Here is a 109472-nt window from a genome sequence, read left to right on the forward strand (position 1 = left end):
TTGGACACAAACTCCTTCCTCCTCCACAAGTCTGAGAGGTAAACCATCCCATGTTCCTCCAATTTATTTATGATTTCGTTCTTTATGCCTAAATCTTGGACCCATTTTGATCTAATCTTAGTATGTGGTGTTAAATGTGGGTCCATGCCTAGTTTCTGCCATACTAATTTCCAGTTTTCCCAGCAGTTTTTGTCAAATAATGAATTCTTATCCCAAAATTTGGGATCTTTGGGTTTGTCAAAGATTAGATTGCTGCCATGTGCAAACTTAAAGCCTTTTATTATACTTGCTCACATGTTACTCTGACCTGTTAACTCCCATGTGGACACTAGGTCTGCGAGAGACCAAGTGCTCACTACCTGGCTACTTACGTCTCAGCTATCCATCCTCTCAGCTTCCCCAAAACAAAGAGGCTGACCTCTGCTGCACAGGGTTTAAGAAGGGTCTGTGAGGTCACATGCACAGTCAGAGGAGACACTCCCATTAATGAGGCTATCTGGATATGAGCAGAGTTCCATCTACTAGCAGTCTCTTGGTTACAGAAATTACTTCTGAGAATAAAGTACTTCCTGCTTTTTACTTCCTGTTTGCACTGGGCTGACCCATTTAAAAGGCCCTAACAACAATGTATGGCTCAAATCTCTGCTATTTGTGCCAATTTTGGCCTAACAATGAACACCAAGAAAAGAGAGTCTCTACCAGCCACTACCATACCATCTATACATGGAACTATCAGTTAAAGCAAAAGGAAAAATTCTGAATGTTATAGATAAGTTTACTTACTTTCACAAGGATAAACACAAAAACAATGGGCTTAATGCACACATTACTTGAACTAGGTCAGTGTTTGGGAGGCCCCAAAGTGTGGAAAAGTTATTAGACTGTCCACCAAATTGAGCCACTATAGAGACACTGTGCTGACTGCATTGTTGTACACATATGAAACCTGGATAGTACAACTGTGCCATTCCAGGAAACTAATCACTTCAATTTGAATTATCTTAGGAAGGTTTTAAAGATCATTTGGCAAGATAAGGTTCCAGACACTGAAGTTCTTTCTTAAGCTGAACTGCCAAACATTCAAACTCTACTGCAGAAAGTGAAACTCCAATGGGGGGACCACGTTGTTTATTTTTTTTTTTATTCATTTTTCCAAATTATCCCCTCCCTCCCTCCACTCCCTCCCCCCATGGCAGGTAATCCCATACATTTTACATGTGTTACAATATAACCTAGATACAATATATGTGTGTAAATACCATTTTCTTGTTGCACATTAATTATTAGCTTCCGAAGGTATAAGTAACCTGGGTAGATAGACAGTAGTGCTAACAATTTACATTCACTTCCCAGTGTTCCTTCTCTGGGTGTAGCTACCTCTGTCCATCATTGATCAATTGGAAGTGAGTTGGATCTTCTTTATGTTGAAGATTTCCACTTCCATCAGAATACATCCTCATACAGTATTGTTGTTGAAGTGTACAATGATCTTCTGGTTCTGCTCATTTCACTCAGCAACAGTTGATTTAAGTCTCTCCAAGCCTCTCTGTATTCCTCCTGCTGGTCATTTCTTACAGAGCAATAATATTCCATAACCTTCATATACCACAATTTACCCAACCATTCTCCAACTGATGGACATCCATTCAACTTCCAGTTTCTAGCTACAACAAAAAGAGCTGCCACAAACATTTTGGCACATACAGCTCCCTTTCCGCTCTTTAGTATTTCTTTGGGATATAAGCCCAATAACAGCAATGCTGGGTCAAAGGGTATGCACAGTTGTCAAAAAAAGTTGTCAAACTTTTTGGGCATAGTTCCAAATTGCTCTCCAGAATGGCTGGATTCTTTCACAACTCCACCAACAATGTATCAGTGTCCCAGTTTTCCCACATCCCCTCCAACATTCATCATTATTTGTTCCTGTCATCTTAGCCAATCTGACAGGTGTGTAGTGGTATCTCAGAGTTGTCTTAATTTGCATTTCTCTGATCAGTAGTGATTTGGAACACTCTTTCATATGAGTGGAAATAGTTTCAATTTCATCATCTGAGAACTGTCTGTTCATATCCCTTGACCATTTATCAATTGGAGAATGGTTTGGTTTCCTATAAATCAGGGTCAGTTCTCTATATATTTTGGAAATGAGACCTTTGTCAGAACCTTTCCTTTTAAAAATATTTTCCCAATTTGTTACTTCCCTTCTAATCTTGTTTGCATTAGTATTGTTTGTACAGGGGACCACGTTGTTTAAATGCCAAATGTACATTTGACTAACAGACTATTTATGGAGAATTCACACAAGGCAAGAGCTCACATGCAGGTCAGAAGAAGCTATCCAAGGACACTTTCAAAGTCCCTCTCTAAACACCTCTGGAATCACTTTTGAGACAGAGGAGACACTGGCACAGGTCTGCCCAGCATGGTGTGATCATATCAAAGAAGGGGTTGTGCTTTATGAGCAAAGCATAATTTGTAATAGCTCAAATAAAACATGAAATGCATCAATTTAGAAACATATGCACTCTAAATGTTTATGTAAACTATTTGTGCTGACCTTTGGTAGAGCCTTTGAATCTCTTATTGGTCTAATCACCACTGACAGACACACTGTCCTTGACTCCAACATTTTGGTCCTCTTCAAGAAGAAAGGACAATAACCAATCAACAAGCAAAGCCTCAAAGGAAAGTAGAACTTGGTCACTGAAACAATTAGGAGAAAAAGCAAACTATCCTCTCAAAACCCTAAAGTGTTATGTGGGACAGTGACTACTCCTACCCAAATTAAAATCAGAGATTCTCAAGGTAGAAAAGCAAAAAGGGCAAGTCTCAACAAGATGTCATCGGTAGAGGAGTACAAAGTATATGAAGCAGAGTATGGATTATATCGTCCTAGCAAGGAATCCCCCCTCCCTAACCATTTTTCTTGGAAATCCAGGCTCACACTCTAAAATGTGAAAATGTACCTAAAGACTAACTAAAAATCTACCCCAAACTAAGAACAAGGAAGCTACAAATACTAGTCAGTAATACACTCAACCATATTAGGAACTTAATGCTGATGGGGCAAAAAGGAAAGGGGTAAGAGAAATGTATTTGCCTAAAATAAGCTAACATCTAAGGTTTTTGACTATAACACAATGTTTTTATTTTATTCTATTTTTTTATTTAAGTTTTTTTTTATTTTCAAAACATATGCAAGGATAATCTTTTCAACACTGACCCTTGAAAAACACTATGTTCCAATTTTCTCCTTTTCCCCTACCCCGTTCTCAAGTTGACATGTAATCTAGAAAATACACCATATCTGAGGGAATTTAGTGAGGGGGAGAATTATTGTGTGAATCTTACTCTCATCAGAAGAGGCTCAAAGAATAAATAATTGACATATTTATTTTTCAGAGAATTCTCTCTCACCTCATTAAAAGGGAGGAGAGGAAAAGGGAAAAGGAAAAGGAGAATAAGTGAAGGGACTTGGAGGGAGGGGGGAGGGATACTAAAAAAAAAGGGAGGGCTGCGCGTCACAAGGGGGGTCTATAAATTAAATATTGGGGAAGGGGATCAGGGAGGTCAAGGGAAAAAGCATAATCTGGGGATAATATGATTGCAGGAAATACAGAATTAGTAATTTTAACTGTAAATGTGAATGGGATGAACACTCCCATCAAATGGATAGCAGATTGGATCAAAAATCAGAACCCTACAATATGTTGTCTACAGGAAACACAGTTAAAGCAGGGAGATACATACAGAGTAAAGGTAAAAGGTTGGAGCAGAGCCTATTATGCTTCAGGTAAAGCCAAAAAAGCAGGGGTAGCTATCCTTATCTCAGATCAAGCAAAAGCAGAAGTTGATCTAGTTAAAAGAGGTAAGGAAGAAAACTATATCCTGCTGAAAGGTAGCATAAATAATGAAGCCATATCAATACTAAACATATATGCACCAAGTGGTATAGCATCTAACTTTCTAAAGGAAAAGTTAAGAGAATTGCAAGAAGAAATAGACAGTAAAACTATAATAGTGGGAGATCTCAACCTTGCACTCTCAGATTTAGACAAATCAAACCACAAAACAAACAAGAAAGAAACTAAAAAAGTAAATAGAACATTAGAAAAACTAGGTATGATAGACCTTTGGAGAAAACTGAATGGCAATAGAAAGGAATATACTTTCTTCTCAGCAGTTCATGGATCCTATACAAAAATAGACCATATATTAGGACATAAAGATCTCAAAATTAAATGTAGGAAGGCAGAAATAATAAATGCCTTCTTCTCAGATCACAATGCAATAAAAACTACATTCAGTAAAAAGTTAGGGGTAAATAGACCAAAATTGGAAAATGAACAATCTCATCTTAAAGACTGACTGGGTGAAACAGCAAATTATAGAAACAATTAATAATTTCACCCAAGATAATGACAATGATGAGACATCATACCAAAATCTGTGGGATGCAGCTAAAGCAGTAATAAGGGGAAATTTTATATCTTTAGAGGCTTATTTGAAGAAAATGAGAAAGAGAAGATTAACGAATTGGGCTTGCAACTTAAAAAGCTAGAAAAAGACCAAATTTAAAACCCCCAACCAAAAATTAAACTTGAAATACAAAAATTAAAAGGAGAAATCAATAATATTGAAAGTAAAAAAACTACTGAATCAAGTTGACATGTAATCCAAAGTATGTTAAACATGATAAAATAGGCATGCATATTTATACAATTATCTTGCTGCACAAGAAAAATCAGATAAAAAATGAGAAATAATTAAAAAAAAAAAAAAAGAGTTTAATGCTATGTTGTGATCCATCCTCAGTTCCAACAGTTCTCTCTCTGGGTGTAGATGGCTCTGGATCATTATAGGATCATTGGAACAGGCCTGAATCATCTCATTGTATAATACAATTTGTTATTGCAAGCTTCAAGTTATAGGCATAGGTTGGGGCTACATTCTTATGAGAGATCTTCACTCACTTTATTCCATTCAGTTTCATAACTGATTCTTCATTCTTCATCTTTATTCAGTCATTTCCCATTATGTTGTTTGTATGGGACACGAAGATCCTAACTCAAATTGACTACTCAGAGGAGTCTTTAGATGCAAACAGTTTCTTTATTTCGATTCTCCAGAGAAGCAGGGCAGTCCCTTCACTAGAAAATCCGGAGTAGGAAGGCCGATTACAGAAGCAGAAAGCAGGGTTATATAGCCGAAAACCATACACGCACAAAAAAAACCTAACCCACCCACCCGGCTAACCTTTAAAATTATTGGCTATCTTCATTCTCATTCTCTTTATTTGTTTCTGATTTGTTTAGCAACCAGAATGCAGGTAGGTCTCTATGTGGGATTGGTGGTCCTGGTTAAGCAATATTTCTACTGCGTAAGCCATTAAGCAAGGAGGTCTGGGTTGTTTCAAAGATAAGCAATTAAACAAGGGAGTCTGGATTAAAAGCATTTCAAATATTTCTCTGGTTGAGCAAAATATGCTATTTTCCCAAAGTTAGATAATTAAACAGAAACTTGGGCCTAGAGTCTGGACTACTGTCTTGAGAAGTCCACAGTTTCTCGTCTCACTCATGTTGAACATCCCTTGGCTGTATTTCTATCATTTTCTCCCTTTTCTCTACACCCTTCATCAGAACTATTACATTATCTTCCTAATTGATCTTATGGAGCACAAGGAGAAAAAAAGTAATTCCTGGTGAGCTCAACAATGTCAACTATGTCAAACTGTAGGCTTAAGTTCCTCTAATTTAAAAAAAAAAAAAAAAAAAAAAAAAAAACCCTTCTGCTTCCCTTGAATTGCCTAACACTCATTTCTCAACATCCCAAAGAAAGTTCGTTGCTTATGATTGCTGTTCTAACTTGGAGGGAGGGGAATCCTGATTATAAAAACCTGTGTATCTATATTTTTTTTTGTTCAGTTGTGGTAACTGCGCACATAGAAAACTCCCCATGTCTTTTCCTTTCCAACATGCTTCCATATCTCTCCTTTCCAATTCATTCCAACACAGCTAACAAGTGTTATTCTACTCCGCTCAAAAAGCTAGACAATAGAATAACAGGCCAACTTCTGGTTTCTCATACCTCATAGTTTATCTTCAAGCTTTTGAAAAGATTCCCCTCCCTCCCCCAGCCTGAAATGCATTCCTATCTCCAGCTTTTAGAATCTCTAAGAATCAGTTAGCGGAAGTTTCTTTGTATCCTCCGGGACCAAAAGCTTTCCTTCCCCCTCATTTGCATTTGCTTTGTAATGGATTGTAAGTGACTTATGGGCTGAGCCAGTTTTTGTTTTTGTGAACCAAACACCAAGTCCTGCACCTAGAAGGTTAATATCCTTGCAGATTTGCATTTTTTTGAACACTTTTACATAAAGGTTTGGATAAAGAAGGGGCAGAGAAACAATTACAACTATGGCTTTGTTTTCCATAGTGACTCAGAAAGGAAGAGATCCTACCCAAAGGTCAGGAGAGAGCAAGAACATAAGGGAATTCCCCACTGAACTCAACACAACCAAGCTCTACGGTCCCGGATGGAGCAACGCACACACATTCCCACTCCACTAGGCTTCATCCCCGCCCCCCCTCAAACACAAACTACACAGTGGTATTGTCCCCGTTAGACATGCATACCTCACACACAAGCTCACACACGCTTTATAGTCCCAGGTGCACTCAGGTGCACACAATTTCTATTGTCCCAGTTAGAGCTGCGCACAAGCACACACATACACACTACACACAGCTCTAATTCCTAGTTGGAGCCCTGCTCGCATACACACACATCCACACGTTTTACTGTCCCACACACAAACCATGTTTGTGCACACATAAGGCATGCACATTCTACAGTACTAGCTGGAGTTGCGCACATACAATCTATACAGACGTTTATTGCCCAAGGGGGGACCTACACACACATACATACACATACATACACACATATACACACATACACACACATGTACACACACATACACACACATTTTCTCTCTCTCTCTCTCTCTCTCTCTCTCTCTCTCTCTCTCTCTCTCTCTCTCTCTCTCTCTCTCTCTCTCTCTCTCTCTCTCTCTCTCTCCTATTGGCTGGATGCCACAAATGTTTCGGAAAGCTTCACTGCCATTGGCTCGCCGCCTCCTTGGGCCCTCACCTCGGGGGTGGGCGGGTCCAGTGAGGAGCGGAGAGCTGAGTGAAGACCCAGCTCTCTTCTTTTCTTCTTGTGGCTCCTCGGGGTGTGAGCTCTCTGTAACCGTCCGCTGGCCGCCTCCAGGGAGACAGAGAATTAGGATTCCGGCGGACAAGAATACCGACCTCTCGGGCGGCTGCGACGACGTCACGCCTCTTCGTGGTACGTTGCGGCTTCGCGGAGGCGCGGGTCCTCGCCCTGGACTGGCCGTTCAGAACGGCGAGTCCGGAGCCCGCGGCCACGTTTAACCTCACGCTGGGCGTACTGAGCCCGTAGCGGGCGGGTGTCCTGGCGCGCGCTGCCCTGTCCCGTCTCGCGACTCTCCGACCTTTTTCATCGGCTGAGGGTCCCGGGGCAGTCGGGGAAATCTCCATCGGGACCCGGCGGAAATAGACTTTGGAAGGAAGGGAGAAAAGCGATGGCGGCACCCAATTCACCGCCTCCGTGAGGGCTGGGCCAGGTGCGCTCCTTCCTAGTGGGCCGAAAACGGGACGGCCTAGCATCCTGGGCATTCCTTGCGACCCTGGCTCCGAGTGGTCGCTCTAGGTAGGGGGCAGCATTTAAATCTCACCTGGGGTCTCCTCTGTACCTCCCCTTCCTCCCATCTTTCGTCTCATACCTTGGAGGAATAACAAGTGTGTGAGACGTAATTTTCCGGAGACTTATAAGGGCAAGGTTGGATCTCGAACTCTAAATAATGTTAAATGTTCTATAATATTAAATATTCTATAATATGCATCGAACCGTGCGTGAGTGCTTCTGAAGCCGGGCTTCCCCGTGACCGCGGAGGGTGGGAAGGAAGGAGACCTGAAACCTGTAATTTCTAAAATGGTAACAAGTAAATGTTGAACTTTCCAAGAACTCTGTTTAGGTAACGTGAGCCCCGGGTCTTTTTCTCGAGAATGTTTTCAAAACAACTCTTCTGGAATCTTAGCAGCTTGCTGGTTGAACGAGGCAGGGTCCAGTAATGAAATCACCTGATTTCAGAGTTGGACGGGACCTAGGTGGTCAACCTGAAAGAGTTCTCTACAACGTTCCCAAGCAAATGGGAACGCAGTTTTCTTCAAGGCAGCCCATTATCACTTTTGGAACCCTGATGGTTAGGAAAGTAATATTTTCTTATGTCCAGCTTAAATTTATCTTTTTGCATTTTATACCCATTCCTGCACATTTTGAGTGCTAGGCAAAGACCAAATTTTATCCCTCCCTCTTCCCGAGTGACAGCCCTTCAGAGATGGCATGAAATGGCTTCTCCATTCCCAAATCGTTTCTGCAGACAGAATATCCCAGTTCCTTCAATTGATCCTATCTCACTTGACCTTAAAGCCTTTCAACTCAGACAATTCTTTGGAGAAATACCTGCATGTCTCGGGCCCCATTGGGGAAACCTTGATTGGCCTTTTATTGCCTTATACCAGTAAGCAAACATCATTTTCTGAAATCTGTTACTTTCCAAATTTGGCTCTCTTTTTCAAAAGTGAGGTTTTTTTGTTGTTAACACACTAGAGATGAAAACTTAATAAAGAAATAGAGATCTGCATATTATATGCAGTAAAAATTGAAGTAACTTTTACGAATAATCAAATATATTTCACTTCTTCCTGGATACAAAAAAAAAATTAGGGACTAGGGAATACAAAAGAAATAGAAGTTCCCATCTTTAAGAAACTTATAAGCTATAGATGAATAAATTGTTCTTAATAAATATTGTTTCCATGACTTCTTTTCTTATGTCTTTTCTATTTTGTTCATGAAACTCAAAGAATGGGGGATGTTTTCAAGAATATGTGCAGAGTTATTTTATCATGTCTCTTTTTCCTGGAATCAACTATTTTCTGCATCTGTAATATTTCTTTAAAAAATAACTTTACCTCTACTGCCATGGTCCTCCCATGTTGCTCAAACATTTACCATAATGCATTCAAAAAAAAAAAAATTCTCGGTCTGTGGACGAAAACATTCCTATTAAATTACTTATAATAGAATTTTTCCATAAGTAGATAAATACTTGTAGAGTTAATAAAACATTCTTACTTTAGGTAGTTGGAGCTAAGAAATATTTTCATTATCCTTTTAGTGTTAACATGGTGGTTAGAAAAAGCACTGGCACTGAAATCACAGAACCTAGATTCAAATTCTGGCACTGATAGTTATAGTCTTGGTAGTCTTATTATACAAGTATGTTACCCAGCATCTCAATTTCCTCATTTGTAAAATGACTTGTTTGAACCAGATGACTTTTGATGTCCCTTTCACTTCTAGATCTATGAATTTGTTCAAAGAAGAAATACTTTAAAATACATATCCAATATTGTAGAAGTTGATTACAAATTAAAAATATTTATTTTTCATGCATTTAGGGGCCAATTCAAAGAACACTTTTATTCTATTCAGTAATCTCCCTCTGTCTACTCTCTGGCTGCCTAAAAAGTGTCAAGATCTGGCTTTGACCAGGTGAGCCTACTTAGCTATTTTTCTAATGAGGCTTAGCTATTTCTACTTATAAGAGGTTTCAAGTCCTTTCTTGATAAGGGTACCTTCTGTTGACTTGCTTGATTTCTCTGACCATACTTTTGACTACTTGTCGCATGATTTCAAACTGTTTGCCTAAATTCTGATCACCAGTTTCTGGAACTCTCTAGGTCTGATTGCCATTCCTATCTTTCTATCCATTTTTTCCTGGCCCCTCAGTAATAGACTTACTCCCATTCATTACTGTTCATCTTCCTAAATTTGGGAAAATGAATTGAAATGAGTGAGGTTGCATACCTTATTGATCTAAATCCAAAACTACATATAAATATACATTACACAAATTGAATCTGAAAGAGTATTATGTGGGTTTACTTTCTTCTCTTAATTTGTTACATTTTAAATTCTGAGTTTGTCTTCTTGTCTTCCTCCCAACTCTGCATTAGAGACTGCCAATATATGATAACCATATAATAATCTATATGGGGGTGGATAGAATTTTCCTCCGTAAGTATTTTGTAGATGATTTGAATGATCCTATTATTCAGAATAGCTTGATAATTCACATTTATTCTTGAAGCATTATTACTATTACTATCTACATCAGTCTCTTGGTTCTGTTTTTCATTTCTTAAAGTAGTGTTCTATCACAATCATATTATATTAATGAATTAATGAATCAACTTATTCAGTCATTACCCAGTTTAAAAGGCATCTTCTCAATTTCTAATTCTTTGCCACCACAAAGAGCTGCTTTGAATATTTTAAAATATACACATTCTTTTCCTTTTTGCCTTATCACCCTGCAAAGTAGACCAAATAGTGGTATTGCTGGACTAGGGGGTATAAATAGTTTTATAATTTTGGGGGCATAATTCCAAATTGTTCTACAAAATGGTTGGATTCATTCACGGTTCTACCAACAGATGTTCCAAATAATATAGTATTTCAGTTTTTCCACGTTCCCTCTACCATTTGTCATTTTCCCCATGTATCATTTATACCAATCCAATAGGTATAAGATAGTAATGTTTTAATTTGTATTTCTCTAATCAATAATGATTTGGAACACTTTTTCATATGATTATAACTTTGATTTTTTTCTTCCAAAAACTGGCTATTCACATTTTTTTATATTTATCAATTGGGAAATGCCTCATTCTCATACATTTGACTCATTTCTATATATATTTGAGATAGAAAGCTTTTGTCCATGACACCGACTATAAAAAGTTTCCCCCAATTTTCCACCTTGTTTTTGGATCTTGGCTATCTTGGTTTTCTTTATACAAAAAGTTAAAATTTTATGTAAGTAAAAATTAGTCATTTTACATTCCATGATCTTTATCTTGTTTATTCATAAGTCCTCTTATCCATAAATCTGATAGCTATTAAATTCCATCCTCCTCTCATTTATTTATTATATCTCACTTTATATCTGAGTCATGTATCCATTTTGACCTTATCTTGGCAAATGGTATAAGATTTTTGTCTATACCTATCTTTTGGTAAGAGACTGCTTTCCAATTTTCCCAGCAGTTTTTACTAAGTTAGTGAGGTCTTATTTAAAAAGCTTTAAAAAGATCTTAAAAAGCTTAGATCTTTACATTTATCAAACATGAAGTTACTATAGTCATTTACAACTCTGTATTGTGTACATATTCTGTTTCACTTAAACATCCAATAGTTTTGGTACTATTATATAATACATTTTGATACCAGTGCCGCTAGACCTCCTTTTACTTTTTTTTAAATTAATCCCTTTTATGTTCTTGAACTTTTGTTCTTCCAAATGAAACTTATTATTTTTTCTAGTTCAATAAAATAATGTTTAATAGTTAAATTGGAATAGCCTGAAAAAATAGATTAGTTTAAGTAGGATTGTCACTTTATCTGTGTAAAAAAATGTTTTATGATTGTTTTAATTTTTCCTGGGTTTGTCTTGGCAGGTATACTCCATGTATTTTATATTGTCTACAATTATTTTAAATGACGTGTCCTATCTTCTTGTGTGAGTTTGCTAGTTACATTTAGAAATCTTGAGATACATATGGTTTTATTTTGTATCCTGCTATTTTTGCTAAAGTTCTTCATTGTTTCAACTGACTTATTGGTTAAATCTCTTAAGATTTTTCAAGTATATCTTTTACCAAAAAAGATATTTTAATTTCTTCATTGCCCCTTCTAATTCCTTCAGTTTCTTTTTCTTTCATTGCTATTGCTAGCATTATTAGTACAGTATTGAAAAATGGTGATAATAATTGGCATCTTTATTTTTAGTCTTGATCTTATTGGGAAGGCTTGCTGATAGTTTGGGGTAGATACTTCTTATTTTAGGGGAAAATAAATTTATGCATTTGCTTTCAAGTGTTTTTTAAAGGGGAATGAATGTTATTTTTATCAGAATCTATTGATGCAGAATGTTGATGCAAAATCTGTTTATCAACATCTGTTGATGCAGAAATCACATAACTTTTGTTTATTTTGTCATTGATACAAGTGACATTAATAATTTTCTTTATGTTGAACCAACCCTGTATTCCTAGTATAAATCCCACTTGGTCACAAGTTTAATCTCTGTTCTATATTGCTGATATTTTATTTAGCTAACTAGTATTTTATTTATGAAACTTGTAAGAATAGTCATTAATTAACTTGATCTATAATTTTCTTTTTCTGTTTTTGCCCTTCTGGTTTAGGGATGAGCACGATATTTTATTTTTAAGAGGAGCTTCATAGGAGTCCCTTCTTTATTTATATTCAAATAACTTATTTAATATTGGAATTAATTGATCTTCAAATGTTTGACAGAATTTACTTGTAACCTAGTTTAGATGGTCATGATGTTTTCTTCTTTGGAATCCTATTCAACTTTTTTTTCTAAATTGGCTTATTTAAATATTACTTTCCACTTCTGTTAATCTGGGCAGTTTATATTTTAAGTATCCTTCCATTTTACTTAATTTGTTCAATTTATTGGCATATAAGTAGTCAAAATAAGTCTTTGTGTTTTGTTTTTCTCTCTTTTATAATAAGCAATGATTTATCTATTTTATTTATTTTTAAAATAAAACTAGCTCCTACTTTTATTTATTAGTTTAATGGTTTTCTTACATTGTTTTATTAATTTCATTTTTAATTTTGTGGATTTTCATTTGAATATTTAATTGAGGGTGTTAAATGTTCTTTTTCTAGTTTTTTTAATTGCACACTCATTTGAGTTGTTCTTTCTCTAGTGTACTGTTGTAAACAATAAAAATATTCCTTTTATTATTGCTTTATCACTATCCCATAAATGTTGGTATGTTTTTTCAACATCATAATCTTTAATAAACTTATTTGTTGTTTCTATGATTTGTTCTTTGATTCATTCATTCTTTTGGATTAGGTTATTTGGCTTCTAATTAATTTTTAAATTATGTTTCCATGGTCCATTATTAAATGTAATTTTATTACATTGTGTTTAATGGGTTTAAAGGGTGTGTTTAATGTTTCTGCTTTTCTACATTTGAATATAAGGTTTTTATATCTTAGTATATGATTGGTATTCCTTTCTGTTCCCATTCATTTCTCTCCAGATGTCTATCATGTCTAGTTTAAGATCCCATTCGTCTCCTTGACTTTCCTTTTTTTTTTTTTCTTTTATAATATTTTTCTGACTTCTGTGAAACCCTTGGGTTCCAAATTTTTCTCCCTGTCTCACTTCCCCCCTCAATATAGCAAGCAATCTGTTACAGGTTAAACAAGGGTAATTCTTGTAAACATACTCCTAAATTCATCATTCTGCACAAAAATAATCAGACCAAAAGAGAAAGGAAAAATTGAGAGAAAAAAAACCAAGCCAACAACAGAAAAAGTTAAAGTACTATTCTTTGATCCACATTCAATCTCCATAGTTCTCTCTGGATATTGTTGGTACTTTCTTTCACAAGTCTAGTGGAATTGCCTTGAATCACCTCATTGTTGAAAAAGAATCAAGTCCATCACATTTGATCATCACATAATTTTATTCTTACTATATACTATGTACACATAGTGGTATGTCTTGATTATCTGCTCACTTCACTTAGCATCAGTTCATGTAAGTCTTTCCAGATCTCTCTGAAATCATTCTGTTGATTGTTTCTTATAGAATAATAATTCTTAACATGCATGTACCATGATTTATATAGCCAGTCTCTGACTGATGAGCATCTACTCAGTTTCTAATTTCTTGCCACTACAAAAAGAGCTTCTACAAACATCTTTGTACACGGGAGCCCATTTCTCTTTTTTATGCTCTCTTTGGGATAGAGGCCCAAACAGATACTGCTAGATCAAACTGTGTACAGTTTTATAGTCCTTTGTACATAGTTCCAAATTGATTGAATCCAAAATGATTGAATCAACTCCACCAACAATACATTAGTGTTCCAGTTTTCGAACATCTCCAACAATTATTATTTGTTTTTCCTGTAATCTTAGACAATCTGAGATGTTTAAAGTGGTACTTCAGAGTTGTCTTAATTTGCATTTCTTTAATCAATAGTGATTTTAGAGCATTTTTTTCATATGACTAAAAAGAGCTTTAATTTCTTTATCTGAAAATTATCTGTTTAATCCTTTGATCATTTATCAAATGGGGAATGGCTTGTATTCTTATAAATTTGAGTCAGTTCTTAATACATTTTAGAAATGAGGGCTTTATCAGAAATACTAGCTAATTTTTTTTTTTTTTTTTTTTTTTTTTTTTGCCAGCTTTGTTTCCCTTCTAATCTTGGCTGCATTGGTTTTGTTTGTGCAAAAACTTTTAACTTAATGTAATCAAAGTGATTAATTTTTTAAAATTATAGCTTTTTATTTACAAGATATATTCACGGATAATTTCTCAGCATTGATAATTGCAAAATCTTTGTTCCAATTTTTCTCTTCCTTCTCCTTCCCCCATTCCCCAGATGGCAAATTGACCAATACATGTTAAATATCTTAAAGTACAAGTTAAATACAATATACGTAAACATGTCCATGTAGTTATTTTGCTATACAAAAAGAATCAGTCTTTGAAATAGTGTACAATTAACCTGTGAAGGAAATAAAAAATGCAAGCAGACAAAAATAGAGGGATTGGGAATTCAATGTAGTGGTTCATAGTCATCTCCCAGAGTTCTTTCACTGTGTGTAGTTGGCTCCATTCATTACTGCTCTATTGGAATTGATTTGGTTCATCTCATTGTTGAAGAGGGCCACATTCATCAGAATTGATTTGATCATCATATAATATTGTTGTTGAAGCATGTAATGATCACCTGGTCCTGCTCATTTCACTCAGCATCAGTTCATGTAAGTCTCTCCAGACCTTTCTGAAATAATCCTCTTAGCCATTTCTTACAGAACAATAATATTCCATAACATTTATATACCACAATTTATTCAGCCATTCTCCAATTGATGGGTATCCACTCAGTTTCCAGTTTCTGGCCACTACAAAGAGGGCTGCCACAAAAATTCTTGCACATACAGGTTTCTTTCCCTTCTTTAAAATCTCTTTGGGATATAAGCCCAGTAGTAATGCTGCTGGATCAAAGGGTATACACAGTTGGATAACTCTTTGAGCATAGTTCCAAATTGCTCTCCAGAATGGTTGGATGTAGTCACAATTCCACCAGCAATGTATCAGTGTCCTAGTTTTCCCACATCCCCTCCAACATTCCACATTATCTTTCCCTGTCATTCTAGCCAATCTGACAGGTGTGTAGTATCTCAGAGTTGTCTTAATTTGCATTTCTCTGATTAATAATGACTTGGAGCATCTTTTCATAAGGGCTAGAAATAGTTTCAATTTTTTCATCTGAGAATTGTCTGTTCATATCCTTTGACCATTTATCAGTTGGAGAATGGCTTGATTTCTTATAAATTAGAGTCAATTCTCTATATATTTTGGAAATGAGGCCTTTATCAGAACCTTTGACTGTGAAATTGTTTTCCCAGTTTATTGCTTCCCTTCTAATCTTGTCTGCATTGTTTTTGTTTGTACAAAACCTTTTCAATTTGATATAATCAAAATTTTCTATTTTGTGATCAATAATGATCTCTAGTTCTTCTTTGGTCATACATTCCTTCCTCTTCCACAGGTCTGAGAGGTAAACTATCCTATGTTCTTCTAATTTATTTATAATTTCATTCTTTATGCCTAGGTCATGAACCCATTTTTCTTATCTTGGTGTACCGTGTTAAGTGTGGGTCAATGCCTAGTTTTTGCCATACTGATTTCCAATTTTCCCAGCAGTTTTTGTCAAACAGTAAGTTCTTATCCCAAAAGCTGGGGTCTTTGGGCTTGTCAAACACTAGATTATTGAAGTTATTGACTGTTTTGTCCTTTGAACCTAACCTATTCCACTGATCAACTAGTTTATTTCTTAGCCAATACCAAATGGTTTTGGTAACTGCTGCTTTAAGAATATAATTTAAAATCTGGTACAGCTAGGCCACCCTCATTTGATTTTTTTTTCCATTAATTCCCTTGAAATTCTTGACCTTTTATTTTTCCATATGAACTGTGTTGTTATTTTTCTAGGTCATTAAAATAGTTTTTTGGGAGTCTGGTATAGTTCTAAATAAATAGATTCATTTAGGTAGTATTGTCATCTTTATTATATTTGTTCACCCTAAAGAACATTTAATATTTTTTCCAATTGGTTAGAGCTGACTTTATTTGTGTGAAAAGTGTTTTGTAGTTTTGCTCATATAGTTCCTGATTTTTACTTGGCAGATAGATTCCTAAATATTTTGTACTACCAGTAGTTATTTTAAGTGGAATTTCTTGTTGTAACTCTGCTGGATTTTGTTAGTGATATATAAGAATGCCAATGACTTACGTGGGCTTATTTTGTATCCTGCAACTTTGCTAAAGGTATGGATTATTTCTAATAGCTTTTTAGTAGAATCTCTGGGGTTCTCTAAGTATACCATCATATCATCAGCAAAGAGTGATAATTTGGTTTCCTCATTACCTACTCTAATTGCTTTAATCTCTTTCTCAACTCTTATTGCCAAGACTAGCATTTCTAACACAATATTGTATAGTAATGGTGATAATAGGCAACCTTATTTCACTCCTGATCAAAATGATTAATTTTGCATTTCATAATGTTCTCTAGTCATTTGGCCATAAATTTCTCCCTTTACACATCTGAGAGGTAGACTCTCCTTTGTTCTCCTAATTTGCGTATGGTATTGCCATTTATGTCTAAATTATAAATTTATTTTGATTTTATCTTGGTATACAGTGTTAGATGTTGATCAGTGCCTAGTTACTACCACACTGTTTTCTATTTTTTCCAGCAATTTTTGTCAAAAAATAAATTCTTATCCCAGAAGAGGGAGTTTTTGGGTTATTAAACACTGAATTGCCATTTATTGGCAATTGTGTATTGTAAATGTATTCTACTTATCCACTACTCTGTTTCCAAGTACTAAATAGTTTTGATGACTGCTGCTTTGTAACATAAGTTTTTGGTCTACTATGACTAAGGCCACTTTCCTTTGCATTTTTTAATTTCCTTGGAATTCTTGATCTTTTTGTTCTTTTAGATGAATTTTTCCTAGTTCTATAAAGTAATTTTTTGACAGTTTGGTATGGGACTGAATAAATAGATCAATTTAGGTACAATTGCTATTTTTATTATATCATCTTGACCTCAAATATTTGATATTTTTGATTATTTTTACTTGATTAAACATTTTGAGATACTTAAATCTAACTTTATTTCTATGAAAAGTGTTTTGTAATTGTATTCATATATTCCTGACTTTGTTTTGGCAGGTAGACTCCCAAATATTTTATAGTATTGAGAGTTCTGTTTCTGTCTCTTACTACTGGAATTTGATAGTGACATATAGAAATGCCATTGGTTTATGTGGGCTTGTTTTATATCCTACAGTTTTGCTAAATTTGTTAATTATTTTTAGTAGTTTTTTAGTTGATTATCTAAATATATTATCTTATCATCTACAAAGTATGATACTTTTGATTCCTCATTATGAATTCTAATTCTTTCAATTTCTTTTTTTTCTCTTGTTAAGCTACCTTCTAATGAAGTATTGAATAATACTGGTGATAATGAGCAACTTAATTTCACATCTTGTTGGGGATGCTTTGAACTTATCCCCATTATATATAATGTTTGCTGATGGTTTTGGATAAATGCCACTTATCATTTTAAGCAAAACTCCATTTATCTGTTTGCTTTCTATTGTTTTTAATAGGAATGGGTGTTCTATCTTGTCAAATGTTTTTTCTATATCCATTGAGGTAATCATGATTTCTTTTACTTTTGTTATTGATGTAGTCACTTTTGCTGATAGTTTTTCTGATATTGAACCAGCAGACATCTCTGGCATAAATCCCACTTGATCATAGTGTATTATCCTGATGATAAATTGCTGTAATCTCTTTGTTAATGTTTTATTTAAGATTTTTGCATCATTATTCATTAGCGAATTTGATTTATAATGTTCTTTCTCTGTCTTGGTTTAGGTATCAGCACCATTATCTTCCTTTTGTTTTTCCCCAAATAGTTTATGTAGTATTGTAATCAATTGGTCTTTAAATGTTTGGGTAGAATTCACTTGCAAATCCATCTGGCCTGGAGATTGTTTTCTTAGAAAGTTCATTAATAGCTTGTTCAGTTACTTTTTCTAAAATGGGACTATTTAAGTGATTTTTTTTAATCCTCATCTGGGCAATCTGTATTTTTGTCAGTATTCATCCATTTCACTTAGATTATCACATTTATTGGCACACAATTGGGCAAAATACCTCCTAATTATTGTTTTAATTTTCTCTGGTATTAAGTTCACCTTTTTCATTTTCAATACTGGTAATTTGGTTTTCTTCTTTTCTTTTCCTAATCAAATAACCCAAGGTTGCAAAGGTTATTTTGTTGTTGTTTTCATAAAGCCAACTCTTAATTTTGTTTATTAGCTGATCGTTTTCTTACTTTCAATTTTATTAATTTCTTTTGATTTTCAGAATTTCTAATTAGGTATTTAATTGGAAGGTTTTAATTTGTTATTTTTCTAGCTTTTTTAGTTGCATGCCCAACTCATTGATCTTCTCTTTCTGTATTTTATTCATGTAAGAAATATAAGATCTCCCCTAAAAAACACTTTGGCTGCAGAATTGTCATTCTCTTGGATGAAATTATCAATTTTTTTCTGTGATTTGTTGTTTAACCCATTCATTTTTTAGGATTAGATTATTTAGTTTCCAATTTTTGTTTTGCTTTTCCATGATCCTTTATTACATGTAGTTTTTATTATATTGTGATTTTAAAAGAGTTACTATTTCTACCTTTCTATATTTGATTGTAAGATTTTTATGCCCTAACACAGTCAGTTTTTGTGTAGGTACCATGTACCACAAAGGAAAAGGTATATTCCTTTTTATCCACATTCAATTTTCTCCAAAGGTCTATCATACTTGTTCTTAACTTCTTTCTTATTTATTTTGTGGTTAGATTTTTCTAGTTCCAATAGAGTGAGATTCCCCCATTAATATAGTTTTGTTGTGTATTTCTTCTTGCAATTTAATTTTTCCTCCCAAGAATTTGGTTGCTAGGATATACTTATATATAATTATAATTAAGTTTATCATTGGTACACATATGTTTAGTATTAATATTTCTTCATTATCTATGATACCCTCTAGCAAGATATAGAGGAAACTTATCTCTTTTAAGTATCTATTATATTTATCTATTTGATAGATTTAATGATCTGTTTTTGCTTTTGCTTGATCTCATATCAGAATCGCTACTTCTGCCTTTTTTTTTTTTTAACTTCAGTTGAAGCATAATAGATTCTGCTCTAGCCTTTTACCTTTACCTAATATGTATCTCTCTGCTTCAAATGTGTTTCTTGTAAACAACATATTGTAGGATTCTGACTTTTTATCTTCTCTTTTCTGCTTCTATTTTATGGGAGAGTTCATTCTATTCACATTCCCTTTTTTCAACTCCTCTCCTTTCTTATTCCTTTCCCCTTCTACTTCTATACTATATTCTATTAGCCCCTCTTTCCTTTCCCCTTATCTCCTCCTACTTCCCTATGGAGTGAGAGAAATTGCTATTAAACTAAGTATATAATTCTCTTTTTGAGCCAAATCTGATGAGATTAAGCTGGGTAGTTGATTCTTGATTGTAGTCCAATTTTCTTTGCCTTCTGAAATATTATATTCTAGGCCCTTTGATCTTTTAATATGGAAGCTGCTAAATAGTGGGTAATTGTTATTATGGCTCCTCAATATTTGAATTGTTTCTTTCTTGCTTTTTGCCGTATTTTTCCTTGATCTAATACATCTAAAATTTAGCCACGATATTCCTTGAAGTTTTCATTTTGGGGTCTCGGGAGGTGATTGGTAGATTCTTTCAATGACTATCTTACCCTTTGGTTTTAGGTTTTAGGATATCAAGGCAGTTTTCCTTGATGATTTTTTGAAAGATGTTGTCCAGGCTCTTTTTATTTATTTATTTATTTCATCATAGCTTTCAAGTAGCACGACATTCTTAGATTGTCTCTCCTGCATTTATTTTGTTCTGATTGTGTTCTGTTGTGTTCTGATCTTCTGTCTTTATAGTAGTTTTTTTATAGTTGAAACTTTTTGCTTTTTTGCTCATTTTTGCTCATTGCAGAGCTCCTAGGGGAGATTGTTCCAAGCTTCTTTTGCAGGGGGACAAGGATCTCTCACTGACTGCATTGGCATCAGTGGTGCTGCAAGCTTTCCCACTATGCTAGATAGGTTTGGCCAAGTCCTGCCTGTTATGCTAGAGTTTGGGGACTCGTAGTTTGCTTTCTGTAGTTGCTTTGGAGGTCTCAAATGGTCTGCTGATCCACTGGCCTTCTAAACCAGGACAGAGAGTAGTCAGTACTGCTATACTTTGGCTAATAGCCTTCTGGTAAATTCCCCATACTGGGCCTCTCCCTGCCATGCTTGTACTGAGCCTAGTTCCCACCTTCCCAATTGAGACAGACCTTTCCTGGATTCCTTCCAAGATATCTTAAAGCTGGAAAATTAATTAGACTCCAGTTGTTTGTGGGTTCTGTCATTCTGAAACTATTTAGAGGCTTAAAGTAGATTAACAGTAGAGTTGATTCTGAGTGAAGTTGAAGGAGAGCTCAGGCAATGTCCTGTTTACTCTGCCATCTTGGTTTTGCCTCCCTTTATTTTTTCTTTGGGGGGAGTATTAGATTTATTTAGTTCTAAGAGGGGAAGATTGAAGTCCTCTACTATTATAATTTTTCCTATTTCCATTTGGAATTCATTTACCTTTTTGTAATGTTTGGTCTAACTTTCAGGAGGTCCTTCAAACAGGCCTTGATCTCAGCAGGATAGACACTATAAGAATGGTCAGGAATAGAGTCTAGAGTCTTTATTCTGGCCCAGTTTTGATCTTAGTGGAGGAGTGCAGGAGGCAGGAGAGCCACCAATTAGGATGGTCAAAAATGGAATGTCTTATTTCCAATCCTTCTCAGTCCTTAAATACCCTATTACAATTATATCATTACAGCATACTGATTATGTGTGAACTAGAGAACCATTACATCACCATGCTAAGTACTTTAGCTCCCTTGATACTTTAGTGCTAAAAAGCAAGTTGCTTAAATAGGATGTTATAATACAAAGATCATTGTACTCAGTGATACCAATACTAAGCCTTATATCTCAGAGATCAAAGAAAAAAAAGAAAAGTATCCATAGGTATCAATTATTTTTAGTAGTACTTTTCTGTAGTGGCTAAAGGTAGGAAAATGGCAAGGTACCCCTCAGTTGTTATGCTATTAAAACAAGTTATGACATAAAATAATATAAGAAGTAATGAATGGGATAGTTTCAAAGAAATTTGGGAAAACTTGTATAAACTGATATAGATTAAATGAGAACAACGGCTACAATAAAAAAATTGTAAAGAAAACAATTTTTTGAGATTTAAAATTCCTTTTAATGTAATGATCAAACAAGATTCCAATGATGAGGCATGCTAATTCTGAGATATAAGGCTTAGTATTGATCAACAGGTGATGCAGCAGAGAATCTACAGGAAGGAATCTACAGCAGTGTTGGGTACTCTGCCCTGATTGAAAGCCAGTAGAGTGGAGAAGTTACAAAACATCCAACACAAAAACAAAAGGTAAATAGTGAACCCCAAAATGACAGAATCTCACCAGCACTGGCCACGCCCACCCAGCGTCGGGAGTGAATCAGTACAGGCCCAGTGCAGCTGCTGCCTTGTAGAGGAAGTTTGGAAAACCTCCCCTGCCCTAAAGCAAATTTTTTTAAAATAATTAAAAAAGCAAAGAGAATTCTGACCATAATCAGTTTTTATGGTGAAAGAGAAGAACATATTTCAAACCCTGAGGAGACTAAAAGCAGATCATCTCCAGATGAAACCCAAAAAGGTGATATAACCCAGCCCCCATCACACAAGGCTCTCCTAAAAAAGATCTTAAAAGAGAGCTAGAGGGAAAATGGGAAAAGAAAATGAAAACTTTGCAAAAGGGTTTGGAAAAGGCATATAACTCATTAAAAGATAGATTTGATAAAATGAAAAAAGAAAACAACTCCCTATTGTGAAATGGAAAAAAAATTCCATAGAACAAAACAACTCATTTAAAAATTCAATTGGACAAATACAAAAAGAAGTTAAAAAAAGTAAATGAAGAAAATAATTCACTAAAATTTAGAACTAAAAAAATTGGAAATGAATGACTCAATGAGACAACAAGAATCAGTCAAGCAAAACTAAAAAAATGGAAATGAATGACTCAATGAGACAACAAGAATCAATCAAGCAAAACCAAAAAAATGAAAAAACAGAAAAAAATGTAAAGTACCTAATTGGGAAAACAACTGATCTGGAAAATAAATCTAGGAGAGACATAGGAGAGACAATCTAAGGATTATTGGACTCTCTGAAAACCATGATGAAAAAAAGAATGTAGACACTATTTTTCAGGAAAGAGAACTGCCCACATGTCATAGAATCAGAAGGTAAAATAACCATTGAAGGAATTTACCTAACACCTGAAAGAGACCCCAAAATTAAAACCCCAAGGAATATTGAGGCTCAATTTCAGAACTATCAGACCAAAGAAAAAATATTACAAGCTAACAGAAAGAAACAATTCAAATACCGAGGAGCCACAATAAGTATTACCCAGCAGCTTCCATTTTAAAGGATTGAAGGGCCTGGAATCTGATATTCCAAAAGGCGAAGGAACTTGGAATTCAGCCAAGAATAAATTACCCTGCTAAACTGATCATTTTTTTTTTAGAGAAGAAGATGGACATTCAATGAAACAGATGAATTCCATGTATTTCTGATGAAAAGATCAGAGCTAAACAAAAACTTTGATCTCCAAATACAGAACTCAAGAGAAGCATAAAAAGATAAAAATCAAAACTTCCTGTTCATATTCTTTAACCATTAATAGTTGGGAAATGGTTCTTATTCTTATAAATTTGAATCAATTTTTTAATATATTCCACTAGAAATACTTGTAGGTATTAGAGTATGAGACAAATAAGGATATTTAGAAATTAACACATTTGACTTGAATAAGGATCAAACAAGCAGAGCCAGTAATATTCTAAAGCTCTGCAAGTATTAATAGAGAACTAGATAAAATAATTATAGAATTATTTTGACTTTTTTCAGTATGGGTTTAAAAGCATGGCAGAAAACTTACAGTGGAAAGAATGGCTCTAGGAGGTGATTTCAGCCATTTTACCTGGATTAGTGGTGGTGTGGAGATGTATCATAGTTGGAGAGTCAATTCTTTTAGTGAAGATATCTTTAAAATTGAGTTCTTTTGTGGCCTGAGAACAATTCATATTTTTCTCTGAGGATGTAGTAGACTACATTGTCTTCTCTATCACCATAGAAACTTTCAATAGAATCTTTTCCTGATATTTTCTCATTTTCTTTCTGTTTCTTGATTTTTAACTTTATTTTAATGTTAGATTTTGCTCCCATGATGGAGGGAAGGGGCACTCTCCCAAACTTGAAGGTTTTTTGTTTTTGTTTTTGTTTTTGTTTTTGTTTTGTTTTGTTTTGGTGTAGCTATTTTCACAGGTGATAAGATTTTATGATTTAGGAAGAGGTATGTTTACTACTCTTCTGTCCTGTGCTCTGTGTTGTCTGTGAGAAAGCACAAGCACTCTTTTCTGTCCTGGAACTGTAACCAGATGAGGCCAAAAACTGATGCTACTGCTCCTCACCTTGGGTGTAACACTCAGGACAAGTCAAAGCTAATGATACCATGAGACATCAGGAAACAAAACAATTAGAAAAATGAAAAAATAAAAGAAATTGTGTAATATATTATTAGAAAAACAACTGATCTGGAAAATTGATCAAGGGGAGAATTTAAGATAGTTGTTTTCCCTTTTCTCTTCAGTACTTATCTCCTAATTATTTCAGTCCTTATCTCCTAATTACCAATAACCAAGAACCCCAAATGGACCCATTGGTCTTAACAGAAATCCAGTCTCGTAAATCTCTCATCTATCCTGCCTTCTCATGTATTTATCAATCCTGAGTTCAACTTGATAGTAACGTACATACAGCAGTAAGTATAAGAGGTGATACAGACTTCTACTCCACTCTTTAGAAGCTAAAAGATAGTTTCAGGCTCCTTGGTTTCAAGGACCGTGTTAGCCAAAGAATTAAGAAATTCCTGAAGCTCATGGAGTGACTGAGAAAACTCACTGGCCAGATCCCCAAGCCATCTGAATGATATTGGCAAATATGTCCTCGTAATTTAAAAAGCTAGTAATAGGAGCAAGAAAATTGCAAGTCCCTTAAGGAAAGGTGAGTTATTTTCAAAGGCCTACCCCTAAGCTATAAGTGTCAAAAATAGTTTTGTCAAGGTGGACATATCCCACACTACATTCCCTGTAGTGAGTAAAAGGTATTAGGCATTAGGAAATAAAAAGAGTGGAACCCTGGCTAATTTCAGGGGCTTAACTCATCCACAGAGAAAAATGTAACCTTATAGAGAGGGCACAGATTGTTTGAGAGTTAAGGACAATTCGGACTGCCCTACTCCAAGAATGAGTTTGATAATATGATGGTAAAGCCCTGCCCACAGTTACTGACAAGGGATATGGATTAGATGGTCTGAGTAATCAGGGGATTGATTTGGAAGCTGTAAGGGATCTTATAAATATGAGTTCGAGAGTTTGTTGTCTTTCCTTCTTGAAGATGACCAAAATAATATCACTGTTAGAGTAAAGTTGGTGTACATTAAAGTGTCCAATTATGGCTGTGATTAAAATAATGTGAGCTCTGAATGCTCGGCCACAGGTTATGTGGATTCTCTAAATTTTCACGTCTCAGTTTCTTCTGAGCTACTTCAATTCTGCTTTGCTTTTAGAGCATAGCACCTTTTCTGATGATAGTATGCCATGATTGGTGCTCCTGTGCCAGTGTCTACTGTGTCATACAATAAATTCTAAAGTTCTTAAGAGAGATCCTGAGAGTACTTACATCATTTTTTTCTGAGCACCTAGTGACCATTTGCCCTATGTGAGTTCTCCATAAAGTAGTCTTTTTTTTCTTTTTTTTTTTTTTGTGGCAAGTGTACATTTGGCATTCAAACAATGTGGCCAGCCCAATGAAATAGTGCTCTCTTCAGAAGAGTTTGAATAGCTGACAGTTTAGTTCAAGAAACCTCAGTGTCTGGTATCTTAGCCTGCCAGGAGATCTTCAAAATCTAAGATGATTCAAATAGAAGCAGTTCAGTTTTCTGGAATGGAGCTGGTTTCATAGGGATATGACTATGAGATAAGTATAATGACTCTGTAGACATTCACTTTGATAGTCATTGTTGTACTTCCACACTTCATGTGGCAAAGTACCTGGTGCCGATTCGATTCCATCTGAGATTTACAATGTTGCGATCTATTGCTTATATAAAAGTTGGCCAAATTTTTCTAGATTATATGGAAAGAGGAAGTTATGCCCCAGAAATTCAAGGATGCTACCATTGTTTATCTCTAAAAATAAATCCTCTAAAAGGGAATAGATCGTCCTGTGATGATCAAAGGGGAGGAGTCTCTCAGTCATTGCTTGGAAAATTCTTGCTCAGAGTCTTCCTTAATAGGTTGATCATACATCTGGAAGAAGATTATTTACCTGAGAGCCGATGTGGCTTCAGAAGGGGTTGAGGAATAGTTGGTATGGTGTTTACTGCCCTACAGCTCCAGAAGAAATGCCAGTAACAGAACAGAACTCTGTTAGTAGATTTGTAGATCTGGCCAGGGTACTGTTAGTTGGGAGGGCTTTTGGAAAATCACATCAAGATTTAGTTACCCAGAAAAGTTCGTCCCTATAGTATATCAATTTTACAATGGCATGCTTGCTAAGGTTCTGAACAATAGACAATGTTCTCGAACTTTCCCAGTCACCAATGGAGTGAAATAGGGTTGTGTGTTTACTCCCATGCTTTTTTAATATAATGCTTTTAGCCATGTTGCCAAATACCTTCAAAGAAGCCTCAAAATCAGCTACTATACTGAAATGGTAAATTCTTCAACTTGAAAAGGCTGCAAGCTATACACAGCTGGCAGCATACTTTCCATATGTGAAACCATTGTTTACAGCAAATGGAGAAGTTTTGAATGCTGTGGATAAATTCACTTACTTTAGCTGTATAATTTCCTACATTGATAATGAGGTTGACACATGCATTGCCAGAGCTAGCTCAGTGTTTAGAGAGTTAGTCTGCATTGAAACCTTTCTCATAAACTGCATAAATAAAATTAGGTCTGGTCAACAGATGGCCTGAGAATGGGGGACAAGAAAAAATAACAGGTTTTTCTACAACATTGTTGAGTATGGAGTCATGTTTACTGAGGTAATGATGTTGCCAGGAAATGTGCATTCTGATTGAAAACAGGGAGAAGTAGAGATTAAAAAAATCTTTGGGAGGATTCATCAAAACAAAGGGGGATAACTACTGGATAGGTGTTGAGTGGTCATGAGAAAAGAGGTTGTATGGTTATAGAGATTGGCTTTTACTTTGGTGTCTCATGTGGATGACAGTTACAAATCCAGTGGTCTCAAATTCCCCATGTCCAGGGGCCTCACATATCTAAAGAAGAGAGCTTCTTGCCAAAAGTTTCCCTCCATAAAGGGATTGTCATCTAACAAACCCAGAACAGAGGGCCAATTGGTGAGGAAGAATAGCATAATTGTAAAAAGCAAAAGGCTAAGCATTTTTTAAGATCAGAGAAAGTGATTATATTCTTTGGAAATAGTTCTTCAGTAAAAGGCAAAAATAAGAATACAGAAAAGAGAAAGAAAAACAATATAAAAAAATATCACCAGTGTCCATCAATAGTCTACAGGTAGTTTCTTCCAGAAGAGAGGTTTAAGTCCTTGATGGGCTCATAGGAATATTCCTGAGACTCTAGAGACAAAATGAGAGAATACAGGTTTTATTCTCAAAATATGAGTTCAACTGGCAAGGTCTTTTGAGTTTGATAGCATTCAGATAACCTGGTGTGGCCCTTTCTACTTTGTGCCCAATAGATCAGTACCTTGGGCCTCCCAAGATTTCAAGTATAACTTGTCTTCTGGCTTTACTGGGGTGACAATCTGAGAGTGAGCATTTGCCAGTTTCTGGAAACGTTCCTTTGCATATTGGGAAAGGACCTTATTGACCACACAAACTGTGTGATAAACTAAATGAACAGATATTCTGAGTATGCAAGAATGTCAAAAGTTAAGAATGCCATCCATGTAGAAGCTCAATGGGACTGAGCTTAATGTTTTCCTGAAGTGTGATACAGCCTCTAAGCAGTCCAGGGGAGGATTTTTACCCAATCCTTGTGTGTCTCCAAGCTTAGTAAGGAGTCACTTGAGAGTATAGTTCATTTTTTTCCACCTTGCCAGAGGACTGAAGGCAGAGTGGAGGTAATGTTAAATGCTTCAGTCACAGTGTGTTTTAGTAACTTGTGGGGTGAAGGCAGGGCCATTATTGCTCTGCATAGAATGTTTTCACTCATGTCAGCAAAAACCTCTACCCAATTAGTAAAGATGTCACCAAAAACCAGTAGGAATTTGAAACTCTTGTCTAGAGGCATATGTGTAAAGTCTATCTGCCAATCTTCTGCCTCTTCTCAGAACAGTTTTTAAAGTGGAGAAGGGGTTAGACTGCACCCTCAGATTCACCTGCACACAAGTTAGGCAGGCTTGGCAGAGTTGCTGGATGGTTTCTGCTGACTTATGGCCAATGAAAAAAAAAGGTTTCACCAGGCCCTGGAGGGTGTTCTTCCCCAAGCGAGTTGCCTGGCATAGGTCAAAGAGAAGTTTCCAATGGCTTGCCTCTGAAATAAGAAATTGGTCTGTGGTCCAAAAGTTGGCCAGGTGGTCTGAAACCATCTGGAGGTAGCCCCTCTCTTTAACAAGGGCCAGAACTTGGGGACTACAGGGAGGTATATAAAAATCAAGGAGCTGAGCAAGTGGTTGGTGGTGCTATAGTTAGGGACAAGTGTGTAGCAGCTCAGGTTTGATTCTGCAAATCTGTTTCCCTTGGCTTGGAATGAGTCTCCCTTCTAATGAATGTCCTTTGCAAAAAAAGACAGAAATCTCTCTAGGTTCACAGACAGCTTGCAATAATAAGATTTCCCCAGCTTTTTTGAGGTTGGAATGTTTGGCTGTCAAAAATCCCCTTTTTCTTCATATAGCCCCATTATAATGAAAAGCATATTAGAAGCAATATGGATGTTAATTCTCAGTCCCTTTTCCAGTTCTAAAGCTCTGGTGATGGTAATGAGTTCAGTCCTCCGAATGGAGGTTCCAAGGGGAAGTGATTTAGCTCCTAAAGGGTATTGGCACTAATAATAGAGTAGCCTATTTTTTTCCCCTCCCCAATAAAACTGGACCCATCTGTAAACTTCACCACTGGGATTTTCAAGAGGGAAATTCCTTAGGTCAGGGTAGCTAAAATAGACTCATAAGATCTTGCAACTATGCATAATACCATCAGACTGGATTGTGAGGGTATGACACCCTCAGAGAGGTCAGGAGTGTCCAAAAGGAGAACTTGATGTTTAGTGAGTCTTCTACCAGCCAGCCACTGATAACCTTTAGCTTTCAAAATGCTCTGAATCTGATGGAGAATTAGTACTTACAAAGGCTGGCCAAGAGCGAGTTTCTTAGTTAAAAGAGCTCAGTTAAAAGAGCAGCCACCCCCCTGAGACAAGAGGACCATGGAGAAGCAGCAGAATCAACTTGTTTAGAATCTCAAGCCTGGGGTTGGAACCTAGAGACTGAATTAAAGTACCCAAAGCTTGGCCCCATCTTTATCAACATACATTCAGTGTGAAAGGTTTTTCTAAATTTGGGCAGAATTAATGTTGGGACATTGGTCACTTTGACTCTTACGGTCTCAAAAATCTTGGCGTGATTAGGACCCTAATCTAGAGGGAGCTTATGAGTAGCTCACCCTGGAATTCCTTAATCCCAAATGGAATCCCAGACTTCAAATGGAATATGGTGATGGCGGAGTTTGAAAGGAGTACTAAAAGTGCCCCCAGAGGTCTGAGAAGACAAAATTTCACTATTGGATCATTGTTACAGGAGTCATCTATTAGTGGCTGCTGGGGATCTAATTCTGACCAGCTGAAATAGATTGTGTCATATGAGAGGACAATAATGATACAAAGAGACTGGGAGGCAGCTGCAGTGAAAACCTCTGAGCCTCTTTTATTTATTTCATTCCCAATACAGAATTTTTTTTAAGTACAGCAAGGTTATTAAAATAAAAGCATACATTCTTTCACAAGCAACATCTGCATCAGTAAATTTGTTTTATGATCTCCAGATAGATATCTCTGATTGTCAGGGTCATGTGTTCCATGAGTTAGTCAGTTCTGCTCAGAGTAAGATAACAGTAAAGATTGATTTGCAACTCCTTAAGTCTGTATAAACCAAACATTCTTTTAGTCTTTCAAGTGTGCTGTAGAGGCTTCAGAGAACTGACCTGCCCCTTAAAGGTACAGTCCTCTTGAATCCTTCATAGGCTTTCTGGGTTCCACATTTAACTGTGGTCCTCAACAGGGGACTGGGTCAGAGGAGAGGATTAGAAAAGAATGTTTAAATCATAGTTCTCCAAATTGATAGGGCAGAGAGAAAGTCTCAAAACATTTCTTGTGCTTCCCTTCAATCCATATTGATTATAAATAACTCAAGGGAATGAGAGATAGATAGGGTTGTGATGTTGGGGCAATCTAATATATGTTAAATACTTGCAATACTTAATTCTACAGTTATCATGCTGCACACAGAAATTCAGATCAAAAAGGGAAAAAATGAGCAAGAAAATAAAATGCAAGCAAACAACAAAAAGTGAAAATGGTATATTGTGATCCATACTCATTTCCCATAATTCTCTCTCTGGGTACAGATGGTTCTTTTCATCACAAGACCATTAAAACTGACCTGGATCATCTCATTGTTGAAGAGAGCCACATCCATCAGAATTGATCATCATATAGTATTGTTGTTGCCATGTATAATAATCTCCTGGTTCTGCTCATTTCACTCAGCATCAGTTCATGTGAGTCTCTCCAGGCCTCTCAGAAATCATCCTGCTGAAGGTTTTTTATAGAACAATAATGTTCTATCAAATTCATAAACCATAACTTATTCACCCATTCCCCAACTGATGGGCATCTACTCAGTTTTCAATTCTTGCCACTACAAAAAGATCTGTAACAAACACTTTTGTACTTTTGAATTGACCTGTTTCTTAATCCCTTTATTATCTTTAGTGAGGCAGGTTAGCATATAGTCCTTACTTTCTCTTCTCTGTGTATCATCAGGTAAGAATTTGCAAGAACAGCATTGGCCCCAGGGAAGTATCTATCTTAGGGGGAAAACTCAGCTATAAACATCACAAATTTCTAAGCTGAGTCCCAAAATTTCCTTTTCTTTTCAGTTATACAGCAGAAGATGGTATTAATGTTTCCCCTAGTGGGTAATGATGTTGAAGACTTCAGTGAATTTGATGTTGTCTTCAGAGTAATGGACTAGTTTTTCCTTAAATTGGGAAGTTATTAAGCCAGTTACTAAGAATGGAATGTGAACCTTGATTGTCTCTTCTTCCCCCCCCCCCCTCCAAGAGTCTGCCACTTCTCTTAAAGGGCAGTGTTTAGAGGAGCAGTTGAATCAGGATTTTGAGGAGGAAGGAAAAGTAAACAACTTTTTTTTTAAATTATTAAAGCATATGCATGGGTAATTTTTCAACATTGACCCTTGCAAAACTTATTAATGTGAGAGTGACTGAGAAGCTAGTATTGCTGAGTCTGACTCATGGGATGAAGGGCAAGGGGACCAATGGGAAGAGAGTAGTTTGGTGGGTAAAAGGAAAGATCTAGCAAGAGGTTACGAGTTCCCAATAAGAATTACTTGGCTGATGAGAAGGGGGAACAAAAATTCTGGGGATTATAAAGAAGAAGACTGGCAAGAAGATCAGATTGTTCTCTATCTGTTTTGTTTGGAGCCCTCCCTATTACCTGGAGTGAATTTGGAAACATCCTGCATTGTTGTCACAAGGTTGCATCTTGTGAGGGGACCATAAAGACCTAGATAGACATATGAGACCTCAGTCTACTTCCTTTTGCAAAAACAAAAAAGGTTATATTATAAAATGATGTTCTAATTGAGAAAACTGTTGGCAGGATCACCTCTCCTGGTCCTCTAGATTATATTTTGGCCAGGCCGTATTATCAGATGAGATGTCAAAAAATGAGGTGTTTCATTTTAAGATCTTGTTAACCAATTTTGTTTCAATTTTATAGGCAACAACCTAGTAGATAGGCTAGGTTTCTTAAAGGAGTTTAGCTTTCTAACAAAGTAAGATAAGCTATTTATAGAATAAATGGGGCTGATTACATCACAAGATAATGTAGATTTTTTAAGTTACCGGTGAGGTTTGTTAACATGGAAAAATTCTAAAGCCTTGGTGAAACTGCCAATGCATAGAAAAAAATCCATGGTTGGGGGAGGGGGTATTAATGTCTAGTAATATTATAACTACCTTGCTTCATCATAAGAACACCCTGAAGATAGCAAAGATGCATAGTACAATATTGGAGAAAAATCCTTTCTGTGATTTGTGGTCAAGCATCCTATTCTGCATTTTGTTGGTGCTACTTTTTTATTGGCTGACTTCTGTGTATGTCTAAGCCAGAGGGATCTGGTCACAGAGCATGCTGACCTACTTGTTAGCAAGGGATTAAGAGTTGGAATTGGGAGCATTTGAAATTCCATCAATATAAGATGGAAAGTTGTTTGGGTCCTTATATTGGTTTAGGTGAGTATGAAAAGTATGAAGAACTTGCATATGAAAAGAGTATTTGTAAGACTACCCCTGTTGTTCACCAGCAAGGTTGGCACAGGAAATCTCTTAGAGACATGGAGGAAAACCTATTAGATACGGGAGGAATAAATTCAGGAAGACTTTTAGCTAAGGTGACTCTCCAGAGGGCTGAGTTAGAATACCAGAGCCATGAGCCAAATGTGGTGAGTAGGTAGGTAGGTAGTAAAGTGGATAGTGTTGGAGTTGGAATTAAGATCTGAATTCAGATTCTCCATCAGAGCCTTATCTGTGAAAGAAATAATCCTTAGTTAAATTAGTCTTGATTTTCTTGCTGATTTATTTTAGCATAAGAAGAATTTAGATAACTTAGTTTGAGATGTGTGTGTGTGTGTGTGTGTGTGTGTGTGTGTGTGTGTGTGTAAATAAAATCATTGGAGTCAGAAGTTAAATTCTTCATTTTTGCAGGACTAAGCTCTTGCAGCATTGAGCCAGGATAAGTGTTTCCTTATTTCCCAAGTCACAGTCACTTTTGGTCAGCTCTGTGGTCAGCTAAACTAACATTCTCAACCACTTTTACCACAGGAATAGTATTTTCCAGTTAGCACAATATTTCTATGACTTGTGGTTTGATTGATATGATACTATAATCAATCAAATAGGTGGACTAATGATTGGAATACCTCCAAGAAATCAACACGTGAATACTACAGACTAAATTACTTAATTGTTCTCAATAAAGAAGCAAATCTTATGAATAATTATTAGTGTCATTAATATGTCAATCTCATGAATATATATCCTCTCTTACTCCTATAAAAATAAATCCCTGTTTGTCTTTGGTCACTAAAGAACCATTAACCTGATTTGTAAGCACTTACTAGCTTTGCTGATAAATTGATTGTGCTTGGAATTCTTTAACAGATTTTACTAGGTGATGCAATGAATAGAGCACCAGCCCTGAAGTCTGGAGAACCTGAGTTCAAATCTGTTCTCACTTAACACTTCCTAGCTGTGTGATCCTGGGCAAATCACTTAACCCCATTTGCCTCAGCAAAGCAAACAAACAAAAAAAATTAGGAACATACTGCCCACAGCAATTCATAATTCCTAGAGCCCCCTGTTAACTGTTTTTTTTTTTTTTGGGGGGGGGTACACAGTGTAGGTAAATGCACAATAACTTGCCTATAAAATTTACTTGGGATTTCAAGACCTAAGATCACATGACAAAGACAGGTAATCTGAGTTTGGCATAGTTGAAGTTGAATTTGAAGGCTTTATGTCCCAGAAGGGCCAGATGGCACATGACAAAAACTTATAATAATGCAAACTTATAATAATATGGAAGCAATAAAGATTTCACAATGACAGATGTTTCTGTGCCAATGTTTTGAGAATCTTGGATCAGCATCTGACTTTACAAAGATACTCATAAAAATCCCTTGGGGATATTGCATCCAAATTATATGGGTAATATCATGTAAGAATTCCATAGGATTGTTAATGAAACATGCTACTCCCTGACAAAAAGTGAGAGTCTCAGAGATACTTTTTAGACATAACCAGTGTAAGAATTTGTTTTACTTGGCTATGTATATTTTTTACATGGGTTTATTACATTTTTCACAGCCCATCTGCCTTTCAAAGTGGTTTTTCTTTACACTGTCTTATCATTCTGTTGTCAAACCCAGATCTGACTCCATGCACAATAGTTTTATCTACTAGAACAACTACTGATGTTAGAATTATAGGAGATGAGTTTTGAGAATTATGACAATTTGAGAGGAAAGTCTTGTTATTTTGAATTTGTGGAGACATGTTTGACCTCAGCAAAATGTGCTTTCTTTAACTTATGTATTATAAAAATGCACTGCTTCTGCATTGATTTTAATAATGGGCTTCATTTTCCACACAGTATTCTGATTTTCCCTGAGAAAAAACCCTTATAGGCTAATAAGCATTGTATTGATTACAGTAAGTTCAGCATCTAGACTAGCTGCCTGAGTGCTTTCTGAAGGTTAGCAAAGAGTTTCCTGTAATAGTCACATGGATGTTTGCTGGACTTTTGCTTGCAAGCCGAGATATAAAGAGCCAAGTGGTTGATTGTTATCATGAGCATTTATGCCTTAGAAATGAGTAAATATTCCAAATCATAGCTTGATTTATTATTTTGTTTTTTGAAACTTTTAAGTTTAAGTTTCATACATATTTTTTTCCAGAAATGCCCCATCAGTTGAAAGGGAACATCCCCACAAAACTGCATTCAAGAGCCACTGTCATGCATATTGGAAACCTGATTAATTTGATAGTGTTTGGTCATTGAGCAGCAAGACTAGAACTGATTAGTTTACATCTGCCCAAATGGATTTGGTTCTAATTAATATTTTTTTAACTCACCTTGGCTTTCAGTTTTTAGGAATGGAGCTAGACCAAGTGATGGTATCTGAAGCCAATTAGGTCAGATGGACTAAAATGATTTCTCCTCCTGACATTTCTCTTCTCCCTTCTCTTCTTCTCTTGTCCAAGGTGAGGGCACTACCAGAGAAATATAATATTTATGGGACTTTATTAAAATAATGGTAGAGAACATCAAATGCTCTTGATTATTTATAAATTGGCTTTTTTTTCCTGTGACCAGTTTCAGTGGGATATTTTGATAAGTCAGTCATGATTGACTGTTTAGCAGTTTGGGGACCCTTCTAAGATCACATATCTCTAGAGCTCTTGGGGCAACACATTTGATCAATAATTTTGTGGAATTAAGTCCTTAATGATTATGCATAAAATTTTCTAGTCTTTGGAAAACAGGGACATGAAGACTTATAGGGACTTCCTCCCCTATTTTCTCAATGAGATCTCCACAGAAAGAATCCTAACCATGTAGTGCTACTAGATTATTCCTCATGAGTTCAATAAATTAGGTTCTTGACAGGCCACAACCATGAAAAATTACCAGGGCAGGAGAAGTTTATGAAAGCTATACTCAACCAGTTTTCAACCTCTTGGGGTCCTTGACCATGTATCATGAATTCCATTTCTTTTTTTTTCCCCCCTGAGATAATTAACGTTAAGGGACTTGTCTAGGGTTCACCTCGTTAAGTGTCTGAGGCAGCATTTGAACTCAGGTTCTCCTAATAGAGTTGGGAGTGGTACTCCATCTCATTGCCCATCATGATTTTCATTTCTGATAGTAGAATTTTAGAGAAAAATGTTCAGCCCCAGGAGCCAAATGGCAGACACAGTGAATCAAATTTTATATAGGACAGAGTAATAGATTTGGGCTTCTCTTCATTCATGGGGCATGTAGGCTTTTATGGATGATAATTTATGTAACTATGGATAGAGAAACTCCTAGTTGGTTCAGTAAAAACATGTTTACTCATCAACTCTTTGTAAAAATACAGTAGTTTCCTAGAACTAAACGTGTTCTGGGTATTTATTTAGATTGCTTAAGTACACTAAAAAATATTTCAATAAAACCAACCTGTATCAACACATTCTGACATTACAATAGCACTATCCAAAATGGACAGAGTTCAGCATACAGTCCTCTTATCCTAAGAATATGACTCCCAAGTTACTTAGTGAATTTCTCTATGAACCATAGTAGCCAGGTAGGTCATTTAGAAAATAGTGAGGTAGCAACTACAGAAAAGGATCAAACAAACTTTATTAAAAGCACCTCTTCTTACAGGCTGGTTGGCAATTTGTAGTATTTGTGGGGTTTTTTAAAGCATTAAAACACATAATTCATTTTTCTTATCTTTAAACTTTGGTCATGAAAGACTTTATAGAAAAAGAAAAATTTATAGAAATATATTCTATATATTCTTTCTTTATAGAAAGAAGACTTTATAGAAAAGAAAATTTATATTTGAAATAGGAGATTACATCTCTATCTCTCTTAAGATTCATTGATGTGCCTACCACAGCCAAGATCACCCATCTGGAATTACCATCTACTAACTTTGCATTTTATGAAGAGTAACACTTCAATAGTTCTGTAAGGTTTTCAAAGTACATTATCTCATCTGAGTGATGCTACACTTCCTTTTAATGAGCAAGGAAAGATACTTGTCATAAATATTCCATCTTCTATAGTTCTTTTCACAAAGATGATCTCAAGAACATTGTTATTACAATTATAACAATATGGTGGTGATGATACTGTTAAAATTCAGTCAGTTAGAAAGGGGTATGTTAATAGCCGTGTTCATATGCAAATAGATGGAAATAGAATAGCTTTGTTCATCTTGGAGATAAACAGTGAAGCCAAAACTCTTTTAAATTGTTACCAACTTCTAAGAAACAGATAGTCTCAACTAATTTTGAAGAAAGAATAATATTATAGCAAAGCTTTAAAGAGGTGGAAACCAACAGAAGAACTGGTTACCAAAAGCTCCTTACAAAGGAGATCTTGGTCTTATTCCAGTTGTGGAAAGATGAAAAACTTACAGATTAAGCACATATTGATCAGAGACTGTTAGCTAATGTAAACCAGACCTATAGGCCCCAGTCATGTGAAGGCCTAGGCTGCATTCCATTGTCCAAAGAAGGGGTGTCAGAAGAGGCTGTATATCACTTTGTCTACTACATTCCACTGACCAAATAGGGAAATACAGATTTATATGACCAATCACAACATATAGAAGGCGGTATTTTGGAGGTTCTTTGTCTGAAATGTATAAAAGCTGTGAACATTTTCAAGGGAGTGGCTCTCTCCTGTTGTGAATTTGCCTCACAGACCAGGATGGGGTCCGCTTCTCGAGATTCTAATAAATAATTCTGCTTTTCTATGAGTGATCTCTGAGTAGTCAATTTGGTTAGATCTTTTTTGTCCCAAACACCAGTAAATATATTCTAGAGATATTTTCATTTTTGGCTCCTTCCCTCCAAAAAAGAAGCGATGGACGTTGGTCCTATTTTCATCATGTTTTTCTAATTGTCTCTCCCCACTGCCTTCACTCCTAGCACAGGCAGAAGCAGCAACTAAGTTAGAGGCTGTTATTTAAAAAAGTATGTAATTTAACAAAAGAAGATGGAAATGCTAGGAAAGGACTACCTGCTAAAATGCCAACCATCAAGGGCCAAAAGCCATATTTGGTTTTGGTTTTTCCTTGTTACCATTTCTAACAAACTAGATGATACATGGTTCTAGTTGAATGTTAGCTCCTTTCAAGGCATGGGCCATCTCTTTTTTATATTTATATCACCAGCATCTGACACTTTGCCTGTCATATATGAGGTATTATATGCTTGTTGATTAGTTCTAAATCATGTAAATGTTTTTACCCTGTGGGGAATTTGAAAGACTGGTGTAGTGCTCTGAGAAGATACCAACAGTTATATAGGTGATATAGCCAGCTACTCGGCCTTGAGATGTATAACAATCTTTTTTTTTTTTTTAACCTCTTTCACTTGCCCCCAGATATCTTCAGATGCCCTTGAGAAGAAGCAGTTTTGGTTAAAGGCTTGCAGCATCAAGTTACAGGATTGAGTTGAAGAAATATGACGCAATGCAAAGAGCACGGAATTTAGAATCAGAGCCTCAGTGCAAACTCTAACTCTATCTCATTAATGTTTATGTAAACTTGGGAAATTCACTTAATCTCAACGGTCTGTGATTTTCTCATCTATAAAATGTTTAATTAGATATTTAAATTTACCCAAGAAAAATCTGACATCTTAGTAAGGTACTATCTGGAAGTCAACACACTAAAGAATCTATAGCATTTTCCTGCTTGATAAAGTATCAACAAACTGTATTCCATTCAGTTTAGCTTTGCAGACTTACTTATCAAGTGCCTGTTACTACTATCCTCTCAGTCACCCAGGTTCACAATTCAGGTGTCATCATCAGCTCCTTCTTCTTATCCCTTCACATCCAATTCCTGTCATATCTCCTCATATCTACCTTAGTAACACATCTTGTATATACTCACTTCTCTCCCCTGACACTATCACCATCCTGGTGTGGGCCCTCATCACCACATATTTAAACCATTACTATAACCTGCTAGTTGATCTCCCTTCTTCAAGTCTTCCCCACTACATTCTATGGGGCTCATAGCCCATCATTTTAACCTCTGTTTTGCCTCTGAACTCTGATAATTATGGAGGACAGGGTGAGACTGATGACTTAACACACTTCTGACTCACTTAAAATCCACTCCTTTGCAAGTCAAGACATCAAGACACCACCTGATGTCATTGGCTTTTTTGAGAATAAAATATAAACAAACAACTAACAATTTCATTCTATCCTCCACTCAAGTCTCATGTTGATTTTTCTAAAATACAAGTTGAACCATATATATCATTCCTCCTATTCATTGAACTCTTAATACCTCTCTACTATCTCCAGAATCAAATATAAATTTCTGTTTGGCATTCAAAGCCCTTCAGAACCCACCTCCTTCCACTTTTCTAGTCTTATACCTTCCCATTATAGTGATACAGTGATGTGACATGAACCTCCTTACTGCTCCTTATATAATGTACTTAATAGTATATTCAGACTCCATATCTTTACGTTGGCTGTCTCCCATGTTTGGAATATTCTCTTTTCACTTTTGTCTCTTGGTTTCTTACAAGTCTCAGCTGAAGTCTCACTTTCTGGAACAACCCTTTCCCATGCCTACTTAATCTTGGTGCCTTTTCTCTGAGATTACTCCCAATTTCTCCTGTATTTATCTTGTTTATAAGTAGGCTTTATCTCTCTTATTAGACTATGAACTTGAGACCAGGATCTTGGTATTTTGGGGGGTTTTGCATTTTTCTTGTATTCCTACCTAGCACTTCAAACACTAGTGCAACTTTGTTAGGCTGGCCACATCATTTGAATGCCAAGTGTATGCTTGCCAAAAAGACTGTGTTATGGAGAACTCACACAGGGCAAGCACTCCCAAGGTGGTCAGAAAAAAAACGAAGCAAGTACACTCTCAGGAACTCTCTTTAAGAACTTTAGAATTGATTATATGACATGGGAGACACTGGCACAGGATTCCTCCCCCCTCCCCCCCAGCATGGGAAGCCCTCATCAGAAAAGATTCTATGCTCTATGAGCAAAGCAGAATTTAATTCACTCAAAAAAAAAATGTGAGATGCACAAAATTAGAGAATCCACCCCAAATGTTGGTAGGAATTATTTATGTCTGATCTGTGGCAGAGCATTCTGAGCTCGTCTTGGTCTGATAAGTCATAGTTGGACTCACTAACTTGACTCTAATATAGTGGTGCTATTTTTGGCCCTCTTCAAGGACCTCTTTGAAGGACAGCTACCAACCACCCAGTATTAGTGTCTGCCATGTAAATAGGTGCTTTAAAATTTTTTTTAATTTAATTTTTTTAACACAAATTGCTTTTATGCATCATGTTGGGAGAGAAAAATCAGAACAAAAGAGAAAAGTCATGAGAGAGGGGGGAAAAAAAAGGAGTTAACATAGCATGTACTGATTTACATTCAGTCTCTATAGTTCTTTTTCTGTGTACAAGTGTATTCCTGGTTCTGCTTGTTTAACTCAGTATCAGTTCATATAAATGTTTCCAGGTCTTTCTAAAGTCAGCTTGTTCGTTTTTTAATAGAACAATAATATTCTATTATCTTCATAAACCACAACTCATTCAGCCATTCCCCAATTGATGGGCATCTACTCATTTTTCAGTTCTTTGCTATAAATAGATGCTTTTATAATACTGATTGAAAGATGCTTTGTGAAGACATGTTGCTAGATATTAAGGAGAAGAAAAATGACCTCTCTCCTCATGGAATTTATATATTATGGGGAAGGGGATATAACATAATGCAGTTGTTATTATATTAATGCAGCTAATACATAATAAATACAATAATAAATTGAAGAGAGTGAGGGCACTGAAACTGGGATGATTATATAAAGGCACATACTTTATATGCAAGGTAGTACCTGACATGATTACCTTATTCTAACCGAAGAGGATTAGAAACATACATATATTATATGAGAATTTTGAGAGGTGCTAGTTTGGAAGTGCCCAAGCATAGGGGGCAATTTCTACAAGTGTAAAATAGATATGAGAGAATAAGGTATTATATTTAGAAGAAGAATACATTTTGGCTGGAACATAGAGATTGTGAATGGGAGTACAATGATATCTTGACATTGAAATCAATTGTTCGATGCATTTCTACAAGGAAAAAAATGCTTCAGCACGATGTCAATCACACCATTTGATTGTTGTATTGTTTGAGCATTCAGGATGTGAGGTTGGCTAGGTATATGCCCAACCCCCACTGGTATTACTCTTGGCCATGAACAGCTCCTCCCCAGCTAAGTCTCCTGTGAGCAGGACTATCAGGTTGGAGCTTACAGTGCTGAGGTTGGGCACGTTGGCAGGCAAGTCAGAGGGCAATTTGTATAGGATGATGTAACTGTAGCATATAGTCTCCAAAACAAAAGTACTAGAAGGGGCACAGAGCAGCCAGTGTGCTCAACAGGAGGAGAAGCAGCAGAAGCAGTGGCAGTGGTGCAAGCAGTGCAGGCAGGAACCAAGACAAAGGTGGGCAGTGTCAGGGGAGGACCCAGGACTCCTGGCAATCCTGGGCAGCAGAGGGTACGGGACTGTACCTTTTATCTCCATATTCAGGTAGGAAGCTTGGATGGTATGGAGTGAGGAGAAAAGTAAAAAGGCCTGGGTTCCCCTCAGAAAGTAAATTGGGTCAAGAAGTAAGCTGCGTTGGGCTGGGCTGGCTTTTTTTCTTTCCAGCTGGAAGCCCCACTTATTCCTTAGGGGGATTAGGGGAGGAGAGGGATGGTTAGGTTACAGACTGGAGATATATTTCTTTTTTGAAAAATTCATTTGGTACTTATAGTTTTTACCACTCCTCGTCCCTTCTGGAATGAACAAATACCAAGGTACTACTGTAATATGAAATAAACATGGACTATAAGTAGGATCCTTGTTATGGAAGGCTTTAAACACCGAGAGGTATGTATTTATCCTAGAGGTATGGGGAGGCATTGAAATATTTCATTGGAAAGAAAGAAGTGACACAAACAAACTTTTATTTTATGAAGATTATTTGGGCAGATATATAGTAGATTAGAGAGAACTAGAGATCACTTATATTTTAGGCATAAGGTGATAAAGATTTTACCTAAGATAGTGACTGAGAGGAGATTTGAAAGATATAGAGATAAAATTGACAAGATTTAAGCAACTATTAAATACACAAATAAAAATAATGTAAGTCCAGGGCTAATCTATCGAAAAGTGTCTAAGAAGACAATACTATCATAGATTTGGGGCTAGAAAGAACCTTAAAAATTATCTAGTTGAAACACTTTCTTGTATAATTAAGAAAAATGAGCCTTAAGAAAGTAATATATTCAGTCATTTGTAATTAATATAAATGGGGAAATTTGAAAAAAAACAATGACATTGAGTTTAGGAGGGATAGGAATGAGACGATTAGGGAAGCAGGACACACATTTTGGCCCTTAATTAGCCATTGATTAATTAAAATAGTAATAGGGAGAGATGGGAAAACCCATAAAGATTGTGAGGAATATCAGAGTTTCGGTCTCTAGGGGATGTTGCAGAGAGAGCTGCTTATAGCTAAGGGTAAATTTTGAGTCAGTTCCTTTACTTCAGAAATTGGTAGAGATAGGGTGAGGCTGGGTGCAGAGGAAAAGTAAACTAGGTCTATTGGATACCTGACAGTGTTTTTGATCTGGGTCCGGTGTACCAAATGTAGAGAAGAAAAAGATCCAGGAAAGAGTGCTTAGGGTCTAACCTAAAAGAATAGGAGATGAATAATCCAACAAAGAAATCTAAGAAGATGTCATTTATGAGAGGCTATCTAATGTTCTCTGTTATGAAGAATTGAAAAAAGTCCATTAGATTAAGATCTTTTGATTATTGGTAATTTGATTAAAAAGCAATTTCAGTCATATTCTGTCAGGAGCCTAATTTCAAGGGATTAAAAAGGGAGTAAATGTTAAGACTATAGAAGCAAAATCTCACTATCTCACTTGGAAATAACCATCTATTCTTTGGGAAAGAATAGAACTCACTAGTTCCCAGAATAACCTATCTGCCAGTTGTGGATTGTACTGTACTCTTGAGCAAAGCAGAACAATTCTAATTCTTCTTCCATTTAGCAACCTTGTAAATATTTGGAGAGATCTATTTGTCTCTCCCAAGCTTTCTCTTTTCTAACCTTGCAGCATCTTTAGGTGTCAAAGTATCCATATACTTCAACTGACTCATATTAATATCAGGGCCTTTCATTATTGAAAGCTTTCCTGAATTTTGGTGTATAAACATTCTACACAAAATTTCGGATGTGATCTGACCTCAACAAATAGAATCAGGACTATTTGCTCCTTCACTGTGAATGCTATGCTTTGGTTAATGTAATCTTTAGATGATGTGTGTGTTTTACCATGTTACCTATTAACTTTTCTAGCTTTCATGCCATACTGTTTATCCATATCGAGCTTGCAATGGATGAATGAATGCATTTAGTACTTAAAGTATATTAGACATTGTACTAGGTGTTGGGATTAGAAATAAGAAAAACATTTATTTCATGTAAGGATGCTAGATTATTATTACAAACAAGTTGTAATTTGTATTGGTGAAGGGAGTTCTCACAAGAATAATTCTCATACCAACAGAATCACAATTCCTTAAACATATTGATGTGAAGAAATATGTAGTTATTATTTAACAGAAGGGAAAGTTTTTTGAGTAGTGAGACTAGATAGAAATATTTCTAGATTTTATTCCTTTGGTTACTAATAAGCATTTCCAAAATGTTAAGTCATAAAAATATGTGTGAATAAGTCAGGTAAAATAAATTTTCTAAAATTATGGATTAGTTGCATTAGAAGTTATTTATTCATGGAAAAAGTGCTATGTAAGACTGTTGGGTCTTGTTTTGCAAAATAGATGAACTAAAGTCAATAGTTAATACAAAGTTTTTTACCCTGTCAAAATGGCCCATTAGTGAAACAAGTTTGAAAATTAGAGGGAATAATGTCCTTTGGTCTTTAAGTTAATTTTCAATCTTTAAGAAATAATCCAAATTATCAATTAAGTGGTTATTTTAAAGGTCTGTAAATATACTGAAAATTTAGTGGACTTTTTTATTACTGTGTTTCTTCTGTAAATCCTTGGCTTGCCTGTCCCCATTTTGGCACTAAATGAATTGAGTGGGTACTTGGAGGAGCCAGAAGTCTTTAGGAATCAAATATTTAAAATAAAAATGTTTTTAATTTTAGGAGATGAAAAATGGCAAGTCCAGATCCACCTGGACAGAAGATACTAAAAGCTAAAAAGACCATGCCTACAAGTTGTCGGAAACAAATACATACTTTGCATAAATCAGGAAATATTGAGCCATTGAAAGCAGTAGATAAGAATAATGTACATGGTGGAAATCAGCAGTTAAGCACTGATGTCATGCATATGAAAAATGAAAGTTGTGATGTGAAAAGTTTCTTAATGGACTTAAGGAGAAAAGGCATACTCGCTCAGGAAAAGGAAATGTGTCCTCAAAATTTAGCAATATCATTAAAAACAGTGAAGAGCAACTCAAAGATGAACTTTGCCAATGAACAAGTTATTGATCTAAACAGCGGGCCAAGTGAAACAGAAAATTCTTGCAAGAAGCTTTATATGCAAGACTTAAGAGACTCACAGCAAACTTCGTATGGTTCTGAACAAAAAACAAATGAAAAAAGGTTTTCATTTGAACAAGTTAAAGTTAATTTAAATCTAAAACCAATCAGCAGTCCATCTGGTCCATTGAATGGTTTAATTGACAAATCAGATTATATATTAGGTAATTCTGTAGAAAAAGCTTTTAATGATATTGGGAATGGTAAAGAAAATAACCAAGTAGGTCCCAGGCTAGAAGTGACCTCACTATCAGAATCACATTTCTCACAGCAAAGTGAAGCCATTTCAGTTGTAAATTTAAACTCTCATCTTATGTGTAACAAGACTTCTGATTTGAAAAAAATGATTCAGGCCAGGAAAGATACTAGTGATATTTTGAAGACACAAGAATACAATCAAACTGATCTTTCAAACACTATAGACTGTGGGAATACAGTCTCAACTTGGCATTCATCATTTGACCCCGATGGTAAGTGTTTCTATCCTCAATACATAGAGAAGTTCCTTGCATTTAGACTTGTAATTAACCCTGACATTGTTAAACAAATATAAAAAACATAAATCAGTAAAATAAAAAATATTTTATTCTATATATTCAAGAGTCAGTGCAGTATAGTGAATATAAAACTATAGAATCAAAAACACCTATGTTCTAGATCTGCTTTTGACACAGTGAAGTTGAGAAAAGATAGTACATTGGAAAGCACACAGATTGAGGTCAGAATTCCTGGGTTCAAGCAAGAGTTTACCAATTACCATATGTCATTTAACTTCTGGGTCTCAGTTTCTGGAATGAGGGGGGTTGAAAAAAGTTTATACACATGGAGTTCCTCCCACTAATAAAAGCATAGGTTCAGACCCTGCAAAAAATTCTATATAAAATTAAATATTTGTATTCAAGGATAATTATATTTTGAGGTATTGAGCAACAGTTAAATGTGGAAATAGTGCTAGAGTGAGAGTTTAGTAATAGAAAGACATAATAAATCAGACAAGACAACAAGATACAGGATAGTAGAAATAGCAAGACAATGCATTAAACCAGATATTCGATATGAAGGGCAAAAAATAATAGCTCTAGGGATTTTTGTTTCCAATATCAAAAAAACAGTGTCTGTTGTTCTCCATTATGTTTTTTATTTATCTTCATCCTAAAACAATCTTATTGATTCAATTTGGTTTTGGCATGCCTGTTTCTTTATTCATCCTTTATCCCAACCTCACCATTCATTGAGGCTCAAAGAATTTCATTTTAGCAAGAAATTACTTTTCCTTAAGACCCAAGAAGTAAGAGGTATATTTGTAATATTGCCCAATTTACCATTCATTTATTATTTCTTTTATTAAACATTAACCATTATCTCTGCCCTAGCCAGTTGAAGAAATACAATAAATAGCCACACTATCAAATGATATCAATTATGAAAGTTTGCCTTAAGATAGCTTATTCATTATTTTTATCCACATTTATAACCTTTAAATATTACTTCTATGTGATTTTTTATTTGTAAGTCTAGGCAGCAGAGAATATAGTGTTTATTTAATCTTTTCCCAGAAAATTCACTTCTATTTCAATAGTAAGATAAATATGGATGTACACTTAGGAAAATATTGTACTATGTGTTGAAACAGTCAGGCCAAATGTTTATTCAATTAATTTCTTTGGATACACTTCCTTGAATTCCTAAATAATATGGCAAGGAAACAGTTCACAAGAGATTTCACTTTTTGTACAGTATATTTTATTTATCTGTGTCAAGAGTTTACAATAATTTCTTAATAAGGAAAATTAAAAATAGCTTTGAATTAATTTTTTTTTTTAGTTCAAAGGACTTAAATGCCCCTAATTTGAGTGACTGACTTAATTTTCTTTTTGTTGTTGACCTGTTAGCAACAGTTAAAATCATAAGGGAAGTTTAATGTCAATAATACCTAAAATTTCAAGATTAATTTATGAATCAGCATTTTTCCCTAAATCTTTTGAATTAAAAAAAAAATTTAAACATTTCTATATTGTAGTTTTTTAATTGGTTTGTTACTGAGTGTCTAATATATAGAAAATTTCAATTGATCCCTTCATTTTAAAAGAAACATTAATTTTTGCTTCCTGGATCTTTTTCCCTCTCTCAAAGGCAGCAGCACCTCAAAGAAAAGAGTACTTTCAGGAAACAAAGAGAATATTAAGCGCATGAAAATTTCAAATGAAGTTAATGAGAACATTTGTATTGTGGGAAAAGAAAGCTCATTGTTTGAACAGGTAAAACTTATTATTTGCAATAGTTTTTATTTTTGAGTCAGAGAATACCTACTGACATTCCCAAAAAGTGAAATCTTAAGATCATAGTTTTATCTTACTTTATGCAAATTTGATTTGGAGAAATATAAAAGAGAAAGATGTGCTCTTCTTACAAAAGGGTTTGGCATTGTTTTTCTTGTAAACAGTAATCTTCCCTACTGTATTTAAACTAATGCAATAAAGAGTAGTACCTTAATTATTCTATGTTGCTGAAGAATGAGATGTTCCATATAAATTAACTCCAGTCTTTTCTCTAAATCTATAACTGTCTGACCTCTCTGTGGAAAGGAAGAAGCTGCTTCCTCATCTTGTAGTCATGGTAATTATTCAGCTTCATCTTATTGGTCTTTTTGTTTACATTATTTTAATCATTGTGTATATTCTCTCTTTGGTTCTGGTTGTTCTTTAATCTTCCATTGCTTCTCAGAATTCAACATTCACTGTTTCTCAAGGTATAATAATATTGCAGGTGTTTCACTAGCAAAATTCATTCTTTGTTCAGTTCATTGGCAGTCAGTTTGTTTTCATTTTTGGTTGAGGGAGAGGAATAGAGTGGTACTACAAAAAAAGTACCACTAAGAATATTCTTTTTTATGATTATTATTTTGTTAAAATATATATATCCAAAAGGAAATCTTAGGATCAAATACCAAATAATTTTCCAAAATGGTTAGATGAATTGATAGCTTCATTAACAGTGTGTTATTGAAGTGTGAAGCCAAGATGGTGGAATAAGGTAGGAACTTCCCTGAACTGTCTCAAATTCATCTCCAAACAATTATAAAATAATACCTTGAAGCAAATTCTGGAGCCACACAACTAAGAAAAGGATGAGATAAAACAATTTTTCAGCCCAAGGCAACTTAGAAGATCAACAGAAGAAAAGTCTGTCTCTCAGTTAAAAGGGAAATACCAACAGGTAGTGTCAAGGCAAAACAAAATCAGAGGACAACAGTGTCAAAGCAGCTATATGTGAAGCCTCAAATTCAAGTGTGAATTGATTTCAGGCTCAAAAAGAACTGATTGTGCTCAAAAAGGGTTTTAAAAATCAAATAAGAGAGATAATAGAAAAATTGGGGAAAGAAATGATATGTAAAAGGTGATACAAAAATCCACTGAAGAAAATAACTCCTTAAAAAGTTGGCCAAATGGAATAGGAGGTTCAAAGCTCACTGAAGAAAATAATAACTTAACAATTAGAGTTGGGCAAGTGGAAGTTAATGTCTCCATAAGACATCAAGAAACAATAAAACAAAATCAAAAGAATGAAAAAAATAGAAGAAAATGTGAACTATCTCATCAGAACAACTGACCTGGAAAAAAGATCAAGGAGAAATAATTTAAAAATTATTGGGCTTCCTGAAAACTCTTAATTAAAAAACAACAACAACAACAACAACAAAAAACCTGAACATCTTTTAAGAAATTATCAAGGAAAACTTCTTGATGTCCTTGAACCAGAAGTTAAAACAAAAACTAAAAAAAATCCATCAGTTACCTAAAAGAAATCCCCACTTGAAAACTCCCAGGAATATTATAGCTAAATTCCAGCACTCCCAGATCAAGAAGAAAATATGGAAAGCAATCAGAAAGAAATAATTTAACTGTTTCTACTTTAAAGGATTGGAGAATTTGGTAATATTCCAGAAGGCAAAGGAGCTAGGATTGCAACCAAAAATCACCTACCCATCAAAACTAAGTATACTTCTTCATCACCTGGGGAGAAATGGATATTCAATGAAATAGAGGACTTTTAAGCATTGCTGATTAAAAAACAAAAACAAAAAACAGCTGAATAGAAAACTTGACTTTCAAATAGAATACTCAAGAAGAGTGTAAAAAGATAAACAACAGATCATAAAGGATTCAGTATGTTTATTTACATTCCTATATTTATTCCTATAAAGAGCTTCTAGCTTTTTAGAATCATTATCAGGGCAGTGAGGAATTGTACCTAGACAAAGAACATGAGTATAAATTGACCTTGATGGAATGAAATCCAAAAAAAAAACAAAATTAAGAGATGAGGAGTAGGGTTGCACTGGAAGAAAAGAGAAAAGGAAATAGAATAAGATAAATTGTCTAAGGCAAAAAAACAAACAAACAAAAAAACAAACCCTAGTACGGTGAAGGGAAAGATAGGGGTGAAGGGAGAGTGCTTGAGCATTAACTCTCATTGCAATTAGCTCCAAGATGAGTAGCAAATATATTCCATTATATGTAAAAAATTATCATACCTTGTGGGTAATTGCAGTGGGGATAAATGAATAGAAGTTGGGAGGGGGAAATGATAGAAGGAGGGATGAATTTGGGGAGGCAGTGATCAGAAGCAAAACAGTGGTGAGGACAGAAAGGGTGAAAGGAAAAAGAATGAAAGAAAGTGATAGGGAAGAAGTGACAAACAGGAAAATAAAATTAAGGGGTTTTTAATTTTTATTTACTGGGTTACTTATTATTTATAATTTCTGAACACAGTAATAACTTGAGTTGAATGGGATGAACTTCACATAAAATAGAAGTGGATAGCAGAATAGATTAAAAACTAGAATCCTACAATATGTCGTTTGCAAAAGACATTTGAAGCAGGCAAGCAAGCAGGCACACACACACGCACGCACACACACACACACACACACACACACACACACACACACACACAAGGACTAGAGCAAAATCTGTTATACTTCAGCCAAAGTAAAAATGCAAAGATAGAATCTCAAAGAAAAAGTAAAAATAGATCTAATTAAAAGGGATAAAAACAAAACTGCATCTTGATAAAAGTTAATATATCAATACTAAATATTAAATCAAATAGGAATAATATTCAAGCTTTTATTTACAGGAATAAATAGACTATAAACTTATACTAATGGGGACTTCAGTGTTACCCTTTCAGAACTAGATAAATCTAACCACAAAATAAATAAGAACATGGCACTTATGGAAAAATTGACCTTGTATTAGGGCATTAAAAACCCCACTCTCAAAAACAGAAAGGCAGAAATATGAAATGCATCTTTTCCAGATTATATGCAATAAAAAATACATTCAGTAAAGGGCTATGGAAAGATTAAAAATTAATGGGAAAATAAAAAAGGAAATCCCCAAAATGAATGGGACTAAGAACAAATCATAGAAAATAATTTTATTTAAAAAAACAATAGCAATAAAACAACATACTAAAATATATGGGATGCAGCTAAAGAAGTACTTAAGGGAAAATTTACTTTTCTGAATGATTATCTCAAAGAAGCATGTTAATGAATTGGGCCTGCAATTTTAAAAAAAGCAACCAACCAGAAAAAGAGTAAATTTAAAATCTGCTGTTTAAAAAAAAAAAAAAAAAGACAACAACAAAAAACACTAAATTGGAAATCCTCAGAACAAAGGAGAAATTAATATAAGTCAGAAAATCATTGGATTAACAAATGAAGCTAACTGATTTTATGAAAAAAAAAAGAATGAAATAGTCATTTTTTAAATTTTATTTTCTAAAAAATCATATCAGTATCAAAAAATGAATTATCAGTACAAATTCATCAACAATGAAGAGGAAATTAAAACAACTATTAAGAGCTATTTTACCCAATTACATGCTAATAAATCTGACAATCTAAGTGAAATGGGCGAATATTTACAAAAACAAATTGCTAAGATGAACAGAAGAGGAAATAAAATACTTAACTCCATCTCCGAAAAGTTGAATTGAAGAACAAAAGAAAAAAAAATGCACAGGCCCTGATGGATTCAGAAATGAATTCTAATACTATATAAAGTATTGGAAAAATAAGTGAAGTCTTAATAGATTCCTTTTATGCTACAAATATGGTATTTATACCTAAGTCAGAAAGAACTAAAATAGAAAGAAAACTATAAACCAATTTCTTTAATGAATCTTGATGCAATAATTTTAAATAAAATATTAGCAAAGAGATTACAGCAATAAATAACAAAGATAGTAAACTATAGGATGAAAAGGTAGGATTTACAGCAGAAATGGAGGGCTAGTTCAATATTAGGAAAATTATCAACATAATTGACCATGTCAGTAACAAAACCTAGCAAATCATGATTATCTCAATAAATGGAGAAAAAGTCTTTGATATACAATATCTATTACTTGTTAAAAACACTAGAGATCATAGTAATAAATTGAGCTTTCCTGTTTTTAAATAAGTAGTATTTATCTAATAAAACCATAAACAAGTCTTATCAGTAATGGGGAATAAACAAGAAGCCTTTCCAGTAAGATCTGGGATGAAGAAAGAATACCAATTATCACATTATTATTCAGTATTGCACTTGAAATGTTAGCTATAAAAAAAAAGAGAAGAAAAAAATTGAAAGAATTAGAAACAAAACTATCACTTTTTACAGATGATATGATGATATACTTAGAGAATCATTAAAAACTAATTAAAATAATTAATAATTTTAGCAAAACTGGCAGGTTACAAAATAAACTAACATAAATCACCAGCATTTCTGTATATTACCCACAAAATTCAACAGCAAGAGATATAAAATCCCTTTTAAAATAACATATTAAGGGACAGCTAGATTGCACAGTGGGTAGAGCACCAGTCCTGAAGTCAGGAAAACCTGAATTCAAATCTAGCCTCAGACATTTACTAGTTGTGTGACCCTGGACAAGTCACTAAACCCCAATTGCCTTGCCCCCCAAAAAACAAACAAACATAAAATATCTTGACCAAATAAAATACTTGGGAGCCCAACTATCAAGAAAAACACTATAAAACACTTTTCAAACAAAGTCAGATCTGAATAATTGGAAATTTTTCAATTGGTCATGAATAGGCCAAGGCAACATAGTAAAAATAACAGTAATATCTAAATTAATTTATTCAGTGCCATACCGATCAGACAACCAAAAAAATTATTTTATTAAGCTATAGAAAATAAAATTCAAAAGATCAAGAGTATCAAGGAAATTGATGGAAGTTGGCCTAGCTATATCAGATCTAAAACTATTTTGCAAAACAATGATTATCAAAACAATCTGGTACTTACTGGCTGAGAAATAGAGTGATATTCCATTGATCAATGGAATAGATTAGGTGCAAAATGCACAATAGTAAATGGCCATAGTAAACTAGTGTTTAATAAACCTAAAGACCTAAGTTTGGAGGGTTAGAACTGTATGAAAACTAGAAAACAGTATGGCAGAAACAAGGCAGAGACTACCATCTTATACCATATACTAATATAAGGTCAAAATGGATATATGGTTTAGACATAAAGGTGATACCATCAGCAAATTAGTCAAACCTGGAATAGCTTACTCATTAGATTTATGGATAAGGGAATGATTTTTATCCAAGCAAGAGATAGAGAGGATAATGAAATATAAAATGGATAATTTTGACTATGTTAAACTAAAAAATATTTTCACAAAACCAGTGCAAACAAGATTAGAAGGAAAGTAGAAAACTGGAAAGCTATTTTTACATCAATAATGAAGGCCTCATTTCCTAAGTATATAGAGAAATATAGAGTCAAATTTGTAAGAATAAAGTCATTCCCTGTTTGATAAATAGTCAAAAATTATATGTATGGAGTTATACACAGAGAAATCAGTTATCTATAGTCATGAAGATTTGTTCAAAATCACTTAGAGAAATACAAATTAAAACAACTGACATCTTACACACTTATCACTTTAGCTAATATGACAAGAAAGGAAAATGACAAATTTGGAGAGAATGTAGAAAAATTGGGACAGGGCATTGTTGATGGATTTGTGAAGTGATCCAATCATTCTGGAGAGCCATTAGGAATTATAACTAAAGAGATAAAATTGGATACACTTTGATCCATTCAAAAGAAGAAAGAAAAGACCTATTGTATAAAAATATGCTTAGCAGCTTTTTTGTGGTGGCAAAGAATTGGAAATTGAAGGAATGTCCATTAATGGAGAAATGGATGTGGAAATTGCGCTATATAATTTTGATGGCATACTGCTGTACTACAAGAAATAAACAAGATGGTTTCAACAAAAAAACCTGACGAACTTGATGCAAAATAAAGGAACCAGAACAAAGAAAACATTGGACAAACAACAGCAGCATTGTATAAAAATCAACTGTGAAAAACTTAGCAATTTTTAGAAATATAATGGTCTAAGACAATTCCATGAGAGAGACCTTGAGAGTGTCCTCATATTACATTTTCTGACCTCCTTGTAAGCATTTGCTCTGTATGAGTTCTCCATAAAAGTCTATTTGGCATTTGAACAATGAAGGTAGTTAAATGGAGTTGTGCTCTCAACCGTAGAGTTTGAATGCTTATCAGTTTAATTCGAGAAAGGACCTCAGTGTCTGATATCTTATCCTGCCAGGTGATCTTCAAAATTTTATGATATGGGAAGATACTGTAACAGGACTGCGCAGCATTGCGTGCTCTCATTAGAGGAAATGTTGTACTGTATGAGCATAGCAGAATTGAATTAGTTCACTACTATGCTTTGATCCTCATTCAATCTCCATAGTTCCTCTGGATGCAGATGGAATTTTCCATCCCAAATCTATTGGAATTGCTTTGAATCACCACATTGTTGAAAAGAGCCAAGTATAGACTTGGTTGATCATCATGTAACCTTGAATACAATGTTCTCCTGGTTCTGCTCACTTAATATATCAGTTCATGCAAGTCTTTCTGGGCTTTCCAGGAATCAGCCGCTCATCATTTCTTATAGAACAATACTATTCCATTACCTTCATATAACATAACTTAGCCATTCCCAAACTGATAGGCATCCACTCAAGTTCCAATTCCTTGCCACTATATCTTTGTTCAAATGATTCCCAAACCTACAAAACAAAAAAGGATCAATTATCTCTTCTCCCTTGAGCCTTTCTTTCTTGCCATCTATTCTGTTCCTGTACAGACATCACCATCTTCCTTGTCACTCAGGCCATAAATCTTAATCTCATCCTTGACTCCTCACTCACCTTATATAACCAGTCTTTTGCCAAATCTTGTCACTTATACTTTTATAACTTCTCTCATATGGCTCCTTTCCATTCACAACCACAATGCTAGTTTCAAAATCTTTATCACCTTTCACCTGGACTATTGGCAGTAGTCTTTTGTCTGGTTTATCTCCTGACAGTCTCTCTCCACTCTGCCAAGATTTTAAAAAAACAATAAAACCATGTCATCCTTTTGCTGCTTATTAAACTCTAAAGGCTCCTTGTTACCTCCAGGATATTATCAATACTATACCTGACCCATAGTGTTGATAGACTGACCCCTTAATATTCTGTGTATTTTGTAGTAATTTTGAATGTAGCTTATTTCAACCTGTTTTGGGGTATTGTTATATAGAAATGCTAGTGATTTTATGTGTTAATTTTATATCCTATTACTTTACTGAAACTATTAATTGACTTAATTTCTTTACTTATTTCTTGGGACTTTTAAAGTAAATGATAGCATGGCATTTGTAGGTAACAATTTTTTTTTTCTTCTCACTATCAGTATTTTATGCTTTTAATTTCTTTTTTTCTGTTGTGAACATTTATAAAATAATGTCAACTGTTGGGGAAGTTTGAGGGGGCTTTGCCTTACCCCTGTATTTACGAAGGTAGCATTTTTAAATTTCTTAATTGAAGAAAAGATTAGCTTTTGATTTTAAATATATGTCCTATTGTTTTATTTTTAAAAGGGTCAAGATTTATTTATGTATATTACTTCATTCCCTAGTATTTCTGAATAAATGATCCATTATATTACTTTAACTTATTAAAATTATATAGAATTAGTTTTATTAATAATTTTTAGGAAAGATTTATTTATAAATATAGGTAGCTATAAATTCAGGTTAACTTAATGAAATTGCATCAATTCTTTTTTAATCAAGTATTAAATAGTACATCTTAAAATTTAATAAATCCAAACTAAAATTTGGCTCAGCAACTAGATGAAAATGCATGTGATTTAGAAGAGAAAAAATGATGTAATAATTTTTTAATGTTAAGACTTCAGAAGAAAATAAGTTTGAAGAATAGGGAAAGGTTGTATGTTTTTGTTTCAAAAAGTAGAAAATAACCCTCGAGGTTTGTGAGCTTTTAACTTGAAATGTAGGCTTTTTATTTTTAATTTTTAGGTTAAATGCTTGATTCAACAGGAAGTCTGCGTTATAAATTACAAAGTATTTGACCATAAGCTGAAGGAACTAAATGAGCGAGTTGACAAGACCCAGTGCAGAAAAAAGCACGAAGCAATAGCTATCGAACTTCTTGTAAGTTTGCTTCTGTGAAAAATATTGTGAGCTCATTTTAATGTTTTAGTGAGTCCTAGTCTATTTGAGTTGAAAATCTATCAACATGCATTTACAAAGCACATTAGGGAGTACAAAGGAAAAAAGAAAAAAATCTGTTCCTTTAAGGAATTTACATTTCTAATGAGGGAGAAAACGTCCCTAAATTGGTGTATTCAGATGCATACAAAATAGATGGAAAAGAACCTGGAAGAGGCAGGCTTTTGCAGCTCTTCCTTCCTTCTATAGATAGCATTTGAGTTCATCTAAAAGGAAACATTTCAACCATAGAGGATAACCATTTCATCATGACAGAAGTGAAACATTGTGTTTAATAAGGAATGGCAAGAGGACCTTAAGGATCAATAGTATTTGTGAAGTGAAGTAATGCTTTTAAGAGTGGAAAGATAGGAAGAAGCTAAGTTGTGAAAAGCTTTAAATGCCAAATAGGAGAGTGTGTATTTGAATACCAGAAGTGATAAGAAACAACTAGAATTCCATGAGAAGGCTGGGGAGTGAGTGACATGGTCAGACCTATGTTTTAGAAAAATTACTTTGGCATTTGAATGCTTTGACTAGATTGGAGTTGGGGAAACCAACTTGGATGTATTTGCAGTAGTCCAAGAGAAAGGTGATACGGGTCTGAACTAGAATGATAATGCCTGTAAGAGTAGAAAGAGATGTTTTCTAGAAGCGTTGGAGGTAGAAACAGAATTTGGCAACTGATTGGATATATACAGTGAATGAGAGTAAGCTTTTGAGAATGAAACAAGGTTGCTAACCTAGATGGCAGAGAATAGTGTGCCCTTTATAGTACTTTTGAAGTTCAGAAGAGGAGAGGGTTTGGGATGGGGGTGGGGGAGGGCAGAGGAGTATACCAAATTCTCTTTTGTATACATTTTACACATTGAGGTATTTGGGTATCTACTTCAATTTGTCCAACATGAAAATCTTAGTATGAGACTGGAGCTATAAATCTGGGAATCAGCATGGTGGTAATAATCACACCCATAGAAGTTATTCACATCAACAAGTGAGAGAATGTAAGGAGAAAAGAGGGACCAGTCAGAACATTGGTGTATAGTACTCATGGTTAGAGGTCATGACATGAATGAAAATATAAGCAGAAGAGTCTGAGGAGAGTCACATAAGGAAGAAACCCAAGAAAAAGCAATGTTGTGAAAATTCAGAGAAGAAGGAAGGTGGTGTTACCAGAGAATGAGGATTTAAGGAGGAGTTGTTAGATTGAGTAATTAAGAGATCACTTATAAATTTGGAGGGAACTTTTCAGTTGAATGATAGTCAGAAGCCAGATGGCAGAGATTTTGAGAGACAGAAGCACTGAGCATAAAAGCTGAGAAAGGAAGGAGAAAGATTGGATGGCTACTACCTAGGATGGTAGGCTCTAGAGAGAATATTTTTAAGTTTGGAAGTGAGGCATCATGGTTGGGATGATAGTGAGGAAAATCTACCAGAGAAGATACAAGGGACTGGGATCACTGATGTAGGTAGAAGGGTTGGTTTTTAACAAAGTAAAGGAATACCCCTTCTTATAAGACTGAAAAAAAGGAGAAATGGTGGAGGATAACATCTAGAAAGAGTCCTTGAGTAATGGATTCAATTTGGGGGGATAAAAAATGAAAGATTCTCAGCTATGCTGCTAGGGAGCTTAAGAGAGAAGAGGTTTGGAACAACAATATTAGTGAGCTGGATTAAGAGGTTAGAAGATTTCTTTGTTACAGTGAGGGCTCATTTGAATTAAGATCTAACGTACTTCAAGTGGATTAAGTTATTACTTTTTCTAATTCTTTGGCAACTGGTAAGAGGTGGGAAGTAGATGATGGGATTAACTTATGCTTGTAGTTTGACAAGATATGATCCGAAAGAAGACAAGGAGGGGGTGGGGTAAAGGGTTTGAAAATAGAGGATAGTGTAGAGTTGAACTGGTTCATGGAAAGGTCTACATTGGGAAGGGAGGAGAAAGAAACCAAAGCAATAGAAATGGCCTGAGAAAGTACTGCAAGTTGGAGTGGGTAGAGGTAATTGTGATGATTGAGAATGGGCTTAGAGGAGGAGATGGTATGATCAGAGACTGATCAGATAAAGAAATTTTAAATTCCTGTAATAATGAAGTAGAATGTTTGTGAAGGACAGCAAGATTAAGAATCATCCATGTATATAACTGAAGTGGAATGGAGGTAAATTGATGGAGGAATTCAGAAGTTAGAATTTTTGAGGTAACATCAACATATATGATGAAATTCCTTAATATAAGGGCAGGAGTTTCTGTGGTGATACTGTCTTCATGGTCATTTTGCTGGTCTTTTGTAACAAAATGTTTTAGTATATCAAAATTAGGATGAAACATAACCCAGAAGAACTCATCATCTCTTCGCTTGGATTTTTTTGAAAAATATATATTTTAAGATATTCTCACAATATCTGAGGGAGAAAGGTCCAAGATAGAATTTAAAATAGTGCCAAACTAAGAAACATCCCAGAAAAACATGTGGCCCAGGAGAAATAGACTCTTTACATCTATCAGGTATACTAATTCAGTGATTCAAAGTGTACATTTGTTTTGGCTCTTGACAGAGTATGGCAGCATTCATAACAAAAGAATGAAGTAACAATATTTTGCTTTTATTTTCTAGCTCATCTGCCCTGTTTTTGAAATTTTTAAAATCATTATAAAGGTCTCCTCTGCTTTCATTTGCATACTTTATTAATTGGTAATGTTACTGTTTAGGACCTAATTTATCTAATCTATTTTGGTGGTTTTGTTTTCCATTCCTGAATACTTCATTTGATTGAATTTTACATGTAAAACATCTCCACTGGCTCATATCACAATTCTCTGATGTGATTTCATTTATATAAGTATACGCTCTAGTTTTCAGAAAACAGTTCCAAAAAGTAGATCATCTTTCCCCTGGCCAAAAAAAAAAAAAAAAAAAAAAAAAAGTTAAGTAAAAGATACTTAAGTTTTATTTAGTTTTTCATTTTGGTGATTAATTGTTTTCTTTCTTTCTTTTTTTTTTTTGTTAGAAAAAAATATCAAAACTTGATAAATGTATTAAAGCTGCCTTAACACTTCAGAAGATTGGATTAGAATCAAATATACCTGCCTGCAAGGTACTGTATGATCTTCAGATTATATCAATCAGTTATTGATAGATGATTTATAACAGTTATGCAGATGATATCATCATTTTAAAAGAAATGAGATCAGAACTAAAGGAACTCAGAGAGCCTAAAAGACATTTAACATTTTCAGGCTTTGTTTTCTGCCCTTTTGTTGTTGGGTTTTCCCATGACTGACTGTGTATCTCTGAAAAAGACTCTTGGGCATTACTTTTATTCTCTTTGTATGTCATAGCAAATATCAGAAGAGGGAAGGGTAAAAATAAGTGTAAGTATAATGAACATAAAGCAGAATGTTGTTCAGAAGTTTTGAGCTCAAAAATATTTTAAGCTTTTCTTCAAATCTGTCAAAACAAGTTACTTTTATAAATCTTCAATTAAGTAAAAGAACACTTGAAAATCCCACCAATGCTTAAGCCATGGATTTTTTTTAACTTAGTATTTATTCTTATATTTTGTCCAAATATATGTTCATAATTATTTTCCTATTTAAGCCCTTCTCCCCACCCCCTAATTTCCATGTGTAACTTTTGGTATCTTAAGAGTTAGAAGACTCTATAAAGTTAGCATTTACCAATAAAAGTTTCTTTAAAATTTAGAGACTCTAGTAGCCAAGCATTAGCTTTAGGAATTAGCTATTTCTAAACCTTTCCAAAAAAATTTACTTGAAAAGTAGCATCTGAATTGGATCCCTAAGAAATCACATCTCCTCTTCCCCTTCATCCCCTATTGAGCAGGTCACAAAATCAAAGTCTGTCATATTGAATAAGAATCAGGCTGAGAGGGACAGCCCAAGTATGAAATTGACTTCTTTGAACATGAAATCATCCAGACCTTCAGAACTCTCTATTGATGAAGCAAAGCAAAAGAATAATTTGACTGAAGATTGTGTTGAAGTTGTGTCTGAAAGGTAGGTGTCCCTACTTATTTAAAAAAAAAAAAAAAGTATAGCTACATAAATTGATGTAGAATTGTAAATGCATTCTTTTCCCTATTAAAGAGGAAAGTAGGATGCCATGGTCCTTTATAGAAATTAAAATACACTTTTTCAATGAGAAGAACTTGATTAGGAATTCTCAAAAGACTTTTTTGTGGTTGCTATTTTGTCACTACTGTTTTCTGAAGTTAGCTGATACACTTTCTCATTCTGCTTCCATTATAAGTCTTCTGAGATTTTTATGTGAAAAATTATACTCAAAAGCTGATATGAGACTTTTGAAAAAAAAAAGTCTAAATGACATTTTTCTAGGTGTATTAAATGGCATCCTGTTTTCTGGATCTTAGAATCATAGATTTTTGAGCTGAAAAAGAGATCTGAGAGGCTTAGTCCAAACCATTTATAGAGGATGAAATTGATACGTAGAGAAATTAAATTACCAGAGAAATATTTGAGGCAAAATTAAAACACAAGTGCTTCTGATTCTTTTAAATCTGGTGCTCTTTCCACTGATATTGGAATGGTGTTATGTCCAGTTGATACACAAAACAGTTGTAGCCACTAATCACATCTTGGGAAGGCATCCCTAAAATTGGTGGCAAGAGCAAGAGGTGTTACATTTTAATGAAGAGGTATAATCAATTAGCCTGAATTAGAAGGTTTGGAGAGTTCTTTTAAATGAATAGGTCTGGGAGCTCCAATGATTCTCAGTGATTTTGAATTATATTATCCCATTGGTTTATTGATTTCATGACTAAGTCTCTTAAAAATGCTGTGTAGCACATAATTATATAGTACTCAGAAGCTTTATTACACTTCTGTTTTCAGATAGATTGCATCATAGGCTTGTCAGATTAAAATCCTTCTAGAAACATGGGGATGAAGGATGTTGTTTTGGAGTATCTGCAATAATTTGTACATGTCCTTTTTCATTATTTAAATATTACTCTCAATTTAGGAACATTATCCTAATTTAGTAAGTTTGATTATTCTACATTCTTTTCTAGGTCCTTCAAGGTGAATGAGTGAAAATCTCAGCATTAGGTAGATGAAAGGCATTTTTTTAAAATGAGCTTTGTAAGCTGAAGGAGGGGGGGACTCTCCTGTTTTGATTGATATTTATATGATCAGTATGCATGAGATGAGTGAAAGAGGAAGGGAGGTTCAGCAGGGAAAGAGAAGAAATTCTAGTTCTTTTCTCTAGGTCCCATTGGTTTTGGAGGCAAGAACAGTTCTCCACATCCTTACATTTCTAGCTTGTCAATCAGTCATTAAGCATTTATCAAGACCTTACTGGGTGCTAGATACAAAGAAAGACAAAAGCAATCCCTTCCTCAAGGAGCTCACATTAGAGTGGAAGAGACAACATGCAACTATGTACGTAAAGCATATACAGAATAAACTTAAGAGAGATCAGAAAAGGCTTTGTGCCAAAGCTGAGTTTTTATCTGAAATTGAAAAAAACCAGGAGGAAGAGATGAGTGGAGTGAGAACACTCCAAACATGGGCACTGGCAGTGAAAGTATTATGGATTCAGAAATGAAGTTTCATATGAGGAAAAGCAAATCGGCCAGTGACACTACTAGATTGTAGTATGTTAAGGAGGAAAGCATGATAGATTAGAAAGTTAGGAGACTGGTTACAAAGGAGTTTAACAGCCAAACAGAAGTTACTATATTTGATCCCAGAGGTAATAAGAAGCTACTGGGGTTAAGTGAGTGGAGTAGCAGAGTGAGGAATGACATGGCTTCAGAAGACTTTCATAAGATCACTTTGTTAATCATAGGGTCAACTGGAACGAAGAGAGAACTATAGTAGGCAAATCAACCAACAAATTATTGGAATAATCCAGATATGAGATAGCAAGGGCCTGCACCTACATGGTGGTAGTATTAAAGGAGAAAAGGGATGTATGTAAGAAATACTGAGAAGATAAGAGTTAATAATTCTTGACAATCCATTGGATATAAGGAGTGAGTGCAAGAGAAGACTGAAAGGTGCCACCTAGATTATGAGTCTGGAAGACTGGGGAGATAGTGGTCTACTCAGAGTAATGGGGAAGTTTGAAAAAGTAGAGAATTGGGGGCAGGAGAAAACAGGGATGGGGAGAAGAAGGGATGATCAGGCTTTGGACATAATGATTTTAGGATGTTTGTTGGGATATAACTTATTTGAGAAATGTGAATGATACCCTTTAACATATTCTACACTTAAAATGTATATAACTTGGCAAAATCATCCTAAAATGAATACAGGTCAATTAAAAAAAAAGATTTGTTAGATTCCCTATATGTACAGAATTACAAAAAGGCAGTATGATGCCCACCCTGTGTTCTTAAAGACTTCCAGTGTTAGGAGATAGAGGAGACATATAAAAAATAACATTGTACAAACAGAAATATAAGTTCCTGCGGAAGAACTTGGCAAAGTGTTATGAAGAGAGCAATTCTTGTTCATTTAGGATGAGATAGAGAAGATTAGTGAAAGGGACAGTTGAATGGAAGAGGTAGCACCTAAATTAAGCCTTGAAGGAAGAGAAGAATTTCAGAAGTTGGGAATTAGTGAGGAGGAGAGTATCTATTCCATGTACAAAGGCAATATGAACAAAGGTACAGAGATTTGAGAGGACAAGATTGGAATATAGACTTGTTAGATTTGGCACCATTGTAGAGCAATACTTTTTTTCTATAATGGCTTTTTATTTATAAGACATATGCATGGGTAGTTTTTCAATACTGACCCTTGCAAAACCTTCTGTTCCAACTTTTCCCCTTCTTCCCCCCACCTCCTCCCCTAGATGGCAGGTAGTCCAGTGCATGTTGAATATGTTAAAGGATATGTTAAATCCAATATATTTATACAGTTATCTTGCTGCACAAGAAAAATCAGATCTAGAAAGAAAGAAAAAAACCCCGAGAAGGAAAACAAAAATGCTAGCAAACCATAACACAAAGAGTGGAAAAAATGCTATGTTGTGGTCCACACTCATTTCCTATAGTTCTCTCTCTCTCTAGATGTAGCTGACTCCCTTAATTATTAAACAATTGGAATTAGTTTGAATCATCACATTGTTGAAGAGAGACATGTCCATCAGAATTGATCTTCATATAATTTTGTTGTTACCATTCTGCTCATTTTACTGTAAGTCTCTCCAGGCCTCTCTGAAATCATTCTGCTGGTCTTTTCTTACAGAACAATAATAGTTCAGCCATTCTCCAATTGATGGGCATCCACTCAGTTTCCGGTTTCTTGCCACTCATTGTAGAGTAATTTAAGAGAAATTGGCAGGACTATTTTATTTGGTAGGAAATCTGAATTTACTGAAAGATTTTAAATAGAAGGGCATTACATGATTAAAACACATTGCATTAAAAAAAGATGACTCAGGCTAGCTTGAAAAGACTGAAGCCAAGAAGACCAAGTTGGGTAAGAAGGGTTTGCAATAGTTGTGGTGAGAAAAGATGAGAATAGTTGCAGTGGGAGTGAAAAGTTAAGGTTGGTGAAGTAGAAATGATCTAACTTGACAAATGACTAAATTTATGGCATGGAGAGGGTAATTCTTTTATCTTATGTGACCAGGTGAATAGTTGTGCCATGAATAGAGAAATTAGGGGAAAGGGTAGGTATTAAGTGAAGAAAGTTAAGTTTTGGACATATTGATTTTATGTTCCAGTGGTGCATTTAGATGAAACTATCCAGCCTACCTTTGAACATGTGGGACTGAAGCTCTGGAGAAAAGTTGGGAGTGGAGATTATAGATTTGGGAATTATTTATATGGAAATGACAATTAAAGTATTCTTAAGGAAGCAACAGCTATAGAACAGGAAGAAATTTTTTTAATAGAAGAGAAAAAAGAAAATAGCAAAGACTAAATATGCTCTCTAATCTAGTGATAACACTTTGGGCCTATAGTGAGTGGAAGGAAAGATTGAAGAAGGAAAGGTGATGGAGAGAGTGTGTAGAAAGGATAAATTTATGTATATACTTTATTTTTATATATAGATATATATTTATTTATATTTTTAACTGAAAATTTCAGATGATTTTTATTTTAAGGATTTTCCGATACACTTTTGAAATAACTAAAGCTGTTGTTGTAAAACCAAGGTTAAGAATCATTGATTTTTCTTTCAAAACCACTTTTTCTCATGTACTTGACTTGGAAATCATGGTATTTTGTGGATTTATATTTTCTCTATCTGTTATTTTTTTTTTTATCAACCTAAAATATAAACATGCTTGAGTTGTAAGAAAAATTCTTATCATTTCATGGTGATGTCTGAAATTACATTTTCAATTTGTATTTTTTTCTTTTTCTTTTTTATCATTTTAGTAACAATCCTGATGTTGTGCTGATTTCTGAGGAAAAAGATCATTTGAAAGCTCCAGTAACAAGTACAACAGGTATCCTAAGTTAACTAGAAAGTTCTTTAATTTTGGACTTTTATGGTTGCAAAAAATTAAAACCTTCATTTATTTATCAAATCATTTATTAAATAGGGCTGATATTAATGTTTATGCTCATTTAACTAGATAACACTCTACTCCCATAAAGGACCATGTTAACAGTTTAAACTATGCAATTTGATCTATATTTATCCAAATATTTAGTGTTAACAGAATATATATAGTATTCAGATATCCTTGTGTTGAATCATGTTTTTTAACCATGTTTTGTGTTGTCTTTTTTCCCCTCTTTTTTCTACTTTAATCTAGCTATACCACTTAGAAATGTTTGTCATTAAATAGAAGTAAAGAATTTTTTAATTTTGAAAGAATATGAAAATGTGTAGATCCACTAAAAAAAAAAAAAAAAATCAGTTTTAAAACAAAGTCAGTGCTGTTAAAAGCAGCCCCTGGCATCTTAAACTCTTAAATGAGCTCCTCTATCCAACCTTGGAGCTTGAGAATCTGAACTCTTAAATGAATTCTTCACATTCAAATTTGGAGATTGGAATCTTAAGTGTACCCCTCCAAACAAACATATATCTTTGAGCTAGTAATATGTTTTGTCTAATTTGTTTCCAAACTCTGTTCATATCACCACCAAACTACAGATTTCCAGAATGTTGCTTTTAGATGTGGCACTCATTATTTTTTGTTCTGAAATTGTATATGAATGCTAGAATTTTTAGATAACTTTTTTTTAATATTTAAAAGCCTTATTTTAATGTATTTAAGATCATTTGTCTCACTGGATTAAAAAAAAATTATGCACATAGTTGTTCTAATCTCACATCCTATAACTGTAGAAATTGTGGATTTCTAGTTTCCACAAAGAATTAGAAAAAGATTTTAAGCATTTATTCCTTCCATCTGGTCTTAGGCAAGATGAGACAAACTATTTCACACAATCCATCCTCTGTCAGTAATAGGATTAAGTTTTAAACTTTTTCAAATACTTTTAAAGACAAGGGAGCCCACAGTTTAAAAATTTACTCTAAGGATTTTGAGCTTTGAAGGAATGTGTATTTTTTTTACTCTGTGATAATTGTGTATGTGAAACTGAATATTGTCTACATATGAATATATTTGATTGAAGAAGTAAAGTTGCTTTTTCTTTCATCAACTATGAGAGGTGAGGCATAGTTCAATTCAAGCAGTCTTATTTTGGAGGAATTCATTTATATGACTAAACAGTTCCTATCTAGTTACAAGAAGATAGCTTTAACTCCTGGATATTCATAGTTCAGATTATAGCTTCTCTCTGGGTTTCAGAAAACAATCTGACTCAAATTCTTTATAAGAGATAAGTGAGATATTCTATTTATAGATTTCTTCCAATAGACTTGTTATGATTAAGGGGAATTGCCTAAAGAACTTTATAAATTCAAGTATTTAAAATTAACATTCGTCCAAAAGTATTAGCATTTTATAAATGTATACAGTCCTGCTTTGGCACGCATTGGCTTTGAAACTCATTGAATCCAATATTTGAAGCATTTCAATGAGAGGGAAAAAATACTCCAGCACTTGACACTTCGTCGACGCTCATCGCACTTGTCAAAACCTGTATGAGTCAAGATACTGCCCCACATCCCATCTCTCTGGAAGAAACAAAGACCAGCGTGATATTCTTACAGTAGCTCATGCTCAGTGCAAAAGCCCACATGTTTCACTGTACTTTCTTATGCTTTTTTCATTTCAAGTTTAATTTTTTTTTTGTTCTTACAAGTCATCATGAGTTCAAAGAAGGTTAATGATACCACTCAGAAGAAAAGGAAGTTAGTGAGAACCACAATAGAACAAAAAAAAGAGATAATAATGAAGTATGAGCATGGTAGCTGTGTGTCTAAGCTCTCTGCTGAGTACAAAATGCCTAGAACAACAGTCTCTACGATAGTGAAAAATAAGGAAGCTATTAAAGGAGCCAGTGTTGCTAGAGGTGTGAAGGCTGTGACTAGGCAAAGGTCACAAACATTGGAAGAAGTGGAGAAATTGTTGTACATTTGGATTAATGAAAAGCAGTTAGCAGGTGATAGTATTTCTGAGGCATTAATTTGCAAGAAAGCAAAAGAATTGCATACTGATCTGTTAAAAGACAAGCCTGGAACAAGTGGTGAAAGCAGTAAAGTATTTAAAGCCAGTCATGGATGGTATAATAAATTTAAAAAGAGGATCGGCATTCTTAGTATGATGAGGCATGGAAAGACAGCCATCACCAACAAAAAAGCTGCTGAAACCTTTGTGGGTGAGTTTAGAGACTATGTAGAGGCTGAGGGTTTTATTCCCCAACAAGTCTTCAATTGTGATGAGACTGGTTTATTTTGGAAGAATATGCCTAACAGAACCTACATCACTCACGAAGAGAAGGCATTGCCAAGGCATAAACTCATGAAGGATAGACTAACTTTGTTGCTGTGTGGGAATGCTAGTGGGGATTTAAAACTTAAGCCTCTACTAGTCTATCATAGTGAAAACCCCCATGTTTTCAAGGGAGAAAATGTTATAAAAAGCAAGTTAAATGTAATGTGGAGAACCAACCGAAAAGCCTGGGTAACCAGGCAGTTCTTCATTGAATGGATGAATGAAGTATTTGGCCCCAGTGTAAAAAAATATTTGCGGGAAAAGGAACTACCTCTGAAGGCTCTGTTAATAATGGACAGTGCTCCTGCTCATCCTCCAGGCTTGGAAAATGACTTGCTGGAGGAATTTAATTTTATAACTGTGAAATTCTTACCCCCTAACACAACTCCTCTGCTCCAGCCCATGGACCAGCAGATCATCTCAAACTTTAAAAAACTATATACCAAGGCCCTCTTCCAGAAGTGCTTTGAAGTGACTTCAGATACTGAGTTGACACTGAGAGAGTTTTGGAAGGACCATTTCAATATCCTCCACTGTGTCAGCCTGATAGATAAGGTCTGGCGTACAGTTTCTTACAGGACCATGAACTCTGCCTGGAGGAAATTGTGGTCAGAAGCTGTAGCTCCGAGGGACTTTGAAGGCATTGGGGCTGATCTGAGCCTAGTAGTGGAAGACATTGTGTCTCTGGGAAAGTCCATGGGCCTGGAGGTCAGTGATAAAGACATTGAAGAGTTAGTGAAAGAGCACAGAGAAGAGCTCAGCACTGAGGAGTTGCAGGAACTTCAAAGGGAGCAACAACAGATAGTGGCTGAGAAACTTTCTTCAGGTGAGAAGGAGGGAAGGGAGGAAGCCCCTACCACACTGCTAAAAGAAATGTGTTCTAAATGGGTTGAATGACAAAATTTTGTTGAAAAATATCACCTTGACAAAGCTCTAGCAAGCTGAAATATGGATTTGTTTAATGATCAATGTCTCACTTCAGAAACATTGTGAAATGTAGGAAGAAGCAAATTTCTATTGCTAGGTTTCTAGTAAAATTCCCTAAATGTGAGTCTCCAGCAGGGTTCAGTGGTATTAAGTGATAGAAAAGAGAAAGATACCCTGGGCAAGTGCTTGAGTTTTATTGGAAGGTGACTTCCCTTCTAAGCAATAACCTCTGTCCTCCTCCTTCTATACTTCACCACCATTCTGTTGGGCCACCATCCTCTTGGTACAGGTAAAGTGAAGTTAATTTTTATTTTATTTTATCTGTTTATTGTTTTTTTATTTATGTCTGTCTAATTTTAAGATTTTGTATAAAAAAGACATCAATTGATGAATTGCTAACTAAAATGTGAAATTTCTGAGATTCAAAAATGGATTGTTTTAATTCACATTACTCTTCATGGGAAAAATTAATTTGATACTCATCGTTTTCACCACTTGTCGTGCCTTCTGAAATCAATTAATGACAAGTATCAAGATAATTTGTATTATCAGATTAAATATATCAGCTTTAAAAAGGAGCTACAGCTTATGTCATTAAATTCCTTGGTGAGTTGCCTCAATATTACATAAAATGTATGTGAGAGAGAGACATGACACAGCAGTAACTTTTTCTCAGCATTATGCAAACTTATATTCACCAAGAAGTAAAGCTGCTGGCTAGTGGCTATTTTGATTTGTAACATATATATAGCATATATAGCATAGTTTATGCCAGTAAGATTTTTTTAATCTATCGGATTATCCAGACTTGTTCTGTTGTGTCTCTAGTCCCAGAAAATACATCGAAGATTCAGGAATTGCCCCATCTCTTAGAATAGTTGATCAAAAATGGGAGCAATTAAAAATGAACATTGCTTATCTCTTCATGTAATGAAATAATTTTTAATTAGACTCCAAATATATTTTTATTAAATTATAGCCCTGTTTTTAAGTAGACATTTCAGAAGCACTAAGAATTTGAATGGATGAAAATGACCTTGAGTTGAGTCACTGGTATTAAATTTTATTGTTATGAATTGAGAGCAGGTGCAGTGTTTATAACCTTTTCTTTAGAGAGTCCACAAATTTGTTTTATCATTCTAATGTCAGTGTTTCAAAATGTTGACATTTTAACAATCTGTTGTTTTCCTTTCAGATGTTGGAAAAATGCTATTGTCAAATTCAAATGATTCAGTTGGTTCTAAAACTAAATCTCAGGTAAATAATAAATTTTCTATATGCATCTATATCTACACCTAAACATAAATGTATGTGTAATTGACTGAAAACAAATTATATTATACAATTTTGATATTAATTTATAGTTGGCTGGGTTTTGAAGGGTTTGTCCATTCAGGCTTTGGAAGTTATTGATGACAGTAAGCTTACTAACTGTCCAATATGCAATATAAGCTAGAATTAAGAAGTCATTATGTATTCTAAAATCTAATTTATCCAATTGGATTAAAAATCTGTGCTTTCTTATGTCAAGACAAATGTATCTTATATTTGTTTTCTCCCCATCCACCACTTACATTGGCCCCCAAAACTGTCTGTAATATTAAATTATAGTAGTTTCTATACCTAAAACAAACTATTTTAGATCATTAGAATTATTATTTTAAAATTGTCAATACAGCTTTAGGTCAGACAGAGAATACCATATCTTGTGTGGAAATTTGTGATAGGTTGTGTTAGTTGACAAGACTGTCAAAGCAGCTTAGTGTTGTAAGAAAAACTATGGGCAAATTTGGAGAAACAACTGGGTCTTTTGGGGGTATGGGATGCAAGGAGAGAACTGAATGGGGTTATTATTTCTAAGGAAAGACAAATAGGCAAACTAGAATTCTTTCTCAAACACTAGATGGTAGGGAAGGGAGAGGTGAGAGCTAAGTCAGTAATTAGTCAATAGTATTAGGCCAAACCCAAACCTTTTGTGACAGAGAAAAGTAAAATAGAGAAATGCTACAAATTGCTCACTAAAAAGCTGATCAGCTCTCCTCTCAATAGCTATTAAGAGCTGGCTCCATGACCCATGTGAATTTAGACTTTACCTCACCTTGTACCTCTGGATTTCATGGTTTAGGAACTGTCATAGAAATGGGAGAGATGAAAGCTCATTTCCACATGGGATTTATGAACAATGATGAATGATGAAGGAAGAGTAATAGGGAAACTCTTAACTGAATGACCCTACTATTCAGCCTAATATGGGAATAGCCTGGTGAAAAAGAACCCTACTTCTAAGAGGTCTGACTGAAACAAAATTTCCTGTTGGGTAATGTTGGAGAATTCTCGATCAAGAGGGAGTTGACTTTCCAGGAGTATTTCATTCACTAGCAGATGTAAAAGAAACTGGAGAAATAAATAAAGTGGCCAAAATGAAAGGGAAAGAAGTTTATTAGTGTTCTAATAACCAGTAGTCCTCCACTTCCCATTATGCAGATTTGTATTTTTTTGGGGGCCACTTAGAGTACACAGCCAGTCAGCAGCATCCTGTGGCATGTAAATGAAGCTTGACTAACCACTGAAATGTCAGGTCCTTATATTTAAAAGGTCCTTTACTGGAAATTACAGCCTTTCCCATATCAAATGGCCACAGAGATATTAGAAAAATAAAGAAAAGAGTCAGATTACAGGCTTGGATTATTTGAGGTGGATGAAGAATCTTGTCCATGTTAAATAATCATAATGGAGATTCTTAGTCACATATAGTATTTCTAGGATGGCATTGTTCTTCCTCAACAGTAAACAGTAATAAGTTGCCAACTTTGTAGACAGCTCTTCAATTAGAGAGTTTGAATCTGGTAACAACAATATATATACAAGAGGCAAATAAGTCACTTGCTGGTAACCTTCAGGTTGAAAAATTCAAATTAATTCTACTTTATAACTAACCCTATGGTTGTATTGATTTTGTATTGTAATTGATTCTGTATCTGCCTACGTTACTTTTCTATCCTCTAGCTAAGCTTTCCCTGCCAGGCCAGTTTAAAAGTCAGTCTGTCTATAAGTTGCTCCCAGAAAAATTCCAGGACATCATTTTGTTATTTTTAAAGGCCTATAAGCTGACCTGATATATTTCTACCAGTTCTGGTCCTTAGCCAGTATTATGTAGTTAAGGAGGGTCTTATTTCTAACAAATCCTCCTAGGAGCCAAGGAGTTTGCTATCCATGGTCAACTAACAATGACCTCAAGATGCAAATAAGTCCCATAAATCAATGAAACATTCCTTAAAGACAGAAAGAGGTACTTGCTAGTTCCCCCTATATTGTAGCTATTTTTCTTTGATATAACTTATCTTGTTATCCTAATCCCACAGTTCTATCATCCCTGTAACTAGGCACAAATGTTTTCCTGCCTACCCAATTCCATTCTTTGTTCTATGTTTACAAAAAAACGTTGCATCTTCTCTTCTGGGTCTTTGGCCACACTGGGTAGCCATTTGACTCACTTTGTTAACAAGTTCACACCTGCTCAGAACTATGTACCCCAGTCTACCTTTATTAAATTCTGTTGAGACATGAGTTAAAAATATGAGATGTATTTCAAGTGTTAGCAAATGTGTTGGTTAGAAAATAACACATGATTACATAATTCCAGTCTGCAATAAAAGGATACTGAGATTGGAGAATTCTGAGCAGTTTCAATTTATTAGGGAAACCTGTGAGCCCTGAGAAATTCGATCAAAGACTGTCCTCTGCAGTCAAGGACTCCTCTGTTTTAAGGGAATAGTTATACAATTTGAAAGGTTACTAAAAATATGAAATGGTACAACCCTTCAATTGATCACTTCTAAAAAGGGGAAAAGTTACATGGTAGCAAGTGGAACTCCATAGAAGAAGCCAAAAGAAGAAATTTAGTCAAGGGAAATGTCCCCTATTCACCTGCTTGTTTACTTAGTGTCCAAGAAGTGAGCTTCTGGGACTTGACACTGTTTAATCAATGGTTAGGCAACTTTCCACTGTTTGTTACAATCACCTGGCCCATAGAAAATAGGAAACTGGTTTTCTGGAACACAGTAACCAACAAGAACATACCACAGGGAGGGGGAGAGAATAGTATAAGAAGTCTCTGTCTCTAATTCTAACATAGATTAACATAGGCCTTATAACAAACTACAAATTATTTAAACGATGTAATCAATACATGGCACTCTTATGTCAACAATATTAATTACCAGAGCTTAATTCTATTCTGCTTAACATTAATCACTGACATCCATTAAATTACACTGATTAAGAGTATCATTTTCATAGCATTTTTCCCCCAATGGCAAAGAATTGGAAATTAGGTGAGAGATGCCTATCAAATGGGGAGCAATAGAACAAATTCCAATTAAGCATGTAATAGAAAACTATTGTACTCTTCAGAAATGATAAGAGAATGGTTCCAAAGAAATCTAGAAAGACTTGTGTGAATTAATATAGAATGAAGTGAACAGAACCAGAACAATTGATAGTTATAACAATATTATAAAGACAAGTAACTTCGAAAAATTTAGAGATTGGTTAGCATAACAACCAACCGTGATTCCAGAGGACCAATGTTGCCCATCTCCTTAAAGAGAGGCCAGAGATTCAAAGTACAAAATTATGCTTTTTTGGGGAGACATAGCCACACTTTTTTGTTTGTTTATACACATTTGTAATGTAATGGGGATTTTGCTTTTGTTTTTCAATGCTCATGGAAAAGAAGACTTTTTTCTGACTGAAAAAATGTATTTTTTTAATGGTGACAGTCTTGCTCATTCTACTGTTACCATTAAGTACAAATTGAGAGTCTCCATTTAAACAACCCTATAGTACTGTTTCTTTGACTGAAAAGCTGCTTTATTTGGGAAAAGATGTTTCTCTAAAACTTGAAGTACCTGGGTTCATCATCTTCTTCCAAAATGTTCTTAATGATACGTTTTCCTTTGTTAGTGTTTTATGGATACTTTATATTATTTTTTTCTCAGATTTTACCTCTTCTGGGAAATTTTCTTCAATATTTCCAGAAATATAATATCCACATACTTTTATTTTTGTGGGTTCTCTGGAATGTTTTTAATCCTGAGAGTGCCTGAATTGTTGAGCACTCTTTCATATCTGTGGCTTGGGTTTTTGTTTTTTGTTTTGTTTTTAAATGTTTTTGTTTATTTAAATATTTATGTAATGCTTATTAATATTATGTTTTTATTGATTGATTTTGTTTAATATTTATTCATAACAGAAATACAAAATAGAAAAAGAAAAAACAAAACAGAAAAAGAAAAAAATTGTCATCTACACAGCAGAACATAAGAGAAGATTCAAAATATGAAGTAATAAATTTCCATTTCAAGAAAGCATATATAATAATATAAGACATTGTATTCAGAACTGTTCATCTTTTCTTTGCTTCCTTGTAGATTTTCTTTTACTCTCTGCTGGCACTTTTTATTTTATTCTTTTCTTCTCCTTTCTTCCTCTCCATCTCCTCCAAGAAGGCTACTAGTAATTGCGCGAGTGCGTGCGTGCGGGTGTGTGTGTGTGTGTGTGTGTGTGTGTGTGTGTGTGCGTGTGTATTATATATACATAGATATTTATAATCATACACATGTGCATTCATATACATCTATATGAGATTATACTATGCTTATTTATCCTCTGTTTCTATGAAAGTAGTTAACTTCTTTCTTGGGTCCAAATCTTTCACTATTTTTCTAAATCCACCAACTCATTATTTTCTACACCATAGCAATATTCCAACCTATCTAGTTGTTATAAGTAATCTAAAACAATATTACTGCTTAGATATCTAATATAAATAATCAAATATTCTAAAGTAATTAATCAGGCTGATGTATAGTTTCCTTGTTTTTTTCCTTTTGATTAAATCTATTTTAGTTTTAACTTTGAGGTCAACAATTAGTACCCCTGCTTTTTTCCTAATAAGTCCTACTCCTAATAATCATTATTATAACCTTTGTGGGTATCTCTTTTTCCTATTTCTGCTGACTCCTCTACTTTACTTCTATCCACTATCTTGCTTTGCCATTACTTAACCTAAACTCCCTCCAAGGATCCCTCTAACCACATTCTTTCCTTCCCTCTTTATGCCGTTATCTCTAGTTTTTAGTAAAATGGATAATTCAGTGTCTTATTTGTGAGCTCTATGTTGAAATGTTTTCTTATTATAGGTAAGTGATAATTGCTTTTATGAATTTTTTTGAAGTTTACTGTTTATTTTTTCTCCAGATAAATTATTTTATTTATTTTTACTCTTTTCATTTTATGTGTCCTTTAATTTTTTAAATTCTAGTTTAATTTTTTCATTTGAATCTTTTTTTTTAACTTTAAACTCTTATAGTTTTTCTTAGCATTGCCAATTTTTTCTTAATTTTTAAAAATATGGTTTTTATCCTTTTCAGGTTGTCTTTTGGGATATATTGTATTATTTTTTTTTCTTTTTCCCTTTCTTTTAGTACCTTAACTGACTCAGCAAGCATTTATACAGCGCCTATTGTATGCCAAGCATTGTGTTAAATCACAATAGATACACACACATACACATGAGATAACATTCAATTTTCTCAAAGAACCTGCTTTTTGTTGGAAAGGTACAAATGTTCAATTAAGTGTGAGATTAAAAAAAAAAATCCCAGTAATTGGAGAAAGAAGATAACTATTACCAGGGGGAATGAAAAAAAGCTCTATATAGGAGGTATGGTGCCTGAGCTAAGCTTTGAAAAGAGTTAGGGTTTTCAGGAAAGGGAAGTGAATACTTTATAATTGTATAGAGACTTATTTACTCATTTTTAAAAATTTTCTGTGGTTTTTTTAGTCTTTGGTATTTTGTTTTTATTTTTGGGTGTGAAAAATGTAGCCACTAGTGCATAAACCAGACTTGGTCCCATTATAAAGAGGGATAAGTTACATATTTGGTTCAAAATGACCTTCGTTTCAAATTCTCCCTCTGACACGTTATAGTAGATATTTAGCCATGGACAAGTAACTTTCTCAGGGAGCCCTGAAAACTTTAAGACTCAAAGTTTTATGGTTTGCATCCATGCTAGTAGTTTCTATTCTAAGGGTTCCCCACACCAGTGAAATCACAGACCCAAGTAAAAAAAAAAAAAAAAATCTCTGTTTAAAGGTGCTATAAATTAGTTAAAAATGTGTTGTGGAACCAAGGCTGGTTATGAACTGGTGGTAATTTGAAAGCACTAGTAGTGTAAATATATACACATACCCCTAATTTGAATAAGTCCCTAATTTGTGAAATGCTGAAAAGCAGAGGGGGCTTCAGATTATCCACATGACAGCTATTTCATTCATTCATTTATTGCCTTTGTAAGACCTTTTTCTAAATAGATACTTAACAGTGGTAAGACTTGATAGCTGTAACAGTGAACAAATCACCCCTTTTCAAAGTAGGGTGGGGTATAACTAGCATGTAAAAAAATAGAGCATAGTCATTTTTAATTCAATTGGTCAACTGATATGTTCTCTCAGCAGCAGCTTCACGAGCATCTGCAAAGTTTCTTTGTTTTGTTTTGTTTTCAGTTCACTAGACTTTGTTTCTGTGATCATAGATTTAGAATTAAAACAAACTTTGCTGCCTCCTCCTAATCTTTATTTTTTCTTTTTTAAACATTTTACAATTAGCAATTGAAGGAACTAAGGCACAGAAAGTTTCAGTAATTTGTGTAATCATGTAGCATTAAGTTTTTGAGGCAGAGTTTGAATACAGGTCTTTATGACTTCTAAATCTAGTAAACATTTTTTGTTGTTCAGTTGTTTTTCAGTTGTGTTTGATGCTTTGTGACCCCATTTGGGGTTTTCTTGGCAAAGAGTGGTTTGCCATCATTTCACAGATGAGGAAACTGAGACAAATAGGGTTAAGTCATTTGCTCAGGGTCACACAGCTAGTAAGTGTTTGAGGCCAGATGTGAACTTACAGAGATGAGTGTTTTGATTTTAGGCCTGGTACTTTATCCTTTGCACCACCTAGCTTCCCCTAATAAGATACTATGATGTATTTTCTAGTAAGTAATATCAAGTCAGGTAGTATGGAATAGTGGATAGATATCAGAAGCAGGATTCAAGTCCTACCTTTCCCAACAGACTTGATATGCTACTCTTGACTAGTCATTCAGCCTCTTAGTGTTATAGGAAAGTCTCTAAGATTCTGAGTTGAGAAAGTTTTAATCTATATTGGTAGATAGAATTGTTGTACTTAGAGTTCCTTATATTAACTAAAACATTAGTACATATGACATTTGTATACCTGATTTCAAGTCATTTATATTCACAAAGAAAGGATGGCTCTTAAGAGTTACAAAAGTGCTAAATAATAAATATATCCATATATTATGTATGTGTATATGTGTGTGTGCATGAAGGGTGTATGAATATATATGTGAAAGGTCATAGTCAAAATTTGTAACATTTTGGAAAAATTATAGTCACAATTTAATTAAGAAATTAAACTGTATGACTTCTGAGGGTCCTTTAAAATCCTTAGATCTTATGATTTTCTGTATAGTTGTTCCATTCTTAAGTGGTATAAAACAGAAGTGTCAAATATGCAGCCCTCAGCCCCTAAGAGCAACCCAAATCAGATTAAAATGTAATTGAGAAATATGTAACAAAATAAAATAAGGCCTAGAGAGTGTTAATAAGTGATTTTCCAAGTCAATGTGTGCCCACAGGGATCTTTAGGTACAGTACAGTGACCCCTATTTCTGTGCAAGTTTGACATTACTAGTCTTTAGTAGTCAAGTTCAAAGACAGGAGAATTCAAATCCTAGATAATGATTATCTTGATTAGTAGTTATATTTGATAATTATAATTTCACCATATTCAGTTTATTATTTAAAATAAATTTTATTGATGTCTTTAGTCTTAATTACACCAAAATTTCATTAAGTTATCTATTCCCCACTTCATATAACATATGATAGAATCTTTTTAAGAAAAAAAGGAAGGAGAAAGAAATTGTTCAATAAAATTGAATAAGTATGAAAGTTTTGCAATGTAACATACCTTTCTGTGGAAAGTAAAGTGGTAATGTCTTATTCAGATCTCTTCTTTGGGGTCATGTTTATTCTTTGTAATTTTATAGCATTCACTTTTGATCGTTTTGTGGTAGTTCTTTTCATTTTCTTTCTTTTTAAAAAAATTTTTATTATAGCTTTTTATTTACAAGATATATGCATGAATAATTTTTCAGCATTGACAATTGCAAAACCTTTTGTTCCAATTTTTCCCCTCCTTCCCCCTACATCCTCCCCCAGATGGCAGATAGACACCAATACATATTAAATATGTTAAAGTATATGTTAAATATAATATATGTATACATGTCCATACAGTTATTTTGCTGCACAAGAAGAATCGGATTTTGAAATAGTACAATTAGCCTATGAAGGAAATCATAAATGCAGGTGGACAAAAATAGAGGAATTGGGAATTCTATGTAGTAGTTCATAGTCATTTCCCAGAGTTCTTTTGCTGGGTGTAGCTGGTTCAGTTCATTACTGCTCTATTGGAACTGATTTGGTTCATCTCATTGTTGAAGAGAGTCAGGTCCTTCAGAATTGATCATCATAGAGTGTTGTTGTTGAAGTATATAATGATCTGGTCCTGCTCATTTCACTCAGCATCCTGTTGATCATTTCTTATAGAACAATAATATTCCATAATATTCATATATCACAATTTATTCATCCATTCTCCAATTGATGGGGATCCACTCAGTTTCCAGCTTCTGGCCATTACAAAAAGGGCTGCCACAAACATTCTTGCACATACAGGTCCCTTTCCCTTCTTTAAGATCTCTTTGGGATATAAGCCCAGTAGTAATGCTGCTGGATCAAAGGGTATGCACAGTTTGATAAGTTTTGAGCATAGTTCCAAATTGTTCTCCAGAATGGATGGATGTATTCACAACTCCACCAACAATGTATCAGTGTCCCAGTTTTCCCACATCCCCTCCAACATTCCACATTATCTTTCCTTGTCATTCTAGCCAATCTGACAGGTGTGTAGTTGTCTTAATTTGAATTTCTCTGATTAATAATGACTTGGAGCATCTTTTCATATGGCTAGAAATAGTTTCAATTTCTTCATCGGAGAATTGTCTGTTCATATCTTTGACCATTTATCAATTGGAGAATGGCTTGATTTCTTATAAATTAGAGTCAATTCTCTATATTTTTTGGAAATGAAGCCTTTAGTAGAACCTTTGACTGTTCCCAGTTTATTGCTTCCCTTTTAATCTTGTCTGCATTAGTTTTGTTTGTACAAAAACTTTTCAATTTGATATAATCAAAACTTTCTGTTTTGTGATCAGTAATGATCTCTAGTTCTTTGGTCATAAATTCCTTCCTCCTCCACAGGTCTGAGAGGTAAACTACCCTATGTTCTTCTAATTTATTTATGATCTCGTTCTTTATGCCTAGGTCATGAACCCATTTTGACCTGACCTTGGTGTACTGTGTTAAGTGTGGGTCAATGCCTCATTTCTGCCATACTAATTTCCAATTTTCCCAGCAGTTTTTGTCAAACAATGAATTCTTATCCCAAAAGCTGAGGTCTTTGGGTTTGTCAAACACTAGATTATTAAAAGTTATTAACTATTTTGTCCTTTGAACCTAATCTATTCCACTGATCAACTAGTCTATTTCTTAGCCAATACTAAATGGTTTTGGTAACTGCTGCTTTATAATATAATTTTAGATCTGGTATAGCTAGGCCACCTTCATTTGATTTTTTTTTTTCATTAGTTCCTTTGAGATTCTTGACCTTTTGTTTTTCCATATAATCTTTGTTGTTATTTTTTCTAGGTCATTAAAATACTTTTTTGGGAGTCTGATTGGTAAAGTGCTAAATAAATAGATTAGTTTAGATAGTATTGTCATTTTATTATATTTGCTCACCCTATGCAAAAGTATTTAATATTTTTCCAATTGGTTAGATCTGACTTTATATGGAAAGTGTTTTGTAGTTTTGCTCATATAGTTCCTGATTTTCCCTTGGCAGATAGATTTGGTTCTTTTCATTTTCATTGATGTAGTCATTGTGTATATATTTGGGGCTCTACCTTCTTCACTAAACATCAGTTTATTTAAATTTTTCTGTGCCTATCAGTTATCTCTATTCCTCATTTCTTAATAACAGTGGTATTCCATTGAATTCACATGCAACAGTTTGTTTAGCCATTTCCCAGGTGATGGGCTTCTACTTAGTTTTCAGTTAAATATTTCAATTAAACCATTAAATCAATTCCCAATAGATCAGTATCTGCTTTGTTTCTAGTTCTTTGCTACCAAAAAAAAAATGCTGTTCACATATATTTTGATGTATATGAGACCTTTCTTCTCATCATATATGCCTCATAGTTGTATCTCTCAGTCAAAAGGTATGGACTTTTCTAGTCACTTTATTTGCATGATTGTAGGCTGTTTTTTTAAAATGCTTTTACTGATTCATAGCTCCACTAAAAATATATTGATTTATCTATTTTCCTTTAACCCCTCTAGCATTGATTACATATTTTTGTTACCTTTTCCAATTTGCTGATTGTAAGATTAAAAACTTGTTCTTGTTTTGTTTTTCATTTATTCAGTTAGTGTTTTGAAATATTTCTTCATATCCATAGTTTGCAGTTCTTTCAAGACCTATGTGTTCATAGCCTTTGACCATTTATTTATTGGGTATGTCTTTTGAGGTATGTTGTATACATTTTATGTGTGTGTGTGTGTGTGTGTGTGTGTGTATACACACACATGTAAAATGTATACATAGTATATATACAGACACATAAATTTGTATTGGTTTATATGTCAACATATGATCATATATAAAATAATATAATTTAGTACATATATATCAGTATCAAACCTTTGTCTGAAAAATGTTATGCAAAGATTTTTTTTCCTACTTAACTACTTCCTTTTTAATTTTTATATTTGAGGATCAAAACTTTATTTTAATAGCCTCACTCTGTTTAGCAAAAAAGTAGAAAAGTCAACAATGTAGAAAGTTTTGCTTCCATGTGAAAACTGTGCCTTATTTGGAAAATATATTTTTGTTAACATATAAATAACAATTAGCTTCATTAACTCTGTCTTCTCTATAAGAGAAGCTCACACTCTACATGATATGTAATCCATAATGGTTTGAGGGAGCTAGCCATCCTTTTCATGTTTTTCTTTCTTTTCTTGAAATTTTCTTAGTTTATAATTCATTTTTGACCAATAAGAGCAATGATCAGCAGAGCTGGACCCAATTTGATATCCAGTAAACAGAGAGTAAGGATAAGAACTATTTTACAGATTTTATATAATAATATATAATATATAATAATTACTTATTTTCTGGTATGCAACAAATTGTTTTCCTAATTGTGATAAAGCTTTGTTGTATAATTAATCATTTTTAGGCTTCAGGGGAAAAAAGGAAACTTGAGGATTTGGTGATTGACCTGACAGAAGAAGGTAATGTAAATTGTAAAACAAGTAAGGAATTGATATTGTTTATTTTATGCACATACACACATATGTGTGTATGCAAATATATGTATACAAATCCATAAGATGTCTTTAACATGGTAATTTAGCTGTTTTATTTATAAGAAGCTAACAAATATATAAGAATGAGGATTGTCAAAGGACTATATGGGGGAAAGAAACTTTAATTCAATTTTTAAAAAACATTTATTTTGTGCCTATTAAGGGGCAGTGCATTGTTTTAAGTGCCATGATTCATGACAGTCCTTTCCCTCAAAGATATTCAAGCCAAGTAAAGGGAATAAGATACTTAGAAAATTAACTATAGCACAAAACAATATAGAAATGCATAAAATAAGGTGCAATAAAGAGCTTTCCAAATTCAAGGGTGTGGATTTTAATATGCATGGCTATTAAGCTCTGGTAGTGTTTAAAGCTTTCCTTTTCTCTTGCTTGGCAGATATTGGGAAAGCAAAGAGTAAACCCATAATTGGACATAAAAGAAATAATCCTTTTTTTCCCTAGATGAAATGATGAAAAACTAAGGAATGTTTGTACTAATATTTAAAAAACAACTTTTATCTATTGCTCCTGATAGCCCTTTAACACTTAAAGATATAACTATCATGCTTGCTAATTGCTAACATTTTTTATTTTCTCCTCCTAGCAACCCTGTGAGTTAAGTGGTTTTATTATTCTTATATTACAGATAAGGAAACTGAGAACTGAGAAAGATTAAGTGATTTGCCCAACTCACACAGATAGTGTCTAAGGATGGATTTGAATCCAGGTCTTCTTGTTTTAAGCCTTATTCTCTGTTCCCAGCTCCACTTAGCTGCCTCAGAAGCATGGAATCAAACTGTTTCCATCTTATATGATACAGTTTTAGACAATTTAGAACATTTTTTAAAGTTTAATTCTAAAATTTTATTTTATGTATTTTGAATACTTTTGTTGCTATTTTATCATGCTAGTATTTTTTCTTTAAGCACATTCATATAAATGTACTTGATTTATTTTTCAGTGTAGAATATTCTTTTTTTTTTTTTTTTAATTATGTTTTCAGGCTCTTTTATTCATTCAACACTCTAATTCTACAAGATGATAAATCAAAGTACTCAGCAGTTCACCTCTTTTTATTTCCTTTCTGGTCTTCTGGCCTTTAATCTACCTTAGTTCCACATCATTGCCAAATTAATTTTATTAAACATTGCTCTTCATCATTTAACATCTCCACATAAGAAATTATGCTGAAGGTTACTTATTGCAATATATTCAAATTACTTGCATTTATGGATTTTAATCAGTGTGACTCCCACTTATTCACTGAGGCTTTTCTATACTTCTAAACATAAGCCCACAAAGAAGATGTCTATATATTTCACTACTCTCTGCCATATATACTAGGACTGTCCTAATGGAGAAAATTTAATCATGCCAAAGGAAACATATCTTGAACAATTTTTTTCTATTTTATTTGTTCTTGAATTTTCATGTACATCTAAGCATCTGTGAAATATTTACTACAATAGAAGCTTTGCCTTCAAAGAGATTACTATGTTGGTAATTACTATAAATCTGATTATACCATTGAAACTATTATTTTCAGCAACATCAGTTGAAGTTCTGGAATTGCCTGTGGCAACCAATGAAAACTTGAAGGAAAAGAACTTAGTGGCACAAGATTCAACACAGGTAACTTGTTAAAGATTATATGGTCATTATGGAAATTTTAATATGTATATTAAAGATTTAATAGAGTAATTTGTCATGGATAGAATTATTGCTGCATTAATGCATTAATTACTGCTTCATTATGGAAGAAATAAGACTACTAAAGATATAAAATATAATTCAGGAGGTATAAAATCTTGATATATGGACTGTATGAATTGTTATCACAGAAGAAAGAAAGAATAGCTAAACATTAGGAACAGTTCTTAAATTTTAAGAACTGCCACAGTGACCACAATAATCATTTTTTGGTTCATCATTTATTAGTGTGTTATTAAACAAGATACAGAATTTAGATAAGATGTAGACCCTGCCCTAATAGAATTTTTAAAATCTAATGGGATAAAAACACCAATAATTACTGTATTATAATGCCAGAGATATACAAAATATTGAGAGGAAGACGAACTTCTTATATTTGGGAATCAAGAAAGGTTTTAGGATAAAGTGACATTTAAATTGGGTTCTTATAAATTGTTTTCTGTATATTTGAAAAATGTGATCTTTATTAGAGAAACTTATTTTTTAAAATTCCAATTTTCTGCTTTCCTTCTAATCTTGGCTGTTCTGGTTTTGTTTCTGTAATAACTTGTAGTTAATGGAATCAAAATTATTGATTTTATATTCCTTGATGCTGTCAAAAATTTTCTACCTTTCCATAAGTTAATTATTCCATGCTTCCCTAATTTGCTTATAATATCATCTGTTATGTCTAAATCATATATGCATTCGAATCTTATCTTGGTGTATAATGTAAGGTGTTGATCTATAACATCTCTTTCTTTTGAAACAAAAACTGGAAAGAAAGTTCATTTACAGAGAAATGGCTAAGCAAATAGTAGTAAATAAATATGGTAGAATGTTGTTAAGCAAAACAAAGAATACAGAGAACATGGGAAAATGTTGACTGATGAAAAGTCAATTAAGAAGTTTTTAATCTTTAGGTCTTTAAGTAGTTTTTGAAAAACCATACTCTATCTTTGTGTATTTTGTGCACTATGTCTTAACCAAAGTAAATACTTATTCACCATTTGTTGAATGAAAGAAACTGCATGACTGAAGTATTATTGCAAAGGCTAAGAGTACATTTACTTAAAATAGCCCTTTAATTATAAATCCCTGATTCTTTACCTTCCCAGCCAAAGAATGGATAGGCCTACTGGTCTCTGACCAAAATTTAAGATCCAAAGGAATCTTTTACTGATGATGCAGTTCTTTACCGCTTACTTTCCACTTTTCCACTTATTTCCACTGCAATTATGAGAGAGTGAATAAATAGAGCATTTGTTAAATTCTTAGTATGTGTCAGGTGTTGTGGTAAGTAACAGAAATACAAATAATTTTTTTTTTAATTTTTAAGGATAGTTTTGAGAAGATTCCAGGAAGATGGTAGAGTAGGTCAGAAAATTCCAAGCTCTCCAGGTTTCACCCACAAGCAAAATAAGCGCACCTCAGAGTGAATATAGAATGATAAAAATAAACAAGAATTGGGGCAGAACAGTGGTCTTCCTGGGATAACTGAAGAAGACCAAAAAAAAAAAGATCCTAGGACAGAGGTTTGGTCCATGTGAAGTATAAAAACCTCCAGGCTGACTCCACTGAAACAAGTGGGTGACCCTTAGCACTAGCCTCAGGAATTTTCACCTCCCAGACAGTGTTAAAGAGTTAGGGGTTTGAGGGGGGATTGAGAAAATCTCTGCTGATGAGGGATGCCAGGCCTATCTTTGTTTGGGGCATAAAGAAACCGTCATACACCTAGTGAGAGCAAAAGCAGTGGGGCAAGGGTAGAGCTAGCTGTGGGCACTTACAGAAGGATGGAGTCCTTGGTTTTGGTTCTAGGCCAGAGAACTGAAGGAAGGCCTGAGGCCAGACTCCCACACCTAGGTCTAGAAGTAATTACAGTTAACAAGTTACTATTTTTAAAAATGAATCAAAGGAGAAGGAACCCAACTGTAGAAAGTTATTATGGAAATAGAGAAAGAAAACAAGTAACATCCAATGGTCATCTGCCCTAAAAGAATTCATAGAACTGTTTGGGGGGAAAAAAAAAACCTTCAAAAATCAAATGAGAGATATTGAGAGGGAAATTTTTTTTTAAATAAAAACAATTCTAGAAAAACAAGATTATGAAAAAAAAGCCAATCAACTAGAAAAGTAGATCAAGAATCTTTTTTTTCCCTATTATTGAAGATGCTTATTTTCAAATCATATGCAAGGATGATTTTTTAACATTGACCTTTGAAAAACCTTGTGTTCCAATTTCCCCCCTCCCCTAGATGGCAAGTAATCTAATATGTTAAACATGATAAAAAAAATATTGTTAAATCCAATATAGGCACACATATTTATGCAATTATCATGCTGCACAAGAAAAATCAGATCAAAAAGGGAAAAAAAATAAGGAAATAAAATTTAAGCAAAGCACAAGAAAAAGAGTAAAGATGCTATGTTGTGATCCACTCTCAGTTCCCACAGTCAGTTCTCTCTGGGTATAGATGGCTGTCATCATCACAAGATCATTAGAACTGGCCTGAATCATCTCATTATTGAAAAAAACCTCATCAAAAAAAAAGAAAAAGAAAGAAAGAAAAGAAAAAAGCCTCATCTATCAGAATTGGAGAGCAGGAATCTTAATGAAGAAAACAACTTGAAAATTAGAAAGCGGAAACCAGCAAAGTTATGAGAACAAGAAATAATAAAACAAAATATAAAGACTAGAATGTAAAATATCTCAAAGAAAAAGCAGTAATCTGCAGATCCAGAAGAGAAAATATAAAAATAAATGGACAACCTAAAAGCTATGATCAAACAAAGAGTCTTGATACAGTAGTACAAGAAATAATTAAAGAAAATTGTCCTGAATTGTTAGAACAAAAGAGGAAAGTAGAAAATGGGGGGGGGGGAGGACTAAAACATTACCAATAACCATCTGAAATAGATCCTCTGATGAAAATCAACAGGAATATTCATAGCCAAATTAAAAAATTCCCACCTCAAGGAGAAAATGTTACAAACAAGAAAAAATTAATTTGAATATGGCAGAGCCACAATTAAAATTGCCCAAAATCTAGTAGCAGCTATAGTTTAAAAAAAAAAAAAAAAAAAAGTCTTGGAACATTATATCAAAGAGCAAAAGAACTGGGATTGTAGACAAAAATATACCCCTAAAAGTTAAGCAGAATCCTGAATACTTCCCCCCCCCCAAAAAAATGAACATTCAATGAATTGTCAGACTTTCAGGATTTGGTCGCAAAAAAAAGATCCACATGGGGGGGGGGGGCAGCTAGGTGGTGCAGTGGATAAAGTACCAGCCCTTCATTCAGGAGGACCCAAGTTCAAATGTGATCTTGGACATTTAACACTTCCTAGCTGTGTGACCCTGGGCAAGTCACTTAACCTTAATTGCCTCAGCAAAAACAAAAAAACAAAACAAAAAAAAAAAACAAAGAAATCTTCACTTAATAGTAAATTTAATATGCAAGATCCAAGAAAGATATTGAGTAAATCTCAAAGCTTAATTACAGGAGACTCAAGAACAAACTGCTTATGTTTTATACATGGAAATGTAACCCGTATTTATAAGATTGTTATTAGTAATTGGGTAGTTAAAAAAAAAAAGATTGGGGTAGAGCTAAGTATGATGCAATTTTTTTATTTATTTATTTTTATTAATTTTATAATTATAACATTTTCTTTGACAGTACATATGCATAGGTAATTTTTTTTTTTTTTTTTTTTTACCACATTATCCCTTGTACTCCCTTCTGTTCTGAATTTTCCCCTCCTTCCCTCCACCCCCTCCCCTAGATGGCAGGCATTCCCATACATATTAAATATCTTATAGTATATCCTAGGTACAATATATATGTGCAGAACCGAATTTTGTTGTTGTTATTGTTTCAAAGGAAGAATTGTATTTGGAAGCTAAAAATAATCTGGGGAGAAAAACAAAAAATGCTCACAGTTTACACTCATTTCCCAGTGTTCCTTCTCTGGGTGTAGCTGTTTCTGTCCATCATTGATCGATTGGAGTGGGATTAGCTCTTGTCTATGTTGAAGATAAGTATGATGCAATTTTAAAAAGCAAAACCCCATGGAAAAAAAGTAAAGAGTAATTATTCTATGCAAATGAAGTGTAAGAAGAAAAAAGACACAGAGGAAATAGGAATGAGGATTATTAGTTCTGAAACCCCACTCTCACCAGGAATGGGTTAAAGAGGGAACCACACACACACACACACACACACACACACACACACACACACACACACACATATGAGAGAGAGAAAAGGATATAAAAGTCTTTAAATTCAGAAAGAAAGAGTAAAGTGGGATAGGGTAGAAGCAAAAGGGCAAGGAGAAAGGGAAGGGGAAGAAGATAAGGAAAGGATCTTTGAAGTTGTGGGATAGGTTAAATAATAGAATAAAATAGTAGGTAGAATTAAAGCAGAAGAATCAGGAAGGATAAGAAATACACAGAGACAAAATATGATCCCAAGTAAACTTTATTATATATATTTTTTAAAGCAGGGATAATAATTATGATCTTAAAGTTAAAGCTAAAATAGATTTAATCAAACAAGATAAATGGGGAAAATACACTATGTGTCAACCATATTAATAGTTTTATTGGACTGATCAAAACAACTAGATGATATAAGTTTGGAATATTGCTGTGGTGTAGGAAATGAGCTGGTAAATTTAGAAAAATATGGAAAGATTTGAACCTAAGAAGTATGATATTATCCCCCTTCAGAGAACTAGAGGGTAAGCATAGTACATTTTTACACATATGTGTGTGTATGTATTTATGTTTGTGTATATTTGTATGTATGGACCATGCACACATTAATTTTGGCACAATTTAAAATCTTCTCAGCAGAAATCAAAAAATGGAATAGTATTAAGATATTGCAAAAGGGAACTGTATCAGAGAAACTGCCCACCTGGCACCATGGCTCTAGTAAGCATTTTAGTTTCTCACTTTTTACAAGCACCAAGTTCACAGAATACAAAAATCCTGCTAGGCAAACAAAGGGCACTGATATGACAACATTGACATCTTACCTTGTTAACAATGACACCACACTCTATTGCAATATGAATGTATGATCTGCCTTTACAAATAAGGTAACCCAAATAATAAACTGGCTATTTGAATGAAATAATTTCCAGCTAAATTAGTGCTATAATTTAAGCCTAAATCTGAATAGCTAACCTCAAATGCAAAGTCTAAAAATTTAGAACTATAAGCAAAACCCTTCCGTCTACTTCCCTTTCCATTCTCAAGAATCATGGAATCTGGAGGATTAATTTAAATAAACATCAGTTCCTCTAAGTCCTAGGGTATAACATGATCTCTTTGTTACAGATCTTCCACTGCCTCTATGAGTCTGATTAACAGTATATTAACATTCTGCCAAAATCAAGGTAAAAGCTAAATTCTAGCTATGTTTGAAAGAATAAATATAGCTGATGAACATTATTGGAGTGAGTGGAGCACAACTGCAGCCAGGCTTTATATAACTGAGAAAAACCACCGCTAAAGTGCAGAGGAGTGTGTCCATTACATACCCAAACTATTAACATAATTTTACTATATTGGTCTCTAAATTGTGAACAGCTAGTTGGAGCCACACAAAACAGCTGGTTTTAGAGATCAACTAAGGCTTTAATTAATTAATCATTTTCAGAATGAGGAGTACAGTTTACACACTAGCAGTTCTCTTGGGCAGGAGACCTATTCCTGTTGCAGAAATGGCAAAGATTTTATATACTGATAAGTGGGAAGAGATAGGGAAGAAGGATTACAATACAATCATTTTCAGAGCCAGAGTGGTTTTCCGGGACAACTTCTGTAATGCAGAACAATATGGGTGTTCTCCAGATCTGTGGACACAGTTCTTAAGTGATTGTTTCAAATCACAGGGGTTCCTTCATGAGAATAGGACCAGAGTTCTGTGACAGGAACAGATTCTACAATCTTTGATTCAGTTCACTGAATCTACACAGGAGAGTATTGTCAAGAAATAATTGATCATTTAAGCTGCATTGTAGGACTTGTGACTCCCAAACCCAAAGAGGCAGCTCTGAGAAATATAAATTATTAATATATTCATTATTCATAGGATCTTGATAATTATAAAAATCATAGTTATAATTTTTCCACATTCCCTCCTTTTGATCAAAATATTGGGACAACCTTGAAAATGCATGAGGAAAATTCATCTGAGATATGACTTTGATTTTATGTCAAAAATAAATGAGTTACAAAGTGAATATCAAGGCAAATAAGGAAAAGAAATACCAGACTAGCAAGGGCAAAACAAAAAATATTGCCAAAGTTTCCAGGCAACCAGAAGAACAGATCAAAGAAAGGTGAGGGGGAGATATTTTCAGAATGTTCTGACCTCTTCCATAATTGTTCTGCTTGCTTAACAACATTCCTCCCCAATGACAGTGCAGGACTCTCCCCCTTTTTGGCTATTAAAATGTCCAGCAACCTACAATTTTGCAATACCATGAGGGCAAATGAATCAACCTGCATTTGGAGGTTGGTGACGAGCTTCCCTTGTACCTGCCTGCTGAGAGATTCCCAACAGATGGTACTGCAGCCACCTTTGGCATGCTATGCCCACCAATCAGGAATCTGACAGGTGCCAATAGGGCTATAGTGGGCAAGAAAGCAAGCCTCCATTGTCAATGGAGGGATAAATTTAATAGGAAAGGAACTTCAGCAGACTGATTTCCTGGAAATAGGGATAATTTGGACATAGTGTAGACTATGGCACAGAGGCCTTCCCAGAAAGGAAGGTGACTGTAAAAATAGCACAGGTATGGTAGAAAGAAAAAGCTTAGTTCAAAGAATAATTGCAAACTTAAGGCCATATCCAGTCTCTTGAAACAGCTGTCTACATCTGTTGTCATCTGCTTCTCATCCCAGGGGTTTTGGAAACAGCTATCTACTTCAGATGATGGTTGCTTCAAACCCTATTTGATTTTCAAGGTCAAGTCACCAGTGGGTTTCATAATCCAGGTAGGGGATACTGCCTTTTTAAGATGTTTCAAGTGGATCCAGGCCTCCACTCCCTGAAGTTTGGCTGCAGTGTGGGTAAGCAGTACTTCCAAGGGACTTCTCCATCACGGCTCCAAGGAATACTTTCAGAAGTGGCCAGTCCCAATTAGAAGCTGAGCCTCAGGTGGGATTCCTAAAGAATCCCTTAAAGACAGCGAGACAAGTTGGTAAGTTTCTGCTATTTCTGAGCCAACCCAATACAGTATTGTAAGAGGGAGCTATGCTTCCCACCCACGGGTACAGCGGGTACAGCGGTGTCCCCTGTCCTGTTACTATCTCATAGGGACTGAAGGAAGTCATTCTGCCAAACTTCAAAGGGTGCATCTGGAAGAGAAAACTGACCACTAGCTGGCTTCAAAGACTTGGATGCATTGTGCTTGGGGCAATTGGTATGCATTTCATAGGTGGAAACTCTAGCCCTGTGAAAACTCTCCCACCAATATTTTTGGGCTACTTTCACCAACTTGTCAGCTCTCCAAAGGCAGCCTGAGAAGCCTTTACCAACACTGTCCAAAATTTTCCTGCAGTATCCCAACAAAAGTTTTCACCATGTTTCTCTTTTAACACACTAACTGCAATTTCTCCTTTCTCAGAGATGAATAAATCTCCTTTCTCAGAGAATAATTGGGGAGGCTTACAGTTGATACGTGTTAGATGGCAGACTTCAAAGAATCAAAGGAATTTTTAGCTTCTGAGGAAAAAGCCAAAAGTTCAGATACAGAGTCCTTTAAAAGTTCATAAAAGGGGAAGGCAGTACTTGAAAATTCAGGGATCCAGAGATGACAGTAGCCCACCATACCAAGGAAGGCATGCAGCTAATGTCCTTATTGATCAGTTTGTCTTAAATACTCTAATTTGATTTTATTAAAGCCTCCCTAATCAGACCAACAAAGTTTGTCACTAGTCAGACCAACCTAATCCTGGCAATGTGAGGTACAATCAGAACCATATTCTTCTTCTTTTTTTTTTTTTTTTATTATAGCTTTTTATTTACAAGATATATGCATGGGTAATTTTACTGCATTGACAATTGCAAAACCTTTTGTTCCAATTTTTCCCCTTCTTTCCCCCCACCCTCTCCCCCAGATGGCAGGTTGACCAATACATGTTAAATATGTTAAAGTATAAATTAAATACAATATTTGTATACATGTCCTTACAGTTATTTTACTGCACAAGAAGAATCAGACTTTGAAATATTGTACAATTACCCCGTGAAGGAAATCAAAAATGCAGGTGGACAAAAACAGAGGGATTGGAAATGCTATGTAGTGGTTCATAGTCATCTCTCAGAGTTCTTTCGCTGGGTGTAGCTGGTTCTATTCATTATTGAACAAATGGAGCTGATTTGAGAACCATATTTCTTATACAGTTGAAAGACACATCTGGGGTTGAGTTAATGGAAACTGCCTCAAATTTCCTTTTGCCTTTATCACACATCTATTTCATTTTAAAGGTGAGCACTCAAAGATAATAACACCACTTAACTAACAAATGTATATAAACAATACATAAATACAAAAGGAATATGATAATACAAATAACCTACACTGTTAGCAATACTTTTAAATCACAAAAGTAAACATTTTACAATTCTAACCAAGCATGCAGTTAAACTGTTTTTCATCTGCACACAAAATTCTGTGTGTTGTCTTTGCATTTAATGTTAGCCTTCATGGGAGAATGAGGGAGAAGAAGAAAAAAAGTAAAGTAAAAAGGTCACAGCAGAGAGCAAAAAAATAAATCTACAAGGAAACAAAGATGTACACTCTGAATATAATGTGTAGTATTATGTAGGATTTCTTGAAATGGAAATTTATTGCTTTATATTTGGAATTCTTATGTTCTGTACATATGGCAGTTTTTTCCTTTTTCTGTTTTGTATTTAAGTTTAAAACAAATGAGGGGGAAAAAAAGAGAAAGTTCATAGGAACAAAGGCAAAATTATAGAGTAAAGGCAGGAATTGGCCTGACCTCTCTCATACTCCCTTCCACACAATTTAAAAATGCCTCAGAACAAATTCTGAAGCAGCAAAACCCACAAAAAGGGTAAACAATTTTCCAGCCCAAGACAACTTAGGAAGTTGGTAAGAAAAGGTCTATCACAGGAGGAGGAAAATGAAGCACTTGGCTATACCAGGACAGGAGGTGTTCAATCAAATCAGGAGCTGACCCCCCCCCCCCACTTTACTTCAGAGCTAAAAGTCAAGAATTAGGCTGGAAAAAAAATGAGCAGACAACATTGAACTATAGAGAGTTACAATGATGACATGGAAGATCAAAACAAATTAATAGGAAGATAACAGACAAAACTGCTACTTCCAAACCTCAAAGAAAAAATGGAGATTGGTCTCAGTCTATGGAAAAGCTCCAAAATGGATTTTAGAAATCAACTAAGAGAGGTCAAGTGAAAATTAGGGAAGGAAATGAGGATGATGTAAGCAAATAATGAGAAAAAAATAAGTACTTGGTAAAAGAGGCACAAAAAATACTGAAAATAACACTTTGAAAAGAAAATAGGCCAATTGGTAAAGAAGCATAAAAATCCAGTGAAGAAAACTCCTTAAAAAGGCAGAATTGGACAAATGTGAGAAAATGTTACAAAAAATGACTAAAGAAAATAATTCCTAAAAATGGAAGCTAATGATTCCATGAAACATCAAAAAGCAATCAAAATCAAAATAAGGAAAAAAAGAAAATGTGAAATACTTCATTTGAAAAACAATTGACATAGAAAATAGATCTAGCAAAGATAACTTAAGAATTATTGGACTACCTACAAGCCATGATCAAAGAGCTTATTATTATTGCTAAGGCAATTGGGGTTAAGTGACTTACCCAGGGTCACACAGCTAGGAAGTGTTAAATGTCTGAGGCCAAATTTGAACTCAGGTCCTCCTGACTTCAGGGCTGGTGCTCTATCCGCTGCGTGACCTAGCTGCCCCATGGGAAAATGCAACTTGTAACTCCTCAGAACTCTCTCATTATTTGGCCTGGTAGAAGAAGTGTATGTAGACAGAGGACATATGTGTGAGTTGAATATGATGGGATAATATTTGAAAAATAAAGAGTGAAAAAGAGGAATATTCTATGAAAAGGGATAGAATGGAGTAAATTATCTCACACAAAAGTCCTATTACAGTAAAGGAAAAGAAGGGGGAGGGTTGGAATTGAGCATTGCTTGAACTCCCATCAGATTTGTTTTATAAATTGAATATAGAAATCTGCCTTATCTACAGGAAAGGAGAAAGACATAAAAGGAGAAATGAGGCTGATAGAAGGGAGGGAAGATTTTTAGCAAGTCAGCAGTCAGAAGCAAAACATTTTGAGGATGGTCACTGGAAAGAAAAAACAAGTGGAAGGAAATAACTGAAAAAATGAAGTTCATTTTTCAGATATAAAGTTGAATCTATAAAAAAGCCATTTTTCAATTGATAAAATGATCAAAGGATATGAATACATGGTTTTCAGATCAGAGCTATCTATATGAAAAAATGCTCTTAATCGCTACTGGCTAGAGAAGTGCAAATTGAAACAATTCTGAGGTATCATGTGTCAGAAAATGATAAATGTTGGAGGGGATGTGGGAAAATGCAGCACATAATGTGTTATTGATAAAGTTGTGAACTGGAGAGCAATTTGGAAGTATTCCCAAAGACTGACCCAGCATATACCACTTATGCCATAAAGTTTTTTTCTAAAAAAGGAAAAGTTACTTATGTACAAAATATTTATATCAATTCTTTTTGTGATGAAAGAATTGGCAATTGAGGGATCCCTTTCAACTGGGAAATGATTGAACAAGTTCTGTTATAACAGATTGTGATAGAATACTGTCAGTACAAACTGTTGCTTATCCTTTTATCACAAAACTTTTTGATATAATATACCATGCATCTCACATGACCATCCACCAAAAGTTATACCACTTCTCTGCCTGTGCTGCAGTTGTGCTCCTCCCATTCCAGATTAGTACTCTATATAAACTGGTACTAAGACCTGACTCTTCCTAAGTGGCTCTTTCAGAATCTAGGTCTCAGTCTTTGGAAATATTAATCCAAATATTAATTAAAGCCATAGTGCCCAACTCAGGTGACTGAGAGCAAACTAGCCCATTTCAATCCACTGTATCTACTGACTGATACTAAACATAGGATCCTGTACCATCCAGCTATTCACCCAGGGCACCTTACTGCCTGTAGTCATGTCCTTAACCCCCATCCGCAACAGTTTGTATCACTCAAGAGCAATGTTATACAGACTTACAAACATTATATGCCATTCTATTTTCTATCACTAATTATATATTGGTAATAGAATAAATGAAGTAATTCTGTTTGCCCAGTAGTGGACCTCATTTGCCTCTGGTAAATAAATGATTCTTTCTAAGACTACTTATTAGGGAGTTATGTCTACAAGGTAGACACATGCTTCTACTTGAGTGAGTTATTGTTATATCCTATGAACTTTCAGGTCAGTTCAATAAATAATTTCCATTTTCCTTCCATACCTTCCATAGAATATTTTTATATCTATGTTTCTCATGATGAATTTCAATCGGGAAAATGGAAAAATTTAATATCATATATGTATTTACAAGTTTATTATCTATATTTTTCTGTCAAATACAACTTAACCTTTTTATAAAAAGGTCATATATATATATATTTTTTATATTTTTTTATTTTATATTTTATATATTTTAGGTCATGGAATCATTTGAACACCTTCCTTCACTACCAGAGATACCCAAAAATCCTGTTCTCCCAGGATCCAGTGACACTCTTCCTCCCCAGAAGTTTGAGCTAAGGCTGAAACAAGTACTCAAGCCAAAAGGCATAGCACTGACATGGAACACTTCTCATATTAATCCCAGGTGTGCCCCTGTGGAAAGCTATCACCTCTATGTATGCCATGACAATACCCTTAATAAGAGCAAAAGAACTTGGAAGAAAATAGGAGAAATTAAAGCTTTACCTCTCCCAATGGCATGTACTTTATCTCAGTTCTTGTCTTCTGGTTCATATTATTTTACTTTACAAGCAAAAGATATTTATGGAAGATATGGACCTTTTTGTGATATCAAATATGTCCACAGATTCTCTAAAGATAAAGAACCATAAGTCCTTCCTACATAAAACATATTTTGTAAGAAGCTAGGCCATTTCACATCTAAGTTGTTTGTTCTTAGACATCAGTATTCCAGTAGCAGTCTAAAAGTACACATGGTATTTAACTGGCCAGTTTTTAATTGTGAACCCCCTGTTCTAGGAATTTTCATCATCTCCAGTGCTTTGTGAAGGACTTAGTCTATGATTGATAGTCAACAGTTCCTCTTTTAAAAGGGGAAAGTGACATATGTGAAGTATATGTTAAAGATAATGCTTTTTTCCTTGTTGATAGTGTTTAGGGATATGTAAATATGTTAGAATTGATTTCAGAAAAAACATTTAATCACATAGTTAAAACAGAACTTTGTACATGATACATTTCATTAAAGTTTTCTTAAATTGCATTTATGTTCCATAGAATGCTGTTTTTGTTTTATAAACTGAATATGTTAAACTTTTTTTTACTGTATTATAATCATATCAAAAAATTGTCTGGAGGAATTTTTGTAATTGTCTATAGTTGAATAGAATACAAATTATTAAACTTTGTCCTGTATACATAAAACAATGTACTTTTTTTTTTTAAATAAGTTTAGATCATGAAATTTAATTTAATTCTTATCTCTTGTTAATTTGGTTCCAGATGTAGAATTCTAGAGTTATTTGGACTGGCTTTAAATATTAGACCATAATTTTTGCTGTAACCATAAAACCACCTCTATTCTGATTTTCTTACCATCACCCATGCTTAATATAAGCTAGCCAAATATGGCTGAAAGTATAGTCCACCACAACCCTAATAGATCAAGATTGTGAGCCACAGAGATCTTTGGATCAATAAAATTGAGAAGGAAAATTTTAGTATTTTGGTTGCCCTGAGAATTTGGGATAAAATGTATGAAATTTAAATAGTTAGTTCAACAAACATTACTTAAAGAAATTTTGCCATCTGGTGTTAATTATGTTCACTAATAAAGAGTTTCTGCCGTTGTTTCTGGACCTTTGTCAAGTGAATTATACCTTTATAGAAATCAGGCCTCTTGGGAAAAGGCTATTCTGGGCTTAAATATAAACAATTCACAGTGCTATTCCTCTGAGTAAAAAAACTGTTTACATACATTATTTCAATTAATCTTTAGATAAATAGTTCAGAATTTTCACATTATAGATGAAAAACAAGCCTAGTGTAGAGAGGTTGCTTTCCCACATTGGGAGAGCTAAGAGGAGACCTGGGAATTAAGTTTTGGCCGCCTAATTCTAATACAGCCTCCTGCAGAGATTGGCTAGCAGTCAGCTAGAGTAAGAGATCTGGCACTGGGCTGAAATCCCTTGAGCAAAAACCAAACTTATTCTATCCTTAAACTTGAGACTTGAGATATCTGGTGTAGATGTTCAAGTCTGGAGGCTCTTATGGAGTGGGCACAGCACTGCATTGTAGTGTAAAAGGCACTTTGTGGGGAGGCTCAGGTTTAAATCCTAGTTCTGCCACTGAAGTATGATGTGAGAAGGAAAATCCTGCGTGTTTTGACATTAGACAAATGATTTGACAATCTTTGATTTTCAAGTAATGAGTTAGAAGATCTCTTAAGATTCCTCCCACTCGTTTGACTTTTGTGATTGTAATTCAGCTATAAAAGAAAATGGTTGGGCCTAATCTAAGGAACCTTTTAGTGAAATCTATTATCCCAAGATGAAATTTGAGTGAAGATGCTAGACTCCTTTGATCTGTTGGTGCAGAAAGATCCTAGGGAAAGATAGAATAATCTACTCTGAACCTTTTACAGTTGACTCCTGAGGCAGACAAATCCAATTGCTAGTAGTATGTCTGAGAAAACAGCTATTGGAGACTGTCCCATCAATAATTCCAAAACCTGATATGCAAATTATTCCTCAAGCCTGACTGGTCTCTGAAAGACTGTCGAGCTGTGGTAATCCAGAGTGACTACTTGGAACAAGGATATTTTTTTGTTTCTCTGAGGAAGAGGTGGTCCTTCTTCCCAAAGCCATCTTCTGTATTTGTGCTCTTATCTCTCTTCTCAGCTGCTGATAGGAGTTGCTGCATTAATTCCTCCCTCTCACCTTAAATTTCATATCTAGTCATTCCTTCCTTGGATCCTCCAGCAGAATGCCCCCTTTTTGAAGTAGAGAATTGGAGTGAATATTGCTCAATCCGTCATTGAGTTCTCAAGATTTTGATGCTTGCTTAGGAAATACCAAAGAAGTCTTCAGAGAAGTGAAGGTGACAAAAACAAGCCTAAAGTTGTCCTCAAACTCTGAGTGATCCTCTACAGCAGAAGTATCTAAACATGGCCCACTTTTCATCTACAGTAGAACCAGATAAAGTGAAATTGGGGGAATTTTTAACCATAAAATACAGTAAGAAGCCTTTTTTAAAGTTAATATGAAGCTTAAGAGATCTTTGTGTTTAGTAGTCCCCATTTCTGTTTGAGTGACATTGCTTCTCTTCCCTTTTTTGGCTTCTGTTTTGTCCAGTGTGAGTACTTTTGCTATGGGTGACTATTCTGAGTTTAAAATGTATACTTGGCACCTCAGTATGTGTTTATAAAGAAAGTAAAAAACTGATCACCCAAATGCTTATTATCAGCATGTCTATTTTGACCAAATCCTGTTTGTACCAATCAGGATGGTTAAGTCTTTTTATTAGTTTGATTGAAGTTTGTTGGTTGAATTCTTTTTTAAAAGCAGTCTACATTCCTGATCATGAAAATCTAATCTGGTGCTATAGTGAAAACCTAGTTTAAGCCCAAGTAAAATAGTAGTAGAAAAGCCCACATTGTTAATAACTTGAAACCAAATTGAGCCACACTTCAACTTCCTATAGTTATCTGACTGCAGCCTCACCAAAAACTAGAACAGTCAGCATCCAGCCCTTTCATCCATTTTGCCTTCATTTCCTGGGTGTGAATGGCTGAATTCATCTCCATACCCTTCACCTTCAGACCTCCAATCCACCATTTTTCTGCCAGCCCCTGGGCTGATAAGTTAGATGGTCTTGATATTTGTTATTCTATATCTCAAGAGACTTAATGTAATTTTCATTATCTGGTATGAAAGTTGAAGTAGTAGCTTTTCCTTTTATTGAGTCAAGGAATTAACAGTTCATTTATTAATTGAAGTATAGAAGCAATTTTATTAATGAAATCATTGAATGACTTGCCTTTTCTTGGTAGGGGACATGCTTAGTAATGATAAGTGTTTTTCCATGATGCTTTGAACAAGAAATCAATAAAAGAAACCTTAAGTAATCAAGACTGAGACAAACTAAAATGCTTTTTGTTGGGGGGGTCCCCCCCTCTGAGGGCTTCTCAGTTTTCTTAGTCTCTCTCCTCTCAATCAGTACCCTGTCTCATGCTGCCTCAGTTTGGGATAAGGGATTATGCCCTCTACTAATTAAAGCAGTATTATAATACTATCCAGTGAAGACAGTTGAGAGTGATATCTTAAAAACCATTTGATTTGGATGCAATTTGACCTATAAACTTCCATAGATAATATTTATAAAACATTTTTAAGTTTTGCAAGGTGTCTTAAATAATCTCATGTCTTGTAGCAAATATGGAAAGTAGCTTTTAACTACTTATGATGATGAACTAACATGAAAGAAGTAAAATGACTTGCTCATGGACACATTGTAAATGAAGTAAAAGACAAGATTTGAATCAAAGTCCCACCTGACTCCCAAGTTCATTGTTTTGTTAATGAACTGATTCATCCTGTATGCACGAATGACTCATTGCTAAGCCATTGACTTGGATTTGTGTGTGACTTCTGTTATCTTTTTTATCATCTTCACTCTGGGCATATATAGCATACATAAAGGAGAAATTGAAGGTAATGTTGGAGGGAAGGCACTTACATTGAGGGGAATTGAGAAAAGCTTCTTGCACAAAGTGGGATTTGAACTCTTATTGGCACTGGGGATAGGTGGCAGAGCCTATATACTGGGTATTCAAAGACAAAATGAAGTCTTTGACCTTAAAAACTTACATTCTATAGGCACTTAGTTCTCCCTCACTACAATCAGTACATAAGATCTTTATAATGTTAGGCCATCAAGGAACTGGAAATTGAGTGGCTGTCCATCAATTTGGGAATGGATGAATAAGTTATGGCATAGGAAGGTAATGGAATATTATTACTCTATAAGAAATAATGAGCAGACAAATTTCAGGAAAACCTGGTCTTACATGAATTGATGCTGAGTGAAATGAGTAAGTAGAACAAAGATAATAAAATTATGTGATGATCAATGTGATGGACTTGGTTCTCCTCAGCAATGTGATGATTCAAGGCAATTCTAATAAACTTGGGATAGAAAATGCCATTTGTATGCAGAGAGAGAACTCTGGAGACAATGTAGACTGAAGCATAGTAGTTGTCTCCTCCTGAGGGCAAGTATTGTTGTAGCTGTCTAGCACAGAATATGGCACATAGAGCTTAGTAAGAGTTAGCAAATAATATGTGCTTATTAATTGCCTAGCAAAAGTTTAATAAGCATTTACTGATTGTGTGATTCCATTAGCAATTCTTGAAATGAATATAAAGATTTTTATTCTAGCATAAAGTCTACATTTTCCCAAAGGAATATACCTCTGAGATTATGAGGGACTTGAGCAGATGGACTTTGAGTAAAAGGTAGTAAGTTTTTTTTCAATAATTTTTGATTTGGTAAATTCAGACAGCTAAATAGAGGGATGCCCAAGACACTGAACTACATGAACCAAAATCCACTGTCACAAAAACCCCTAATTTCAGACAGTAAATTTCTCCTAGCCTCTCAATAACCTACTCTGCACAGACTAGGAGCAGCACAGAATTCCACACTCTGTTCATGCTGTGAGAAGCAGAATCTGATCTTACGTTCTCACTACTGGTCTGCTGGTATAGGCTGTATGGGACATTGACTGTCTTCTATCCAGTCCAAATACATTTCCAGGCTCCCAAGTTCTGCATTTACCTTGGCCCTTACTGACTTGGTCACTTACAAATGCTATAGGAAATCCCTCACTCCCAAAATGCACACGGCAGTTCTTTGAAGTTATGGTACTTAACACCCAGAGTCATGTCCTTAAACCAAAGCCATCATTGGCCCTGAGGGCAGGCTGGCCCTGAGGTTAAGCACATAACCCAGAGGTAAGCACTTAGTGTGAGCCCTGCCTGGGCCCTTGGGCTGTCCTTAGGCTGGACGTCTAATGTCCTGGGTGAGCCTCATAAGTCCTGGTAAACAGCGCAGAGGAGGGGCACTCTAGGTGACTGATCCCAGTCGAGAAGTCACTCTGTGTTTTATAGGATCACTGGTTGTTAAATTGGAGCTGCTCTCCCCAGGAGAAAAGCCTTCAGTAGAATGGGGAAGGAGCAATCCAAACCCAAATCTTCCGAGCAAAAATTTTAAGATACCATAGATAGCCCACTTAGTGGTCATCTACACAATTGGAATGAATTATCACAGTAAGAGGGAAAAGATGAAAAGAAAATGTAAGATACTGCTGTTTAGTGTGGGGGAACCAAGACATCAGAGGAGGGCCAATTTGGCCAAATCCAGGTCTTCTGAGGATTGGGTGTGTCGAAAGCTAAATTTATATGTGAATGGAAAAAAAGCCTCTAAATGCAGAGAAAGTAGTTTGTGCAAACTTGGTTACCAGAGGCCCATCTTTTCCTTTCTCAGATAAAGAAGGAGGGGAAGGAGGAGACAGAACTGAAATTGGTCCAGCACACCCATGGGGCCTCTTGTTTCTCTCCCCCATATGCTTCTCAGGCAGCAACAGCTGTGCCCACCCCTACTGCTCACCCTCAACTCCTTCCAGTCCTAGCAATCTGCCAGAGAACTTATTAACTCCCTCCAACCCACCCCCATAGATCTCTGATGGAAGAGGCAGAAGGAACCAAATTGACCCTAAAGTCTGGGCCAGCCTCTGGGAAATTGGATGTTACTATCAGAATCAAATTGAAGGACCCAAAGAAGAAGAGTTAAAGCCAGTAATAGAGAGACTCCTTATAGTGGAATTGCGGGAGCTCTGCATTTCCTCATTTAACAACTCTGATCATTTCTATAAGATGGAAAATATACAGATGGTGTAAAATTTGAGGGAAAGCAATAATAACATTGCCCTCTCACCCGATAGTTCCTGATCCTTAGACAATTTGGGGAAGAGCTCCAAAAGACAGTGCTTGGTTTAGCATAGCAGACCCAAAGGATGCATTTTGGAGTTGTCCAGATGACCCAGACAACCAGGATATATTGCCTTCAAGTGGGAGGATCCAGATACTGGAAGGAAACAGTAATATAGGCAGTGTGTCCTACAGGACTAGACAGAGTTGCCTAACTTGTTTAAACAAGTCTCAGAAAAACTTTTGGAGAACTTTGATCTCAAGTCAGGGATCAGAGTTCTTCAATATATAAATGACTTGTTGATAACTGGGAAGAAAAAGGAGGTGATCAGCCCGGTTACTATTAGGATGCTAAACTTTTTGGGATCACAGGGACTGAGAGTGTCCAAAGAAAAGTTGCAATTTGTGGAAAGAGAAGTAAAGTACTTAGGTCATCCTATCAGTGAAGGGAGAAAGAGATCAGACCCTTCTCAGGTGCAGGGAATATTGCAAACCCCTCAACCCAGGACTAAGACGGGACTAAGGAAATTATTAGGTCTAATTGGATACTGTAGAAACTGGATGGATTCATACACCACCCTAACCAAACCTCTTTACAGCTACCTGCTGGAGGAAAAGCCAGATCAGGTACAACGGGATCTTGAGCGTGGACATCATTTCAAACTATGTGAACACAGATTCAGGAGTGGGACTAGGAGTCTTAGCACAAATAAAAGGAAGGCAGAGACACTCAGTAGCCTTTTTTTCAAAAATGTTAGGTTCTGTGGCCTGAGGATGGCCCACCCATATTCAGCCCGTAAAAGCTACTGCCCTCCTGGTGGAGGAAAGCAGGAAAATCACCTTTGTGGAGAATCTAGTTGTCAATGTTCTGCATCAAGCAAGGACAGTCCTAAATCAAAAAGCAGGCAGATGGCTAACTGACTCCAGAATTTTGAAATATGAAGCCATATTATTGAAAAAAGATGATTTGGTATTAAACCAGGACCATAATCTTAACCCAGTTGATTTTCTAACCTCTCACTCTGAGGGCTTATTAGAGTCAGAGTATTGTTGTCTAGAATTGATAATTGCCATGAAGTACCCAGGCAAGAGAAAACACAGGGCAGACAAAATTATGAAGTTTCAAGAGTGTTTATTACTGGCCAGGACTGATTCCCCCAACACCAAGATGGGAGGGGTCAGTAATGAGTGGTCTCAGAGCCACATATGTATAGAAAAAAGAGACTGACATCAAAATGTTTCTTGATACATTTGTCATAATAAAGGAATTTCTATTCTAAACAGGAGGCAAAAGTTATCACTCTAAGTGTGTCATTCCCAGACAGCAATAAGACAGTATTTCTTTAAGTTTATCAAGTTGCCAAGGTCTGAGGTTTTTCAGACTCATCAGAGGCCAGGGGAGAGAAAGTGACCCTGGCAACAAACAACTTAACTGTCTGGATCCTCTTCCTGATATACAAGATTAAACAATTAATTAGGCAAGGGGCAATCAGTAGATCCAGCAGAAATAGGGTAAAGGGGTCTATCAGGGAGGTCACAAGAGAGGTTACTCAGGGGGAGCAATTGAAAAGTGACTGGGACCAAGACATTGATTGATGTTGAGCCAGGTCCCGATCCTTGATCCGCTGTCTAACTGCAGAGAGGGACCCCAAGTTGTTAGCATAGAAACAGCAAGCTTCCCAGAGGGCCATATGTACCCCTCTCTGCTTAAGATACAGCAAGTCTAGGCCCCATCAATTCTGTAGGACCACCTCTGCCAAGGAGTGTAGGGAGTTCTCCAAGAAGGATATGTGATTTTCCAGGCCCTTTAAATCCTGGTCCACCTGGAAACCCTGCTAGTCCCACTAGAAGGGGGATGATAATAGGAACAGCCCTCCTTGCCCTATCTAATAGAACAGAATGTTTTTCGTCCCCTTCTTCAGAATATAGATAAACTTGAGTAAGTTTAAGTAAGCAAAGTAAGCAAAACTTGGGGGATTCTTCCAAGGCCAAAGTGTATTCACTGACACAAGGGATGGATATTGGCCTGAAGATCAAGGATCAGAAGAAAATGGAAAGGCAGTTCAGTTCATCCAGTGACTATGAACTCTCCTCCATTTCAGAGTGACCCTCATGTAAATGAAGAGTAAAATTTTAGAAGGTAAATGAGTGAGAATTGGACCACTGTGGCACAAGATGGGAGATTTTTTTTTTTTTAATTTTAACAGACAAGCCCAGAATTCTCCATAGCATCAGTGACAAGCATAATTGAAGGGAGAGCCTTTCCCAGGTCCCATGGTACATGCAAAATAGGATCCTGTCTCATTTCAGGCCTCCACCTCCCCCCCCAGTAGTTTTTATTAGGTTCCACACATATGCATGGGGAGAATAGCGGCTGGGCTTCTCCAATAGGGTGGGGGAAGCAAGAGGGAGGATCAGGCTATAAAAGGGGATAAGATATGAAAACACCATCTTCCTGAGCGGGGTCCTGCAGGTACGTCAGGAGCAGGACAATGCCTCACATGTGACCGATGGATCCAAGCCTTACAGTGGGCCATCTTCACTGCTGAGGGATTGGAGAGGATGACCTGGTGAGGGCCGGTCCAGCGGGGTTCCAAGGCAGAGCCACGAGGAAATTTCCTGGCCAGGATCCAATCCCCCTGGGTGGAAGTCTGGTCCAGCACGCTGGGGCAGGGGAGGCTGGGCAGAGGCTCGATAGAGAATAGGGACTTGGAAAAGGGAATCATTAGCAACATCATAAGAGCCATCCTGCCCCATTGGGGAAGGATGGGGGTGGAGCACCGAATAGGCTCCTACCCAGGTCTCGCCAGTTCCCAACCGGGGCTCCTTAAGTGTCCTGTTCATTCCTTCTACCTGACCCGAACCCTGTGGTCCATAGGCATAGTGAAGGCGCTCCTTGAACCCGAGGGCCTGTGCCAGGGACTGAACAACATTAGAAATGAAGGCTGGGCCATTGTCAGACCCGAGGGAGAGTAGGGGAATCCGAACTAGGGGATAATTTCAGTCACAAGTTTCTTGGTCACGACCAAAGTGGATTCGGGCTTCATAGGAAAGGTTTCGGGTCAATCTGAGATGTCAACAAAAAGCAAAAGCAACCGGGTTTCCACGTTTGTGAAATCGACTCCCCAGTGCTCCCCAGGTGTGAGCCCTCAGGGGCACAGGGCAGGCACAGTGAGGGGGATGGGCAGGGGTCACCCTGGCACAGGCCCGGAATCAGCAGGCAGTGAGGGATTCCATTCCAGGTGAGAAAAAGAAACAGGAAAGCAGATCATATAAGTGAATCCCCCCTAAGTGAGTTAGAGAGTGCAGTTTTAAAATAAAAAGATAGCGCAAGGCTTTTGGAAGAATCGCACGTCCTTCTGGAGTGTACCCCCCAGCCCTGGCCATCAGCTGGGCCAGGAGGATCTCGAGACCCGTACGAGGGTCGGTTGCCCATAGGTTTCGTTGAACGCCCCTTATCTGGAGCAGGCACATGTACAAGTAACTAGCCCTAAGTTATCTCAGTCCTAATGAACAGGAGGGGGGTTGCAAACAGGGGGACCAAGGCAGAACAATTTAGGGAAACTGAGGTAGGGCTATTCAGGGAACTGTGGCACAACAGTTCAAATCATTGAATTACCTTCCCCTAGATACCTGGAAGGTCCCAGAACCATAATGCTGACCAACCCTATTTGAGGTAAATAAATCAAAATCAAAATAGAAGTAAAAAAAATACAAGGACTTTATACGGCAAGGGCAAGTCTCTCCCTAATAACCCCAGAGTTATCAGCGGTACAAAGGCCCTCTACAGCTGGAGGCCACCTTCGCCAGAGAATCCAGCTTGAGATGGCCAGTTCATTGTGTCAGGTGGTCTGCAATCATTTGTGCATTTAACTCAGCCTCTGCTTATAGAGCAGCGGGGTTCGACAGTCGTGCTGCCCATTCAGAGACCCAGTCCAGGGGAGAAGGATGAGGCCCGGAGTAGCTCCACCTGTCCCTGCCCAGAGGAACAGACAGGGCTGCTACTAGGATACAGAAAGGATCCAGATTTCTGAGCAGAGAATCAGAGTATACAAGTTAGACCATCAAGGCAGGCAAACCTCTAACTTTTAGAGGCCTGAAACAAAGCTGCAGTGTCCTTTGAGAATGCTGAAATACTAATTAAGAAACTGGGGTTACAGGACTGGAGACTGCCAAGTGCCAAGGTGCCTAATTTCTAGTTGTTTAAACAAAATAGTCCTTAAACACTGAATCTGCCGGGGCAATTCTAACAGAATAAGGGGTTTCAAAGTTAAAGCAAAAAATAACCATTTCACATATAAAGTCCCTATACACCCATAACAGCAATAGTTACACAATGTAACAATTCCCATCCCAAATCTTAAACACAGTAATACAATTGTAATTTTAACAATAATTCATCAACCACATTTCCACGTCCCCCATATCAGTCCAAATTACATCAGTAGCAGGGGCCATGATCTCAATTTTAGCTGCTTCAGGCTGAGAAATGGCGAAGGCTCTCAATCCAGGAAGGGGATGGGTGTGGCGTGCGAACAGCTATCAAAGCTTCAGACGGGCTGATCCACGTCTCAGAGAGATTCAATAATCTGTAATTAGACCAAGATCTAGAATAATAAAAAACCAAATCTAACAAGGTTGGAACCGGCTGAGATGGACTCGATTCACCAAATTGCTGCCAAATGTGAAGAGTCAGCAGCTGAGTTTGCTTCACAAGGCAAGCAAACAGCTGTTAGTTATATTCCCAATAAATAAAAGAGCTGTTAGATTTCACAGACCATTGTTAATTGTCCGCTTATCATTTAGAAACCTTTTAAAAACAAAACACAAATATCCAGTAGCAGACAGATGACCAGGCTAAATACTTATTTGCCTAAGCATTTAGGATATAATGATTATATATAATCAGATTGGAAACAACAAGGTATGACATCATTGAATTGTATTAACAAATTCTATTGACCATTGGTTCCTGTTTGGCACAGGAGGAGAAAAAAATGAAGAAATATAACTATAACATAATATAATAATTGAGTCTTCAGCACATACAGGACACAGAATAAAGTAGCCTTAACCCAGTTATACTCCAGGTAATTGTCCCACTAACCATCAGAGGGTGGAGCTTAAAAACTCCCTATAAATATTCATTAGAAGACCAACAAATTTTACCTCCAATAACAAATTCCATTGAACAAAGTTTCAGATAAATACCAAACAGGTATTTATATTGATATATTGATTACAGTAAGATATTGATAACAGTAAGAAATTTGTACCACTAAATTCACAACTCATCTTTCATATCTAAGTAGGCAGTGTCAGAAGTCTAACATTATACAAATCATTTTGCTTTAAAATACCCAATACATAGAAAAATTCCAAATTACATATTGCCCATAATAGAAACATTTCCAAAAGGACAAAGGAAAAAACTATTATTTTCAGAAACCCTTTAAATGATGGGCATAACCTCAGGATACAATCAATACAATCAATTAAAACTTAGAATATCCTAATACCACAAAGAATCTGAAAGATTCTTTAAAATATCAATTAATGTTTTAAAATAACTCTACTAAATTCTAGATCACATTTATGACTATAGTCCTTAACCAAGGAAAGCGTGTATCTAAAAAAAAAAGAAAAAAAGTAGGCTGTCTCTTTAAAATCACAATTGCTCCTCTCAGCTGGCTTCTACTTGATTTAAAAAAAATAAAGGCTGAGCACACTTAGTGGGGGAGAAGGTGAAAAGGAAGGTGAGCTCAATCTGTACAAAAGATTCCCTGCTGTTCCCATTCAAGCTTCCCCCCACAGAAATCCTTTCATTAAAACCCTTCCTTTTTCTCTTCCTACTTAACTCTTCGATTTCCCTCAGCTACATACTTTAAACAAAGTCTAACCCTTGTAACTAGATGCTCCATTGATAAAGTAGCAAAAGCAGTGTGTGTGGGGGAGGGGGGTGAGTTGAATCTTTACCTTTGAAGACAAAAGATCCTCTCTCGTTTCTCCCTCTCCCACCTCTTCTCTTTCCTTATTCCTAAAATCCTTCAAACCTACAACTGCTCCTACAAATCAATCTTTCATAAATCACTGTTATCCTCCTTTCCTTTTCCCTTCAGAAATTTTAAGATTCACCATATAGCAAACAGCTACATAACTCCATAAAACCCACATGTCCAGCAAACATAACCTATAATGTTAACAAATTACCTGATGTTTCAGAAGCAAACCAAATAGTTTTTTTTAAAGAGTTTCTTCCTTCTGCCTGAGTGTTTCAAGGCCATTAGCATAAACTTCTTAGGCATTAAGCAGATAAGGTTTTATTGCTGTTACTCCTCTCTAGCAGGCTTTGGAAACCAGCTTTTCAGGGAAAACTTCCCCACCAGTTTAAAATAGTCAAGCTTTTGGTTCTTTTACTTATAAATTAGTAGAACAGGTTAAAAAGTTTAAAATCACAAGCAAATATTTATACTAAGCACAGTTGCAACATTGAAATAACCAATTGCCAAATTTCTTAACTATTGTTCTTAAAACTTAACAGAGATTTTTAAATCAACACAACAGACAGACAAGTCACAGACACATAACAAAATTCACACAGACATAGGGGCACAATCACAACATTAAACAAACATTTAACATATACAGACTAGGGGCTATTAAAAAACATAGAAGAGCCCTGAGGGAAGTTGTTTCAGCTCAAGAGTCTTCCCTCCCAGAATCCAAATGGAGCATTTTAGGGTTCCGAGCCTCACTTTGGTGCATTCCTCTCCCTTCATAGAGAATGCCCAGAGAACCAGATAGTGCTAAAAGGCACTCAGAACCAGAGTTGGCACACAGAACCAGACAGACACAAGTACACTTAAACACAAAGAGACAATAAACAATTCCAGAATACAACATACAACCAACCAGCCAGGGCATCCTGGGGAGGCTAGTAGGCCTTACTCAATGCTGCATCCAGCCTAACAAATCAAACCCGTTCCCAGAACACTCAAAGCCAATTGAGTCAAATTTATGTCTCTTCACCCAGTCTGCAAAAGTGGGTTACTGAGGTCTGAGGCCGAGGAACATCTCTCGGTGGCCACTCCCTAGATTCGGTAACCCCCCTTTGCCCTCCAGGGAAAGGGACTGGCTGTCAAACAAAGCCAAAGGCTATCTCATTGGGGCCTCCAAATGAAGTCCCCAGGCGAGAGAAAAACAGGGCAGCCAAAATAATGAAGTTTTAAAAGTGTTTATTACTGGCCAGGACTGATCCCCCAAGACCAAGACAGGAGGAATCAGTAATGAATGGTCTCAGGGCCACATATTTATGGAAAGAATAGAGAGGCATCAAAATGTTTCTTGATACATTTGTCCTAATAAAAAGAATTTCTATTCTAAACAGGAAGCAAAAGGTATTCCTCTAAGGAGGTCATTCCCAGACAGCAACAAGCAGTATTTTTTTAAGTTTATCAAGTTGTCAAGGTCTTAGGTTTTTCAGGACAGCACATCTGAGTTGTTAAAATACCATCTGCAGTAAGACGTGAAAAACTAGTAATAAACTTCTAACTACAAAGATTCAAGATCATGTTTCTCAAGGTCCCATTTGGGGCGCTTTTCCATTTCATCCAGACCAAAATAAAGGAACACTTGCAAGAATCTCCCACCCCCCGGGAGTTAATTAATTTATAGATGGTTCCTTAAGGGTGGTAGATGGGAAGAGGCAGAATGGATATGCTATTATAAATGAGGTAGGAGCTCTCTCCTTCAGTCAGGGAACTTACTGAAAGCCTGGTCTGATCAAACCTGCAAATTCCTGCATTAGGCTCCAAAGTTATTCAAGGGAAAGAATGGAAATGTGTATACTGACTCCAAATATACTTGGGGAATGGTACATGTTTTCAGGGAAATAGGGGAAGAAAGGGGGATGCTAAATAGCCAAAAAAAAAAAAAAAAAAAAAGAATTAGCACATATCACATTATTGACTCAGGTTTTAGATAACGTATAGTTCCCAGGATCTATAGCCACTACATATGAGAGGACACCAGCCTGGAGAGTCTTTTGAAGCTAGAGGCAATTGCCTTGCCAACAAGGAAGAAAGAATAGCAGGAGAAGGGGAATCTGAGCTGGATCAATAAATGTTAGTTTAAATTCCTACTTTACTTCTGAGCCTGCCTGCCTCATCCTATACACCAGAGAAGTAACTAAAAGCCCAGAGTTTTGGAGCTCAGGAAGACAAACAGGGATGACGATTTCATCCCTGGTACTAACTAAAAAAGGTACTAAATCCCTAGGTACTAACTAAAAGCAAGTATGAGGCAGGTCTTGCAACACTTGCACCAAGGCAGCCATTGGGACATCCAGAACTTATACAATGCAATTTTTGACCAAGTTTGCATCATCAGGTCTATATACTTTATTTTGTTTCTTTTTTATGTTTTTTAAAATAGCTTTTTATTTACAAGATATATGCATGGGTAATTTTTCAGCATTGACAATTGCAAAATCTTTTGTTCTAATTTTTCCCCTCCTTCCCCCCCACCCCCCTCCCCCAGATGGCAGGTTGACCAATACATGTTAAATATGTTAAAGTATATGTTAAATACAATATAACAATAGAATTGCACTTTGAAATAGTGTACCATTAGCCTGTGAAGGAAATTAAACATGCAGGCGAACAAAAATAGAGGGATTGAGAATGCTATGTAGTGGTTCACACTCATTTCCCAGAGTGCTTTCTCTGGGTATGGTTCTATTCATTATTGAACAATGGAACTGATTTGGTCCATCTCATTGTTGAAGATGGCCCATCAGATTTAATCATCATATAGTATTGTTGTTGAAGTATATGACTGGTTCTGCTCATTTCACTCAGCATCAGTTCATGTAAGTGTCTCCAAGGACTTTCTGAAATCATCCTACTGGTCATTTCTTACAGAACAATAATATTCCATAACACTCATATACCACAATTTATTCAGCCATTCCCTAACTGATGGGCATCCACTCAGTTTCCAGTTTCTGGCCATTACAAAGAGGCTGCCACAAACATTCTTGCACATACGGGTCCCTTTCCCTTCTTTAAGATCTCTTTGGGATATAAGCCCAGTAGTAATGTTGCTGGATCAAAGGGTATGCACAGTTTGGTAACTTTTATAGCATAGTTCCAAATTGGTGCATATATTTTTAATATTGATATTACTTCCTTATCTATGCTACCCTTCCTTATCTCTTTTAATTAGATCAATTTTTGCTTTTGCTTGGTCTGAAATCAGGATGGCTACCCCTGCTTTTTTAATTTTACCTGAAACATAGTAAATTCTTCTCCAACCTTTTGCCTTTACTCTGTATGTATTGCCCTGCTTCAACATATTGTAGGATCCTGGCTTTTAATCTAGTCTGCTAACCGCTTCTTCTTTATGGAGGAGTTTACCCCATTCACATTTATGGTTAAAATTACTAATTCTGTATTACTTGCCATAACCCCTGCTTATGCTTTTCTCCTTTCCTTCCCCCTTCCCCCTCTCCCCAGTATTAAATTTGTGAGCACCACTTGCTTCTCACAGCCCTCCCTTTTTAGTATCCCTCCCTTACCTTAGAGTTCCTCCCTCTATTTTACCCCTTTTTCTCACAATTTCTGTATTCCCTTCTGCTTAGCTTACTCCTTCCCTTTTCACTTTTCCCCTCTCACTTTTCAATGAAGTGGGAGGAGTTTTACCATAAATCGAATATGTCTATATTTTTCTCTTTAAGCCAATTCTAATGGGACTATGATACACACTATGTTCATCCCCCTCCATTCTTTCTCTCAGATATAATAGGTTACCTTTGCCTCTTCGTGAGATGTTATACTACCACTTTACCTTTTTCTGGTACAATTTCCTTTCCACCTCTAATTATACATATGTTCTTTATATATCTTAATGGCAGAAATATAGTTCTCAAGATTTCTTTTTACTTTTTTAGGAATCTCTTGAGTCCTATATTTGGAGATCAAACTTTTTGTTTAGTTCCGATTTTTTCATCAGAAATAGATGAAATTCTCCTATTTCATTGAATGTCCATCTTTTTCCCTGGGAAAAAAAATGTTCAATTTGGCTGGGTGAGTTATTTTTGGCTGCATACCAAGTTCCTTAGCCTTTTGGAATATCATATTCCAGGCCCTTCGATCCTTTAATGTGGATGTTGCTAGATTCTGAGTAATCCTTATTGTGGCTCCTCTATATTTGAGTTGATTTTTTTCTAACAGCTTGCAGTATTTTTTCCTTAATCTGATGGTTCTGGAATTTGGCCACTATATTTCTTGGCATTTTGCTTTTAGGGTCCCTTTCAGTAGGTGATTGATGAATTTTTTTCAATGTCTATTTTATCCTCTGTTTCTATAACATCTGGGCGGTTCTCTTTGATAAATTCCTGGAAAATAGTGTCCAGGCTCTTTTTTTCATCATATTTTTCAGGGAGTCCAATAATTCTCAGATTTTCTTTCCTGGATCTGTTTTCCAGGTCTGTTGTTTTTCTAAGAAGGTATTTGACTTTTTTTTTTTTTTTGCATTGTTTCATTTTTTTGGTTTTGCTTGACTGATTCTTGATGTCTTGAGTCATTCAATTCCATTTGTTCGATTCTGATTTTCAGTGATGTATTTTCTTCACTCACTTTTTAATATTTTTTTCTAATTGTTCAATTGAGTTGTTTTGTTCTATAGAATTTTTTTCCATTTCACCAATTTTATTTTTTAGAGAGCTATTTTTTTTCCCCAATTCACTAATTCTGTTTTCTAAGGATTTGATTTTTTTATCCACTTTATCTTTAAATGAGTGGGATGATTTATCCAGACTCTC

The 109472-nt window shown here is 35.2% G+C and overlaps 1 protein-coding gene across 8 annotated transcripts; it reads left to right on the forward strand.

Moving 5' to 3' along the window:
- The first annotated feature begins 7076 nt into the window (after positions 1 to 7076).
- On the forward strand, positions 7077 to 93086 carry ATF7IP2 (activating transcription factor 7 interacting protein 2). 8 transcript variants are annotated; one of them, XM_074280523.1, is made up of 11 exons: positions 7169 to 7731; positions 43290 to 44158; positions 45822 to 45946; positions 54114 to 54248; positions 57315 to 57401; positions 58148 to 58320; positions 62682 to 62752; positions 67278 to 67339; positions 78535 to 78589; positions 80211 to 80296; positions 92117 to 93086. In XM_074280523.1, exons 2-11 carry the CDS (start codon positions 43300 to 43302, stop codon positions 92531 to 92533), a joined length of 2070 nt encoding a protein of 689 aa, XP_074136624.1. In that variant the 5' UTR covers positions 7169 to 7731; positions 43290 to 43299; the 3' UTR covers positions 92534 to 93086. The 8 variants fall into 8 exon arrangements, with proteins under 8 accessions (XP_074136631.1, XP_074136628.1, XP_074136626.1 ...); XM_074280522.1 differs by having other exon boundaries at positions 7169 to 7347; XM_074280529.1 differs by lacking the exon at positions 92117 to 93086 and adding an exon at positions 87372 to 87575.
- The last annotated feature ends 16386 nt before the right edge of the window (positions 93087 to 109472 follow it).

The sequence above is a fragment of the Sminthopsis crassicaudata genome, chromosome 1 (genome assembly GCF_048593235.1).
Source record: "Sminthopsis crassicaudata isolate SCR6 chromosome 1, ASM4859323v1, whole genome shotgun sequence".
NCBI classification, from domain to species: domain Eukaryota; kingdom Metazoa; phylum Chordata; class Mammalia; order Dasyuromorphia; family Dasyuridae; genus Sminthopsis; species Sminthopsis crassicaudata.

Coding starts and splice junctions, on each gene's coding strand:
- ATF7IP2 (XM_074280523.1), top strand. CDS start 43,300: ATGGCAAGTCCAGATCCACCTGGACAGAAGATACTAAAAGCTAAAAAG. Junction 45,947..54,113: donor AAAGCTCATTGTTTGAACAG/GTAAAACTTATT, acceptor TTTAATTTTTAG/GTTAAATGCTTGATTCAACA. Junction 58,321..62,681: donor GTTGAAGTTGTGTCTGAAAG/GTAGGTGTCCCT, acceptor TTATCATTTTAG/TAACAATCCTGATGTTGTGC.